This window comes from Mustelus asterias, chromosome 13 (genome assembly GCF_964213995.1).
Source record: "Mustelus asterias chromosome 13, sMusAst1.hap1.1, whole genome shotgun sequence".
NCBI lineage: Eukaryota > Metazoa > Chordata > Chondrichthyes > Carcharhiniformes > Triakidae > Mustelus > Mustelus asterias.
In genome coordinates, this window is record NC_135813.1 from 85,099,791 (window position 1) to 85,243,969 (window position 144,179).

The 144,179-nt window shown below is 46.4% G+C and overlaps 1 protein-coding gene across 1 annotated transcript; it reads right to left on the minus strand.

Moving 5' to 3' along the window:
* Nucleotides 1-18,435: 18,435 nt before the first annotated feature.
* LOC144502839 (ankyrin repeat and LEM domain-containing protein 2-like) lies at nucleotides 18,436-99,310 on the minus strand. The gene is given in 8 exon segments (XM_078227171.1): nucleotides 18,436-19,084; nucleotides 79,338-79,404; nucleotides 79,503-79,625; nucleotides 81,341-81,529; nucleotides 82,441-82,634; nucleotides 84,172-84,366; nucleotides 93,700-94,194; nucleotides 99,186-99,310. Coding segments are annotated over 8 exon segments (1,326 nt in total). The 5' UTR covers nucleotides 99,244-99,310; the 3' UTR covers nucleotides 18,436-19,079.
* Nucleotides 99,311-144,179: the final 44,869 nt, after the last annotated feature.

Sequence of the window (144,179 nt, forward strand, 5' to 3'; positions counted from 1 at the left end):
TCGGGTGGGATTTTATGGTTTCAGGCCGCAAAATCCCACCCAATGGATTGGATGGTGCTGGTGGGGGATGGCACACACCGTCAGTGAAACATGTTCCCCTCACCCTTCAGCCTTGTGAGTTACTCGGAGTTGGCTAAAAGCACAGCCGGAACAATAGGTCATGTGGGACCTTGCTAAAGGGCAGGGTCAAAGTTCATCTCATTAACCAATGCGATTTAAGGATCGAAACTGAAAGTGAGGAACACTAGAGAAGGAAGTTCGACAGCATCTTCCAAACTTGTGACCACTGCCTCCACCACCATCGCACAGTGGCTTTGTGTACCATCTACAAGATGCACTGCAGCAACTCACCAAGACTCCTTCGACAGCACCTTCCAAACACATGAACACTACCATCTAGAAAGACAAGGGCAGCAGTCACATGGGAACACCCCCACCTGGAAGCTCCCCTACAAGTCACTCACCATCCCGACTTGGAAATATATCTCACAACACCAAGTTAAAGTTCAACACTAATTTTTTTTTTATTGGTAGATAGTCTATTGCCGGAAATGAAGACAGACAGGTCAAGGAAGGGAAGGGAAGTGTCTGAGGTGGACCAGGTAAAGGTGATGGAGGGGTGGAAAATGAAAGCAAAGTTGATTAATTTTTTGAGGTCTGGATGAGAGCATGAAACCAAAATAGTCTTCACTGTACCAGTAAAGGTGTTGTGAGAGGGGACTTGGGTAGGCCTGGAACAAGGAATGTTCCACATATATAGACAAAGACTCAATTGCAAGATAAGATTGAGTCTTTGTCTGTATATGCTCTGTTTGTGAACCGAACTCTCCACTCACCTGAAGAGGGAGCAGCGCTCCGAAAGTTTGTGATACCAAATAAACCTTTTGGACTTTAACCTGGTGTTGTAAGACTTCTTACTGTGTTTACCCCAGTCCAACGCCAGCATCTCCACATCATGGAAATATATCACCATTCCTTCACTGTCACTGGGTCGAAATCCTTGGAACTCTCTCCCTAACCACACTGTAGGTGCACCTAGATCTCAGGGGCTGCAGCAGTTCAAGAAGACAGCTCACCACCACCTTCTCAAGTGTTAATTAGGGATGGGTAACAAATGCTAGTCTAGCCAGCGATGTCCACATCTTGTAAATGATTTTTTAAAAAGGTGAAATTAAGTCACACCAGGCCCAGAAAGAGAAAGAATCAGAAAGGGAAAAACCTTTTATTTTAATTTGAAATTTCTATTTTCAAAAATGAATTTACGACAAGTTAATAATTTAAATTGTTCCCTTCCTGTACCAGAGAGGCTGATCAGCATTCAATTATAAATAATTGCATCTTTGGAAATGTACGTATGTTCTTTATTACCAATCCTAACTAGTTGCAGCAACGAGGGCGGCACGGTGGCACAGTGGCAAACACTGCTGCCTCACAGCGCCAGGGACCCGGGTTCAATTCCAGCATTGGGCCACTGTCTGTGTGGAGTTTGCACATTCTCCCCGTGTCTGCGTGGGTTTTCTCCAGGTGCTTCAGTTTCCTCCCACAGTCCAAAGGTCTGCGGGTTAGGTGGGTTGGTCGTGCAAAACTTCCATTGATATAGCACCTTCAATATCATAAAATCTCCCACTTCACAAGTGCATTAAGAGATATAATCTGACACTGAGCCACATAAGGGTTAAAAGTTTGGTCAAAAGGGTAGCTTTTGAAGAAAAAAAGCAAATTACTGCGGATGCTGGAATCTGAAACCAAAAGAGAAAATGCTGGAAAATCTCAGCGGGTCTGGCAGCATCTGTAATGAGAGAAAAGAGCTGACGTTTCGAGTCCAGATGACCCAATCTGACAAAGGGTCATTTGAACTCGAAACGTCAGCTCTTTTCTCTCCTTGCAGATGCTGCCAGATCTGCTGTGATTTTCCAGCATTTTCTCTTTTGGTGATAGGTTTTGAAGAGCGCCTTAAAAGAGGCGAGAGAGCGAATGAGAGACAGAGAGATTTAGGAAGGGAATTCCAAACTTTAGGATGCAGGCAGCTGAAGGCAAGGCTGCAAACAATGAAAAACGGGGCAGGCAAGGGGCCAGAATTGAAGTTATTAAAAATACCAACATCCCGTTCTTTGTCCTCCTCTCTACTCCACTCTCGTCCCTTGTCCCTTATGTTTCCTGGAGTCTTGTCTACCTCAAGGAGCTTGTTTAGATTGATCTGAGCAATTCTCTAACCTCGCAAAGCTGGGATAGCTGTCCGTCTTCCACATACTCACAGACCTATGCTAACATATCAAAACATTGTCTATTAATAGTTCTCTTGTCAGACTGGGGTTGGAATTTGCTCACTAAGTGGACTCCCCGTTGTGTTTATTTTGTGTATTGAGATAGTGGTTCTGGTGAGTTTGAAAAGCTGCCAAATCAAACACTTTGGATATGTAACCCTCTCGATTCAGGTCATCTCAGCTGTACGGGTTTACCAGACTGGTTCCTGGGCAGGCGGGACTGACGTCTGAGGAGAGATAGAGTCATAGAGGTTTACAGCATGGAAACAGGCCCTTCGGCCCAACTTGTCCATGCCGCCTTTCTTTTTTTTAAAAAACCCCTAAGCTAATCCCAATTGCCCGCATTTGGCCCATATCCCTCTATATCCATCGTACCCATGTAACTGTCTAAATGCTTTTTAAAAGATATAATTGTACCCACCTCTACTACTACCTCTGGCAGCTTGTTCCAGACACTTATCACTCTGTGTGAAAAAATTGCCCCTCTGGACACTTTGTGTCTCTCCCCTCTCACCTTAAACCTATGCCCACTAGTTTTAGACTCCCTTACATTTGGGAAAAGATATTGACTATCTACCTTGTCTATGCCCCTCATTATTTTATAGACCTCTATAAGGTCACCCCTCAGCCTCCTACACTCCAGAGAAAAAAGTCCCAGTCCATTCAGCCTCTCCTTATAAATCAATCCATCAAGTCCCGTTACCATCCTAGTAAATCTTTTCTGCACTCTTTCTAGTTTAATAATATCCTTTCTATAATAGAGTGACCAGAATTGCACACAGTATTCCAAGTGTGGCCTTACCAATGTCTTGTACAACTTCAACAAGACATCCCAACTCCTGTATTCAATGTTCTGACTGATGGAACCGAGCATGCCGAATGCCTTCTTCACCACTCTGTCCACCTGTGACTCCACTTTTAAGGAGCTATGAACATGTACCCCTAGATCTCTTTGTTCTGTAACTCTCCCCAACACCCTACCATTAACTGAGTAAATCCTGCCCTGGTTCAATCTACCAAAATGCATTACCTCGCATTTGTCTAAGTTGAACTCCATCTGCCATTCGTCAGCCTACTAGCCCAATTGATCAAGATTGAGTGGGTTAGGATTATATTCACTTGAGTTCAGGAAAATGAGGGGGCGATCTCACAGAAACCTATAAAATTCTAAGAGGACTAGACAGGGTAGATGCAGAAAGGATATTCCCAACAGTGGGGGTGTCCAGAACATTGATTTGATTTATTAATGTCACATATATTGGGATACAGTGCAGTTTCCATACAGACAAAGCATACCATTCACAGAGTACAAAGGGGAGAAGGAAAGGACAGGGTGCAGAATGTAGTGTTACAGTCATAGCCAGGGTGTACAGAAAGATCAAATTAATGCAACATAGGTCCATTCAAAAGTCTGACAGCAGCAGGAAAGAAGCTGTTCTTGAGTTGGTTGATACGTGACCTCAGACTTCTGTATCTTTTTCCCGGTGGAAGAAGTTGGAAGAGAAAATGTCCGGGATGCATGGGATCATTGATTATGCTGGCTGCTTTGCCGAGGCAGCGGGAAGTGTAGACAGAGTCAACGGATGCGAGGCTGGTTTGCGTGATGGATTGGGCTACATTCACGACCCTTTGTAGTTTCTTGCAGTCTTGGGCAGAGCAGGAGCCCATACCAAGCTGTGATACAACCAGAAAGGATGCTTTCTATGGTGCATCTGTAAAAGTTAGGAGTCATAGGGCCCGATTTTACTAAAACTTTGCGCCCGGAAACAGGCGCGAAATCGCGGTAAAGTTGGGCGTCGGGCCTATACCGCGATCTGCATCGGATTCCGAGCTTTTCTGAGACCCGATTCGGGTGCAGGTCCGGCCAGCGCCCGAATCGGGTGGCCCGACGATTTAAGTGCATTAGCATGCATTTAAATCGACTTAATGAACCGCGCGCCCAACCCTACCGCCAAATCCCACTTTACCGTCTTCTGGCCCATTCCGAATCCGCGCTTTTAGCGACCTGCAGAATAAAAGTCCGAAGTGGATTTCTATTCTGCAGGGGAACCTCCGAAGCCCTCTCTGCCCTTGTGAAATCACCATCCTCCTCGACCATCCTTCGTGGACCCCCCCCCCCGCTAACCACCCTGGCAGATCCCCCCCCCCGCCGCCCGGGATCGGACCCCCCTGGGAGGCAGGCCCCCCCCGGCAGACCCGCCCCTCCCCTAGGTGGTAGTGGAAGGGTCTTTTTCCAGCTGGAGGCCTGTGATTAGTGGTGTTCCGCAGGGCTCTGTGTGGTGAACCATTGTTGGTTCCCACCAGGTAGTGCTGAGCCATGGTCTGGCCAGTACTATGAGTCTGTAGATATGTTACTGTTGGGGTTAGGGTTGGGCTGTTCTACCTGTTAATATAGTCCTTATGGTACACCCCAGTCGGCTCCGCCTCCTGGGAGAGGTATAAAGGTCACTGCTCTGCCTGGTGACCCTTTAGTCTGGGATCGTATACTGTATATGGTAGCTCTGTTATTGTTGGCAATAAAAGCCTTTATTTCCCGAGTACATCCAGCCTCTCGTGTGTTATATCGCGCATCACTCTGTATTGGGACCTCTGCTGTTTGTGATTTATATAAACGATCTGGAAGAAGGTGTAACTGGGGTGATCAGTAAGTTTGCGGACGACACAAAATTGGCAGGACTTGCAGATAGTGAGGAGCATTGTCAGAAGCTACAGAAGGATATAGATAGGCTGGAAATTTGGGCAAAGAAATGGGAGATGGAGTTCAATCTTGATGAATGCGAAGTGATGCATTTTGGTAGAAATAATAAATTTGAATATCATTACAGGACTTAACACCACTATTTCCGCCCTCAATGTGCCTTCCCGCCAGGTTGGCACTGCCAGGGGTGGCCCCTCCGGGGAGCCCCATTGGAGGGGTTTCCCTTATGTGTGGGGGTGCATCCTGATGCTTGTGAGGGGGGGGGAGAAGTGGGAGGGGTGGGTAGGCAATGTCTGTGAGGGGGGGGGGGGTAGTGGCCTGATAACCAGGGGCACCCCAATGCCTAGGGTAGGGAAGGGGGAGGGCATTGCCTGAGAGAAAGGTGCCCCAATGCTTACGTGGTGGGGGAAGGTCACTCCGATGCGAAGGGGGGGAGGGTGGGGGCTCCATGTCCTTGAGGCGGGGTGGGGGGGAGGAGTTTTTGCACAGATCAAGGCACCCTTTAAAGATGATGCCCCGATATCTGTGGAGCCGGCATTGCTAGGCCCCGCTCTGCCAAACTGATGGCACCAACGCCCACCCGCGCAGCCCGCTGCCCCAGTCTCTGTGCACTGAGTGCCAGAGACTCTGGGGAGATACACGCCGGCTTTCAGTCTGAACTTGGCACTTTGGGAAAATTGCACCCATTGACCGCACAGTCTGTAGTCGGCTATCCAACACCTCGTTGGCATGAGAATTTCTTTGGCTGCGAGCTCCAAACAGTGAAGTGGCAAAGAGGAATATGCTCCCAAAGATCTGTGGGTCAGGTTGATTGGCCATGCTAAATTGAACCTAGCATCGGGGGATTTGCAGGGTAAATGTGTGGGGTTATGGGAATAGGGCTTGGGTGGGATTGTGGTCGGTACAGACTCAATGGGCCGAATGGCCTTCTTCTGTACTGTAGGGATTCTATGCTGCTTTATGGCAGAGATTGAAAACAGCTACAAACAGTCTGGTTACAGTAAAATCCAGTCCAACACCAGCATCTCCACATTACAGTAAAATGTACAGTTAAAGGATTATGCCTCAAAATGCTTTTCTTTCTCTCGGTCTGTTGGGGCCTCCCTCTGTGGATGATAATTGTTCTTTGCAATTCCTATTCTACCATCAAATATGCTCCCATTTTTCTTATCGTTGACTCATTTTCCAAGGCCAAAAGTCACGAAATTGGATTACACCCCAAGCATTCCTTTGGCTCACAGAAACGGCAACACATTGTCAATGGCACTGCCCCCTTCGCCTAATGCTTTGCTTCTGTTGTGGATTGCAAACCAATCCACAGATTCGGCTGCCCTCTGTTTGGGAGTAGCTGCTATGATAGTGTTTCGAGAATTTCCCCTTCCGTGCTGTCAGCCCCATTCGAAAGTTGCTCTGATCAGCGGAGGAGGTGTGGATGATTAAACAGATTAAACAGCAAGTTCATCAAGGCCCCCTTAAAGGTCAGTCCCGGACTGATCCCAGTTTTAGGGAGCAGCTTTGCGACACATACAGCACACAATCCTATCAGAGCAACTGAAAACTGGCTGGAGTATTTCTCTACATTGTCGGATCATAGAAACCCCACAGTGCAGAAGGAGGCCATTCGGGCCATTGGGTCTGCACCAACTCTCCAACAGAGCATCCCACCCATGCTCACACCGCCGCCCCGCTCATTCCCGTAACCACACTCATTTACCCTGCTAATTTCCCTAACCTGCCCCTGTCTACATCAATGGGAACGAAGTAGAAATGGTCAAGAGTTTCAGGTTTTTAGGTGTCCAGATTCCCAACCTGTCCTGTCCCCCCATGCCGACACTATAATTAAGAAAGCCCACCAACACCTCTACTTTCTCAGAAGACTGAGGAACTTTGGCATGCCAGCTACGACTCTCGCCAACCTTTACAGATGCACCATAGAAAGCATTCCTTCTGGTTGTATCACAGCTTGGTATGGCTCCTGCTCTGCCCAAGACCGCAAGAAACTACAAAGGTTTGTGAATGTAGCCCAATCCATCACTCAAACCAGCCTCCCACCCATTGACTCTGTCTACACTTCCCGCTGCCTTGGCAAAGCATAATCAAGGACCCCACGCAGCCCGGACATTCTCTCTTAAACCTTCTTCTGTCGGGAAAAAGATACAAAAGTCTGAGGTCATGTACCAACTGACTCAAGGGCAGCTTTTTCCCTGCTGCCATCAGACTTTTGAATGGACTTACCTTGCATTAAGTTGATCTTTCTCTACACCCTAGCTATGACTGTAACATTCTGCACTCTCTCCTTTCCTTCTCTATGTACGGTATGCTTTGTCTGTATAGCGCGCAAGAAACAATACTTTCCCTGTACACTAATACATGTGACAATAACCAAAAACTTGCACATCTTTGGACACTAAGGGGCAATTTAGCATGGCCAATCCACCTAACCTGCACTTCTTTGGACACTATGGGGGAAATTTAGCATGGCCAATCCACCTAACCTGCACTTCTTTGGACACTATGGGGGAAATTTAGCATGGCCAATCTACCTAACCCGCAGATCTTTGGACTGTGGGAGGAAACCGGAGCACCCGGAGGAAACCCATGCAGACACAGGGAGAATGTGCAAACTCCACACAGGCAGTGACCCGAAGCTGGAATTGAACTTGGGACCCTGGCACCGTGAGGCAGCAGTGCTAAGCACTGTGCCACCGTGCCGCCCCTGCCTCCATATCGAAGCGCCCTCTCTCCAACGTTGAAAACTTTTCAATTAAGAAGTGGTCTCAGCAACCAGGTCCCAATTAGAGAAAGGAAGGAGCCCTCCCCTCCCCCAAGGGGTAACCAGTGGGTGGAGTTGAAGTTAGGTGGGTGGGGAGGACTCCGAAACCTGTCTGGAGCACCTGCTCCCACCGAAACCACACAAATACACAAACTGATCGCTGTTTTTCCACTTGTAAAAACACGCCGATTTGAATAATTGCTGAATTGAAATCCAAGCTTACCTCTTGTCAGATTCAGAGTAAAGGTGGCCAATGTTGCGATTGTCAGAGTGATGGTCGACATTACGATGCCTGAGTCCTGAGGCGGGCAAACATGGAACTTGCTGACGAGCTTCGAGATGGAGAAATCGGCCAATGACATCGCTGCAGCACAGGCCAGTGCAGGACAGAATGAGCCAATCCGGTGCCAGAGTAAATCCTCCAATCAGCAGGATGCACACGCTGCCATTCGATATTCACACGGTCTCACTCACTTGCAAACATAAAAGTTAACTTTTTTATATATTATTTATTCGTGGGACAAGGGTGTCGCTGGCTGGCCAGCATTTATTACCCATCTCTAGCTGCCCGAAGGCAGTTGAGAGTCAAACAGTGGCACAGTGGTTTAGCACTGCTGCCTCACAGTGCCAGGGACCCGGGTTCGATTCCCGGCTCGGATCACTGTCTGTGTGGAGTCTGCACGTTCTCCCCGTGTCTGCATGGGTTTCCTCCGGGTGCTCCGGTTTCCTCCCACAGTCCGAAAGATGTGCTGGTTAGATGCATTGGCCATGCTAAATTCTCCCTCAGTGTACCCGAACAGGCGCCTGAGTGTGGCGGCTAGGAGATTTTCTCAGTAACTTCATTGCAGTGTTAATGTAAGCCTACTTGTGACACTGAGTGTGGGGGTTGGGGGGGGTGGGTGGGGGGGTGAGTGTGGGGGGTGGGGGGGGTGAGTGTGGGGGGGGTGAGTGTGGGGGGGGTGAGTGTGGGGGGTGAGTGTGGGGGGGGTGAGTGTGGGGGGGTGAGTGTGGGGGGGTGAGTGTGGGGGGTGAGTGTGGGGGGGTGGGGGGGGTGAGTGTGGGGGGGTGAGTGTGGGGGGTTGGGCGGTGAGTGTGGGGGGAGTGCTCAGCCAGTGCGATTGTTAAAACTGGTGAGTGTGGGGGGGTGGGTGGGGGGGGTGAGTGTGGGGGGTGGGTTGCATTATGCAGGGAGCGGGATTTTGTAATGGGGTTGGGGTCCACGGGGAGGGAAAGTTCCTGGGCGCGATCTTACCGGCCGTTCACGCCACACTCCCGCTGCAGCGAGGTCGGAGAAGTTGCCGCTCACTGCGGCGGGATGGGAAAATCCCACTGGTGTGAACGGTGGTCAGATTCCGGCCTCTGTCTGCGTTCCGCTCTCACCTTTATTGTGATATGGAGTTGTCGGCGTTGGACTGGGGTGGGCACAGTAAGAAGTCTCACAGCACCAGGTTAAAGTCCAACAGGTTTATCTGGTAGCACGAGCTCTCGGAGCGTTGCCCCTTCATCAGGTGAGTGGAGTGAAGGAGCAGCGCTCCGAAAGCTCGTGCTACCAAATAAACCTGTTGGACATTTATTTTGATCAGGACTTGATGATGTTGCGACTCAGAAATGAGATGCTGAGTCTCAGCTCATATCCAATCAACCGAGGCCAGTGTTGCGGTAAAGCAGTGAAAAATTAACCGGGGGAAATGCCACTTCTGGGGACGTTTCATCCACTCTCAGATACTATCTTAAGCTGCGTGGAAAGTTGAATAATTTTGTCTTCACCACAATGATTTTCACTCTCACTGGGAGCCAGTAAATTCCCCAAGGCTGCTCAGAGATTCGCGCTCTGATCCGTGGAGAAATGTGCAGAAATATTTGAGCCTTGAATCGTGTATGTGGGTGTCACAGTCGGGATGTTTTAACAATCGCACTGGCTGAGCACTCCAACCGAATCAATTACACCCAGTGAGGTGTGTTTTACGTCCAATTAATCTCTGTAGTTCGTGGGTGTAGCTGTTCATTTTAATCTCCTGCATTCTCGCAGATAAAATAACTCATTATAGTCATTATGTTGTTCACTGTGGGAGTTACGGGAGGTTAAAGGGACACTCCCATTCACAGTCATTGCGGTAACTGTTTCAATTCACTCCATTTCCCCTGGTTGATGCTGGGCTTGAGATTGTTAGTGCAAACTCACCCAAGTTTTGATTTATTTCGAAGGACTTTGGTGGCACAGTGGTTAGCCCAGCTGTCCCACAGCGCCACAGACCCGGGTTCGGTTCCAGTCTCGGGTCACTGTCTAAGGGGACAGGATCTCCAAGAAGATCGCGCATATCGACGCAGATGCAAGAAAGCAGTCTGTAACTTGATTTTGTGTCTCTGTGCCCTGTTTGAGAGCAGACTTCCACTCCATCTGACGAAGGAGCAGTGCTCCGAAAGCTAGTGGCGTTCGCTACCAAATAAACCTGTTGGACTTTAACCTGGTGTTGTTAGACTCCCTGCTGTGTGGAGTTTGCACATTCTCCCCGTGTCTGCATGTGTTTCCTCCGATTCCCCACCCCCTCCCCCGCAGTCCAAAGATTTGCAAATTAGGTGGATTGGCCATGCTAATTTGCCCCATTAGTGTCCAGAAATGGAGACTAATGGATGGAGTCACTCGCACGGTAGCACAGTGGTTAGCACTGCTGCCTCACAGTGCCAGGGACCCGGGTTCAACTCCATCCTCGGGTCACTGTCTGTGTGGAGTTTGCATTCTCCCTGCGTCTGCGTGGGTTTCCTCCGGGTGCTCCAGTTTCCTCCCACCGTCCAAAGATGCGCAGGTTAGGTTGATTGGCCATGATAAATTAACACTAGTGTCGGGGGATTAGCACGGTAAATATGAGGGATTACAGGAATAGGGCCTGGGTGGGATTGTGGTCGGTGCAGGCTTGATGGGCCGAATGGCCTCCTTCTGCACTGTAGGGATTCTATGATTCTATTATTCTCTGATTCGTGGGGTAAATGTGTGGGGTTACAAGGATACTTCACACTCAGTCACACCTTAATGGGCTGCGTGTTCATTTCACTGTGGGCGTTACGGGAGGTTAAAGGGACACTCCCATTCACAGTCATTGCGGTAACTGTTTCAATTCACTCCATTTCCCCTGGTTGATGCTGGGCTTGAGATTGTTAGTGCAAACTCACCCAAGTTTTGATTTATTTCGAAGGACTTTGGCGGCACAGTGGTTAGCCCAGCTGTCCCACAGCGCCACAGACCCGGGTTCGGTTCCAGTCTCAGGTCACTAGCTTTCAGAGCACTGCTCCTTCGTCAGATGGAGTGGAAATCTGCTCTCAAACAGGGCACAGAGACACAAAATCAAGTTACAGACTGCTTTCTTGCATCTGCGTCGATATGCGCGATCTTCTTGGAGATCCTGTCCACTTAGACAGGATAATATTTGCAATCACGACCACCAGATTTTTCAGACAATGAAGTATTTTTGAAGAGTAGCCACTGTTGTAATGTAGGAAATGCAGCAGCTAATTTGTGCACAGCAAGCTCCCACAAACAGCAATGTGATAATGAGCAGATTTGTTTAGTAAGTTGATGGGGGCAGAGATATTACCCAGGACACTGGGTAGAACTCACCAGCAATTCTGCGAAACAGTATCACAGGAGCGACTGCACCTCCACCCTCCCCCAAGCCGAGAGATAGAGCCTCGGCCTAATGGCTCATCCAGAAAGCTGACACCTCCAACAGTGCAGCACTCCAGCAGTATCACACTGCAGTGTCGGCCTTGATGCTTGTGTTGGAACACTGTGGTGGGTCTCAGAGCCAGCACCTTGTGGATCAGAGGCAGGTGAGCCACTGAGCCACAGCGGAGACTCTGGAAGAGTGCCTTTTCTCTAAACTGACACTTCATTGCAGTACCAAGGGGAGGATGTATTGGCTCTGGAAAAACCTTAAACCAAGGCAGTGTCTGCTTTAAAAAGTGGATACAGCAGATCCCTGGACTTACAGAATCCGATGGTAGTCATGATGTGGAGATGCCGGCGTTGGACTGGGGTAAACACAGTAAGAAGTCACAGTAAGAAGTTAAACCTGTTGGACTTTAACCTGGTGTTGTGAGACTTCTTACTGTGCTTACAGAATCCTACAGTGCAGAAGGAGGCCACTCAGCCCATCAAGCCTGCACCGGCAACTATCCCACCCAGGCCATATTCATGTAACCCCACCTATTATCCCTGCTAATCCCCCTGGCACTAAGGAGTAATTTAGCATGGCCAATGCACCAAACCCGCACATCTTTGGACTGTGGGATGAAACTGGAACACCCAGAGGAAACCCACGCAGACACGGGGAGAACGTGCAAACTCCGCACAGACAGCGACCCAAGCCAGGAATTGAACCCAGGTCCCTGGCGCTGTGATAATGTAAGCCTACTTATGACACTAATAAATAAAATAAAACTTTCACAACCTCAGCGCTTTCTAACCAATGATGTGTATTTGAATTTGGGCACTTTTGTATTGTGTGAAAACATTAAAGAGCTGTTTCCTAAAAGTGTAAAATGACACTTTGAACTCTCCGTTCTACCTTGCCGTTTGCATTGATGTTAAACTTATTTGGCACATTGCAACATCTCACTCTGCAAGCAAACAATCCAATGACAACCCAAAGCTATTCGACATCTGATCTGGGAATCAGCAGCTGACACAGCGTCCCCAGAAACTCGGGTTAAATTCACACTGATGGGCAATGCAGCTAACGGCATCATTCACACCTCTTTAATGATGGATACATTTTTAAAGGATATCCCCCTCTGACAGGTTGGTAAACCCTCCTGCCAGTGGGAGTTGATTTAAACTGAAACTCTTACTGTGCAGTTTAACATCGCTGTTCATGATTCATGATGGGAAAGTCGGGATTCATGAAGGGAAAGTCGGGATTCATGAAGGGAAAGTCATATTTGACGAATTTACTGGATTTTTATGAAGATGTAACGAGTGCGGTTGACAGAGGGGAACCGGTGGATGTGGTGTTTTTGGGTTTCCAGAAGGCGTTCGATAAGGTGCCTCACAAAAGGTTGCTGCAGAAGATTAGGGTACACGGAGTTGGGGGTAAAGTGTTAGCGTGGATTGAGGATTGGCTATCTAACAGGAAGCAGTGAGTTGGAATAAATGGGTGCTTTTCTGGTTGGCAGTTGGTGACTAGTGGCGTGCCGCAGGGATCGGTGCTGGGGCCTCAACTGTTTACCATATACATAGACGATCTGGAGGAGGGGACCGAGTGTAGGGTAACAAAGTTTGCGGATGATACAAAGATGAGTGGGAAAGCGAATTGCGTGGAGGATGCGGAAAGTCTGCAGAGAGATTTGGATAGGCTAAGTGAGTGGGCGAGGATCTGGCAGATGGAGGATAACGTTGACAAGTGTGAGGTTATCCACTTTGGAAGGAATAATAGTAAAATGGACTATTATTTAAATGGTGCAAAATTACAACATGCTACTGTGCAGAGGGACCTGGGGGTCCTTGTGCATGAATCACAAAAACTTAGTTTGCAGGTGCAGCAGGTGATCAAGAAGGCAAATGGAATGTTGGCCTTTATCGCGAAGGGGATGGAGTATAAAAGCAGGGGGGTCTTGCTGCAATTGTACAAGGTACTGGTGAGGCCGCAACTAGAGTACTGTGTGCAATTTTGGTCCCCTTATTTGCGGAAGGATGTATTGGCCTTGGAGGGAGTACAGAGAAGGTTCACCAGGTTGATACCGGAGATGAGGGAGTTAGCTTATGAGGAGAGATTGAATAGATTGGGCCTGTACTCGTTGGAGTTTAGAAGGCTGAGGGGAGATCTTATAGAGACATATAAGATAATGAAGGGGCCAGACAGGGTAGAGGCAGAGAGATTCTTTCCACTTAGAAAGGAAACAAGAACTAGAGGACACAGCCTCAAAATAAGGGGGAGTCAATTTAGGACAGAGTTGAGGAGGAACTTCTTCTCTCAGAGGGTAGTGAATCGCTGGAATTCTCTGCCCATTGAAGCAGTGGAGGCTACCTCGTTAAATATGTTTAAGTCACAGGTAGATAGATTTCTGATCAATAAGGGAATTAAGGGTTATGGTGAGCGGGCGGGTAAGTGGAACTAAACCACTATCAGATCAGCCATGATCTTATTGAATGGCGAGGCAGGCTCAAGGGGCTAGATGGCCTACTCCTGCTCCTATTTCTTATGTTCTTATGTTCTCATGTTCCTCTAACTGCCCGTCACTGCTGAACCCTCCACAAGTCAGCAAAACTGGTCAGAATGGCACTGAGACAACTAACCATAGGGTCCAGAGAGGAGTGGCTAATTTGCGACTGGAGAAGCGGTGGCCTAGTGGTATTATCGCTGGACTATTAATCCAGAAACTCAGCTAACGTTCTGGGGACCCAGGTTCAAATCCTGCCACGGCAGGTGGTGGAATTTGAATTCAATAAAAATAATCTGGAATCAATAATCTACTGATGACCATGAAACCATTGTCGATTGTCAGAAAAACCCATCTAATGCCTGTTAGGGAAGGAAATCTGCCATCTTTACCTGGTCTGGCCTACATGTGACTGCAGAGACACAGCAATATGGTTGACTCTCAACTGCCCTCCAAGGGCAACTAGGGATGGGCAATAAATGCTGGCCCAGCCAGCGACGCCCATGTCCCATGAATGAATAAAACGATAAATAAATGGCGAGAGATCAGGGCTTGACTGATCATCATCTCACCTTTTCTCCTTTGAAAATAAATTCATTGCAAAACGTGAGAGAAGTGAAATGAAAGCAGAAACATAAGAGATAAACGTTTACCTCGCAATTCATTTCCCTCAGCTGAACACAAACCTGGAGAGGTGGTTTAACCAGGGAACTGGACAACTCTGAACTCACCGTCAACTGGCCTTGAAGTAGAATCCAGCATTCCGATGGTTTTGTTTGTAGTTGATTCACAGAGATTTGGCATGTCGAGTGCTGAGCCATCACAATGGTATGGCTCAGACATGTTTAAATTGGCACATCGGATTCAGCGAGATTGGACATTTGGATAAAGTTCGACACTGTAAACATCTCCAGCTCAGCACGCTGAAAAAACTGAAGCCTCTTACTGTTTGCTCTGTTTTTATCGGGCTGACATTAACTATAGTTAAGAAAGCCCACCAACGCCTCTACTTTCTCAGAAGACTAAGGGAATTCGGCATGTCAGCTACGACTCTCACTAACTTTTACAGACGCACCATAGAAAGCATTCTTTCCAGCTGTATCACAGCTTGGTATGGCTCCTGCTCTGCCCAAGACCGCAAGAAACTACAAAGGGTCATTAATGAAGTCCAGTCCATCACACAATCCAGCCTTCCATCCACTGACTCTGTCTACACTTCCCGCTGCCTCGGAAAAGCAGCCGGCATAATTAAGGACCCCATGCACCCCGGACATTCTCTCTTCCACCTTCTTCCATCGGGAAAAATATACAAAAGTCTGAGATCATGTACCAACCGACTCAAGTACAGCTTCTTCCCTGCTGCTGTCAGACTTTTGAATGGACTTACCTTGCATTAAGTTGATCTTTCTCTACATCCTAGCTATGACTGTAACACTACATTCTGCACTCTCTCCTTTCCCTCTCTATGAATGGTGTGCTTTGTCTGCACAGCGCGCAAGAAACAATACTTTTGACTGTATGTTAATACATGTGACAATAATAAATCAAATCAAATCAAGTCAAATCAAATAGCAGTCTACAACATGGGCCATTTGGCCCATCGTAACTATGCTGGCCTTGTTCTCACTGGAAAGACGGAGGATGAGGGGTGACCTAATAGAGGTGTATAAAATTATGAAAGGCATAGATAGGGTGAACGGTGGGAAGCTTTTCCCCAGGTCGGTGGTTATGTTCACGAGGGGTCAGAGGTTCAAGGTGACGGGGGGGGGGGGGGGGGGGGGGGGGGGGGGGGGAGGTTTAACACGGATATCAGAAGGACGTACTTTACACAGAGCGTGGTGGGGGCCTGGAATGCGCTGCCGGGCAAGGTGGTGGAGGTGGACACACTGGGAACGTTTAAGACTTATCTAGATAGCCACATGAACGGAGTGGGAATGGAGGGATACAAAAGAATGGTCTAGTTTGGACCAAGGAGCGGCGCGGGCTTGGAGGGCCGAAGGGCCTGTTCCTGTGCTGTATTGTTCTTTGGTCTTTGTTCTTTGTTCTATTCTAATCCCAATTCTCAGCATTTGGTCCACAGCCTCGTATGCCTTGGCATCGCAAATGCACATCTAAATACTTCTTCAACGTTACGAGGGTCTCTGCCTCCACCAGCCTTTCAGGCAGTGAGTTCCAGACTCCCACCACACTTTTGGGTGAAATAGTATTTCCTCACATCCCCTCCAAACCTCTTCCCCTCACCTTAAATCTATGCCCCCTAGTTATTGATCCTTTCACAAATGAGAAAAGTCTCTTCCTATCTATGCCCCTCATAATTTTATACATCTCAATCATGTCCCCCCTTGGTCTGCGCTGCTCCAAGGAAAACAATCCCAATCCAATCTCTCTTCATAGCTAAAACTCTCCATCCCAGGCAACATCCTGGTGAATCTCCTCTGCACCCATTCCAGTGCTGTCACATACCTCCGATGACGTGTATTTAGGAGTTCTGGCCATTCGCTGTGGCGTTGAGTATGCAGGAACCTTGGGCCACCCACATTTTCTTATTGCAGCTTCTCTGAATGCGGAATGTGAAAATAATGGAAGGCCTGAGGCTTCTGGAGGGAGGCAGTGGCATCTGATATTTTGTCAGTGCAGTGAGCATCATAGTCCATTGCAAACATCAGCAATACATAGAGTCAGAGAGGTTTACAGCACGGAAACAGGCCCTTCGGCCCACCTTGTCCATACCACCCTTATTTTTACCACTAAGCTAGTCCCAATTGCCCGCATTTGGCCCATATCCCTCTATACCCATCTTACCCAAGTCGGCAAAGCAACGTTACTGTTGCTGCCGCGTTCTCTCCTCCTATCCCTAGTCACCCTTCAGGAATAAGCACATCATTCACATAGCGCCTCAAACACAGTCCAACATCGAAGGCTATTTCACAGGACAGTAATCAGGCAAGATTTGACACTGAGCTACATGAAGACACAGCTAGGATAGGACAGGTGGGCGGCATGCTGGCACAGTGGTTAGCACTGCTGCCTCGCAGCACCAGAGTCCCAGATTCAATTCCAGCCTTGGGTCACTCACTATCTATGTGGAGTCTGCACGTTCTCCCTGTGTCTGCGTGGGTTTCTTCCAGGTGCTCCGTTTTCCTCCCACACTCCAAAGATGTGCTGGTTAGGTTGATTGACCATGCTAAATTGTTACTAGTGTCAGGGGATTAGTGGAGTAAATGCATGGAGTTGCAGTAGAGGTGGTGTGATGAATTCAGCCAGGCTAATGAGGTTGGCTTGCTAGAGTATGAACTACCTGATGAGTCTTGGTTTGGTTGGTACCTAAAAGAGATACCTGATGAGTCTTAGTTGATGGTTAAACCAGGGAGCCTCATGCTCCCTATTTAAAGCAGGTGTGTCAGACTCTCAGCCTGCATTCAGCAGGGAGCAACTGGAGAGCTGGTTGTTTACAGATGTATGGTGTAAATAAAGTAACTTGGTGACGGGACTTTCACCTCCGTGGAGTGATTACAGGCAGGTACAATTTTGTCTTTTAAAAAGCATTTAGACAGTTACTTGGGTAAGATGGGTATAGAGGGATATGGGCCAAATGCGGGCAATCGGGACTAGCTTAGGGGTTAAAAAAAAGAGCGGCATGGACAAGTTGGGCCGAAGGGCCTGTTCCCATGCTGTAAACCTCTATGACTCGATGTATTGCTGATGTTTTTGCGCTGTTGCAGTGGACTATGATGCTCACTGCACTGACAAAATATCAGACGCCCCTGCCTCCCTCCTGAAGCCTCAGGCCTTCCATTATTTTCACTCATAAATTGTGCAGAATTAATTTGTCATCGTGCTCTGGTTGGCAGCAATGATTCTTCATGTGAATTTTGTGAACCTGTCACTCCCTTCTCATCCCCTCTGTCTCTCTCTGTCAGCTGTTACTGCCATCTGTGATCTGAGTCCGTCATTTGTTACATTACAAGCAGAAAATGTCAAAGAGCTTTGCGGTCTTTGTGCCGTGATAGTCTGCCAGGATATCAGCTTGTCACTCATCAGCTTTGTGCAGAGGTGAGGGGTCTGTGCATCTGACATGGAAATAATATCCTGGTGAGAATGGGTGGAGAGCTCTGCTTGTACCTTCAGAGAGAGACTTTGTTAATGGCACGGCCCCAGACACTCTCATTACTTCCATCACCCGACTCCCAGCTGCATTGTTACTTGTCTGGCCCAGACATGAGCTTCCTTATTTTGAGGTCAACGTGTCTGAGAGAGGGTCTGAGTAAGTGTCTGTGTATGTGTGAGACAGTGAGTGTCTGAGTGTGTCTGACTGAGTGTGTCTCTGAGTGTACGTGTGCGTGTGTGTGTGTGCGAGCGTGTGCAAGCGTGTATGTGTGCGTGTGAGCGTGTGCGAGCGTGTGTGTGCGAGCGTGTGCAAGCGTGTATGTGTGCATGTGTGTGCGTGAGCGTGTGCAAGCGTGTGCGAGCGTGAGTGTGCGTGAGAGTGAATGTGAGACATAGCAGCATCATCACTCCCATTAAAAATGATAAGGTCAGATTTAAATACTTTATAAGAGAATATTTTAATTATAATTATAAATGTAACTTAAAGACTGTAACAGCAACAACTTATAATTATAAACATATTATTACACCCCAGCACCTGTACTGAGAGAGTGCTCCCCGATCAGTGGCCCCTCTGATCCTAGCAGCCCATCTGTCCACTCAGGCTGAAAGAAATGATTCCAGGGCACCGCCTGGGAGAGAAGTGAAAGTTCATTCACCTCGTGTCCTGGACCATATTTATTCCTCAACCAACGTCACAGAGACGGACTGTCTGACCATCGTGACATTGTGCTTTGTGGGAGCTTGCTGTGCACAAAGTGGCTGCATGACCACAGCGGCGGTGATTTGATAAAGTGGCTGGAAAGAGCTCTGGGGCATCCGGTGGTTGTGAAAGGCGCTATCTCAATGCGAGTTCAGTCTGTGGCGTAGTTTAGCTCTGGGTGCGATCAATTCAGGGGATTTCAATCGTAGAAACAAGCCCTTCTCCAGACAGGTTGCCGTGGGGATGAAGAAGGGCGATAGAGGGTGGACAACTGGACAAGGAGGGATCTGGTGTGTGTTGGATATTGAGTAACGATGTGGCTGATGGGTTGTTTCCAGGATGTTGAAACAGTTACACTCACACGGGATAGGGCAAGCCTCGTTATCCTGAATAAACAAGAATAAACAAATTAGCCAATTAACAACCCCGTAAAGGGGCCTCGTCATTAAAACACAAACCACAACGGAAACTTATCAAATTGATGTTTTATTCTTTCATGGGATGTGGGCATCAGCAGCTATGCCATCATTCATTGCCCCTCCCCGATTCCCCTTGCTTCACAGTGCATGTAAGAGTCAACCACATTGCTGTGGCTCTGGAGTCACATGCCGGCCAGGCCAGGCAAGGATGGCAGATTTCCTTCCATAAAGGACATTAGTGAACCAGATGGGTTTTTCCGACAATCGACAATGGTTTCACGGTCATCATTCGACTTTCAAATCCAGATTTTTATTGAATTCAAATTTTACCATCTGCTGTGGTGGGATTCGAACCCGGGTCCCCAGAACATTACCCTGCATCTCTGGAGTACCAGTCCAGTGACAATACCACTACACCACCACGTCACCACCTTCCCTTGATTACGATATCACCTGTCCACAGCTTGTGGAAACCATAGAACAATAGCATCCTTACAGTGCAGAAGGAGGCCATTCAGCCCATCGTGCCTGCACTCTCTGAAAGAGCACTAACCAGCACATCTTTGGACACTAAGAGACAGTTTAGCATGGCCAATCCATCTGACCCATACATTTTCGGTCTGTGGGAGGAAACCGGAGCACCCAGAGGAAACACACGCAGACAGGGGAGATCGGACAAATTCCACACAGACAGTGGCCCAAGGCCGGAATCAAACCCATCCCTGGTGCTGTGAGGCATCCCAGAGCCTCAAATATGCTGGTGGACTGGGGGTGTTACCTCTCCAGGGACACTTAGGCACTGACGCTACCACAGAAGAGGAGCGGGCAGTCAGGGTGAATGACTGTCTGGACATGTCAATGGCTGCCTTAAGCAGGCCCAAGGGTAGACCCATGAGGGGGTCCCACTGATCAGCCCCTCCCCGCACCAGGTGACGAAAGGTCAGCACTGAGGTTCAACCGTACACTGAGGAGTGGCCCCTTCAAATGGTGAAAAAGGGGCTTCAGCCTCTTACAACCTGTGTAAACAAGGGGAACAGGAACTGCAGGGCTGCAGGCATGCCAGGCAGACGGGGAGACCATGAACCGACTTTGTGCTTTATTTACCACATGGCTGCTAGCAACACCCTCCCACCCCGATGGGAAAAGGATGGACTCCCACATACAGAGCTCCCACCCCAGAACCCCGCCACCACAGACAGCAGGACAGGACACCACAGTACTTTTTAAATTTATGAGTGTCACAAGTAATGTAATGAAGTTACTGTGAAAATCCCCCAGTCGCCACACTCCGGTGCCTGTTCGGGTTCACTGAGGGAGAATTTAGCATGGCCTAATCAGCACGTCTTTTGGACTGTGGGAAGGAGCCGGAGCACCCGGAGAAAAAAACCCATGCGGACACGGGGAGAACGTGCAGACTCCGCAAAGTGAGCCAAGCTGGGAATCGAACCCAGGGTCCCTGGCGCTGTGAGGCAGCAGTGCTAACCACTGTGCCACTCCGTGTGTCCAAACTGCCAGTGAGGGCGAGAGAGTGGAAGGTGTACAGCAGCAGTAACACTCTCTGTGCAGTGTGGGGAGACACAGAGGGGATTTCAAAGAGGCAGCTCTAACAGCGAGGCAGTGGGCAGTTTCGGCAAAAGACTAACTTTATATTGGTCCAAAGGTCTCCCATGGAGATAGTCAGGAAGCATAGTGGAGAACATGCCCCTGTCTACATCAACGGGGATGAAGTGGAAAGGGTCGAGAGCTTCACGTTCTTAGGTGTCCAGATCACCAACAACCTGTCCTGCTCCCCCCATGCCAACATTATAGTTAAGAAAGCCCACCAATGCCTCTACTTTCTCAGAAGACGAAGGAAATTTGGCATGTCAGCTACGACTCTCACCAACTTTTACAGATGCACCATAGAAAGCATTCTTTCTGGTTGTATCACAGCTTGGTATGGCTCCTGCTCTGCCCAAGACCGCAAGGAACTACAAAGGGTCGTGAATGAAGCCCACTCCATCACTCAAACAAGCCTCCCATCCATTGACTCTGTCTACACTTCCCGCTGCCTCGGAAAAGCAGCCAGCAAAATTAAGGACCCCACGCACCCCGGACATTCTCTCTTCCACCTTCTTTCATCGGGAAAAAGATACAAAAGTCTGAGGTCACGTACGAACCGACTTAAGAACAGCTTCTTCCCTGCTGCTGTCAGACTTTTGAATGGACCTACCTTGCATTAAGTTGGTCTTTCTCTACACCCTAGCTATGACCGTAACACTACATTCTGCACCCTCTCCTTTCCTTCTCTATGAATGGTATGCTTTGTCTGTATAGCACGCAAGAAACAATACTTTCCACTGTATACTGATACATGTGACAATAATAAATCAAATCAATCTCAACCTCTCACGTTCCAGCTCTGAGCAGGAAGCAGCTGATAACGGCTCCTCCAGGGTGGAGTTACAATTCCAGGCAGGTTTCCCCAGTTAGCGCAGTCAGCATGCTGACCTTTCACCTGCTAAAAGTGTTTGCTTATTGGAATCCCCTCTGCTGTCTCTCTGGGGTTGAAGCGCGGTTTACTGAAGAAAGGTCATGCTGTCAGTCGTCTTTTGGAGATTAGTCGCGGTTTAGGCTACTTACCATCTTTGCTGGAGACTGTTTTCGCTGTCCAATGAATTCCATTTGATACGGAGTCACTCAGCTAAAGGCAGGCATTGGGCCCTCTCTAACGCTGTTAAAAACTAGCTGCAATCTCCCCCTGCCAGAGGAACGTGTGGAAAATCAGTGTGTGTCGATGATTTGTCAATCCGGGATTGGGGTCATCACTCAAACACTCAATATTTCATTGATAAACTCAGACATCATTCATTACTGTACTTAATGATCTTTCGGACGTTTTTTCCTCATCAATGTTCCTCTCTGTTATTTTGAAGACAGAGTATGTTCAAGCATAAGAGTAGGCCATTCGGCCCAGCTGCTCTGTGTTGGCGTTCTATGTTCCACCTGAGTCTGCCTCCTGCCATGTGTAGTGGTGTCCTATCGGGATATCCTGTCAATGATGTCCCCTTGATTATGGTTCCCGCACCAAAGGAAACAGTTTCCACAACACAACAGCATTTATTGACCTTAAGACAGAGCTTTCTCCATCCGCAGCCCAACATCTGCACTGAGGGAGTGCTGCACTGAGGGTGCGCTGCACTGAGGGAGTGCTGCACTGAGGGAGTGCTGCACTGAGGGTGCGCTGCACTGAGGGAGCGCTGCACTGAGGGTGCACTGCACTGAGGGAGTGCTGCACTGAGGGAGAACTGCACTGAGGGAGCGCTGCACTGAGGGAGAACTGCACTGAGGGAGCGCTGCACTGAGGGTGCACTGCACTGAGGGAGTGCTGCACTGAGGGAGAACTGCACTGAGGGAGAACTGCACTGAGGGAGCGCTGCACTGAGGGAGAACTGCACTGAGGGAGCGCTGCACTGAGGATGCACTGCACTGAGGGAGTGCTGCACTGAGGGAGTGCTGCACTGAGGGTGCACTGCACTGAGGGAGCGCTGCACTGAGGGTGCACTGCACTGAGGGAGTGCTGCACTGAGGGAGTGCTGCACTGAGGGAGCGCTGCACTGCGGGTGCACTGCACTGAGGGAGCACTGCACTGAGGGCGTGCTGCATTGAGGGAGAATTGCATGGAGGGAGCAGTGCAATGAGGGAGCACTGCTCTGAGGGAGTACTGCACTGTGGAAGTACTACACTGAGGGAGTGCTGCAGTAAGGGAGCACTACATTGAGGGAGTACTGCACTGAGAGAGTGCTGAACTGAGGGAGTATCTCACTGAGGGAGCACTGCACTGAGGGAGAACTGCACTGAGGGTGTGCTGCACTAAGGGAATACTGCACTGAGGGAGTACTACACTGAGGGAGTGCTGCACTAAGGGAGTTCCTCACTGAGAGAGCACTGTACTGTGGGATCACTGTACTGAGGGAGTACTGCATGGAAGGAACACTGCAATGAGCGAGCATTGCACTGAGGGAGCGCTGCACTGAGGGAGTGCTGCACTGTGGGAGTGCTGTACTGGGGGAGCGCTGCACTGAGGGTGCACTGCACTGAGGGAGCACTGCACTGAGGGAGCGCTGCACTGTGGGAGTGCTGTACTGGGGGAGTACTCCACTGAGGGGGCACTGCACTGAGGGAGTACTGCACTGAGGGAGCACTGCATGGAATGAGTGCTGTTCTGTGGGAGTACTGCACTGAGGGAGTGCTGCTCTGGGGGAGCGCTACACTGAGGGAGTACCGCACTGAGGGCTTACTGCACTGGGGAGTGCTGCACTGGGGGAGCTCTGCACTGAGGGAGTGCTGCACTGAGGGGGGGGCTGCACTGAGGGAGTACTGCACTGAGGGAGTGCTGCACTGGGGAGTGCTGCACTAGGGGAGCTCTGCACTGAGGGAGTGCTGCACTGAGGGGGGGGCTGCACTGAGGGAGCGCTGCACAGAGGGAGTGCTGCACTGGGGGAATGCTGCACCGAGGGAGTGCTGCACTAAGAGAGTGCTGCACTGAGGGAGTGCTGCACTGAGGGAGTGCTGCACTGAGGGAGTACTGCACTGAGGGAGTACTGCACTGGGGGAATGCTGCACCGAGGGAGTGTTGCACTGAGGGAGTGCTGCACTAAGAGAGTGCTGCACTAAGAGAGTGCTGCACTAAGGGAATACTGCACTGAGGGAGCACTGCATGGAGTGAGTGCAGTTCTGCGGGAGTACTGCACTGAGGGAGTGCTGCTCTGGGGAGCGCTGCACTGAGGGAGTACCGCACTGAGGGGTTACTGCACTGGGGAGTGCTGCACTGGGGGAGCTCTGCACTGAGGGAGTGCTGCACTGAGGGGGAGCTGCACTGAGGGAGTGCTGCACTGAGGGAGTACTGAACTGAGGGAGCGCTGCACTGGAGGAGCGGTGCACTGGGGGAATGCTGCACCGAGGGAGCGCTGCACTGGGGGAATGCTGCACCAAGGGAGCGCTGCACCGAGGGAGTGCTGCACTGAGGGAGTGCTGCACTGAGGATGTGCTGCACTGAGGGAGTACTGCACTGAGGGAGAACTGCACTGAGGGAGCGCTGCACTGAGGGAGAACTGCACTGTGGGAGCGCTGCACTGAGGGAGCACTGCACTAAGAGAGTGCTGCACTGAGGGAGCATTGCACTAAGAGAGTGCTGCACTGAGGGCGTGCTGCACTAAGGGAGTACCTCACTGAGGGAGAACTGCACTGAGGGAGCGCTGCACTGAGGGAGTCCTGCATGGAGGGAGCACTGCACTCTCAGAGGGTTCACCCTGGGGTGACACACCAAGACAATAATGTACCATTTGATAGAAACACATTCGAGAAGTTCCAGACTGGTTGATCACACAGCCTCCTGCTCTGCCCCCACACTGCTGCCATTGGTTGGCCAATCTGTTAGTCATTAATTAATGGTGACTACAGTACCCACAGTGCTCAGTAGTGCTGAACCCACCCAGATGGAGCATGCAATGCATTCTGGGCATCCTGACCCTCGGATTGTCCACTCCAGGGTTGTTGTTGCAATGAGTCGGTATGAACAAGTAAAGGAGGAAGATTTGTCTCTGGGTGGAATTTTCCCATCCGCCCCCCACCACCCCCCCCCCACCCACCTCCCCCGCCCCCCCCCCTGCCCACCCACCCATGGGAATCGGGGTGGGCGGAACACGGACCGCGCAAAGATCTGTTGATCTCGGGTGGAATTTTCTGGTCTTGAAGCGAGCTGTGGCTGGAAAATCCCGCCCCAGATCTTTGATCTCCGGAGTTTGTTCACAGGGGATGAATGTTTCAATCCGGAAGACTTCAAATAAATCCAGGATGATTGGCCAATTCCTGCCTGCCACCTTTATAACAGGAGCTTGAAACTGCGGAAAGGGCTCAGATCCCAAAACGTTTAAACAGAAATAACTGCTGGATGTAACTTTTGCATGCTACGTATTGCTGCTTTAAGAAGTCTCACAACACAAGGTTAAAGTCCAACAGGTTTATTTGGTAGCAAATACCATAAGCTTTCGGAGCACTGCTCCTTCGTCAGATGGAGTGGAAATGTGCTCTCAAACACGACAGCAAATCTGTTTGAGAGCACATTTCCACTCCATCTGACGAAGGTGCACGCTCCGAAAGCTTATGGTATTTGCTACCAAATAAACCTGTTGGACTTTAACCTGGTGTTGTGAGACTTCTTACTGTGTTCACCTCAGTCCAACGCCGGCATCTCCACATTATTGCTGCTTTTACAGAGTAAACACAGTAAGAGTTTTAACAACACCAGGTTAAAGTCCAACAGGTTCATTTGGTAGCAAATACCATTAGCTTTCGGAGCGCTGCTCCTTCGTCAGATGGACTGGAAATCTGCTCTCAAACAGGGCACAGAGACACAAAATCAAGTTACAGAATACTGATTAGAATGCGAATCTCTACAGCCAACCAGGTCTTAAAAGTACAGACAATGTGAGTGGAGGGAGCATTAAGCACAGGTTAAAGAGATGTGTATTGTCTCCAGACAGGACAGTCAGTGAGATTCTGCAAGTCCAGGAGGCAAGCTGTGGGGGTTACTGATAATGTGACATAAAGCCAACATCCTGATTTAGGCCGTCCTCATGTGTGCGAAATTTGGCTATCAGTTTCTGCTCAGCGACTCTGCGCTGTCGTGTGTCGTGAAGGCCGCCTTGGAGAACGTTTACCCGAAGATCAGAGGCTGAATGCCCGTGACCACTGAAGTGCTCCCCCACAGGAAGAGAACAGTCTTGCCTGGTGATTGTCGAGCAGTGTTCATTCATCCGTTGTCGTAGCGTCTGCATGGTTTCCCCAATGTACCATGCCTCGGGACATCCTTTCCTGCAGCGTATCAGGTAGACAATGTTGGCCGAGTTGCAAGAGTAGGTACCGTGTACCTGGTAGATGGTGTTCTCACGTGAGATGATGGCATCCGTTCGATGATCCGGCTCGTCTTGCAGAGGTTGCTGTGGCAGGGTTGTGTGGTGTCGTGGTCCCTGTTCTCCTGAAGGCTGGGTAGTTTGCTGCGGACAATGGTCTGTTTGAGGTTGTGCGGTTGTTTGAAGACAAGAAGTGGGGGTATGGGGATGGCCTTGGGGAGATGTTCGTCTTCATCAATGACATGTTGAAGGCTCCGGAGCAGGTGCCGCAGCTTCTCCGCTCCGGGGAAGTACTGGACAACGAAGGGTACTCTGTCCGCCGTCTCCCATGTTTGTCTTCTGAGGAGGTGTGGTGAACCATCGTTGGTTCCCACTAGGTAGTACTGAGCCAGGGTCTGGCCAGTACTACAAGTATGTATATATGTTGCTGTTGGGGTTAGGGATGGGTTGTTCTACTTGTTGCTGTTGGGGTTAGGGTTGGGCTGTTACACCTGTATTATAGTTATTATGGTACATCTCAGTCGGGCTCCGCCTCCTGGGAGAGGTATAAAGGTCACTGCTCTGTCTGGGACCCCTCAGTCTGGGATCGTGTACTATACATGGTAGCTTCGTTGTAATAGTAAATAAAAGCCTTTATTTCCTTGAGCATCTCAAGCCTCGTGTGTGATAACGCGCATCAGGAGGTCTGTGCGGTTTTTCGCTGTGGCACGTCGGAACTGTCGATCGATGAGTTGAGCGCCATATCCTGTTCTTATGAGGGCATCTTTCAGCGTCTGGAGGTGTCTGTTGCGATCCTCTTCATCCGAGCAGATCATGTGTATACGGATGGCTTGTCCGTAGGGGATGGCTTCTTTAACGTGTTTAGGGTGGAAGCTGGAGAAGTGGAGCATCGTGAGGTTATCCGTGGGCTTGCAGTACAGTGAGGTGCTGAGGTGACCGTCCTTAATGGAGATACGTGTGTCCAAGAATGCAACCGATTCCGGAGAGTAGTCCATGGTGAGTCTGATGGTGGGATGGAACTTGTTGATGTCATCATAGAGTTGTTTCAGTGATTGTTCACCATGACTCCAAAGGAAGAAAATGTCATCGATGTATCTCGTGTGTAGCATCGGTTGAAGGTCCTGTGCGGAGAAGAAGTCTTGTTCGAACCTGTGCATGAAGATGTTGGCATACTGAGGTGCGAATCTGGTCCCCATGGCTGTTCCGTGTGTCTGGATGAAGAACTGGTTGTTGAAGGTGAAGACATTGTGGTCCAGGATGAAGCGGATGAGTTGTAAAATTGTATCTGGAAACTGACAGTTGCTGGCGTTGAGTACTGAGGCCGTTGCAGCAATGCCATCATCATGGGGGATGCTGGTGTAGAGTGCCGAGACATCCATTGTGACGAGGAGTGCTCCTGGTTCAACTGCTCCATGGGCGTTGAGTTTCTGTAGGAAGTCCGTAGTGTCACGACAAAAGCTGGGGGTTCTTTGTACAATGGGTTTCAGGATGCCCTCGACATAGCCAGAGAGGTTCTTGCACAGGGTCCCATTGCCCGATACGATGGGACGGCCGGGTGTGTTTACCTTGTGTATCTTAGGGAGGCAGTAGAGACCTGTTGGACTTTAACCTGGTGTTGTTAAAACTCTTACTGTGTTTACCCCAGTCCAACGCCGGCATCTCCACATCATGTTTACAGAGTAACACATCCTGCCTTTCTAGATCTATCCCTTGGCCCATTGGCTCCCCCCTCAGGCCTGCGCCTGGGTAAGAGAGAAGGGGGGAAATGCCCCCTCTCCTTTGATTTGCAAGGGGAGGGTTCACTGTCCTGGGAGCTCTGACCTGTTCCTGAGCCGTGGCACACTGAAGCCGGTGCTTGAGGGAGAATGTCTTGGCAGGCGAGCACAGAATTAATTTAGAATCATAGAATCTTACAGTGCAGAAGGAGGCCATTCAGCCCATCGAGTCTGCACCAACCACAATCCCATCCAGGCCCTATCCCCATAACCCCATGCATTGACCCTAGCTAGTCCCCCTGACACTATGGGGCAATTTAGCACGGCCAATCCACTTAACCTGCACATCTTTGGACTGTGGGAGGAAACCAGGTCACCCGGAGGAAACGCACGCAGACACGGGGAGAACGTGCAAATCCACACAGACAGTGACTCAAGCCAGGAATTGAACTCAGGTCCCTGACACTGTGAGACAACAGTGCTAACCATTGTGCCACCGTGCCGCCCTCACCCGGGCACCAATTAATCCTGATGTAGATATAGATAGTCTAAAAAGAGATACAAAGGGATAGTCTAAGTGAGTGGGCGAAGGTCTGACAGATGGAGTACAATGTTGGTAAATGTGAGGTAATCTATTTTGGTAGGAATAACAGCAAAATGGACTATTATTTAAATGGTAAAAAATTGCAGCATGCTGCTGTGCAGAGGGACCTGGGTGTCCTTGTGCAGGAATTTCAAGGAGTTGGTTTGCAGGTGCAGCAGGTAATTAAGAAGGCAAATGGAATTTTGTCCTTCATTGCTAGAGGGATGGAGTTTAAAAACAGCGAGGTTATGTTGCAGCTGTATAAGGTGCTGGTGAGGCCACACCTGGAGTACTGTGGACAGTTTTGGTCTCCTTACTTGAGAAAGGATATACTGGCACTGGAGGGGGTGCAGAGGAGATTCACGAAGTTGATTCCAGAGTTGAGAGGATCGGCTTATGAAGAGAGACTGAGTAGACTGGGGCTATACTCACTGGAATTCAGAAGAATGAGGGGAGATCTTATGGAAACGTACAAGATTATGAAGGGAATAGATCAGATAGAAGCAGGGAAGTTGTTTCCACTGGCAGGTGAAACTAGAACTAGGGGGCATAGCCTCGTTCTAAGGAGCAGATTTAGGACTGAGTTGAGGAGGAACTTCTTCACACAAAGGGTTGTGAATCTGTGGAATTCCCTGCCCAGTGAAGCAGTTGAGGCTGCCTCATTGAATGTTTTTAAGGCAAGGATAGATAAATTTTTGAACAGTAAAGGAATTAAGGGTTATGGTGAGCGGGTGGGTAAGTGGAGCTGAGTCCACGAAAAGATCAGCCATGATGTTATTGAATGGAGGAGCAGGCCCGAGGGGCCAGTTGGCCTACTCCTGCTCCTAGTTCTTATGTTCTTATGTTCTGACGATAATGGAACAAAGATGAAATTGTAAAAAAAGACAATATTTGATTGTGAGGCTTTCGATGTGGTCTTACTGGAGACAAGGTGAGGTGCCTGACATCAATGAGATACACTGGGTTCTCAAAAGGATGCGGACTGGATTCTACCACTTTATGCTTGTAGTCCTTTTGGTTCCTGAAGGTCAAACAAATACATATTGCATTATTGAGCCAGTGACTCGCCTGGTGTTGCAGCAAGTAATTGGAAACAATAAAACTCCAATTTGATTTACAGATGGGGAGCCCCTGGCTTAAAATGTGGAGTCTGGAAGCTATTCAAATACTTTCCATTTGCAGATAGCTCTTGGTGTTAGAAACAGGAGCCATTCGGCCCCCCTGGGCTATTCCAACATTCACTTGGATCCTGGATGGTGTCTACCTCAGCAGCATTCACCTGCTTTCGATCAGTGAACCATTTCCCAGCAAAAATCTATCCATCAATCACATTTTTCAATTCTCAGCTTGTCTGGCCTTCCCACTGACATTCGGTGGGTCATTCATCTCGGGAATCCACTGGTTGAGGGGTAAATATTGACCACTGTAAGGGGAAAATGTAAGGAAAGCACACTTTAAAATGACTGCCTGGCACATAAAGAGTTAACTGGGAAAGGAGCCATAAAGCAGACACCGGCTTCCACTTATACAAAGATCACTTCAAATCAAACCCAACAGACAAGCCATTTCTAAATCACAGACAGTGACTTAAAGTAAACAAACACCTCAGGAAGCCAAGCCAAGGATCGAGACATCTTTTAGATAAGGAAAAACCCGAGACAAAGGGAATAGATTAGTCATAGGAAGAGCGGGAAAATATGGATGCAGGGAAACCGATTAGCACCTGAATGAGCCGAAACCAACCATTGATAGCCACAGACATAGGAAAGGTACCATTCATAAGAACAATACTATGTTAAATGTCTGTATCTGTTTGTATTTGCCTATAACGATGTGATAATGTTCAAATCACCGGTCCATCTATTGTGTAAAAAGTATAAAGGTGGACCGTTCCCAGCATTTTACGGAGAGAAGGTTTGCTACAGACATGTGCCTTGTCTCCACGGAGCTCCGTTGAATAAATTGTGTTTTGAATCTCGAAATCTGACTACTAGTGGATTTTTCCCACAACACCACCATACCTTGGAGAATTCCTCCTCTCCCCTCCAAACAGGTTTATTATGGAATCTTCTCCATCCGCCTGTGAATAGGGCCAGCTCCCTATTCTAATGGTTCATTTGAAAGACGGGATCTCTGGCAGTACAGCACTCCCTCGGTGCTGTAGTGCGGTGCCAGCCAGGTTGTGCCTCTGACTGTGGAACAGGACTCAAACCCACAGCCACATCAGGCCAGAGGCAAGGTGGGGGTGAGGGGGGGTGAGAAGTTTTTTTTCATTCATTCATCACTGGCTGGACCAGCATTTATTGCCCATCCCTAGTTGCCCTTGGAGGGCAGTTGAGAGTCAACCATGTTGCTATGGCTCTGGAATCATGTGTAGGCCAGGCCGGATAAGGACGGCAGATTTCCTTTCCTAAAGGACATTAGAGAACCAGATGGGTTTTTCCGACAATCGACAATGGTTTCATGGTCCTCAGTAGATCCTTAATTCCAGATTTTTTTTTATTGAATTCGAATTCCACCATCTGCCGTGGCGGGATTCGAACCCGGGTCCCCCAGAACGTTAGTTGAGTTTCTGGATTAATAGCCTTGCGATAATGCCACTAGGCCATCGCCTCCCCAAGTGCCAAGGTGGACAGCAAACTGACTGGAACAAAGAAGGATTGAGGAGGTGTAATAAGTCCTCGGAGGCAGAAGTCCCTTCACCAAAATCTCTTTATTGGCAAGTCTGACAACAGCATACAGAGTGCTTTCAGTCAGCAGCCTACACTCGGAGTCCCAGAGGAACTGACACGCCTGGTTAAATACAAAGCATGAGGCTCCCTGATTGGCCCATCAACTTGGCCCTTAATCAGGGAGTTCAAACTCTAACAGGCCCACCGCAATTGCCTGCTTAAAATCATTACAGGAGGGGACCCAATTCTGGTAAATAGTTATTCGAACAATTGACAAGAACAGCAGCTGATTACGAATCAGATATTTAAGCCCTTCTGGCAACAGCTGTTCTGCAACTCCAGCTGTCAACGTAATACCATAAGACCATAAGACATAGGAGCAGAATTAGGCCACTCGGCCCATCGGGTCTGCTCCGCCATTCAATCATGGCTGATATTTATCTCATCCCCATTCTCCTGCCTTTTCCCCATAACCCCTGACCCCCTTATTAATCAAGAACCTATCTATCTCTGTCTTAAAGACACTCAATGACCTGGCCTCCACAGCCTTCTGCGGCAAAGAGTTCCACAGATTCACCACTCTCTGGCTGAAGAAATTCCTCCTCATCTCTGTTTTAAAAGATTGTCCCTTCAGCCTGAGGTTGTGCCCTCTGGTTCTAGTTTTTCCTACTCGTGGAAACATCCTCTCCACGTCCACTCTATCCATCTGACAGTTCACAGACTGAGCACGAGGTGATGACTATTTCCTTCAACCCTCAGGGAGGGGAGAGGAACTTACACCTTGGCAATCTCGCCACCATCCAATGTATGTCTTGCAAAGTGAGAAAGGCGTGCATTTCTATAGTGCCTTTCACCACCGACGGACGTTGGTGGCCAATTAAGTATTTTTGAGGCATAGTCATGATTTTAATGAAGGAAACTCTCTGCAGCCTCTATCTGTGCACAGCAAGCTCCCACAGAGAGCAATGTGATAATCAGCAGATCATCTGTGTTGTGGGTAATGTTGATTGAGGGATAAATATTGGCAGGGGCAGCAGCGAGCGATACTTCACTGCATCTTTTCAAAATAATGCCACGGGATCTTTTACATTCACCCGAGAGGGGGCAGAAGGGGCCGTCGGTGTAACATCTCACCCAAGGAACAGTGCACCACAACGTCAGCCTTGAATTCGGTGCCCAAATTTCTCAAGTGCGATTTGAACCTAAGATGTTACATCCATCGCCCATTACTGAAGTGTTGATGACTCCCTTATTCTGAAGCCCTTTTACCCTAATATTGAAAGCAACAGGACCAAGACCGCAACAAACTACAAAAGGTCATGAACGAAGCCCAGTCCATCACGCAAACCAGCCTCCCATCCATTAACACTGTCTACACTTCCCACTGCCTCGGCAATGCAGCCAGCATAATTAAGGACCCCACGCACCCCGGACATTCTCTCTTCCACCTTCTTCTGTTGGGAAAAAGATACAAAATTCTGAGGTCACATACCAACCGACTCAAGAACAGCTTCTTCCCTGCTGCCATCAGACCTTTGAATGGACCTACCTTGCGTTAAGTTGATCTTTCTCTACACCCTAGCTATGACTGTAACATTCTGCACTCTCTCCTTTCCTTCTCTATGAACGGTATGCTTTGTCTGTATAGCATGCAAGAAACAATACTTTTCACTGTATCCTAATACATGGGGCGGCATGGTGGCATAGTGGCTCACAGCGCCAGGGACCCGGGTTCGATTCCCGGCTAGGGTCACTGTGTGGCAGCACGGTAGCACAGTGGTTCGCACTGTTGCTTCACAGCTCCAGGGACCTGGGTTCGATTCCCGGCTTGGGTCACTGTCTGTGCGGAGTTTGCACATTCTCCTCGTGTCTGCATGGGTTTCCTCCGGGTGCTCCGGTTTCCTCCCACAGTCCAAAGATGTGCGGGTTAGGTTGATTGGCCATGCTAAAATTGCCCCTCAGTGTCCTGAGATGCGTAGGTTAGAGGGATTAGTGGGTAAATGTGTAGAGATATGGGGGTAGGGTCTGGGTGGGATTGTGGTCGGTGCAGACTCGATGGGCCAGATGGCCTCTTTCTGCACTGTAGGGTTTCTATGATGATTGGAGTTTGCACACTCTCCCCATGTCTGCGTGGGTTTCCTCTGGGTGCTCTGGTTTCCTCTCACAGTCCAAAGATGTGCGGGTTAGGTTGACTGGCCATTTTAAATTTCCCCTCATGTCAGGGGGATTAGCTAGGGTAAATACGTGGGGTTACGGGGATAGGTACTGGGTGGGATTGTGGTCGGTGCAGACTTGATGGACCGAATGGCCTCCTTCTGTACTGTAGGGAGTCAATGATTCAATGTGACAATAATAAATCAAAGCAAATTAATAAAGTTTATCATGTTGGTGAACATTTCCAGTCCAGTGCTGAGGCAGTTCTGTACTATTGGAAGTTCAGTCTCTCTGATTCTATGTTAACCTGTTTAAGAATCAGGATATTGTTCGAAGAACACTGGGGTATAAGAAAAGGATAAGGAGGCCATTCAGTCCTTCGAGACTATTCTGCTATTTCAATTCAATTGTGGCTTGTCTGTCCCACAACTCCAACTGCCCACCTTGTGTCTGTAACACCTAATGCCCTAACCCAGAAAAACAACAATCAGAAGAAAAGGGGATCACCCCCACTGCCCTGGCTGACATTCCTCCCTCAATCAATTGACCAACTAAGCAATAAGTTCACTGGTCATTCATGTCATTGCCCTCTGTGGGATCCTGCTGTGCACAACTTGACTGAGGCGTTGCCAATACGGCAAAAAGGTGCCTTCGCGTTGAGAAGAATCTAAAGTGTCGGGAGGTCGGTGGCTAATAGAGAAATGCGAGCTTTTCCTTTGCAAAGTGCTTCTGTACAGTGGGGTTGAATATTCCTCCATCTCCCCACTGCGTTCACAACCCGAGATCGGGGTCACGGGCCCTGTCTCAGCAGCCAGCCTCTGCTGGGAGATCGAAGCACCTGCTTCGCTCAGGTGGCAGGGCCCTTTAAATATGTAAATCTGAGATCCGAGTGCTGTCATTGGTCGGAGCCTGTAAACACCAAATGATCCCAGAGTGACGGGTAAAAGACCAGCATTTGTGTAGCGCCTATCACATCCTGAGGACATCCCGCAGCGCCATGCAGCTCCAATGTCGCACTGTAGAAATGCAGTCACTGCGGTAGTGGAGGAAATGCAATTTACCACACAGCAAGATCCCACAAACAGCAATGTGATGATCAGCAGATAACTGTTATCAGCGACGCTGATTCAGGGCAAATATTGGCCGGGACACTGGGGAGATCAACTACTCTGACTGGGATCTTTCATATCCACCCTCAATATCCTCACCCTCGATACCCCTCACTCTCAATACTCTTCATCCTCGATACTCTTCATCCTCGATACTCCCTCACCCTCGATTCTCCTTGTGTGGGTAGGGAGCTGCGCACCCACTCCGTGGAATGTCAATACCAACCTGGAGTGCACATTTTGCAGATTACTGTCACACCAAACAAGTTTAACTTCATTTATTAGTGTCACAAGTTAGCTTACATTAACACTGCAATGTGAAGTCACTGTGGAAATCCCCTAGTCGCTACACTCCGGTGCCTGTTCGGGTACACTGAGGGAGAACTTAGCATGGCCAATGCACCTAACCAGCATGTCTTTGGACTGTGGGAGGAAACCGGAGCACCCGGAGGGAAACCCACCCAGACATGGGGAGAATGTGCAGACTCCGCACAGACAGTGACCCAATGCTGGGAGTTGAACCCGGGTCCCTGGCGCTGTGAGGCAGCAGTGCGCTAACCACTGTGTCAAGGGATATTTTCTGATGGGAGAGTTGAGAATGTTCCTGCATTGGGTCCTGGTTGCAATGTGTGGATGTGAAGGAACTCGCGAGGATTTTGAATTCTCAGTTTCCTCCGAACGTTGCTGATTCACACAGCGAGCCGGGTAGAGGCAGCTGGATTCCGCTCCTGTCACTGATCCTGGTGAGGGCGGACTCCCAAACTGTCAATAAAACCTCTCAGGCGTGACAGTGTTCCACTGATTATAGCACTCTGGAGTGACCTGCAGTCGGCATCTGTATTATTAGCCACCTGAGTCATAGAACAATATTTTCACAGTCACAGCGAGACACCAGGGTCATCGGCATTTAGGAAAATAAATATGGTGCCATTTGCCAGGCCCTTAAAGAGCTGGAAACCCACCACAAGGCCAGAAGATCACTCTATAGCTTAGAACTACTAATCAAACCATCCCCTCAACTATGGCTTCATTCAGAATCTGCTGCCTGTTGTGGGACTAAAGAAAGGGTTCGGTTAGCGGATTCTCTCTATCAGCTCACTTTGCCCCCACCTCATCTTGACTGCCGCTGTAACTAAATCTACGTGCTTTACTGCCTCTAGATTTGATTGTTCTGATGCATCATAGAATCTTCCATAGATTCCCTTCAGTGCAGAAGGGGCCGTTCGGCCCATCACGTCTGCACCAATCTCCAAAACAGCATCTTACCCAGGCCCTTTCACCTTGACCCCACACATTTACCATGGCTAATCCACCTAACCTGCACATTTTGGGACAATAAGGGCCATTTATGCACTGCCAATCCACCTAATCTGCACATCTTTGGACACCAAGGGGACACTTTACCCTGGTCAATCCACCTAACCTGCACATCTTTGGACACTAAGGGACAATTTAGCATGGCCAATCCACCTAATCCGCACATCTTTCGAACTGTGGGAGGAAACCGGAGCACCCGGAGGAAACCCACACAGACACGGGGAGAATGTGCAAACTCCACACAGTCACCCGAGGCCAGAATTGAACCTGGTTCCCTGGCGCTGTGAGCGCCACCATGCTGCCCCTTACCCATTGCACCCTCCTTGCACCCTCCAGACACTTGACCTCCTCAGGCTGGAGTCTGATGTTGCAGCTGTATAGAACGCTGGTTAGGCCACATTTGGAGTACTGCGTCCAGTTCTGGTCACTGCACCACCAGAAGGACGTGGAGGCGTTAGAGAGAGTGCAGAGAAGGTTTACCAGGATGTTGCCTGGTATGGAGGGTCTTAGCTATGAGGAGAGATTGGGTAAACTGTGCTTGCTCTTCCTGGAAAGACGGAGAATGAGGGGAGACCTAATAGAGGTGTACAAAATTATGAAGGGTATAGATAGGGTGAACAGTGGGAAGCTTTTTCCCAGGTCGGAGGTGACGATCACGAGGGGTCACGGGCTCAAGGTGAGAGGGGCGAGGTATAACTCAGATATCTGAGGGACGTTTTTTACACAGAGGGTGGTGGGGGCCTGGAATGCGCTGCCAAGTAGGGTGGTGGAGGCAGGCACGCTGACATCGTTTAAGACTTACCTGGATAGTCACATGAGCAGCCTGGGAATGGAGGGATACAAACGAATGGTCTAGTTGGACCAATGAGTGGCACAGGCTTGGAGGGCCGAAGGGCCTGTTTCCTGTGCTGTACTATTCTTTGTTCTTAGTTCTCAAACTTCCCATATCCTAACTCGTACCACATCCCATTCGTTCACCATCCCTGATCCTGCTGATCTACACTGTTGGAAAAACCTCCATTTTAAAATTCTCAGTCCTCGTTAGCAGTGACAGGAACTCGTTAGTAGGGCGGGAACGGCCGGAGAGTTCAAATCACAACAAGAACACAAGATGATAATCGGACATTTGGAAGTGAGCTAAGGAGGATATTAAAGGAGGAGGGGGAGAGGGTCGGAGAGGGGATTCCAGAGTGAGGGTCCAGGCAGCTGAAGGCACGACCACCAATGGTGGGGATTTGGAAATTAAATCAGAGAGGGTTCCAATGATTCTGAGAGTTGAGGAGTTTGTCGGTTAATCCAGAGACTGCAGAGTCTCCTCCGATGGCTCCAGCCCTGCTCACAAACTGTACAACATCACATTTCAATGATCTCAACAGTCTGGGAGTTGTTCTTGCCAAGCATACCAGCTCAAAGACAAGGAATTCTCACACAGGAAAGTAAAATCTTTATATTGTGTCAATCTTATTTAGATTAATGAATAGCGGCACTAGTGTGAGCTTGTGCCAGTTAAACAAATCTCTGAGTACAGATTACATTGTAAACCAGTCGACTCGGAGTAAGGCTATACTGATTTATGATCACATCTGAGACCCCTCACTTGTATAATTTTCTTGTAACACATTCACAGCTGTCTGTCACTGCTTACACATGCCACATATAACCTCCCTCCATGCTATGAAAAACACTTGTATAAATGTAAGTGTTGAGTTAATCTTAACAATATCTTTCTCTCTTCTCTCCAACCCTGTGACTCACCGCGCATTTTCAATGTTTTCAAACAGCGAAGGCGGTTTAATTCTGGGAGTTACACGCAGGACTGGAGTCAAGAGTCTCGCTGGAAAACAGTTGTGTCGTGGTCGGTGAGGCCCCGGGGCTGATAACGCAACATCAGTCAAAATAAAGTGTCTTTAATGCCAGTTCGTCCCTCGTACAGATATTTTAATTTTACATCTGTTTGTGTCTCTCAGCTAAAAACCAAAAACAGAAAGTTTTCCCTTTGTTAAAGGCAACTTCATTGGCTGGGGTATGTTCACAGGATGGAAGATGATCCCTTATTCCCGAGGACTTCCTGCTTGGAGAAATAGCCAATTCCAGGCAACCAGTGGGAAGACCTGAGTTCCAGTTTTAGGATGCTTGCAAGTGTGACATGAAGGCTCTACACGTCGATTTTCACACATCAGGGACACTAGCCAAAGACAGATGGAAATGGTGACATTATCTGTGGGCCGATGTGCATTACCATGACGATCTGTAGCTACAGTGACTTGGCAACAGACGCCAACACCGAAAATGACAGCCTGGTTCGCTGAGGAAAAATTTATCATGGCCAATGCACCCAACCAGCACGTCTTTCAGGCTGTGGGAGGAAACTGGAGCAGCTGGAGGGAGCCCACGCAGAGACGGGGAGGATGTGCGGACTCTGCACAGACAGTGACCAAAGCTGGGAATCGAAACCGGGTCCCTGGCGCTGTGAGGCAGCAGTGCTGACCACTGTGACATTGCCAAGGATCTGGGTTCGATTCACGGCTACTTGTGACACTAATAAATAAACTTTTAAAAACTTATCGGGTGACTTGGCAAAGTGAGCCATATGAAACCCTCCCACCCCCCACGATTTGGTGCACAGTGGAAGAACACCTACAATACGTTGAGAAAGCGCAATCCAGGCTGACGCTGCCAGTGCAACGCTGAGGGAGTGCTGTACTGCTGGAGGAGCCTTCTTTCAGAGGAGACGCAAAATCAGTGTCCGAGCTGCTTTCTGATATGTAGAAGACACAGTATCCTCTGGTGCTGAAAGAACTGATCATCGCTGTGTCCCGACCAAGATTAACCCGTCAGCAAATCTCACTCAAGCAGATACCTTGGTCATGCACTGCTGTTCACCGTTGTGTTTATCCACAGTGCAACAGCATCGTAATCGTATTCTCTACAATATTACAGTATCATGTCAGTTTTCCCTACAACACTCAGAGTACGTAAGGAAGTGACCCTGGAAATAGTAAATCCATTGGTGGTCATTTTCCAAAATTCTTAGGACTCTGGAATAGTTCCTACAGATTGGAGGGTAGCTAATGTAAGCCCACTATTCAAAAAGGGAAGTAGAGATAAAACAGCGAACTATAGACCAGTGAGCCGAATATCGATACCGGGGAAGTTCCTAGAGTCTCTTATCAAGGATTTCATAACTTGGCATTTGGAAGGCAGTGGTATAATCAGACAAAGTCAGCATGGATTTACAAAAGGGAAATCATGCTTGACGAATTTATTGGAATTCTTTGAGGATGTAACTAGTGGAGATGCCCAGGGAGAACCAGTGGATGTGGTTTATTGAGACTTTCAGAAGGCTTTCAACAGTGTTTCACATAGCAGACTACTATGTAAAGTTTAAGCACATGGGATTACAGGTAATGTCTTGAGATGGATATAAATCTGGTAAGCAGGTAAGAAGCAAAGAGTTGGTATAAATGGGTCTTTTTCCAATTGGCAGTCAGTGAGTAGTAGGGTTCCGCAGGGATCTGTGCTGGGACCCCAACAGCTCACATTATATATTAATGATTTGGAAGAGAGAACTGAACATATTATCTCCAAATTTGCAGATGATACAAAGTTGGGTGGGAGGGTGAGCTGTGAGGAGGATGCAGAGATGCTTCAGCATGATTTGGACAGGCTGAGTGTGTGAGCATCTGCATGGCAGATACAGTATAATATGGAGAAATGTGAGGTTATCCACTTTGGTAGCAATAATAGGAAGACAGATTATTACTTGAATGGGTGTAAATTGAGAGAGGTGGATACTCAGCAAGACTTTGGTGTCCTCATGCACCAGTCACTGAAAGTAAGCGCGCAGGTACAGCAGGTAATAAAGAAGGCAAATGGTATGTTGGCCTTCATAGCGAGAGGATTTGAGTATAAAGATACAGATGTTTTATTGCAATGTACAGGGCATTGGTGAGGCCACACCTGGAGCATTGTGTGCAATTTTGCTGTCCTTGTCTGAGGAAGGATGTTCTTGCTATTGAGGAAGTGCAGCGAAGGCTTACCAGGCTGATTCCTGGGATGGCAAGTCTGTCATATGAGGAGGGACTAAGTCGGTTAGGATTATATTCACTGGAGTTTAGGAGAGTGAGAGGGGATCTCATAGAAACTTATAAAATTCTAACAAGGTTAGACAGGGTAGATTCAGAAAGGATGTTTTCGATGGTGGAACAGTCCAGAACTAGAGGTCATAGTTTGAGGATAAGGGGTAAACCTTTTAGAATTGAGGTGAGGAGAAATTTCTTCACCCAGAGGGTGGTGAATGTATGGAATTCACTACCACAGAAAGTAGTTGAGGCCAAAACGTTGTCTGATTTCAAGAAGAAATTAGATATAGCTCTTGGGGCTAAAGGGATCAAGGGATATGGGGGGGAAGAGGAGATCAGAGTATTGAATTCGATGATCAGCCATGATCAAAATGAATGGCAGAACAGGCTCAAAGGGCCGAATGGCCTACTCCTGCTTCTAGTTTCTATATTTCTATGTTGACACAACTGTATTGTAACAGTATTCCCTACAACATAACAGTATTGTGACTGTATTCTCTACAATGTAAGTATTGTGACTGTATCCCCTACAATGTAAAGTATTGTGACTGTATTCCCTACAATGTAAAGTATTGTGACTGTATTCTCTACAATGTAACAGTATTACGACTGTATTCTCTACAACGTAACAGTATTATGATTGTATTCCCTACAATGTAAAGTATTGTGACTGTATCCCCTACAACAAACCCTATTGAAGACAATATTCCATTGGGTGTACAGTGCTTAGGGACGTGCTGTGTTGGTAAATGTGCTATAGAAATGCAGGTCCTTTTATTTTGACCAAAGAAATTATACTAGTTCAAACAAACTGCTCCCTCCTCCAAGAACTCAACCCACACATCCTTCTGCGAATTGCAATTCTCCCTCCCCCACCCCCATTCCGTTTGGTGGCTATGAATGAAGTTTTTACAGTGCAGTCGAGAGCTGATGTGACAAATAGGAAGGATCTCCTTTCAAAGCCAAGCAGCAGACATTGTGCGCCACGCATACAGATCATCTGGAGAACCGGAATGTCCTTGGAGAGTCAGCAAAACATTCCCCAAGACAATGTATGATTGATGGTTCTGTGGGGGACCGTGAAGAATATAGAAAAACACAGGGACTGATGAGAGTGGACAAAAGTCTCTCTATATAAAGGAGGAAGCGAGAGTCTTGTTTCCCTGATTGCAAAAAAGTTAACGTATAATTTGTACTTGCAGCTTTTCTTTTAACTCATTCATTGCAAGGATAAACCTGGAAACAACAACCTTATATTTCCATGGCATCTTTAACCTAGGAAATGTCTCAAGGCACCACCTGGAACCCTTCCAAGCAGTGCTATCAAGTCACATTTTTTTTATTTGATTTGATTGGGTCACTGTCTGTGTGGAGTTTGCACATTCTCCTCGTGTCTGCGTGGGTTTCCTCCGGGTGCTCCGGTTTCCTCCCACAGTCCAAAGATGTGCGGGTTAGGTTGATTGGCCAGGTTAAAAATTGCCCCTTAGAGTCCTGGGATGCGTAGGTTAGAGGGATTAGCGGGTAAATATGTGGGGGTAGGGCCTGGGTGGGATTGTGGTCGGTGCAGACTCGATGGGCCGAATGGCCTCCTTCTGCACTGTAGGGTTTCTATGATTTCTATGATTTATTATTGTCACATGCATTAGCATACAGTGAAAAGTATTATTTCTTGCACACTATACAGACAAAGCATACCGTTCATAGAGAAGTCCAGAGGCGTGCAGGTTAGGTGGATTGGCCATGCTAAATTGCCCCTCAGTGTCAAGAGGACGAGCTAGGGTAAATTCGTGGGGCTATGGGGATAGGGCCTGGGTGGGATTGTGGTCGGTGCAGACTCGATGGGTCGAATGGCCTCCTTCTGCACTGTAGGGATTCTATAATACTCTATCTATAAGGAAAGGAGAGGGCGCAGATTGTAGGGTTACAGTCAACATTTGACACCAAGGAGGTATTCGAGCAGATAAGGAGTATGTCATTAAGAGAATATTGAAGGAGAAGAAAGGTAGAGTTTGTAGAGGGGATTCCAAAGCTTAGGGCCCAGGCAGCTGAAGGCCTGGCTGCCAATGGCTGAACGATTAAAATCGGACGTGCTGATGAAGCCAGGATGGGATTGCACAGGAATCCCAGAGCATTGCAGAGCTGGAGGAGTTTAGAGAGACTGGGAGGGACACGAACTTTGAGCGATTTGAAATCAGAGATCAGAATTTGAAAATCGCAGCGTTACGGCACAGTGGCACAGCGGTTAGCACTGTTGCCTCACAGCGCCAGGGACCCAGGTTCAATTCCTGGCCCGGAGTTTGCACGTTCTCCCCGTGTCTGCGTGGGTTTCCTCCCCACAGTTTGAAAGACGTGCTGGTTGGGCGGATTGGCCATGCTAAATTCTCCCTCCGTGTTACCCGAACAGGCGCCGGAGTGTGGCAGCTAGGGAAATTTCACAGTAACTTCATTGCAGTGTTAATGTAAGCCTTACTTGTGACACTAATAAATAAACTTTAACCGAGGGCCAGTGTATGTCAGTGAACACAGGGGCAATGGGTGAAGATGATATGATGTGAGGCGAGATACGGGCAGCAGAGTGCGATTTAGTTCAAGTTTACAAAGGGCACAGGGTTGGAGTCTGGCCAGGGAAGAATTTGAATAACTGAGCCTCGAAACTTTAAGTCACTGATGTGTGTCTGGGTTGGCTGATGCCATAGTAACAGCTGCAACTGGTGCTGTTACCGTTGAGGAGTTGATGTCCTTTTACCCGACGCTGTGGGTTCATTAAGCCAACACAGATCACAAATGCGCACTGTTAGTGAGTGAATTAATTTGTAGCATCTGTTTCTGCGTTTAAACCGCAGGCATTAATTGCCATTTGTTTTCACAACAAGAAAGAACTTCATTTGTATAGAGCCTTTCATGACTTTGGGATTCCCAAAATGCATTACAAGGCAACAAAGTATTTTTGAAGTTTAGTCACTGGTGTGGCGTGGGAAACAAGGCCACATTGTGTTCATGTAACACTGGGCAGAACATCCCTGGGCATCTTTGAATGGGACTTTGATACCCACTTGAGGGGGCAGATCGGGCCTGAAAGACAGCACCTCCAACGCTGCTGCCCACCCCGTAACGCTGCGATTTTTAAATTCTCATCTCTGATTTCAAATCGCTCAAAGGCCTTGCCCCTCCCCAGTCTCTCTAAACTCCTCCAGCTCTGCAATGCTCTGGGATTCCTGTACAACAGTAAGAGTTTTAACAACACCAGGTTAAAGTCCAACAGGTTTATTTGGTAGCAAATGCCATTAGCTTTCGGAGCACTGCTCCTTCGTCAGATGGAGTGGAAATCTGCTCTCAAACAGGGCACAGAGACACAAAATCAAGTTACAGAATACTGATTAGAATGCGAATCTCTACAGCCAACCAGGTCTTAAAGATACAGACAATGTGAGTGGAGGGAGCATTAAGCACAGGTTAAAGAGATCTTAATACGGCATCTCCACATCATTCCTGTACAATTCAGTTCTGGCTTCATCAACACATCCGATTTCAATCGTTCAGCCATTGGCAGCCAGGCCTTCAGCTGCCTGGGCCCTAAGCTTTGGAATCCTCTCGACAAGTCGGCTGACATTAACACTGCAATTAAATTACTGTGAAAATCCCCTAGTCGCCACACCACAGTCCGGTGCCTGTTTGGGTACCCCTGAGGGAGAATTTAGCATGGTCAATGCGCCTAACCAGCACGTCTCTCGCACTATGGGAGGGAACCGGAGCACCCGGGGGAAACCCACGCAGACACAAGGAAAATGTGCAAACTCCACACAGACAGTGACCTAAGCTCGGGAATCGAACCCGGGTCCCTGGCGCTGTGAGGCAGCAGTGCTCACCACTGTGCCACCGTGCCGCCCCTACGTGTTCAAGTTTCTGGAGTGGTACAACTCACACCAATACAAAAAACTTTTAAGGTGAAAACCCTGCCCTCAGAGTCAGAGCAATACAGCACGAAACAGGCCCTTCAGCCCAACTGGTCCGTGCCGACCATGGTGCCCTCCCAGCTAGTCCCAATTGCCCGCGTTTGGCCCGTATCCTTCAATCCTTTCCCATCCATGTACTTATCCAAATCCTTTTTAAATGTTGCTATTGTATCTGCCTCAACCACTTTCTCTGACAGCTCATTCCATATCCGCACCACCCTCTGCGTGGAGAAGTTGCCCCTCAGGCCCTTTTTAACTTGGTCACCAACAAAAGGGAGATCTAAAGGGCAACAAAGGATCGGCAATAAATGCTGGTCATGCCATCAATGCCTACATCCTATGAAAAAATGAAAATAAATCGTCTGCCGCCATTCCTACAACACAAGAATAACAGTAGTTCAAACAAAGTAATTCAATTGTTAGTAAAGAATGCAGGATGCCCTGAGGTAGCACGGTGGCACAGTGGTTAGCACTGCCGGCTCACAGCGCCGGGGACCCGGGTTCAATTCCCGGCTTGGGTCACTGTCTGTGTGTAGTTTGCACGTTCTCCCCGTGTCTGCGTGGGTTTCCTCCGGGTGCTCCAGTTTCCTCCCACAGTCTGAAAGACGTGCGGGTTAGATGGATTGGCCATGGTAAATTGCTTCATAGTTTCAGAGAGACAAGCTAGGGTAAATATGTGGGGTTAAGGGGATAGGGCCTGAGTGGATTGTGGTTGGTGCAGACTCGATGGACCGAATGGCCTCCTTCTACACTTGCAGGGAAATCTCGGTGGTGAAAGGTGCTATAGGAATGCAAGTCTTTCTGTTTGGTATTGGAGTATATTTGATGCCGATATCCAACAGTCTGTTGGTGAGTCTGAATACAAACTGGTTCGCCCTTGATCAATCGAGCAGTTAACCCATTTCAATTAAGCAGCTCCGATTAACCTTCATTAGAACAGTCGGCAGAGGAATGTCAAACAATTACATTTGCCTGCGAATATAATCAACACTTTAATCTCGATGAGAGGCAGCTCACCTTCATTCTTATTTCATTAAGCTTTTCATTAGATCCAGATTTATTGGCGATAATGATTGGATGTTAAAAGATTTCCTCGTCGTATTAAACCTTACTTCAAAAACAATTATTATATTGAATTAATTTTTTGCAATGTGAAAACATGAAGTGGTTTTAATTGGAATAAAACTAGTTAGTGCACACAGCGAATGGGAAACCTTCTGTGGGCTACCCAGTTTACATTTGATTTGATTTATTATTGTCACGTGTATTAACATACAGTGAAAAGTATTGTTTCTTGCGCGCTGTACAGACAAAGCATACCGTTCATAGAGAAGGAAATGAGAGAGTGCAGAATCTAGTGTTACAGTCATAGCTAGGGTGTAGAGAAAGATCAACTTAATGCAAGGTAAGTCCATTCAAAAGTCTGACAGCAGCAGAGAAGAAGCTGTTCTTTGAGTCGGTTGGTACGTGACCTCAGATTTTTGCATCTTTTTTCCTGATGGAAGAAGGTGGAAGAGAGAATGTCCGGGGTGCGTGGGGTCCTTAATTATGCTGGCTGCTTTGCCGAGGCAGCGGGAAGTGTAGACAGAGTCAATCGATGGGAGGCTGGTTTGTGTAATGGATTGGGCTACATTCATGACCTTTCCACAGCATGGAAACAGGCCCTTGGGCCCAACTTGTCCATAGCACCCACTTTTTACCACTAAGCAAGTCCCAATTGCCTGCATTTGGCCCATATCCCTCTATACCCATCGTAGAGGCACGGACAGGCGGTTCTGTGGGAGTGAACGAGAATCCAGGATGGTAGTCTGCCTCCCTGGTGCCGGGGTACTGGATGTCTCCGAGAGGGTAGGAAGCTTATTTAAAAAGGAAGGTAGTCAAACGGATGTGATTGTACACATTGGTGAAAATGATGTAGGTAGGATGAGCAGGGGGGTCATACGAGAGAAATTCAGGGAGTTGGGTGCTAGGCTAAAAAGTAAGACCTCCAGGGTAGCAATCTCTGGACTGCTCCCGGTGTCTAGTGCAAGTGAGGCTCGGAACAGGGAGATTCTACAGTTGAATGCGTGGCTAAAGGACTGGTGCAAGAGGGAGGGTTTTAAATTCATAGATAATTGGGAAAGTTATAAGCAAGTGAGGCTCGGAACAGGGAGATTCTACAGTTGAATGCGTGGCTAAAGGACTGGTGCAAGAGGGAGGGTTTTAAATTCATAGATAACTGGGAAAGTTATAACAAGTCAGGATGGCAACTGTACAGAAAGGATGGGTTACACCTCAACTGGAAGGGAGCAAATATCCTGGCTGGGAGTTTTGCTAGAGTGTTTCGGCAGGATTTAAACTAGTGTGGCAGGGGGGTAGGGAACAAAACAGGAGGTCAGTAAATACTGAGGCTGGGGTTGAGCTGGGGGCCAGGGCAAGGCTAGCTAAGAAGAGGAGCACTCTGGAGGAGGATGACCTGACTGGGCCTGGAGGTCTGGAGTGCATCTGCTTCAATGCGAGGAGCGTAACGGGTAAAACAGACGAACTTAGGGCCTTAATGCTTATGCGGAAGTTGGATGTGGTTGCGGTGACGGAAACTTGGTTAAAAGGACAGGACTGACAGCTGAATATTCCGGGGTATAAGTGTTTTAGGCGAGACAGAGGAGGGGCTAAAAAAGATGGGGGAGTAGCGATATTAGTTAAGGAGCATATTACCGCGGTGCAGAGGGTAGACAACTTAGAGGGGTCATGTACTGAGTCGCTGTGGGTGGAACTCAGAAACAGGAAGGGTGCAGTCACTATGCTGGGGGTGTACTACAGACCACCCAACAGCCCACGGGAAGTGGAGGAAAGGATATGTCAGGAGATTCTGGATAGGTGCAGAAAAAATAGGGTTGTTGTAGTGGGGGACTTTAATTTCCCTGGCACAGACTGGAAAGTGCTTAGAGCTGGGGGTCCGGACGGGGAGGAATTTGTAAAATGCGTACTGGAAGGTTCTTTGGAACAGTATGTAGATAGCCCGACTAGAGAGGGGGCTATACTGGACCTAGTTCTGGGAAATGAGCCCGGTCAGGTCGTCAAAGTTTCAGTAGGGGAACATGTGGCAAATAGTGACCACAACTCTGTTAACTTTAGGATAGTAATGGACAAGGATGAGTGCTGTCCTACGGGCAGGGTGCTAAATTGGGGGAAGGCTGACTATAGCCGGATTAGGCAGGAATTGGTGGATGTTGATTGGTAGAGGATGTTCGAGGGTAAGTCCGCGTCTGGCATGTGGGAGTCTTTTAAGGAACTATTGATAAGGCTGCAGGATAGGCATGTGCCTGTAAAAAGGAAAGATAGGAAAGGTAGGATTCGAGAGCCATGGATAACCAGGGAAATTGAGGATCTGATTAAAATGAAAAGGGAGGCGTACGTTAAGTCCAGGCAACTGAAAACAGATGGAGCTCTGGAGGAATACAGAGAGAGTAGGAAAGAACTCAAACGGGGAGTTAGAAGGGCAAAAAGAGGTCACGAGATGTTCTTGGCAGGCAGGATTAAGGAGAATCCTAAGGCATTCTATTCATACGTTAGGAACAAAAGAGTTGTCAGGGAGAAAATCGGACCTCTCAGGGACAAAGGAGGGGAATTATGCTTAGAACCCAAGGGAATAGGGGAGATCCTAAATGAATACTTTGCATCGGTATTCACGAAGGAGAGGGGCGTGTTAACCGGGAGTGTCTCGGAGGGAGGTGTTGACCCGTTAGAGAAAATCTCTATTACAAGAGAGGAAGTGTTAGGTTTTTTAGGGAACATTAAAACTGACAAAGCCCCAGGGCCTGATGGCATCTATCCTCGACTGCTCAGGGAGACGAGAGATGAAATTGCTGGGCCTCTGACAGAAATCTTTGTCGCTTCTTTGGACACAGGTGAGGTCCCTGAGGATTGGAGGATAGCGAATGTGGTCCCGTTGTTTAAGAAGGGTAGCAGGGATAACCCAGGAAATTATAGGCCGGTGAGCTTGACGTCCGTGGTAGGGAAGTTGTTGGAGAGGATTCTTAGAGACAGGATGTATGTGCATTTAGAACGGAACAATCTCATTAGTGACAGACAGCATGGTTTTGTAAGAGGGAGGTCGTGCCTTACAAATTTGGCGGAGTTTTTTGAGGAAGTGACAAAAACGGTTGATGAAGGAAGGGCCGTGGATGTCGTCTATATGGATTTCAGTAAGGCATTTGACAAAGTCCCACATGGCAGGTTGGTTAAGAAGGTTAAGGCTCATGGGATACAAGGAGAAGTGGCTAGATGGGTGGAGAACTGGCTTGGACATAGGAGACAGAGGGTAGTGGTCGAAGGGTCTTTTTCCGGCTGGAGGTCTGTGACCAGTGGTGTTCCGCAGGGCTCTGTACTGGGACCTCTGCTATTTGTGATATATATAAATGATTTGGAAGAAGGTGTAACTGGTGTAATCAGCAAGTTTGCGGATGACACGAAGATGGCTGGACTTGCGGATAGCGAAGAGCATTGTCGGGCAATACAGCAGGATATAGATAGGCTGGAAAATTGGGCGGAGAGGTGGCAGATGGAGTTTAATCCGGATAAATGCGAAGTGATGCATTTTGGAAGAAATAATGTAGGGAGGAGTTATACAATAAATGGCAGAGTCATCAGGAGTATAGAAACACAGAGGGACCTAGGTGTGCAAGTCCACAAATCCTTGAAGGTGGCAACACAGGTGGAGAAGGTGGTGAAGAAGGCATATGGTATGCTTGCCTTTATAGGACGGGGTATAGAGTATAAAAGCTGGAGTCTGATGATGCAGCTGTATAGAACGCTGGTTAGGCCACATTTGGAGTACTGCGTCCAGTTCTGGTCGCCGCACTACCAGAAGGACGTGGAGGCGTTAGAGAGAGTGCAGAGAAGGTTTACCAGGATGTTGCCTGGTATGGAGGGTCTTAGCTATGAGGAGAGATTGGGTAGACTGGGGTTGTTCTCCTTGGAAAGACGGAGAATGAGGGGAGATCTAATAGAGTTGTACAAGATTATGAAGGGTATAGATAGGGTGAACGGTGGGAAGCTTTTTCCCAGGTCGGAGGTGACGATCACGAGGGGTCACGGGCTCAAGCTGAGAGGGGCGAAGTATAACTCAGATATCAGAGGGACGTTTTTTACACAGAGGGTGGTGGGGGCCTGGAATGCGCTGCCAAGTAGGGTGGTGGAGGCAGGCACGCTGACATCGTTTAAGACTTACCTGGATAGTCACATGAGCAGCCTGGGAATGGCGGGATACAAACGATTGGTCTAGTTGGACCAAGGAGCGGCACAGGCTTGGAGGGCCGAAGGGCCTGTTTCCTGTGCTGTACTGTTCTTTGTTCCCATGTAACTGTCTAAATGCTTTTTAAAAGACAAAATTGTACCCGCCTCTCCTACTACCTCTGGCAGCTTGTTCCAGACACTCACCACCCTGTGTGAAAGAATTGCCCCTCTGGACCTTTTTGTATCTCTCCCCTCTCACCTTAAACCTATGCCTTCTAGTTTTAGACTCCCCTACCTTTGGGAAAAGATATTGACTATCGAGCTGATCTGTGCCCCTCATTATTTTATAGACCTCTATAAGTTCACCCCTCAGCCTTCTACGCTCCAGGGGAAAAAGTGCCAGTCTACCCAGCCTCTCCTTTAAACTCAAACCATCAAGTCCCGGTAGCTTCCTAGTAAATCTTTTCTGCATTCTTTCTAGTTTAGTAATATCCTTCCTATAATAGGGTGACCAGAACTGTACACAGTATTCCAAGTGTGGCCTTACCAATGTCTTGTGCAACTTCAACAAGACGTCCCAATTCCTGCATTCAATGTTGTGACCAATAAAACCAAGCATGCCAAATGCCTTCTTCACCACCCTGTCCACCTGTGATTCCACTTTCAAGGAGCTATGAAGCTCTATCCTTAGATCTCTTTGTTCTCCAACTCTCCCCAACGCCCTACAATTAACTGAGTAGGTCCTGCTCTGATTCGATCTACCAAATGCATCACCTCGCACTTATCTAAATTAAACTCCATCTGCCACTCACCAGCCCACTGGTCCACATATCACAATGTAAGATATTTTTTAAATAATAAATTGGTCAGAGAATGAGGGTTGGCCCTGAAAGAACATCTGGAGCTTGGTGGAAGTGAGGAGAATTAAAAGACACTTTTCTTTCATACCAAGATAGATAGAGGATTTAGTGAAAATTCAGCATGTGACTGGTGCTGAACTGTGATAATGATGCAAATAAACTAAATAATCACAATTCACAAGATAGACAATCATTAAATTAAAAATAAAAGGAAAAATAAAGTCTCCAATAATAAAGGGTTTGCACAATTATAAGAATTTCAGCATCCAAATCATGACAACATGTTGCAAAATGCAGGTCCCCATTTACAGAATAGAAATGAGCTCCGCATTTTATATTCAAGCCCATAGATTCAGGGTGGAATTTTCCCGTCCTGCCCGCCATGGGAATCAGGCTGGATGGGACCATGCAAAGGTCGGTTGACCTTGGACGGGGTTTTCTGGGGGAGCACGGCCGATAATCCCACCCCATATGTTGTCAGGTTGAGTGTATTAAATTTCCGAACATTTACACGCTATTTATAAGTTTTGTAAACAAGAGGAGTGGGCTATCTTATAGTTCTATATCTCACTTGAGAAATGGTGCCTGATAGAAATCTACAAAATTATGAGAGGCCAAGACAGGGTGGATAGTCAGAGGTTTTATCCCAGGGTGGAAGTGTTGACCACAAGAGGGCAAAGGTTTAAGGTGAGAGGGGGTAAGCTTAGAGGAGACGTGCGGGGAAAGTTTCTCACATGGAGAGTGGTGGGTTCCTGGAGCGGACTGCCAGTGGAGGTGGTGGAAGCAGGCACACCAGCTACGTTCAAGAAGTATCTTGATAGACACATGAACAGGAGGCGACCAGAGGGATAGAAACTGCATATCAGTGTAGGCCTGGTAGGCCTGTTCCTGTGCTGTATTGTTCTTTGTTCTCCTGGCTTCCATCATCTATTTATTTTTGTGTGGTTTTGGTAGGAGAAAGCGGCACTGGGAAGAGGGATTCAAATGGTTTTCCGGCAGAACCCAGTGGAATATCTTAACAATGTTCGGGATTGTGAGTTTTAAACAAAACAAGAAAGATGTGGATTGCACACGTAGATTCAAAATAACACACAATAGATTTATTCCAGGAGCTCTTGCCTGTACAGAGTACAAACTGAAACTAAAACAGCAGCCTGTGCAACACCCTAATGACATCACCATCAAATCATGTGACTGCCTCTTAAAGCAATCATGCAACTACTTAAATATATAACATCCAGATTCTTCCAGCTCTCAGCAATGTCGCATATCTTCAGTTGATTCCTGGTGTCAGAGTAGCTTCGGTGTACAATATCTCAGGGTCAGTTTCAATGTTCAGTTTGGAAGGCTTCTGAGCTCATTCACGTGGTTGAACTTGGCAAGTTTCACAAGGTGCTACTGAGGCAGACACTGTAACATCATTTAAAAGGGAGTAAAATAATAAGTATCAGAGAGGATAGGTTATAAAAAGAGAGAAGTTCAAGTTGACAGAGCATTAGCAGAATAGACCTAAAGGACTCCTGCTATGTGATATGACAGTGGTTCAGTGACTATGCTACTGGACTAATCCAGGTTGAGAATTGGAATTCAGATTACAAAACCTGGACATAAATCATGTGTTATCAGTAAACGTGATTGTCATAAAAGTACACCTGGTTCATAAATGTCCTTTAGGGAAGGAAATCTGCCATCCTTACCTGGTCTGGGCTAACATGTAACTCCAGTCCCACACCAACCCGGTTGATTCTTAACTGCCCTCTGAAATGTTCCAGAGGGACATTTAGTTACAACAAACAGCTTCACATCGAGAAGGTGGCCCTTCATCACCTTTTCAGGGCAATTAAGAGTGGGTAATAAATGCCACCTTTGGTAGCAATGCCTCCATCCCAAGAATTATAGATTGGTACAGCACAGAAAGAGGCCAGTTGATCCACTAAGTCTATGCTGGCTCTCTACAAAAGCTACTTATCTCTCGCCCTTTTCCTCCTTGGCTCTGCAAATTCATATGCTGAACCAATGAAGGATTAATAAATAAAACTCCATGAGAAAGACTGAAAGGCAGACATAGTGGGGGTGAAATTGATCTTTGCCTATTGCATGAAACAAGCTCAGAACGAGTGGGTGGTCCACTTTGTACCACGTCTGATCTCCTTTTCCACTGGGGATGAAATTCTCATCGCATCTCCTGCTCCTGCATAGGGGCGGCACGGTGGCACAGTGGTTAGCACAGCTGCCTCGCAGACCTGGATTCGATTCCCGGCTTGGGTCACTGTCTGTGTGGAATTTGAACATTCTCCCTGTGTCTGTGTGAGTTTCCTCAGGGTGCTCCGGTTTCCTCCCACAGTCTGAAAGACGTGCTGGTTAGGTGCATTGGCCATGCTAAATTCTCCCTCAGTGTATCCGAACAGGTGCCAGAGTGTGGCGACTAGGGGATTTTCACAGTAACTTCATTGCAATGTTAATGTAAGCCTATCTGTGATGAGTAAATAACTTTATTTTACTTTGGAAGTTGGGGGAACTCCACCTTGTTCACAGAAGCGCAGTTTCAACAATGGTTAATCCCTGAAGGGGACACACCCAGCCAGAGTTTTTTCTGATGTGTGGCTGGGGGGTGGGGGATTGGGGGGATGGGGGGTATTGTAGAGGGTGCACCAGTTGCACTCCACATTCAGGATGCGGCTTTACCCAGTCACATTACCGCTACCACATAAACCTGTTGGACTTTAACCTGGTGTTGTGAGACTTCTTACTGTGCCCACCCCGGTCCAACGCCAGCAACTCCACATCATAAACTTGTGGCCCCAGTCTCCGATTATTCAGATAGAGTCTTCCACAGTGTGTCACTGACAGAAACAGGAGGAGGCCATTCAGCCCCTCCCTCAAGCATATCCCGCCATTCAGCTAGATCATGGCCGATCGGTATTTTAACTCCACCTCGTTCCTTAACCCTTCGCGCCCTTCGCAAACAAAAGCATTTTCTGAAAGAAACACATCAAATCTGCTTCTGGGGGAGCCTGTCTGTAGGTTTGATGGTGAAGGGTTTGACGGTGTGCAGATATTCTCCCTGGGACAGAGCAGGAGCTGGTCGCCAGGGAATCCGTGCAGAACACTGAGGAACGACACCAACTAAAAGCTGCCAGCAGAACTGAGAAATGATTTACAAAGTGAAATACTTTGGGAGGAGTTGTGACAGAACACTTCTGCAATATTTCTGTGAAAACTTGTCACGATTGAATGGACTAATCTAGCAGAACTGTGACTGATAGGTTAAACTGAGCTGTCGATGGAGTGTGGGGTGCGGTGGAGGTGGGGGTGGGGGTGAGGAGTGCCACAGTCAAAGTTTAAAAAAAGTTAAAGTTAATTTATTAGTCACAAGTAAGGCTTACATTAATACTGCAATGAAGTTACTGTGAAATTCCCCGAGTCGCCACACTCCGGCGCCTGTTCGGCTCAATTCACCTAACCAGCACGTCTTTCGGACTGTGGGAGGAAACCGGAGCACCCGGAGGAAACCCACTTGGAGAGAATGTGCAGACTCCGCACAGACAGTGACCCAAGCCAGGAATCGAACCCGGGTCCCTGGCGCTGTGAGGCAGCAGTGCTAATCATTGTGCCACCGTGCCACCCTTCCAGTCTGGGAAGGTGATCAATTGGGTTAAATCAGTAAAGAGAGGAAAGTGATGACATTCACTTCCACGGGGTGCGTGATGCAGGCACTGGTGAACTGGCCATCTGTTACATACACCACCAAATATTTAGAATTACACCAGGTTTCCAGTGCACAAGCAGGCCACTCAGCCCAACTGGGCTGTGCTGGCGTTTAAGAGCCACACAAATCTCCTCCAAACTGGTCTGCATCTCACCCAAACAACAGATCTTTCTATTCCTCAGATATTCATAGAATCATAGAATCTCGACCGTACAGAAGGAGGCCATTCGGCCCATCAGATCTGCACCGACAACAATCCCAACCAGGCCCTATCCACGGAGCCACGATTATTTTCCCCGCTAATCCCTCTAACCTACGCATTCCAGGACACAGTTAACATGGCCAATCAGCCTAACCTTGGACTGTGGAAGGAAACCGGAGCACCCGAAGGAAACCCATGCAGACATGGGCAGACTCCACACAGATAGTCACCCAAGCCGGGAATCGAACCCAGGTCCCTAGCGCTGTGAGGCAGCAGTGCTAACCACTGTGCCACCGTGCCATCTGGCTTCCCATTAGATGCTTCTATACTCTGCCACTCAATGATAGCAAGGTGCTTTATCTCCCTCTACTAAAGCTAGATTGCACCCACACAGAGTACCCATGAGGTCAGAGACATTGCATTTGTATGGGATGTGAAAAGTACTTTGCAACTAATAGGCTATTTCCACAGTGTAGCCAGTATTGTTTTATAAGTGGACACAAGTCAACAATGTGATCTTGATGTGATGAACCTGGGGATTCATTGGGATTCAACCTTGGGATGGTTGACTGAGCAAAATGCAAGTTGTTGTTGTATCTGGTGATAAACGTCCTGGTGTTGGAAGTTACGATGATAAATTGACATGACAGCGATTGCAATTAGTTGAAAACCGCACTGCAAGGATCCATTGCCTGAAATGTCACTGTGCTGAAGGGAGAATATATGGCATGATTCAAAACCGCAATTATTTCGTAACTTTCTTTCCTCTTCATCAATAAATCATTTTTAAGAATCAGATAATTATAGAGAGCTTACAAAAATATCAAAAATAATTATATTAAATGAAAAGAATGAAGGAAACCCGTGTTCGTTCAGTCCTGCTTGAGTGAGCCCCTCGGGAACATTTCATTGAGCGCTGCTGACAAACAACATGTTATTAATGGCCCAATGCTGAACATGATCTTTCTGTCCACTAGTTAATGGAACTATTCACCTCCTTCTCTCAAATGAAAGAACTTAAGAATGTGTCGTTCAGGTTTGTTGTCTTGTTCCACATTCAGTACAGACTGAGCGGAAGGTTCCTCCAATTAAACATTGAGAAGTTTGAAGTTATTGTCTTCAGTCCCTGCTACAAGGGTGACACGGTGGCGCAGTGGTTAGCATTGATGCCTCACAGTGCCAGGGTCCCGGGTTCGATTCCCGGCTTGGGTCACTGTCTGTGTGGAGTTTGCACACTCTCCCAGTGTCTGCGTGGGTTTCCTCCGGGTGCTCCAGTTTCCACCCACAGTCTGAAAGACGTGCTGGTTAGGTGCATTGGCCATGCTAAATTCTCCCTCAGTGTTCCCGAACAGGCACCGGGGTGTGGCGACTAGGGGATTTTCACAATAACTTCATTGCAGTGTTAATGTACAGTAAGTAGCCTCATAACACCAGGTTAAAGTCCAACAGGTTTATTTGGTAGCACAAGAACAAAGAACAATACAGCACAGGAACAGGCCCTTCGGCCCTCCAAGCCCATGCCGCTCCCTGGTCCAAACTAGACCATTCTTTTGTATCCCTCCATTCCCACTCCGTTCATATGGCTATCTAGATAAGTCTTAAACGTTCCCAGTGTGTCCGCCTCCACCACCTTGCCTGGCAGCGCATTCCAGGCCCCCACCACCCTCTGTGTAAAATATGTCCTTCTGATATCTGTGTTAAACCTCCCCCCCTTCACCTTGAACCTATGACCCCTCATGAACGTCACCACCGACCTGGGGAAAAGCTTCCCACCGTTCACCCTATCTATGCCTTTCATAATTTTATACACCTCTATTAAGTCTCCCCTCATCCTCCGTCTTTCCAGGGAGAACAACCCCAGTTTACCCAATCTCTCCTCATAACTAAGCCCCTCCATACCAGGCAACATCCTGGTAAACCTCCTCTGTACTCTCTCCAAAGCCTCCACGTCCTTCTGGTAGTGTGGCGACCAGAACTGGACGCAGTATTCCAAATGCGGCCGAACCAACGTTATATACATCTGCACCATCAGACCCCAACATTTATACTCTATACCCCGTCCTATAAAGGCAAGCATGCCATATGCCTTCTTCACCACCTTCTCCACCTGTGACGTCACCTTCAAGGATCTGTGGACTTTCACACTCAGGTCCCTCTGCGTATCTACACCCTTTATGGTTCTGCCATTTATCGTATAGCTCCTCCCTGCATTATTTCTACCAAAATGCATCACTTCGCATTTATCTGGATTGAACTCCATCTGCCATTTCTTTGCCCAAATTTCCAGCCTATCTATATCTTTCTGTAGCCTCTGACAATGCTCCTCACTATCTGCAAGTCCTGCCAATTTTGTGTCGTCCGCAAACTTACTGATCACCCCAATTACACCTTCTTCCAGATCATTTATATAAATCACAAACAGCAGAGGTCCCAATACAGAGCCCTGCGGAACACCATTAGTCACAGGCCTCCAGCCGGAAAAAGACCCTTCCACTACCACCCTCTGTCTTCTGTGACCAAGCCAGTTCTCCACCCATCCAGCCACCTCCCCCTTTATCCCATGAGATCCAACCTTTTTCACCAGCCTACCATGAGGGACTTTGTCAAACGCTTTACTAAAGTCCATATAGACGACATCCACGGCCCTTCCCTCGTCAACCATTCTAGTCACTTCTTCAAAAAACCCCACCAGGTTAGTGAGGCATGACCTCCCTCTCACAAAACCATGCTGACTATCGTTCATGAGTTTATTCCTTTCTAAATGCGCATACATCCTATCTCTAAGAATCCTCTCCAACAACTTCCCCACCAGCTTTCAGAGTGGCGCTCCAAAAGCTCCAAAAGACTACTTACTGTGCCTACCCCAATCCAACACCGGCAACTCCACATCTGTGTTAAAGTAAGCGTACGTGTGGCACGAATAAATAAACTTTCAACTCTGTTCTCTCGACACAATTCCTCTCACTGGACACCGTCTGACACTCAACTTAATTGACCCTAATTGACCCATATCCTGTCCAAAGAGGAGGTGTATAAATTGGCCAAAAAAGCAGCAAGCCTGAGGATGGGGAGAAATTTAAAATCCAGCAGAGCAGGACAAAGGGTTTAAATTGGAAGAGGAAAATAGAACCTGAGAGTAGGTTTGCAGAAAACATAAAAACTGACTGCAAACGCTTCAACAGATATGTGAAGAGAAATAGACTGGTGAAGACAAATGTAGGTCCCTTACAGTTAGAATCAGGTGAATTTATAATGGGCAACAAAGAGATGGCAGACCAGCTGAACAAACACTTTGGATCTGACTTCACTAAGAAGGACACAAATAACCTTCCAGAAATACTAGGGGACCGAGGGTCTAGCATGAAGGAGGAACTAAAAAAGATCCTTATTCGTCAGGAAATTGTATTGGGGAAATTGCTGGGATTAAAACCCGATAAGTTCCCAGGGCCTGATGCTCTGCATCCCAGAAGACTCAAGGAAGTGGCCCTAGAAATAATGGATTGGTGATCATTTTCCAGCATTCTCCAGACTCTGGAAGAATTCCAGTGGATTGGAGAGTAGCTAATGTGACCCCACTTTCTAAAAAAGGAGGGAGAGAAAATGGGAATTATAGACTGGCTAGCCTGACATCGGTGGTGGGGAAAATGCTGGAGTCAATTAGTAAGGATGTAGAAACTGAGCATTTGGAAAGCAGTGACAGGATTGGTCCAAGTCAGCATGGATTCACTAAAGGGAAATCGCGCTTGATAAATCTTCTGGAGTTTTTGAGGATGTGACCAAGAAAGTAGACAAGGGTGAACCAGTGGATGTTGTGTATCTGGACTTTCAAAAGGCTTTGGACAAGGTCCCACACAAGAGATTAATGAGCAAACTTAAAGCTCATATTGGGGGTAATGTATTGACGTGGATAGAGAACTGGTTGGCAGACAGGAAGCAGAGAGTGAGAATAAATGGGTCCTTTTCAGAGTGGCAGGCAGTGACTAGTGGGGTACCGCAGGGTTCAGTGCTGGGACCCCAGCTATTCACAATATACATTAAGGATTTGGACAAAGGAATTGAATGCAAAATCTCCAAATTTGCAGACGACACTAAGCTGGGTGGCAGTGTGTGCTGTGAGGAGGATGCTAAGAGGCTGCAGGGTGACTTGGACAGGCTGGCTGAGTGGGCAAATACTTGGCAGCTGCAATTTAATGTGGATAACTGTGAGGTTATCCACTTTGGTGGCAAAAACAGGAAGGAAGATTATCTGAATGGTGGCAGTTTAGGAAAAGGGGAAATGCAACATGACCTGGCTGTCATGGTGGAACAGTCACTGAAGGTTGGCATGCAGGTACAGCAGGCAGTGAGGAAAGCTAATGGCATGCTGGCCTTCATAGCAAGAGGATTTGAGTATCGGAGTAAGGATGTCTTGCTGCAGTTGTACAGGGCCTGGGAGGGGCCACATCTTGAATATTGTGTGCAGTTTTGGTCTCCTAGTCTGAGGAAGGACATTCTTGCTATTCAGGGAGTTCAGCAAAGGTTCACCAGACTGATTCCTGGAATGGCAGGACTGACATATAAAGAGAGACTGGATCGACTGAGCTCGCACTCACTGGAATTTAGAAGAATGAGAGGGGATCTCATAGAAACATATAAAATCCTGATGGGACTGGACAGGCTAGATGTTGGAAGAATGTTCCCGATGTTGGAGAAGTGCAGAACTAGGGGTCACAGTCGAGGAATAATGGGATAAGCCATTCAGGACAGGGATGAGGAAGAACTTCTTCACTCAGAGAGTTGTGAACCTGTGGAATGCTCCACCACAGAAAGCTGTTGGGGGCGAGTTCATTAGATTGGTTCAAGAGGGAGCTGGACGTGGCCCTTGTGGCTAAAGGGATCGAGGTATATGGAGAGAAAGTGGGAGCGGGATACTGAAGTGCATGATCAACCATGATCATCTTGAATGGTGGTGCAGGCTCGATGGGCCGAATGGCCTCCTCCTGCATCATTTTTCTATGTTTTGATATACTTCCCATAACAGGAGAAAGTGTTAATCATTGGCCAAGACACCAGGAGAATTTCCCTACCCTGATTTGAGAAGTATCCATGGATCCAGCTGAACAAGCAAGTTGGACCTGAACGCCTCATCTGAAAGACAGCGCCTCCCAACAATGCAGCACTGAGGGAGTGCTGCAGTGCCAGCCGAGAGGAGGCGTTCAATTCTCTGAGCTCATGTTGGGCCTGAACTTCCCCAGGGTGGAAATCGGTGTTGGATTGCCATTCCGTTCCGAGTTTTTTTACCTGAATTCCTGCCCCGCCAGACATTCCGAGCCAGGCCAGCGAGATCTGGGCAGCGTGGCCCTGGGGCACAGCACCAAGCGCAGCTCGGTCAAGGGGCAGGTCATGTCCTTTTTTTACGGCACTTGCTGATGTAAAGCAGGACAGTTTAAGGATTGTGGCAGGACAGGTAGAAGGTACAGCAGCACGAACACTCTCTGTGAGGTGTGGGGAGGCACAGAGGAGATTTCAGAGACACAGCTCAAACTGCGGAGGGGGATTTCGGTTATCTTTATATCGATCCACAGGTTTCCCAAGGAGATAGTCATCGACTTCAGGGAGCGCAGTGGAGAACATGCCTCTGTCTACATCAATGGGGATGAAGTAGAAATGGTGGAGAGCTTCAAAGTTTTAGGTGTCCAGATCACCAACAACCTGTCCTGGTCCCCCCCATGCCAACATTATAGTTAAGAAAGCCCACGAACACCTCTACTTTCTCAGGAGGTTAAGGAAATTTAGCATGTCTGCTACAACTCTCACCAACTTTTACAGATGCACCACAGAAAGCATTCTTTCTGGTTGTATCACAGCTTGGTATGGCTCCTGCTCTGCCCAAGACTGCATGAAACTACAAAGGGTCGTGAATGAAGCCCAGTCCATTACGCAAACCAGCCTCCCATCCATTGACTCTGTCTACACTTCCCGTTGCCTCGGGAAGCAGCCAGCATAATCAAGGGCCCCACACACCCCGGACATTCTCTCTTCCGCCTTCTTCCGTCGGGAAAAAGATACAAAAGTCTGAGGTCACGTGCCAACCGACTCAAGAACAGCTTCTTCCCTGCTGCTGTCAGACTTTTGAATGGACCTACCTTGCATTAAGTTGACCTTTCTCTACACCCTAGCCATGACTGTAACACTACATTCCGCACTCTCTCTTTTCCTTCTCTATGAACGGTATGCTTTGTCTGTATAGCGCGCAAGAAACAATACTTTTCACTGTATGTTAATACATGTGACAATAATAAATCAAATCAAATCAAACCTTGTACGATTCTAGATCACCCAGAAGTAGTGTAGTCACAAAGAGCAGACAGGGGCATGTGGCAGCTTTGTGCAAAGCAAACAAAACATTCACTCTTTTGCATATGTTATCTGTGTGTCACCCGGCCAAGGGCAGTAAACGAGGCTGCGTTGACAGTCTGATGTTGCATTGTAATTTCTTGCTGTCTGAGCAGTGACATAATCAATGGCACTCCGTGGGGAGTTAGAATACTCCAGCAAATATTATTCGTGACAGGTCCTTTATGTGAAAGACAAAGCGATATTTGTGCATCCTTTACGTGGCAACCTTAGTTGGGTCTATCAGTGAGATTCATTTCCTCACCTCATTCAACACTCCAGAATTACACTTCCCTTTCTGCACTTCAGCTAAGTGACGGTGGAATTTTTAATTCCCCACAGTTCACTGAGTGACAAGTCCATCTTAAAATATCCATGATGTTGTGGCTCCAACAAACAGGCATCTCAGTTTAAAACTTTTTGAAGTTTATTTATTAGTGTCACCAGTACGCTCACATTAACACTGCAATGAAGTTACTGTGAAAATCCCCTAATCGCCACACTCCAGCGCCTGTTCGGGTACACTGAGGGAGAATTTAGCATGGTCAGTGCACCTAACCAGCACATCTTTCGACTGTGGGAGGAAACCGGAGCACCCGGAGGAAACCCACACAAACACGGGGAGAATGTGCAGACTCCACACAGACAGTGACCCAAGCTGGGAATCGAACCCTGGCGCTGTCAGGCAACAGTGCTAACCACTTTACCTTCAGCCAAAGAGTGGTGAATCTTTGCTGCAGAAGGCTGTGGAGGCCAGGTCATTGAGTGTCAGAGATAGATAGGTTCTTGATTAATAAGGAGATCAGGGGTTATGGGGAAAAGGCAGGAGAATGGTGATGAGAAAAAAAATCAGCCATGATTGAATGGCGGAGCAGACTCGATGGGCCGAGTGTCCTAATTCTGCTCCTATATTTTATGGTCTTATGGCCCCCGTGCCGCCTTATCACCATGCACAGCACCCTGAGGAGAAACACGCCGGCGTTCTCACTGGAAACAACACCCTGCTATTCTCTGGTAAGATTGCAACACCCCCCGCCCCACCACCCCCACCCCAACCCCATGAACAGAATTTCAAGGACACCCATAAAGCTCTTAACAGTAAAATATAATTCACAATCAAACCCAGTGCCATCTTTCAGAGCCAATCAGAGCCCTCTCAGGACGCCTACTACATGTCATCAATAGCACCTTCCTAACGAGTGCAGAGGGATCTGGGTGTTGGTGTGCATTGTTCTTAGAGGTGGCAGGACAGATTGAGAATAATTTAAAACGCATCGTCTAGTCATGGTTGCCACACCCTAGGAAGGACGTGAGGCTCCTCGAGTGGAGATTTACCCACATTTACGCATCCTCCCTTCCTTCAGTTCTGACATGCAGCCAAAGGGCTCGAAACGTTAATTCTGTTTTTTTTAAAAATTCATTCGTGGGACGTGGGCATCAGTGGCTGGGCAGCATGTATTGCCCATCCCTAGATACCCTCGAAACGGAGTGGCACTTCAGAGGGCAGTTGAGAGTTAACCACATTGCTGTGGCTCTGGAGTCACAGGTAGGCCAGACCAGGTAAGGACGGCAGATTTCCTTCCCTAAAGGACATCAGTGAACCAGATGGGTTTTTCTGACAATCGACAATGATTTCATGGTCATCAGTAGATTCTTAATTCGAGATTTTTTTTATTGAATTCAAATTCCACCATCTGCCGTGGCGGGATTCGAACCCGGGTCCCCAGAACATTAGCTGAGTTTCTGGATTAACAGTCTAGCGACGACGTCACTAGGCCATCACCTCCTGAATAGTTTTCCCTCCTAATAGGTGCTGCTGACCTGAATTTTTCGAGCATTCTCTGTTCCTGGTTCAGATTCCAGCATCTGCAATGTTGTGTTTATTTTAATGTTTAGTGATGTTGGCCAAGGACGTTTCCCAGGACACCGGGAGGAACTCATTTCCCTGCTCTTTTGCCCAGTGCCACAACTGTTTATGGGATCTTGCTGTGCACAGGCTGGCTGCGCTTTTCGTTCACCACAACAGTCACTCTCCTTTAAAAGTGAACCTTTTGGGTTTCCTGAGGTTGTGGATGGCGCTATCTAAATGTGTATCCTGGAAGCATAGAATAGAATCCCCACCATGCAGAAGGAGGCCACTTGGCCCATCGAGCCTGCACCAACAACAATCCCTCCCAGGCCCTATCCCTGTAACACCGCATATTCACCCTGCTAATCTCCCCTGACACTAAGGGGCAATTTAGCCTGGCCTATCAACCTAACCCCGCACATCTTTGGAGTGTGGGAGGAAACCGGAGCACCCGGAGGAAACCCACGCAGACACGGAGAGAATGTGCAAACTCCGCACAGACAGTGACCCAAGGCCGGAATTGAACCCGGGTCCCTGGAGCTGTGAGGCAGCCGTGCTAACCACTGTGCCGCCCCTTTTGATGGCTTTTCTTCAAGTGTGAGGCCCAATATTTGACTCATTGGTTGTGCAAACATTTACACTTCCGCTAACCTGCCAGAAAATTCCGGGGCTGTTCAGAGAAACCAAGCTGAAATATGGTCCCAATCTGATCTTGAATTGCCACTTGACACTGAATTAAATGCGTTAAAACCTCCTCATAGAACAGCTCGGCAGTCCATCACCTTAATAAGCCGAGAAGATTTCATCTTACTCCACACAAATAGTTTATTAAGGGGCCTGTTATATCTTTATTGCTGTAAGCGTGTGCGAGAAAACTGTCCAGAGAGTTCATAAATCTCTCAAGACTCCTGGCCAGAAATGTTTATGTTGGAGCGCTGAAGTGTTTATGAAAATTAATCTTCCTGTAATGCCACCTCACGACATTATTCGAATACAGGCTTCGTGTCGATTTGCATAAAGTCACCAGGAGATAAAGGACAGTTATTTTGGACTTGAAAGTAGTATTAGCGGACAAGGGAAAATTAATTAAAAGGTTCATACCCTTGTGTAATTCTCAACTTGATATCAAAGGCAGCCTCACTTTTCAAGTTCTGGAGGCTAACTGATGTTATTGAAGAGGAGAAAACCCCTTTGCTTTGAATGCTGGCCTGTTCATTTGCAGTCTTGGCTTTATGTCACACTATCAGTAACACCCACAGCTTGCCTCCTGTCCTGTCTGGAGACAATACGCATCTCTTTAACTTGTGCTTAATGCTCCCTCCTCCACTCACATTGTCTGTATCTTTAAGACCTGGTTGGCTGTAGAGATTTGCATTCTAATCAGTATTCTGTAACTTGATTTTGTGTCTCTGTATGCCCTGTTTGAGAGCACATTTCCACTCCATCTGACGAAGGAGCAGCGCTCCGAAAGCTAATGGTATTTGCTACCAAATAAACCTGTTGGACTTTAACCTGGTGTTGTTAAAACTGTTACTGTGTTCACCCCAGTCCAGCGCCGGCATCTCCACATCATGTTCATTCGCTGCAGACCTGCAGTTGAACTAGTTCAGAATCAAACCGTCAGGAGGAACTTTGGCTTTGAATTAAGACCAGAAAGAGTGAGCGGGGCGCACTCCAGCTGGGAATCAAGGAAGACATTTCCAGCCAAAGCAGAACACAGCGGTGGCTGAGAATGTGAAATTAAAAGCAAAACACACTGGAAAAATGCAGCAGCATTTGCAAAGGGATAGGCGCTTGAACTCAGAACCTTCAGAATCAGAGCTAAGAGTGGCTGACCCGGATTCTAGGGACATGACAAGGTCTAAATGCATCAACTGTTATGTTTAAGTATGATGTTTAAGTATGACATGGAGATGCCGGTGTTGGATTGGGGTGGGCACAGTAAGAAGTCTCACAACACCAGGTTAAAGTCCAACAGGTTTATCAGGAATCACCAGCTTTTGGAGCGCTGCCTCTTCATCATCTGATGCAGGAGCAGCGCTCCGAAAGCTCGTGATGCCAAACAACACCTGCTGGACTTTAACCTGGTGTTGTGAGGCTTCTTAATGTTTAAGAACACAACGACTTCTTGTGAAATTGTATGCATACCAATATAGACAATGACATGTACCTCTGGGCGGCACGGTGGTTAGCACTGCTGCCTCACAGCGCCAGGAACCCGGGTTTGATTCCCGGCTTGGGTCACTGTCTGTGTGGAGTTTGTACATTCTCCCCGTGTCTGCGTGGGTTTCCTCCCCGTGTTCCGGTTTCCTCCCACAGTCCAAAAATGTGTGGGTTAGGTGAATTGGCCATGCTAAATTGACCCTAGTGTCAGGAGGATTAGCAGGGTAAGTATGTGGGGTTACGGGTATAAGGCCTGGGTGGGATTGTGCTTGGTGGAGGCTCAATGGGCCGAATGGCCTCCTTCTGTACTGTAGGGGTTCTATGATTTAAGAAGAAGCATAGTGACATCGCTATTGCCAGGGATTCAGTAGGATTCTATGTACATCTGATGAGTCAGACATATAATCGAGTAATGAGTCTGTGTAACTGTTCAGAGCGGGGCTGGATCAGGGCCTGTGCCGAGCTGTGTGTAGTTGTTGTCAGTAATAAACTTCATGTCATTGTGTTCAAGCAGAACCCTGGACATTCTCAATATCTTGCTTAGCATCAAGACAGATCCCTTAAGGTCTCCACTGAGACCCACAACATATATTGGTGGCAGGATGTTGCAACATATCACATCTTGGCTGGCAGGGGGATTGCTTCTAAAAGGTACCACATCATCAGAGGTCATTCCAGAGCATTCCAGAAAGCAGGAAGGGGACTGAAGAGCTGGAGGAGAAGCTAAGTGGAAAGGAGGAGGTATTGAAAGGAAAAACCACAGTCCAAAGATGTGCAGGTTAGGTGGATTGGCCATGCTAAGTTGCCCCTTAGTGGCCAAAGATGTGTGGGTTAGGTGGATTGGCCATGCTAAATTGCCCCTCAGTGTCTAAAGCTGTGTAGGTTAGGTGGATTGGCCATGCTAAATTGCTCCTTAGTGTCCAAAGATGTGTAGGTTAGGTGGATTGGCCATTCTAAATTGCCCCTTAGTATCAAAAGATCTGTAGGTTAGGTGGATTGGCCATGCTAAATTGCCCCTCAGTGTCTAAAGCTGCGTAGGTTAGGTGGATTGGCCATGCTAAATTGCCCCTTAGTGTCTAAAGATGTATAGATTGGTTGGATTGGCCACGTTAAATAGCTCCTTAGTGTCTAAAGATGTATAGATTGGTTGGATTGGCCATGCTAAATTGCCCCTTAGTGTCCAAAAATATATAGGCTAGGTGGATTAGCCAAAGTAAATGCGTGGGGTTGTGGGGATATGGCAGAGGGGAGGGTCTGGGAGGGACGCTCTTTCAGAGAGTGAGTGCAGTCTGAATGGCCTCTTCCTGCACACTATGGATTCTATGCTTCTAACTTTCCCAGCTGCGAGTGGATAATGAGGCCACGAGTAACACAATTACAGAACTGAAACAAGCTCAGACTTCCACCGGAGACAGACCTGGCCAACAGTGAATCTGAAATGAAGGATAAGGACAATGTTTAACTCCAGAGAGAGAAAGAAAAGATCGGAAAATGTAAATCCAACACTAAAGATCACGGAACCAGAAGGAGAGAAAGCATTGGAAGTCTCAGACTCACAGCGATGAATGAAAAATTCATAAACTTGCAAAATGATTTGAAAATCAAACAGCAACAAATGTTTGGCTAAGATTGTGAAACAAATGGAAAATGAAGGTTCCATTCACAAGACGTAAATATCATAGAATTCTCATAGAATCCCGACAGTGCAGAAGGAGGCCATTTGGCCCATCGAGTCTGCACCGACTCTCTGTCAGACTATCTTACCCAGGCCCTCTGCCTGCCCTATCCCGCGGGATCCAGCAAGGATATGGCAAACACCACGGAAAAAGGAAATTTGAGTCCACTCTGGGAATGAGTGCAGTCAGCGCTCCCTCAGGAAGAACGGCACAAACCCACAGTGTCCGAAAAAAAGCAGATGGGTTGCTAATAAAGAGAGCAACATGAAGCAGCACAGATGGCAAATTGAATAGAGATAACCAAATACCAGAGGACCTTTCATTTGAACCCCTTAGGGTCGGCACGGTGGCACAGTGGTTAGCGCTGCTGCCTCACAGAGCCAGGGACCCAAGTTCAATTCCCGGCTTGGGTCGCTGTCTGTGTGGAGTTTGCACATTCTCCCCGTGTCTGCGTGGGTTTCCTCCGGGTGCTCCGGTTTCCTCCCACAGTTCAAAGATGCACCCATTAGGTGGATTGGCCGTGCTAAGTTCTCCCTCTGTGTACCCGAACAGGCGTCAGAGTGTGGCGACTAGGGGAATTTCACAGTAACTTCATTGCAGTGTTAATGTAAGCCTACTTATGACATTTTAAAACTTTTTCAGTCGCCACACTCCGGCGCCTGTTCGGGTACATCGAGGGAGAATTTAGCATGGCCAATGCACGTAACCGGCACGTCCTTCACACCATGGGATGGAACCGGAGCACCCGGAGGAAACCCAAGCAGATGCGGGGAGGACATGCAGACTCCGCACAGACAGTGATCCAAACCGGGAATCGAACCTGGGTCCCTGGCGCTGTGAGGCAGCGGTGCTAACCACCGTGCCGCCCATATAGAAATCTGCGTGGAGCGCAGAGAGCTTTGGGACCTCCTGAGGTTGTGAAAGGTGCTATCCAAACGTAATTTCTCTGTCATTCCACAGCAGCTGTGAAGAAACGCAGCATCGAGTAGCCAGCCTGCAGAAAGTGGATTGCAAAGTCTCCCTGATATAAATGGATGTGACTGAGTCAGATGTCACTTCACTGCCCCTGGTGTTTGCAGCACAATTGGTTCGTTGTATCTCAATTAACCCCGAGGATGTTCGCGTCTCCCAGTGATGTAACTTGCTGTTGGTGTTATAGTCAGATCAGCACAGCCGGCAGACACACAAGAAGGATTCAAAGTGTTCATTACTCACTCTGTGTGGCAGCATTCCACAGACAGGACACGGCCTAAATTTTTCACCTGTCATGTTTCGGAATTTATAACTCAATATATAAATCTGCGCACAGAGTCCAAGGCACTCACTGCGTGTAACTGTGCCAGACCTTTCCTCTGCAATCAAAGCCTGGCGGAAGTACAGAACACCGACTGATGCTTCATAGAATCATAGAAACACTACAGCGCAGAAAGAGGCCATTCGGCCCATCGAGTCTGCACCGACCACAATCCCACCCAGGCCCTACCCCCATATCCCTACACATTTACCCACTAATCCCTCTAACCAATGCATCTCAGGACACTAAGGGCAATTTAGCATGGCCAATCCACCTAACCCGCACATCTTTGCACTGTGGGAGGAAACCGGGGCACCCGGAGGACACACACGCAGACACGAGGAGAACGTGCAAACTCTACACAATGCCGGAATTGAACCTGGGCCCCGGTGACAGTGAGCGATGACCAGATCATTAGTGAGTTCCACATTCTCACCATTCCCTGACAGTGAGTTCCACATTCTCACCACTCCCCGATGGTGAATCATAGAAACTACAGCACAGAAAGAGGCCATTCGGCCCATTGAGTCTGCACCGACCACAATCCCCCCAGGCCCTACCCCCATACCTCTACATATTTTACCCACTAATCCCTCTAACCTACGCAACTCAAGACACTAAGGGCAATTTTAGCATGGCCAATCAACCTAACCCACACATCTTTGGACTGTGGGAGGAATCCGGAGCACCCGGAGGAAACCCATGCAGACAAGAGGAGAATGTGCAAGCTCCACACAGACAGTGAGTTCCACACTCTCACCACTCCCTGATAGTGAGTTCCACACTCTCACCACTCCCTCTGATAGTGAGTTCCACACTCTCACAGCTCCCTGATCGTGAGTTCCACACTCTCATCGCTCCCTGATAGTGAGTTCCACACTCTCACCGCTCCCTGATAGTGAGTTCCACACTCTCACCGCTCCCTGATAGTGAGTTCCACATTCTCATCGCTCCCTGATAGTGAGTTCCACACTCTCACCGCTCCCTGATAGTGAGTTCCACACTCTCACCGCTCCCTGATAGTGAGTTCCACATTCTCACCACTCCCTGATAGTGAGTTCCACACTCTCACCGCTCCCTGTGATAGTGAGTTCTACACTCTCACCACTCCGATAGTGAGTTCCACACTCTCACCACTCCCTGATAGTGAGTTCCACACTCTCACCACTCCCTGATAGTGAGTTCCACACTCTCACCACTCCCTGATAGTGAATTCCACACTCTCACCACTCCCTGTGATAGTGAGTTCCACACTCTCACCGCTCCCTGTGATAGTGAGTTCCACACTCTCACCACTCCCTGATAGTGAGTTCCACACTCTCACCACTCTCTGTGACAGTGAGTTCCACACTCTCACCACTCTCTGTGATAGTGAGTTCCACATTCTCACCACTCCCTGTGATAGTGAGTTCCACACTCTCACCACTCCCTGTGATAGTGAGTTCCACATTCTCACCACTCCCTGTGATAGTGAGTGCCACATTCTCACCACTCCCTGTAATAGTGAGTGCCACATTCTCACCACTCCCTGTAATAGTGAGTGCCACACTCTCACCATTCCCTGTAATAGTGAGTGCCACACTCTCACCACTCCCTGATAGTGAGTGCCACATTCTCACCACTCCCTGTAATGGTGAGTGCCACACTCTCACCACTCCCTGTAATAGTGAGTGCCACACTCTCACCACTCCCTGATAGTGAGTTCCAAATTCTCACCACACTCTGGGTAAGGAAATTTCTCCTGAACTCTCGATTAGATTTATTAGTGACTATCCAGTATTAATATTAATATTACGTGGTTAGTTCTTACTGTGTGACATGTTCAAACGCATCATTAGCCCACCAAATACTACTGTTCAGATATATAGTCAGTCAACAGTTAATAAATCCCATTCCTTTCTGACATTGTTTATTGAGGGTTTAGATTCCTGGAAGAGGATCTTACTGAGTTCCTGCCCTTCTTTTCCAGGAAGGAGCTGTTACTCCGAATACTGGGTGTTCTCAGTGATAATTGCTAACTCCTTCTAGGAAACAAGAGTCTGAATTTCAACGAAACACACTCATTCGTGGCTCTGCCGATGAATCAGCAACTCTACAATTCTCAGTATGTTTGTTTTCTCTGTGTGTCCATCTCGATTGCACAGTCCCCGCCTTTAACAAGAGAAGATTTCACCCAATCGTGGCATGACAGGGCGGGGGGAGAGTTTTAACCCCCCGATGCTGGGTGTGTCAGGGGTTAAATCAGCAAATAACCAAAACGTGACCCCAAACTACCACGAACATGCCTGTTTCCCGTTGGACCTCACAGGTTTGGGAATGTTCAGGTAGTCATGATGTGGAGATGCCGGCGTTGGACTGGGGTAAGCACAGTAAGAAGTCTCACAACACCAGGTTAAAGTCCAACAGGTTTATTTGGTAGCAAATACCATAAGCTTTCGGAGCACTGCTCCTTCGTCAGATGGAGTGGATATCTGTTCTCCAACAGTGCACAGACACAGAAATCAAGTTACAGAATACTAATTAGAATGCAAATCTCTACAGCCAGCCAGGTCTTAAAGGTACCGACAATGTGGGTGGAGGGAGCATTCAACACAGGTTAAAGAGATGTGTATTGTCTCCAGACAGAACAGCTAGTGAGATTCTACACTGAGATTTTGCACTGTTTGAGAGCAGATATCCACTCCATCTGACGAAGGAGCAGTGCTCCGAAAGCTTATGGTATTTGCTACCAAATAAACCGGTTGGACTTTAACCTGGTGTTGTGAGACTTCTTACAATGTTCAGGTAACCAGCTCCTCTGAGGCAGAACCTTCATTCTCATGTTTATGAAGTTCTACTTTTCATAGAATCCCTACAGTGCAGAAGGAGTCCATTTGGCCCATCGAGTCTGCACTGACCACAATCCCACCCAGGCCCTATCCCCATAACCCCATACATTTACCCTGCTAGATACCCCTGACACTCACCTGATGAAGGAGCAGCGCTCCAAAAGCTGGTGCTACCAAATAAACCTGTTGGACTTTAACCTGGTGTTGTGAGACTTCTTACTGTGTTTACCCCAGTCCAATGCCAGCATCTCCACATCACGTCTTTTGGATTGTTGGAGGAAACCGGAGCAACCAGAGGAAACCCAGGCAGACATGGGGAGAATGTACAAACTCCACACAGACAGTGACCCAAGCCAGGAATCAAACCCGGGTCCCTGGCACTGGGAGGCAGCAGTGCTAACCACTGTGCCACCGTGCTGCCCCTTCTTCTTGGGCTTTGGGAGCTATTTGGATTGAAGGACAGACTTCCCAGGGTTCAGACAAGCCGATCTCTGAAGGGGAGGAAGGACATTTTGGTCGGTTGGTGAAAAAGGCAAATGGGACACTTGCCTTTATCAATCGGGGTACAGATTACAAAACCAGGGAATTCATGTTGGAGTCGTATAGAACTTTGGTGAGGCCACAGTTGAAGTACTATGTGTAGTTCTAGTCGCCACATTATAGGGAGGACATGAACACACTGGAGGAGGTGCAGAGGAGATTCACCAGGATGCTGTCTGGGATGGAACATTTAAGTTATGAAGAGAGGTCGGATAGGCTTGGGTTGTTTTCGTTGGAGCAGAGAAGATTGAGGGACGACCTGATCGAGGTGTTCAAGATTATGAGGGGCACGGACAGAGTGGATAAAGAGCAGCTGGTCCCCTTAGTTGAAGGGTCAGTCACAAGGGGACATGGGTTCAGGATGAGGGGCAGGGGGTTTAGGGGGGATGTGAGGAAAAACTTTTTTACCCAGAGGGTGGTGACGGTCTGGAATGCGCTGCCTGGGAGGGTGGTGGGGGCGGGATGCCTCACATCCTTTAAAAAGTATCTGGATGAGTACTTGGCACATCATAACATTCAGGGCTAACATTCAACTCCCCCCCCCCCTTCGCTCCCTCCCCCCCCTCGCTCCCTCAACCCCCTCGCTCCCTCCCCCCCCGCTCCCTCCCCCCCCCTCGCTCCCTCCCCCCCTCGCTCCCTCCCCCCCTCGCTCCCTCCCCCCCCTCGCTCCCTCCCCCCCCCTCGCTCCCTCCCCCCCCCTCGCTCCCTCCCCCCCCTCGCTCCCTCCCCCCCTCGCTCCCTCCCCCCCTCGCTCCCTCCCCCCCCTCGCTCCCTCCCCCCCTCGCTCCCTCCCCCCCTCGCTCCCTCCCCCCCTCGCTCCCTCCCCCCCTCGCTCCCTCCCCCCCTCGCTCCCTCACCCTTCACTCCCTCACCCCTCACTCCCTCCCCTCTCACTCCCTCCCCCTCACTCTCTGCCTGTCAACCCTCCCCCACTCCCCTCCTGTTTTTATTCCAGGTTTTCAGTGTTCGTGGAAGTTTGGATTGGATGAGTTGAATGCAGTGAACTCTGGAATCAGGCCAGTGAAACCACACACAACTCTCGGCTGGTGACAGTTTAAAATTCCTGGCCTCCTTATCACACTTGGTGGTGTAGACAGAACAGAGAAGGCAAAGGGACATGGACATTGTGATAGAGATACCACCCAAGTGTCCGCCCAGGCCTCACTAATGAGATCGCAGTGACTCCCTGGGATATATAGATATAAACCACTATTATAGAATCATAGAATCCCTACAGTACAGAAAGTGGCCATTTTGCCCATCGAGCCTTCACTGACAACAATCCCAGCCAGGTCCTATCCCCGCAACCCCAAGTTAATCCCCCTGACACTAAATAGCAATAGAGCATGGTCCGAAAGGCAAAATTAAAGTTAAAGTTTGTTTATTAGTCACAAGTAAGGCTTATGTTAACGCTGTAATGAAGTTACTGTGAAATTCCCCGAGGCGCTACACTCTGGTGCCTGTTTGGGTCAATGCACGAAACCAGCACACCTTTCAGAATGTGGGAGGAAACCGGTGCACCTGAAGGAAACCCACGCAGACACAGGGAGAACGTGCAAACTTCACACAGACAGTGACCCAAGCCGGGAATCTTCTGAGATTTGGGTGTGAAGTTGGCTGACTCAGCCCCAGCCCCTAGCCTGGGGGCAAGGAGGTGGAATATCTAAACGCCACATGCGGCTTCACGTATAGAGTTCTCCACCTCTGCCACTCGCCATGCCACAGTGTTTTGAGGTGGGCATTAACCCGGTGTGTGTGTGTATTCTTCTCCGAGCAGAGAGAGATTGCCGGTGACTGGGAAAGACTCTCGCTATGGTCAACGGCAGTGCCTGGGACAACGGCAGCTGCGAGAACACCCGGCACGTCACGGAGGGAGCCGGGCCGGCGGCCAGCGCCATCATGTTCGCCGCCGGGGTGGTGGGCAACGTGCTGGGAATCGAATCCGGGTCCCTGGCGCTGTGAGGCAGCAGTGCTAACCACTGTGCCACCGTGCCGCCCCATGCCACTGGGTGCACTGGCCGAACAGGCGCCGGAGTGCGGCGACTAGGGGATTTTCACAATAACTTCATTGCAGTGTTAATGTAAGCCAACTTGTGACACTAATAAATAAACAAATATAAAGAAAGGGTGGCTCCCTTCTTGAGACTGTGATTCCCAATACTGGACTCTCCAACCAGAGGAAGAAACCTTTCAGCATCTCAAACCCATCTGGCACTTCCGGCTAATTAATTGTTCACTGAAAACTTGACTTATTTTATCTCGTTACTCTTCAAAGGTTAATGCAGCAAGGATATTTAGCGTGGCAAAGGGAAAGTGACGTTATTTCAGCAGGGAAGATTGGCATTGTGTGATTATTCTGTCAATACGGGCAGAGCTTTCATCCATTGTCTCATCAAACTAATTCTGTTATCTTTTCACACCAGTCTCTGTGTCTTAACATCCACAGGCTTGTGATAACTGGGATTGTAATTAATATGCACTTCTGATTTGAATACTTGTTCACGGGTGTTTGAACAGATTTCTGCTCTTCACAAAGCACTCAATGCCTCCCCTCTCTGTGTGTTTCCTGACGAAAATCCCACTGATATTTTGCCTCCCTGTTTGTGATGATGGACGTGACCTGTGTTGATCCCTTTCTTGCCTTTTCTCCTGTCAGAGGGCCTCCCACCTGCTCCAATAGATCCTTACCTCTGGGGCCCGTGTTTGCGAGGCCTTTTAGTCAAAGATGAACGAGACATCAATCTAAAATGGCGGAGAAATGCCACAACCGTGGCAAATGGCAGTTGGACAAATGGACGGCACAGCGGCACAGTGGTTAGCACTGCTGTCTCACACCGCCAGGGACCCGGGTCCAATTCTGGTCTCGGGTCACTGTTTGCATGGAGTTTGCACGTTCTCCCCGTGTCTGCGTGGGTTTCCTCTGGGTGCTCTGGTTTCCCCCCACAGTCCAAAGATGTGCAGGTTAGGTGGATGGGCCATGCTAAATTGCCCATTAGTGTCCCAAGATGTGTCAGTTAGGGGGATTAGCAGGGTAAATACTTGGGGTTACGAGAAACATGTCTGGGTGGGACTGCTTCTTAGTTTCAGGGGGATGACATGGGGTAACAAGGATAGGGCCTGGGTGGGATGGTGGTCGGTGCAGACTCGATGGGCCGAATGGCCTCCTTCTGCACTGCAGGGATACTGTGATCTCCTCCTGAGCCTTGCTTTGGTCATCATCCACAGAGCATCACCCATGAAAGAGGGTAACCTGTTTTTCAAGTTTCTTTTCCACATCTGAGTGGCCCTGAATAGTTTATTTATTAGCATCACAAGTCGGCTTACATTAACACTGCAATGAAGTTACTGTGAAAATCCTTAGTCGCCACACTCCGGCGCCTGTTCGGGTACACTGAGGGAGAATTTAGCATGGTCAATGCACCTAACCAGCACGTACTTCAGACTGTGGGAAGAAACCGGAGCACCCAGAGGAAACCCACGCAGACATGGGGAGAACGTGCAGACTACACACAGACAGTGACCCAAACCGGAAATCAAACCCGGGTCCCTGGAGCTGTGAGGCAGCAGTGCTAACCGCTGTGCCACCCCTAAGGAGCACATGGTGTCTCTCGCCTTCCGAGATGGAGGGCAACACAGGGGATGCGGGGTGTGCTGAACCGTGCAAGTAACATATTAGTTACAGTAAAAGTTTTATTTGTTTTCTGTTAGCCACGTCCCTTGGCACTGCTGCCTCACTGAGCCAGGGACCTGGGTTTGATTCCAGCCTTTGGTCACGGTTTGTATGGAGTTTCTTCCCACAGTCCAAAGATATCATATTGTAGAATCTTACAGTGCAGAAGGAGACCATTTGGACCATCGAGTCTTCACCGACCGCAATCCCATCCAGCCCCTATCCCCGTAACCCCACACATTTACCCTAACTGGTCCCACTGACACTAAGGGACAATTTAGCATGGCCAATCCACCTAACCCACACCTCTTTGGACTGTGGGAGGAAACCGGAGCACCCGGAGGAAACCCACGCAAACACGGGGAGAATGTGCAAACTCCACATAGACAGTATGGGGGTCAGTTTGATTGGCTATGTTAAATTACCCTTTAATGTCAGGGCGATTAGCAGGGTAAATAAGCGGGGGTTACGGGGAAAGGGCCTGGGTGGGATTGTTGCCGGTGCAGACTCAATGGGCCAAATGGCCTCCTTCTGCACTGTAGGGATTCTATGAAACTCTGCGTTTAGTAAAACAAAATGTTCCTCCTGTCGAAATAAGCAGCAACAACAGCAAGGAGTGGTCATTGGAACTGCCTGAGAGGGTGGCAGAGGCAGATTCCTTTAAGAAGGAATTGGATAATTACTAAAAGGAGACAGATTCGCAGGGGCATGGAGAAAGAGCTGGGAAATGGGACTAACTAAATTGCTTTGCAAAACAGCTAGCACAGGCACAATGGGCAGAATGGCCTTCAGTGCGGTATTATTCTGTGATTCCAAATGTTTTTTTCTGGCATTTATGCCTTCTTAAAAAAGGCAACATTCTTCGTTTCATTTTCCATTTAATGACCCTCAGGGTCTCCTTAAATAACTAACTTAAAAAGACAGTCAGTTTGTGAGATTGATGAACCTTTCTCGAATGTACAGTTTGCACTCTACATACTTTCATAAAGAAAGACTTTTGCTGACATCGCAGCTTTGGGAATATCAGTCAGCGCTTTACGACCAATGACGGGCTTTTGCAGTGTGGTCCCTGGTGTAATGTTAGAAACGTGGCCCCCAATTGGTGCACAGCAGGATCCCACAAACAGCAATGTGCTAATGGCCAGATAATCAGCCTTAGTGATACTGGTTAAATGATAAGTTTAAAGTTTATCTATTAGTGTCACAAGTAGGATTACATTAACACTACAATGAAGTTACTGTGCAAATCCCCTAGTCGCCACACTCCGGCACCTGTTCGGGTACACTGAGGGAGAATTTAGCACGGCCAATGCACCGAACCAGCACGTCTTTCAGATTGTGGGAGGAAACCAGAGCGCCCGGAGGAAACCCACGCAGACACGGGGAGAACGTGCAGGCTCCACACAGACAGTGACCCAAGACTGGAATTGAACCCTGGCGCTGTGAGGCAACAGTACTAACCACTGTTCCACCATGCCACCCATAAGGACTTTCCAGTAAAAGTATTGGCCCAGTCCACTAGACAGTGTGGCACTGTCGGAGGTACTATATTTCGGATGGAACACTAAACTCTCTGGAAGTTGGGAAAGATCCCATATTTTGAGGAAGATTTAGGAAGTTTCCCTTCCTTTCCCGGCCAATATTCACCCTCCTACTTTTACAGATGCACCATAGAAAGCATTCTTTCTGGTTGTATCACAGCTTGGCATGACTCCTGCTCTGCCCAAGACCACAAGGAACGACAAAGGGTCATGAATGTAGCCCAATCCATCACGCAAACCAGCCTCCCATCCATTGACTCTGTCTACACTTCCTGCTGCCTCGGCAAAGCAGCCAGCATAATTAAGGACCCCACGCACCCCGGACATTCTCTCTTCCACCTTCTTCCATCGGGAAAAATATACAAAAGTCTGAGGTCACCTACCAACCGACTCAAGAACAGCTTCTTTCCTGCTGCTGTCAGACTTTTGAATGGACCTACCTCGCATTAAGTTGATCTTTCTCCACACCCTAGCTATGACTGTAACACTACATTCTGCACTCTCTCCTTTCCTTCTCTATGAACGGTATGTTTCATCTGTATAGCACGCAAGAAACAATACTTTTCACTGTATACTAATACATGTGACAATAATAAATCAAATCAAATCAAATCAATGTCCAGACTGAAAGGCAAATAGCCTCTACCCGTGAGAAGGCTGCATTTTACCAGGTCCTCCTCTATCTCTGCCAGCGAGTCGGAGCGGGGTTGGGAGGTGGGGGGGTGGGGGGGGGGGGGGGGGGTGGGGGGGGGGTTGGGGGTTTTTGGGGGGGGGGGTGGCGAGTGGGGGGTGGGGCTGTTGGGGTGGGGTGGGGTGAGGGATGTGGGGGTGCTAAATCGCAGAGTGTAAACACCAGGAGCTGGCTGACAGAACCCGAATTGAAAAGGTTACCAACTCTACTGCTCCAAATCAAGTTTAATTGGTACCTTCACAGACGGCAGAGCGAGGGCGAGAAAGAGAGAGAGAGAGAAAACTCTGCGGCCATTCAAAGCAGCAGAGTAAAAATGAAAGGGCTGTGCAGAAGCCCACTCCATCCTCCTACTCAACATCCAAACAGCCTTTAGAAACAAAGCAACCGGGGTTAGATAATTAGTGGAATTCAAATGAGGACAATGAAGAACGGCATTACTGATTTCAGACTTCTGAGGAGTAAATGGCAAATTGTGATGTTAATCTGCTTGGGTTTAGTGTTCCGCTTCACATATCTGAGCTCCGACATGGAAATGTTGACACTTTAAATCCCTTTGCATTGCTGACACACAGCCAGGGTTCCTGGAGTGATCAGAGTACACAATGTCTCACTAATCCCTTTACTCAGACTGAGCCAGGCCTCTCACTAAGTCGGCAGCTTCACAAATGATGCCCTTCCTCGTTGATGAAAGTAAGGCGCTAAAGTTGGCAGTTAGAGAGGAAAGGCGGCTGTTCCTGTACATCACAGGCGTGATTTGCTGGAGGCGATTCCACCGGCAGGCCGTGGAAAAACTGCTTCAAGTCGCTCCCGTCGCTGAATCAGACGAAGCAGGGTACAAAAGTCTGAGGTCACGTACCAACCGACCCAAGAACAGCTTCTTTCCTGCTGCTGTCAGACTTTTGAATGGACCTACCTCGCATTAAGTTGATCTTTCTCCACACCCTAGCTATGACTGTAACACTACATTCTGCACTCTCTCCGTTCCTTCTCTATGAACGGTATGCTTTGTCTGTATAGCGCGTAAGAAACAATACTTTTCACTGTATGCTAATACATGTGACAGCAATAAATCAAATCAAATCAAATGTTGAGAGTGTTGAGAGGGGGAGATAAGAGGGTTAGTAATGTTGTGGGGGTGGGGCAATGTCTGTGGGGGCCGCGGGAGGCATTATCCGGCCCGGGAAGGATGCGGCAGAGGAGCGGCATTCTATCATTTTTTTTCTGCGCATGCGCAGTTGGAGGCGCCGATCGGAGCTGCAGGGTTTCGGGCACAATAAGCCCCGTCCACAGGCTTGTGCAGCGCAATACGGAATTGCTGATATTTTTTCAGGCAGAGTGTGTATGGGGGCGCCTGAGAACGGGTCTAAAAGTCGGATCTGAAACAATCCCAGTTTCAAGTCCACCCAGCACTTAGAATTAAAGTGGTAAAATAGGGCCCTTTGTCTCTAGCTGAAACCACATGACCATATCCCAACTAGAACTAACTACATTTGGCAATTGTCTGAAAGTGAGGAAATACTCAGTTGTTGTTTGGGAGTGCTTTCTAGAAAGTTGTGTGTTACAAAGATTCTCTTTTTCCTCCAACCCTCCATAAACACTGTGCGGTATCAGGGATGACAGGGAAATAAGCCAATAACAGTGACTGGCTGAAGACACAAGGAAAGTTATTCAGCTTAGAGGCGACTAATTAGGCAGGATTCTACTGAGGCTAAAATCAGACAGGTTTACGAGAGAGCGGGCAAACTGCTCCTCCAGATTGCCACCCAAGTAAAGCTGAAAATGACTCCTTAGTTTACTTCTTTCTCTTAGCAAATTCCTTTGACCAAAACTAAATGAACTGCTTGAACCTTTCAATACACATGGCACCCAATACAGACACTGCCACAGCAACAAACCTAATGCACTTTCATCATGCAATAAAGATATGTCATAGGATAAATTTTCCAGTCCCATCCGCTGTGGGAATTGTCACGGGCAGAACGGACAATTTGATGGACTGTTTAAAAGTCTGTTGACCTCGGGCAGGAATTTCTGGTTTTGGGGTGGGCATGACCAGAAAATCCCGCCCAATGTCATCACAAAACTAAATGTAAACATTTTGAAAATGTAATTTAGAAACATCCAAATGGTAATCTGCGTTAAAGGGGAAGGAGTACATCTGTTAAATATACTCCCCATGCCTCTGTTTATAGTCAGAAGTGGCAACTCTTGCAACTCGGCCAACGTTGTCTACCTGATACGCTGCAGGAAAGGATGTCCCGAGGCATGGTACATTGGGGAAACCATGCAGACGCTACGACAACGGATGAATGAACACCGCTCGACAATCACCAGGCAAGGCTGTTCTCTTCCTGTGGGGGAGCACTTCAGCAGTCACGGGCATTCAGCCTTGGATCTTCAGGTAAGCGTTCTCCAAGGCGGCCTTCACGACACACGACAGCGTAGAGTCGCTGAGCAGAAACTGATAGCCAAGTTCCGCACACATGAGGACGGCCTAAACCGGGGTGTTGGATTTATGTCACATTATCAGTAACCCCCACAGCTTGCCTCCTGGGCTTGTAGAATCTCACTAGCTGTTCTGTCTGGAGACAATACACATCTCTTTAACCTGTGTTGAATGCTCCCTCCACCCACATTATCTGTACCTTTCAGACCTGGCTGGCTGTAGAGATTTGCATTCTAATTAGTATTCTGTAACTTGATTTCTGTGTCTGTGCACTGTTGGAGAACAGATATCCACTCCATCTGACGAAGGAGCTGTGCTCCGAAAGCTTATGGTATTTGCTACCAAATAAACCTGTTGGACTTTAACCTGGTGTTGTGAGACTTCTTACTATAGTCAGAAGTACATACATTGCTGTTGGACAGCAATACTGTAAGAGTTTCACATAGCACTACCATTTTGGCTCTCCAACACTTCTCTGTCGCTCCAGTGACAATGCAACCCTCTCATAACACCTCTCATCTTTTTAATGGGGCAGCTCCTCAGACTCTCCAGAGATTTGATCAAGAGCATTTCAATGGAATAAGACCCTTCACAGATACAAAGACTGCAGCATCATAACATCATTATTACAGTGAACAGGCACAGCATCCATTTGATTAAATTTTTAGTCCCAGAATGACTAACCTTGTAAATACTCGCGGATCTTTTCCTTTAGTTCCTCAGATTTATTTTTACTCCTTTCACAGATAACCTGTACAATTAAAACAATAAACAACCATATTTATTTTGCTAGTAAAAGAAGTTTAAATTTAGCATAATTTAGGGAAAAAATAGATACTAAAAACTTACCTCCATGGGAGTTAGATCATACTTGTTCTTCGAAACTTTGCTGGTATCAGGATGCGAGCATAATACATTAACCACCTCTGCATGGCCAAACTTACAAGCAAAGTGTAAAGGCGTGTCAAAACCCTGAAAGTAAAAGTAATGGATTTTGGCAGGGCTTTGATACATCAGATGTTTTCTAAATATTTTTGTAATTTAACATGGAAGACCAGTGTATCTGATTTCAGTTTATAAAATCCTACAATTCCAGATTATGGAGTAAACAAAGTTGTTGATTTCAAGTGTTTTAATCGTGCTTTGATGATTATTAAAGCACTAAAAGAAATACATCTTTCCTTTAAAAGATTAATTTGCCCTTTTTTGCATTTGCTCACAGAGTTTAATCAATGCTGGCAAGGCTGCCGTTATGGCTCATCCCAAGCTGCAAAGGGAAGGTGGTGGTTTGACTTCTCCTTCAATTGCTACCTTCTTTCTGGTTCTGGTGTTCCCAAGATGGTGTCAGGAAGCAAATCTCATGACAATGTGGAACACACAACAGTGTATGTCCAAGTTAGCAGGGTGAGACGCGGAGAGGAACTGAAATAGGATGATGCTCCAAGGGCATTACTGCTTCCGTCTATCTCACAAGTACAAGACATGTGATGGAGGGTGCAGTTGATGCAAGCCTTGTGATTGTTACAGGGCATCTCTAGATAATACACACATACAACAATGGTGCACTGATGTGAAGGAGAAGATACACAGAGTTCAGTGGAAGGGCAGTGATCAAGAAGACTAGCCCGGCCAGGGTGGGCTTTGAGTGCTGTTGCTGGTCCAGTGACTCAACAGCCCTGGGCTTGACTTCCTCCATTAAAGGTCACTGGATAATTAGCAGAAGTGCATGTGTATGATGTGGACAATTTTAACATGTTAAAAGCACTACATAAATGCAAGTTGTTGTTGACAAAACCAAGCTTGACTGCTATCTACAAATGGTTTGCTGATAGCCATTGACTAGAAAACACAAAGAACAGACAAATCTTCATACAGACTGACTTTTTAAAAATTTGAACTGATTGGCTTCCTAGGCCATTTCAGAAGGCAGTGAAAAGTCAATCGTATTGCTGGTGGATGTGGAGTCACATGTGGGCAGGCCTCCTTCCCTAAAGGGTATTAGTGAACCAGATGGGTTCACCATTACCGAGACTAGCTTTCAATTCCAGATTTTATTAATTGAATCAATTTAATGAATTGAAACTGCCATGGTGGGATTTGAACCAATGTCCTCAGAGCATTAGCCTGGCCCTCTGGATTACTAGTCCAGTGATATTATCATTTTGGCACCAGCTCCCCCAGCTGCTTGTGTTGTTTCAATCCCAGGTCCAACATAGAGTTAGATTATTGCTTGTGTTACTGTACCCTCACCATCATCATGGAAAAAATAATGAAATATGACCTTCAACTAGATGTAATAACTCAGGCATTTGGAAAGACAATCTATTTTCTGTGTATTACAGATATTTCTGTACTGGCACTGATGACATTTTGAATTTCCAACAATAATCATATTTTTGGGTCCTTTAAGACTAGATGGCTGTAGAGATTTAGATAGCTATTTCCAATAGTTGAAGACATTGCTATCAACATCCAAATTAAAGTTTATTTATTAGTCACAAGTAAGACTTATATCAACACTGCAATGAAGTTACTGTGAAAATCCCCTAGAAATTCAGTCAGCCAGATAATATGTGAATAATGGGGTCATCTTTAATTGCAGGCAATACCTGCTTGTTAATTTATTTAGAGGCTATTCAGAAATGTAAGTCACAGCAATATTTAGTGGGAAAAAATGTAATACCAACCACTTTATCAGGTGTGTTGAGATAAAGGTCAACTATGTATTTGATGCGATTTTGCAGCATAACTTCATTATCATCTGGATACATCAGCAGCATAAATTCAGGGTTCTCCAATGTGTCCAGTAGAAGCTGGCAAATTTGAGGCTGATTCTCTTTAGCAGCAACATGCATAGCATTGTACCGACATCCTTCCTGCAGTTTATACACAAAATATATTTTACTTCTCTGAGGAAATGTATTTTCTTATCCTCTATCTTATAGTTGTTACCCTTTGGGTCTCCTCCCTGGTTCTATCCCGTGCTCCATTCCCTTGAATGGCAGTAGGTAGATAACTTTCTTTCAGAATTCCACAACAAATTGGATAAGCAGATTCCAGGAAGTTCGGAGCAATCCGACTGATGCTGCTTTGTATAAATTTGACGTCTGAACACCCACCCCCCCGCCTTCTAAACAAAAACTCAAACCCTGTTGGGTGTCCATGTAATTGCAAACTGATTTTTGTCCTCACTCTGAAATATGTTTCCACATTCCCCCTGACATAAACTCTTCTTCCCAATGTGTGTAAAGAAGAATTAGAAATGTCAGTCATCTAGATCAAAATCATCGCAGACATGACACAAGGATGAGTATGTCAAGGATGTGTGCAATATTTAGCAGTTCCTAAGGAACAGAAGAGTCCTATTCTATCTAGTTTGGTTAAACGTTTTTGAATGCTTAAGAGTAACAGACCAGTGAGCAAGCAAAGAAATACTGAATCATAAAGGCCAAAGCGAGACAACCCCAGCTAAGACCAGTTTTCAATGAAATCCACACAAACCATAAAATACCGACATCACCCATAAAACCAAAACCAGCAAAGTGGCTGTAGAATGCAGACAGCTTTCATTTTCAATTCTAGGTCCAACATACTGTCAGGTTATTGCTTCCAGTAATCACTACACCAACTTGTTTTTTTTAAAATTTGAGCCCCTCCCAATGTTTCATTCTCTTAAAATCTTAATTCTTTGTTTATGAAAGCAATTTTCTGCAGTGTTCAAACTACTCAATGATAGGGTGTGGTAGTGATAATGCACTATACAAAGCAAAATACTGCTTCCCCAAACCTGTAGAACTGTAGGGTTATCTCCAGATCCAATTAGGTAACGTGGATTACTCCACACAAGTTCAAGAAAAGCAGTCTTGTCTCCTTTTTCAACGGCCTTCCGCAATTTAGATGTTAAGTCCTGAGAACGTGGGCTTTTAAAACTGTTGGCTCGCTCCCTGTTGGTGCTTTCCACTTCTATAGAACTTGCTCCATCTGGCAAAAAGACACAAATAAGCAAAAAGACTTAACAAATGTATGACTTTGATTGGAAGAAAAGGCAAATGTCTAAAATGTTTAAAGCATTCAGATAGGTAGGCCTAAAAGGTAGGGATATGTTCGGCACAACTTGTGGGGCCGAAGGGCCTGTTTTGTGCTGTAGTTTTCGATGTTTCTATGTCTATAGACCCACAATACTCTACTGGAAAAACTCATTTTTTGTTACTGCTTGTTACACTAATTTAAGATGATTTAAATGGTCAAGTTATTGCAGCACCCTTTTGGTTAGGTTTTAAGTCCTATAGTAATAGTGGTGGAAAGGGAATATCTTAAACATGACTCTATATATAAACAGTAGGCAACTTGACAATGAAAGGACAGTGAATGATAAAGTTCCATTTTAAGAAAAGGCTGACATGCTGTTTTGAATGGTGAGAGAACATTTCTGACCAATCTAAATTTTTTGCAATTATCAGCTTGTAGGATAGTGCCAGAAGAGGAACAGGATCACTGAGTTTTGCAAGATAAACCAAAAAATAAACAAGAACAAATCCTCATTTCGTTCTTCCATTAGCAGAATCCAATCCAACCTTCAAAATTCATTAACACTTTTAACTGGGAACCATCCTTTATCCAAGTAGGATGCCCTCATTGAAGAATCTTTTGATTTTTCCTGTTTTCCCCGACCTAAAGGGTTGTAGTGTACAACTCCACAAGGAATGCTGACCCCTTCAAATTCCCAATTCTACGTTTAAAAATTTGGGCAGTGATAGCTGGTCGCTTTTGGAACATGGTGACAGCAGATTAGCCTCAACCTGCCCTCAGCTGACAGTCACAGTTTCACTTTCCCAACTGAGATTCCCGGAGAGAGAATGGAACCCTTGGCAGTCTTGTTTATCCAGGAAAGGGGGTAGAAAAAAAAAAAATTCATTTTACTCCTTCACATCACACTTGTGCAATCTGTATTAAAGTATATACTTCTAGTAATAGTGTTTAATGATGATGCGTTATGAGAAAGAATGGATTCCTATTCAAAGCAGCATTTACTACATGGTGGCACAGTGGTTAGCACTGCTGCCTCACATCACCAGGGACCCGGGTTCGACTCTCAGCTTGGGTCACTGTCTGTGTGGAATTTGCACGTTCTCCCCGTGTCTGCGTGGGTTTCCTCCGGGTGCTCCGGTTTCCTCCCACGGTCCAAAGATGTGCGGGTTAGATGGATTGGCCAAGCTAAATTGTCCCTTACTGTCAGGGGGACTAGCTAGGGTAAATGCATGGGGTTATGGAGATAGGGCCTGGGTAGGATTGTGATTGGTGCAGACTCGATGGGCCGAATGGCCTTCTTCTGCACTGTAGGGTCCTATGCTTCTACTACAAGTTAAACTATGCAAAAATCATCAGTAACTGTTGGTCTACATAGTCCAATGTCAAAATCTAAAGTTATTAAATACAATACCATTTTCTGGTTTAGGAAAGTCAAAGGAGAAGCACGAAATTCCCAAAATCCTCAAGAACCAAACTGACAATAGTTTACCTCTGTTACACAGCACACTAGCTTTCAGCGGAGATATGCATGCAGATGACTTGCCTGGCGAGGGGTAGTAGTCGCAAATACCTCTGGCAAACTTTTCTGCATCTTCTCGATTAGTGAAAGCTTTGAATCGAGATCCTTTCATCATCTTTACAGCTTGAAGAGCTTCCTTCTTGTCCAAATATACATGCACTTTTTCTGTTTAGGAAGAATAGGAAACAATTACAAAAAAGGGACAATGCTCTAGTACAAGAAACACCAGTTACAATAACCAACATTGCCATGTCTCAGAAACCATCTTTACTGCCATCAGGATATTGGACTGGGGAACCATTTCCATTCTGGGATTTCCAAACATTTTAACATAATAATACAAGTACACTATTGCAAAGCCCAATTTAAAAGTCACAATATTTGTCTGTAGTTACTCTTTTGCTTGGTGACATTATAAATGGCCAATTACCTTTATAAATAAAGGATAGGAACTTTAAAATCAAAAGGTGGGAGGGGGGGGTCACATAATACAAGCTCAGGAGCAGCTGCATTTTCACAAGCTCAGCTTTAATCCATTTATTTATCCTGATGCACAACCCATAATTACCCGATCCTGAAGTGTATAATCTGTGCTTTGTTCCTGCAAGATCCTGGCTAGATTTTGACAAAGGGGAGATGAGTTAAGAAAATCCTTGTTTGATCAAGGCAGTCGGAGACAGCCACAGTGGGGCCCAGATCACAGTGACGCTCTCACTGGTGAGCGGGCCTATGCTTCATTGAGGTTGTTGGCATGGAGATGACGGCTGCCATTATGAGTGAAGTTGTGGGCGATGGTCGCGGCTGCCCGGCACAGATTTCTGGTGCTCATATTAATAAACTGTAAGATATCCGAAAGAGAATGGATGAAGCAGAGAAGAGAATCCTGTCAGTCAAGAGGGTAGATTCCTTGTGAAGGCTCATCATCAGCTTGTCGAACATCCTGGTTAATTCAGGGAAATGGGTTGGAAAAGGTGCATCCGTGCGTCTGGTCTCCTGAGAGGAGCTGAGGATTAATCTCCGGCTGAATTTGAGAACTGGCTGCCAGTCTTTCTTCAATTGGAGATTAGGCTGGTTGGAGGAGTAGGTCGCCTCCTTCAATGGGGGCAACAGTGTTCTGTTTCTTGTGAAGTTGTGCTATTCTGTTCCTGGTATCCTTCCTGCGGAAGTGTATGCTGAAAGACCGCGACTGGCATCTATGGGATAATCCTGATGCTCCTTTCACTTTGGGGTTTCCTTTCTTTTGCCGGGCAGGTGGGGTGCTGGGATTGGCTCTGATTTGTTCTAGTTAATCCTAGACAATTTCTTTATCTTGTCGGGAGGAGGAGAGTAGCAGCTCTCCCCAAGATACCTTGTGGACGGGTGTCTTGACGATTGTTCTTCCTCTTGTCATTTGGGTTTCCATCGTGAAAAACGGTTCAAGTTTGCCAGTGATGGGAAGCCTGATCAGTGGCTCTGATATGGCTGGAGAGGGGGGAGGTTTATTGTGTTGCGAGGCTAGGCAAGGTGTACGAATTCTTGGCTGTATATGAAAGCGTGTTTTGTACTGATGACAGTATCCTGATGTTCCCCTTGTTCTAGGTTATCCTTTCACTGCTTGGAGGTCCTGGGATACTGAGTTAGGCCCCAGTTAGTTGCATGTTACCCCATGAGAGGTCCCATATATTGTGTCACTCTGTCTCTGTTATCTTGTGGAGGAGGGTGTGCACCAAGGGCCATGCACTCGTGGTTTTACCCGGTTATCCCCCACTCTCTTTGGTATCCTTTCTTTAGCTGTACAAGAGGAGGCGTTGCAATGATTAATAATTGGTGAACCATTTGTATGAATATTTGTTGGTCTTTTCTGTATGTTTGTGTGGAATAATGATTACTCTGTACTGTACTAGATTTTGGGATTTTTTGCATTTTGTGGTAAAATGGAAAACTTTCAATAAAACATTCTTATGTTTAAAAAAAATCAGAAAGCAGGAATTGGAATAAACAAATTATACAAATTGTTGTACACTTGTAGACAATAGTCACCTTGTGGCTCCATGTGGATAATTTCCAGCAGAAGAATTGTTGACCTGCCCTGATGTAACATGAGCAAGCTCACCTGAACAGAATCATGACCACATATCAATTCTTTCACTGACGTTTCCATAGCTGTTCAAACGAGTAACAGACAACTCACTTTGCTGTTGTCTCACACACATTGGCACACAGGACATACCACATCAGTGCTCCTGACGCTCTGGTTGCTCCTCATTGGTTTAATCATATGGGTCAGTTGGTTAAGGGAATTATAAATCTCAAAAGTACTCTCCCACCATATCCAGGGAGAACTTCTTTGGCCCAGCATCAAAGCTGCAATTGGCTCCCTTCCATGCGGAAGCAAGAGAGAGAGCTTCCCTATTCTACATAGGCAGCTCCCTGATACAATCAACTCACTCAAACCCAAAGTGCAATCTTGGTGTTAAAGTCAGACTGTATGCAGCTCAATCAGAAATCCGTGCAGTGAAGAAATGTTTGTACAGAGAAGTATCGAGGAAAGTTAGTCTCCCTTCCCTTCGAGAAAGGTTTCCCTGACTGAGGGAGGAAAAGATGGAGGAGAACCGGTGGATGCGGTGTTTTTGGATTTCCAAAAGGCGTTTGATAAGGTGCCCCATAAAAGGCTACTGAAGAAGATTAGGGCACACGGAGTTGGGGGTAGTGTGTTAAAGTGGATTGGGGACTGGCTATCCGACAGGAAGCAAAGAGTCGGAATAAATGGGTGTTTTTCCGGTTGGAGGAAGGTAACTAGTGGCGTGCCGCAGGGATCGGTACTCGGGCCGCAACTATTTACCATTTATATAGATGATCTGGAGATGGGGACGGAGTGTAGGGTAACGAAGTTTGCAGACGACACAAAGATAAGTGGAAAAGTGAATCGTGTGGAGGACGGAGAAGATCTGCAGAGAGATTTGGACAGGCTGAGTGAGTGGGCGAGGATATGGCAAATGGAGTATAACGTTGAGAAATGCGAGGTTATACACTTTGGAGGAAATAATAACAAATGGGATTACTATCTCAATGGAAACAAATTAAAACATGCTACCGTGCAAAGGGACCTGGGGGTCCTTGTGCATGAGACGCAAAAGCCCAGTCTGCAGGTACAACAGGTGATCAAGAAGGCAAATGGGATGTTGGCCTATATTGCGAGGGGGATAGAATATAAAAGCAGGGATGTCTTGATGCACCTGTACAGGGCATTGGTGAGGCCGCAGCTGGAATACTGTGTGCAGTATTGGTCCCCTTATATGAGGAAGGATATATTGGCATTGGAGGGAGTGCAGAGAAGGTTCACCAGGTTGATACCGGAGATGAGGGGTTTGGATTATGAGGAGAGGCTGAGGAGATTGGGTTTGTACTCGTTGGAGTTTAGAAGGATGAGGGGGGATCTTATGGAGACTTATAAGATAATGCGGGGGCTGGATAGGGTGGAGGCGGAGAGATTCTTTCCACTTAGTAAGGAAGTTAAAACTAGAGGACACAGCCTCAAAATAAAGGGGGGTCGGTTTAAGACAGAGTTGAGGAGGAACTTCTTCTCCCAGAGGGTGGTGAATCTCTGGAATTCTCTGCCCACTGAGGTGGTGGAGGCTACCTCGCTGAATATGTTTAAAGCGCGGATGGATGGATTCCTGATCGGTAAGGGAATTAAGGGTTATGGGGATCAGGCGGGTAAGTGGTACTGATCCACGTCAGATCAGCCATGATCTTATTGAATGGCGGGGCAGGCTCGAGGGGCTAGATGGCCTACTCCTGCTCCTATTTCTTATGTTCTTATGTTCTTAAGATCCCTAATTCATAAAGACCTAACCCCTCCCCGTGATACAAACCTTTCACTGCGTCTGGATCCTATATATAGTTGGATTATTTTCTTTCAGTTCATTTCTTATTTCTTACCTACTGCAGCACTCAAAACCACACCAAGATTTTATGCTGGAGGTCACATTATACTTCAAACCACAACAGCATTTTATTAAACTGAAAAGGATGTGACACTGTACTGCTTCAAAAGATATTTCCTTCTATTATGAATAACTGACATTTTTAAATTGTTGAGCTCCCCCTCCCTTTATCAATGAAGCGTACAGGTGACTTGTTCCAGTAAACAAATGATTATTGCTGCATTCTCAGTGTTTCCATGAACTGATAGAGAATTGTGATCCTTCTGCAGTGATCGCACTGAAATGAATGGGATTTGTTGCCAATCACTTGTAATATTCAAGGGTAAATGTCCCGGACCGCAAAGATGAAAAGGTCTTAGACTTGATTAAATATTAAAGGAAATATTGTTCATCTAAAAGTCTCCTTCAGTGGATTGATGCCCCAAGGCCTTGATCCTTGCCTTTCCAACCCACTTCAGATCCATGTGCCAGAACCTACCTTCGGATCTAAACAATAGCCTTAAAAGGGACAGACCAGATTAATAGCCAAAGATTACAGCTGTGACCCAGATTTTAAACAATTAGTGAAAAACTTCTTTGCCATTGTCACGATTTTTAAAAAATATTTACTTGGATAGTCAGAAGCTTTTTCCCAGGGTGGAAGAGTCAATTACTAGGGGGCACAGCTTTAAGGTGCGAGGGACAAGGTTTAAAGGAGATGTTCGAGGCAGATTTTTTACGCAGAGGGTGGTGGGTGCCTGGAACTCGTTGCCGGGGGAGGTAGTGGAAGCGGATACGATAGTGACTTTTAAGGGGCGTCTTGACAAATACATGAATAGGATGGGAATAGAGGGATATGGCCCCCGGAAGGGTAGGGGGTTTTAGTTAAGACAGGGCAGCATGGTCGGTGCAGGCTTGGAGGGCCAAAGGGCCTGTTCCTGTGTTGTATTTTTCTTTGTTCTTTGCGTCAGTGACTTTCCTCTCCATTCTTTACCCCTGTTGCCCTTTTCTACTTCCCTCTGTAAGGCGTTATGGAGTTGAAACCTGTCAAGGTGGCCATTTAGCCTGGCGTGATGTGGAGTATCCCTCGGTTCAGGCCAGCCTCAGCATTTTGACCACAAGTAAAATTAAACAATCAGCAAGGCTTTTCAAACTGAAATGCCCCTTTTCAGACTGAACTGCAAGTAACAATGTGTGAGGTTCTTCAACAGCAGTGGCTATGTTTTATGGTATTTCAGTGATAAACTGCATTTGAATTTGCCCAATGGTAACAAGCTGTAAGGGTCAGCTGACCCAGTAAACTATGTTACCAATAACAAAATAAGGATGTGGTCAGCTGACTCAGTATAAATAAGAATCTGTTGGGAATCGTGGGGAGCTTGAATGGCTGAGGGTGAGGCCTCAAGTTTTGGAGTAATGAAGTTTCTTTATTAAACTTTTTTCTTTGGTTTACAAGTTGGAGTAAGTTTGTTTTATTTTATTGCCTACAACTGAAGAATTCCTTCTGGAGGATCAAGACAGACTGCCATTCCTCCCCTTCCTACTGGTACTGCTTCGTTTCATATCAATTTACCACTCACAAAAAACTTCACATAACAAATGCAAGTGTACACATAGGCATCAATATGTAAAGCAAAACTTAAAAACATAGAAGCAGATTTAAAAGTCCAAGATAAATAGCCCTCTTCCCCACATTAATACACAGCACAATTTCATGTTTGTGTGGCCAAATTCAGTCTTTACATTCAAGCATAGAAATCCTTCAAAAATAACATGGTGGGTATGGTGTAGAGAATGACCAGCACACAGAAGGGAGTAACAGGAATCAGTGATATTTGAAGTTACTAGCTCATACTGCACAAAACTGAATCAGCCCCTATCTATAGTTAAGAAATACCTCCATGGCAGCTTTGCTGATTAAGGAGCCAATTCAGGAATACAGCTCAGAATTTAAGACTAGCAAAAGAAAATAGATTTTGAGAGAAATCTGGCCATTAAACATAGGATATTACACTGACTTAACATCCAGTCACCTGAAATTTGTACTCGGATGACAAAAGGTCTTGGATTTCAGTAAAATATTCTGAGGTGCTGAAAAATTGAACCCTCACTGTCGGTGTAGAATTCCCTCCTTGGTCTAGTCTGTTGCCTCAAGTGTAGCAGCGTATGTGCTGCTAACAGCGGCATGCTGATTCCTCGTTAGGATGCGGCAGACAGTCATGAGATGCCCACTTATTCCATGGGAGTTGCTGAGGCACCAGATAAGCTCATTTTTTATGGCAAAACCCACCCCATGGAGGCGTAATTCCTCTTCTGGGAGGCCATTCCAGAAGGTGTATCTGCCACCATGTTCTTTCAGTTGACCTTCTCCTGCGTACCTCACAAGATAGCAATGTGGATGTCAAAGTGCCTGGGTTCCTGAGTTATGACGGCAATACCAGGTATGGCATTGTTAGGGTTGTCCACAAGGGTCATGCAAGATTTTTTTTAAAATGTTGACTGGTTGTAGCATGCTGACTGCCACTTGGTCTCAACAGAGCAGGGTATTGGACCAATAGCAAGAGGTTTCTAAGACAATTGGAGCCCAGGCTCTTCTGAGACACATGAGCACAGTTGGTACATGGTCATATGCAGGTGTGAATGTGACCTGTAGCCAGGAACGGGCTGCAGCCAAAAATCTGTCAAACCAGTAGTCAGACACAGGCTCAGCGAGAGTGAAATCTCCTAATCATTGCAGTGGTGTGGAAGACTGACCCAAAATACTTTAAATGTTGCATAATATCAGCGGGAGGGAATATTAGCAAGACGGAGACAGAATTTAGGTCTTACAGTATATGCAGTGTAGTCCAGAGCGTAAAATGACTTCTTGATGTCTAGGGGAATCCAAGAATTTGAAGCCACACTTGAAAGATGATGCAGGTCAAGGTTTTTCCCACAAGTTACAGATCAGGAAAGAAGAGGGAAAAAAAGCAGCAGATTCTGGACAGAATGAAGCTTCTATTCCAATGTACTCTAATTCAGAAACATGGTTTAAATGTCTAGTGAGGTCCAAAATTTGAAACCAAATGAGAGAAAATCCACAGCCAAGATTGAGATATTTAACAGACTTAGCAAGATAGGTTGGGAGATGGCTTTAAATCATCAGACAGAGGCTGTTTAAACTAACAACTTGAAAGTTGAAAAACCCATTTGACAGCTGAAAACCAAAGCCCCCTGAGCAAACAGAATCCCTGCCAAGGCAGAGATCTGGGTGACCACTCAAGGGAAATAAATTAAGGAACACCCAAACTGGGGAGGGAGGTCTAGCACCTGGCAATTCTATAACGGTAAGGGAGGGGTGCTGGGGAAGCTGCAAGAGCTGGTGCAGGTGGGGATTTATGAGGAGGCAATTTTGTACAAAATTCAATGATCGAGAGGGACAAGCACGTTGCTAGATGCAGACAGCCCATGACACATGCCCAGCACCTCAAATACAGGACAGTCCCAAGAATCCAGGGCATTTGGTCACCTTGGCAGAGATATGCTCCTGGCATGGCTGCACAACCCCATATTCCTCATCAGAGAACAACAGCGCATGCTGGGATCTCAGGAATTTTGCGCTCAAGATTATATTTAAGGAGAGAGACAAGTCTAATGGTAGTAATGACAGAGGTGTGTCTCTGCTGTCTGACATCATTGCATGATTGTCCACAACCAACAGCCAAGGAACTCCTTCCAGAGTTGCAATGGGATTTTCACTCATCGAGAGGCTCCATAGACATGATTTTCACTACATGGCAAATTCAAGAAAAGTACAAGTACTAACCACTGTGCATGGCCTTTTTCCAGCCTACAAAAGCCTTTAACTTGTCAATTGTCAAAGCTTATAGAGCATCCTCCTCAAATTTTTTCTGACCTCAGGAAATTTGTCACCGTGTCCTGCCTACTCCAGTGACATGCAAACTGTGATCCTCACTAATGGAACCACCAAAAAAACCTATCTACAGCATATTAGCCACAGGCATGGACATAAACTACAGAACAGATGGGAAACTGTTCAACCTATGCCGTATTCAATCCAAAACCAAAATCACTTCCAACCTCAGTCATAGAACTTCAAAATACAAAAGACACTCAGAAGCTGAGTTCCAGATCATCATCAACTCCTTCTCTGAAGCACATGAGAAAATGGGCCATTCACTAAACTCCCATAAAACCAAGGTCCTCTACCAACAAGCTACCACAGCCACCCCTGTTGATCAACAGAGATCCTGGAAAATATTTTCTTCATCTTGGGAGTCTCCTCTCGATAAGATCAGACATAGATGACAAAATTCATCATCGCCTCCAATCTGTCAGCTCAGCCTTCATCTGACTGAGGAAAACAGTATTTGAAGACCAGGATGTCAAACCTGAGACCAAGGTCATGGTTTGCAGAGCAACAGTGATTACTGTACTTCTATATGCTTCAGAGATTTGGACAACTTATAGCAAATACCTCAAAGCACTGGAGAAATACCACCAGCAGTGTCTTCGCAAGATCCTCTAAATCTGATGGCAGGAAAGGCGGTCCAACAGCAGTCCCCCCCTCTCAAGCCAATATTCAAAAACAACTCCATTTGATGGGACATGCAGTTTGTATGCCTGACACCAGACTCCCGAAGCAATTGCTCTACTTAGAATTAGGTTGTAGCATGAGACTAGGGATGCGGTCAAACATATCTGCCAACTCATTAGAGACCCTGACTTCAGACTGACCAAAATGGAGAAGGCTCATTGAAACTGAGATGAGGATGAACTACTTCTCGCAGAGGTGGTGTATTTGTAGAACTCGCTGTCCCACTGCACAATGGAGTCTGAATCGTTAAATGGTTTCAAGAAGGAAATGGATACATTTCTAATTTTAAAAAAAGGATGAGGGGATATGGGGAACAGGTGGGGAAGGATCAGGGAGAGATCAGCCATGATCTGATTGAATGGCAGACCAGGCTCGAAGGGTTGAATTTGCTAGGCTAATCTGCACCTAAATCCTATGTTCCTATGAAGGCATCAATACATTGAAAGGCTTTGTCAGAAACATGCAGAGGTGAAATCAAGGCATCAGAGGAAGTGCACAAATTTCCAAACAATCCATTTTCACAACCCTCCAAGCATTGCCTGCCCCACGTGGCTGGGTCTGCAGATCACACATTGGATTTATCAGCCATCTCCAAACCTATTGAACCAGAGTAGAAACAAGTTATCCTTGATCCTGAGGGACTGCCTAACCTGGTGTTGTTAAACTTCTTACTAAGCAGAGAAGTTCAGAGGACAGAGGTCTCTATCCCATTATTTTCACCTGCATTTGAAACCAGCTCGCAGAAGCATATGGAAAATATTATAACCCACTACACAATCCAGTACCTTCTTTCAACCCTGCTCAACAGTTGGGTGCATATAATCCTTTAGGAGATGGACTGGTGATCTTGAAGGGAAGAGAATTTTAAGGCATTCCAAAATTGAACTTTGAGATTTCACTCAAACTATGATCAATCATACAGTTCTGATAAGGTTATTCTTGTAACTTATTCTGATAAGGTTATATGTGGCATAACTATAAATTTAAGGGACTCACCATTCCTGGACAATATGTCATCCCAGACTGGACAAACCCCATAATAAAGTGAAGCGGTGGCAGTTGATCCTCCCGACACCTGCTCGGTGCTGTTCTGTAAATCACGCATCCCTACATCTTTTGACAATGCTGCCTCATCTGGAGGGTTCAGTCCCACGTCATATCCAAAATGACCATCTCTGTTGGCACTGGCATTTCCAGATGGATGGGACCCGCCAGAACATGCAGCAGAGCTGCTATCAGACACACCCGAGAAGTGGCTACACAATGCATGATCTTCAGGTTTTGCTGAATCGGTGGTGAATTCAGCTGGCCTATCTGCTTCTCCCTCTTCCTAGTGCTCCAACAAAACCTGCGCTAACTTCTTCTCGAAAATGAAGCGGGTTGTTGAGGTTATGGGTCCATAGTTCAATCCAGCATTGAGAATTTCTTGTCTGAGTTCAGTAGGGGTGAGCTGCTTCAGTCTTGTCAAGATAGCTTCCATCCTGTTTTCACCTGCAGAAGAGGGAAAATATTTTTTGAAGAAACTCAAAATGCCAGTCATAACATTGCTCTTATAAACTAACAAGGAGTTCGAGATAACATCTTCAAACTTTCACACTTTTTACTATTGTGTAACATTTGATCCTTTGTAGTGATTTACTTTACAAAAAAGCTCCATGTGATATGTAATAGTATTTCAGAAATTTAGCTGCTGTCCAAAATAGCAAATCCAAGAACTAGATGTGTAGCTTTCCTCCAAAAAGCAGAGTAAAATTAGATTGTATTTTTGTCCTCCCCATTCCCTGCCCTACCTTACAATAAAACAAATGCTATTCAGCTCATCATTTAATGCAGTAGTTTAAAAAAGTATTTTGGTTATAAAAGCAAAACACTGTAGATGCTGAAAAATTGAACTAAAACCAGAAAACGTTGGAAATAATCCGATCAAACAGCATCAGTGGGGAGAGGAACAGAATTAATGTTTCAGAACGACGACCTTCGGTCAGCAAACAGGCTTGCTCAAATATACAGACATGTTAAATGCTATTTTGTCACCAACACCTTTGACACCATGACGCAACACACCTCATTGTCTGCAACATCGTCTCATAAACATCAACAGGACACAGCATTTAATGAAACCCTTCTATATATGCTATTTCACATTACCATAAATTTCTTCCTGAATGAAAAAAAATCTAAGACATTACTGTATAAAGTTAAAATCCAACAACAAAAAGATAAGACCTGAAAATATTTCATAGAATAATGCAACTCAGGTGGTGGCCATTTGGCCCATCATGACTGCACCAGCTCTTTGGCAGAGCTTTCCAACTTTTCCCACTCCCCTGTGCTTTCCCCTAAGCTGTGCAAATGTTTCCTTCAAGTATCTACCCAATTCCATTTTGAGACTGGACAGTGAATCTGCTTCCTCCACCCTTTCATTTGCATTTCAGTGCATTCTACATTCTAACAACCTGCCGTGTAACAAAATGTTTCCTCCTGGTGCCTCTGATTCTTTGCCCATAAATCTGTATTATGAACAATGTATGATTTTTATGTATATTATATACATATATATGCATGTGTTAAGGTATAAATGGTTTCAGTTTTTCATTTAGATTTTGTTTATGAACCTTGATGACCGGGAATCTGGAGAGACTTGTGAGAATTGTAACAGAGGTTTCAGGTCTGGGTTTGTTTGCATATCCACATTTTTAATGAGATCTTACAACCTCTGAAGTGAAATGGGGTTAAAAGGGGCTGAAAGTTCAGCGATTTTGGAAACAAAGCACCGAGTAGAAAAGCTTTACTGTTGCCCAGCGACTGTGATCCAGCGAGACAGACATAGAGGAGTTCAGAGAGGAGTTCAGTGTGTATGTCAGAGAAAGAAAACAGAGATTAGAAGCTCTCTTGACAAACATCAAGGCTATTGGGGCAATAGTTAACTGAATAATCAGTCATGGGACTCAGTAATGTGATCAGTTTAGCCTAGGTGCTACTAGAAGACTGAGTTTAGGGAACAAATTTGTTTTCTCAGCAGTTGAAGAAACAATGAGTTTAGCGTACAGTTTTTTGGGGTCTTGGGGAGAGATATAAATTGAGTAAGAAGCATGAAGTGAATGTTCAGGAATTCAGCAGAAAGCAACGTTTCCAGCAGTGCCACCCCTAAATGAGAAGTCTATGTTAAGCTAGTGGTAACTCTTCACCGGTTTGTGTGTGTATAAAAATATTGCTGGGGTAAAAGAATAATGGGAATTTGAATTGCCGTCTAATGTTTGTATTGAAATCTTTCCAACATTTTTGTCCGATGTAATATTACTCCATTTTCTTGTTTTAAAAGTTAATCAGCAGACTCCTGCGAATTTGTTCAGTAACTTGCCTCCACAGTTTCCAAAATAAAGTTAGAGTCCAATAAGCCAGATTTCAGTCTAAGATCGGATTTGTTCAGTATTACCAGCAGCAGGGGTCATAACATCTGTGTCTTCTGGTTACCATCCTCCTGTCCAATTTTCTCCTTATTTACCCTATCTAAACCAATATTTTGAACACTTCTTAATCAGGCTGGTCTTAGGAGAACAAGCCCAGTTTCTCCAGTCTCCCCTCAAAACTGAAGCTCTTCATCCCTTGTATCATTCAAATAAGCTTCTTCTACAACTTCTCCAAAGCGTTGACATCCTTCTCAAAGTATGGTGTCCAGAAGTAAACGTAATACTCCAACTTAGGCTCTAACCAGTGCTTTATCAAAGTTTAGCTTTTGTACTCAATGCCTCTATTGATAAAACCAAAGATTCCACGTGCTTTTAAACAGCTTTTGCTTGTTTTATTTTCCAGAATTAATGTATCTGAAGATTGAATGACATGCATCATAAGTCAGCTGTCTTCAAGGATCCTTTTCCACAATAACTGTGAATTAAATGTTCATCTTACAAGATCACAAACTGCCTCTAAACATGGAATATCTAATATAGTTTTTGTCCACCCACACTTGCATCTTTTTTTAAAAAACTGTTTGATATTCCAGACTTCCCAAAACAAAATTGCTACCTACAATGGATCCTTTATCTTAGTGTCATGGAAATTCTCTTTTTTTAAAGCAAAATGTTTTTGTGCATTAAAATACATTTCTGATTCTTTTTGTATTGCAATAAAGGGAGTCTGCAACCTTTAAATGTGGGTCCTAGGAGTAATCTCCTACAGAAGGAGGTTTAAAACAACATTGAATCATAAATCGCTTCTAACTTTTCAACTGACCTGCGATTTAACTATTGCCTCATCTATACATTTGGCACTAATTTGGGAGCGTGGGGAGGAGAAAATTGCCAGTCAATATGATAAGTAGTGGACTCAGTTTCTATTTTGTCCAACCCACCATGATCATTCTCTGCATAGTTACCATCTCTTTTCTTTAAACCATCTTGATTTTTTTTTACAGTTATTAGATCATGCCAACATTCATGAGAACATTCACAGACTGCTTTGTGCAATGCTGTAGTCTTACTTTGGCAAGTAACATGAGAATGTTGGGCAAATTCACTTTTTCCATTTATGCAGAAGCTTTTTGAGAAAGTGACCGAATTCAGTATATTTATTTACCAACTATATCATCCCTACACATCAGTGAGAGGAATTTGTAACATATCAACAACAAGACTAAATTTATTTTGTATACAATGTAAATAAAATTACTTTTGCCAACCAACAGTCATCTTAATGCTAATTATAATGCTCTTCCTTATTGCGACTATTATGGCAAGGACACTGGGTTGACTAGCAGTAGATACAGGGCAGCAATTCAAATCATGAGGGTTGAGGTGACAAAGTAAGCTGCTGCAGCAAAGTTCCAGCAATCTGTCAACTGAACCCTGGAATTGGAAAATTGTCTGCAATCTTCTGTTTGACATCTAGTATTGTTATATACGTGCTTTCTCCTTTTGATTTTGCAAGATAGTTCATGGTAATCACTTGCATTACTGGATTACTGTACAAAGCTCAATGTCCTCCATAGAATTGTTCAAGTTTGTGTCCCCTTTTTTAAAAAAACTGTTCTATTTACTGTAAGTACCAGACAGAACAATTTTCCTAAAATGTTCCATTTTCTGCCCGTCTCTTGCAGTTCCCAGGCTGTACACACAGCTTCCTTATAGAGTTAACTAAGAACAGCACAATGCTACAAATCATCCATGAAAGAAAGGTAGGAGAAGGTCTCGAGAAACAGATGGACAGGGCTGTGGATTAGTCTCTTTTTAATCTGAAACCCAAGACTGGCATAAAGTTTTAATTCCCTCTCCAGATGTTTTCACATTATGCACAGTTGAAGAAACATTAGTCTTGCACTTGGATCTGTCCCATTTTGAAATTTGATGGAATGATTCAATGGTAGTAAGGTAGGTTAGAAAGCCATTCTTCCTGGATAGGAAATTGTACTGGGTCACACACATCCCATGTTAGATTCCTGATTAGTGCACAGTTAAGTGCTCTTAAAGATAACAATTAGGCCACAATTGAATGCGTATTCAATTGGCTTTATGACCTCTTTAACAAATAACCTGCCAACATTCTTCAGCCACACATGAGGAATAGCTACTCAGATAAGATATTGGAGTGTTGCCAGCACCTTTAGGAAAAAAATATAAAACTTCTAACTTAAATTATTTTATTTGCACAATATTTCCAGTCGTATTGCCAGTCAGGTTTACAAGACAAAAATTATTCTGGAGGAACATTTCATTTTGTGCTGTTGGTTAGTAATTCTCCAAACACTTTGGCAATTCAATTCCAAGTTTTCAACTATATTCAATGCATAGTAGAATACATCACCCCCAAAGCATTCAGACTCGGAATGATTCAACACATGGATGTGCAAGCTTTAATTCAGCCTTTTTCTTACCAACAAATGCTGATAATAAATTGGTTCTTTTTTAAAAGCTGTGAGCATAAAGCAAAGCAGTGGCATTTACATAGTACCTTTCGTGACCTCAGGCTGTCCCCAAACACTTTACAGCCATGGCTTGTCATCTGGAGCTGAACACTCACCGCATGCTATACTCAACAGGAAAGAACAAACCACAAAAGGTGGGTGGGTGGGGTGGGGGAATCTTTTTTCAACGACTTCACTCTTTGGAGTAGCTGGTCCTCGGCATTCAAGACCATCAGAAACCAGGCAACTCCTAGGCCGTGGGGCATCAAACTCAGATGATTTGGGTATTCAGCAGCAAGGCAGTATGGGGACTGAAGCACAGAGCATAAAAAGGCAAAAGCAGCAACTGGCAAAAGTGATGGTGGAAACCACATTCCAAGGAGGGAGATTAACCAACTCTCCAGTTGATGAAACACTCTTCCATTATTCTCAGCAGCCCATCTTTTATCTCAATAGTCCAATTTCTTTTTTAAAAATACCACTTTCTTAGCACAAGTGGCTGGTGGTGTCACTGCAGGATTATCCAGAAGTATCCAACATATGGTGGCAAGTGTAAATCTGCATGCGATTGATGCTGACTTACAGAATGCAGAATATGTATCGTAGGAATTGCACATAGGAGTTAGCAATTCCAGAGCCATCTGCCATATAGCCTCTCAAACAGCTGCCAAATAGGCCTCCGTGTTCAATGTCACCAACTCACTGGGCAGCATAGCAGATAATCTTAGCCAAATGAGGAATGTGCTTGGAACAAGCTTCCAAATGCCCCTATCATAGGGTCTACTCACCACAGAGCAAGGAGTGCAGTGACAAGCCAGAACTGGCAACTGTACAACTGCTGTCTGAAGAATGACAGCACAACTTTATCAATTCCCACCCATACCAATACCAAGAAAAGGTGGGCTGGGCTCAGCCAACTCCACAGCAGGAGATTACCAGTGGCCTGCACTTCAAGCTATCAACTGCCAACCTGTTTCTTGGAATATGCCACTGAAACACAGCTGCAACCCCTCCCCAGTCTCATGTTAGAATATCCTTGATCTCATGAAGCTAACAGAATTTGGTGACATAAGGAAAACATATGACTTTATTGGAAAATCACTTACTATAGCTTCCTTGCCATGAGGTCTAAACAAAGAGCAAGATCATGAGATGTCACATCACTTCCTATGATGAGGTAATATTGTGCCAATCAGCATATCACAGCTAGAATTAACCCTTTAAAGTACATCCCCCCCCACCCTTGTCTCTGATTCTCCTCATTATATACATCTCTGATTTCATTTTTTTTAAATATAGAAACAAATACTGTGGCAGTTTCACAAGCCTTGCTGAAGCCAGTGGAGGTACTGTACTTAGAGTTCCAGAAGGCATTTGATAAGTTACCACAAAGATTATTAAATAAAATAAAAGCTCATGGTATCGGGGTAACATATTGTTTTGGATTGAAGATTGGCTGGCTAACAGGCATAAATGGGTCTTTTTCTAAAAGGATGTGACAAGTGGTGTGCCACAGAGATCAGTTCTGAGGCCACAATGTTTTACAATTCATGTACATGATTTGGATGAAGGGACTGAAGGTATGGTTGTTAAATTTGCTGTCGACAGAAAAATAGGTAGGAAAGTAAAATATGAAGAGGGCATAAGGGACGTTGATTAAGAGAGTGGGCAAAAATCTGGCAAATAGGAGTATAATGTAGACAAATGTGAAATAGTCAATTTTGGCAGGAAGGTTAAAAGAGAAGCTTATTATCTAAATGGTGAGAGATTGCAGAACTCTGAGGTGTAAAAGGAACTGGATATCCGGGTTCATGAATCACAAAAGGTTGGTATAGAGATACTGCAAATAATAAGAAAAGCTAATAGAATGTTACCATTTTTCATGAGCGGAATTCACTACAAAAGTAATGAAGATATGCTTCAGTTGCACAGGGCATTGATGAGACCACATTTGGAGTACTGTGTACACTTCTTGTCTCCTTATTCAAGGAAAAATGTAAATGCGTTAGCAGTTCAGTGAAGGTTAACTAGACTAATACCAGGAATGGGTGGGGTGTCATAGGAGGAAAGGTTTGAGATGTTAGGTTTGTATCCACTAGAGTTTAGAAGAGTAACAGGCAACTTGATTGAAACCTTTAAGACCCTGAAGGATATTAACAGGATGGGTATGAGTGGATGATTTCTCTTGTCAGAGAATCTAGAACCAGGGGTCACTGTTTAAAAATGTGTCATTCATTTAAGACAGAGATGAGGAGAATTTCTTTCTCTACTACATTGAGGTGTCCCCTCCGCTCATAGTACAGTTTGAGAATGGGATCATGTGGCATGTATGTTTGCCATCTTTTGATGCAGTACTCTCGCCTGAGCACATTCTTCACCAGGTTTCTGTACATCCAATTCCATTCTGTTGCTTGAGTTGTGGTTGATATTGCAAAGGTTACCTCTCCAACAAGGACTACACCACCTTGTTCAGGCCTTACCACTGGGTTAAGAGACAAAGCATCTTGTAACTTGCTGTTATCTCATCTTCCTGTCTTTGCACCAAACCTCACCATCCTCAGTCTGAATCATTGTACTTGTGGAGGCATTTTTGCTAACTCTCTAGCATTTAAGACTGCCAATAAGAGGTTTGTGGTTGTCTCTATCTGTAATTGTTATGGCACACGAGGACATTTGGCCTATCGTGTTTGCACCGAATCTCCAAATGAGCATTGTGACTCATTGCCATTCCCCAGCCTTTTTCCCATGCCCCTGCACATGTGCCCTCTTGCATGCCTCAGTTGAACTTGCGACCACCACAATTCCAGGCAGTGCATTCCAGACCCAAACTACTTGTGTGAGTTTTTTCTCACATCACATTTGCTTCTTTTGCAAATCACTTTAAATCTGTGCCCCCCATTCTTGATTGTTTTATGAGCAGAAATAGTTGCTCCTTATCTACTTTGTCCATTTTTCTAACATCTCTATCAAATCTCTTAGCTGCCTTCTTCTCCCAAAGGAGAACAGTCCCAACCTCTCCAATCTATCCTCATAATTGAAACTTCTCAGCACTGGAACCAATGTGTTCACATCCTTCCTATAATGTGATGCCCAGAACTGTACACAATATTCCAGCTGAGGTCCAACTAGTGTCTTGTATAAGTTCAGCATAACCTCCTTGCTCTTGTACTCTATGCCCCTATTACTAAAGCCCAAAATACCATATGATTTATTAACCATTCTCTCCATCTCAGTCCAAAGATGTGCGGGTTAAGTTGATTGGCTAGGTTAAAAATTGCCCCTTAGAGTCCTAAGATGCGTAGGTGAGAGGGATTAGCGGGTCAATATGTGAGGGTCGGGCCTGGGTGGGATTGTAGTCGGTGCAGACTCGATGGGCCAAATGGCCTCCTTCTGCACTGTAGGGTTTCTACGATTTCTATGATCTGTCCTGACACCTTTAATGATCTGCACTCCTTTAAGAATTTTACCCTTTATTTTATATTCATCATAGAAATCATAGAAACCCTACAGTGCAGAAGGAGGCCATTCGGCCCATTGAGTCTGCATCGACCACAATCCCACCCAGGCCCTACCCCCACATATTTTACCCACTAATCCCTCTAACCTACGCATCCCAGGACTCTAAGGGGCAATTTTTAACCTGGCCAATCAACCTAACCCGCACATCTTTGGACTCTCCATTTGTCTCTCCATTTCCTACCAAAATGCATCACCTCATACTTCGTCGCGTTGAACCTCATCTGCAACCTACCTGCCCACTTCACCAACTTTTCTATGTCCGTTTGAAGTTCTACATTGTCCTCTTCACAGTTTACAACATTTCCAGGATCTGTGTCATCTGCAAATGTTGAAATTGTCCCGTGCTCACCAAGATCTAGATCATTAATATATATCAGGAAAAGCAAGAGTCCTAAGACCAAGCCCTGGGTAACATGACTACAAACCTTCCTCCAGCCTGAAAAATATCCACTGATCATTACGCTTTGCTTTCTATTATTCAGCCAATGTTGTATCCACGTCATTACTGTCTCTTTTATTCCATGAGCTATAACTTTTCTCATTAGTTAGCTGTGCGGCACTGCATCAAATTCCTTCTGAAAGTCCATGTCCACCACATCAACAGCATCACCCTCATCAACTTTTGGTTACCGCCTCAAAAAAACTCCTGCAAGTAGTTAAACACAATTTCCCATCGAGTCATAGAATCCCTAGTGTAGAAGGAAGCCAATCAGCCTATCAAGTCTGCACGGAGTCTACAAAAGAGCATCTTACCCAGGTCCATTCCCTGCCCTATCCCTGTAACCCCGTGCATTTACCTAATGGCGAATTCACCTTTGGACATTAAGGGCAATTTAGCTTGGGCAATCCACCTAGCCTCCACATCTTTGGACTGTGGGAGGAAACTGGAGCACCCAGAGAAAACCCACACAGACACGGGGAGAACATGCAGATTCCTCAGTCACCCAAGGCCAGAATCAAACCCAAGTCCCTGGTGCTGCTAACCACTGTGCCGCCATCGAATGATTTTAATACTTCTTCAACTTAGCAGATGATTCATCGATTTCTTGTCTAGCAATAATGCTGTCTGCTATCGGGCCTACCAAATACAGCAGTGTGTTAAACTTGTTCAGCTTCTGTCATTTTATGAAGGCCTGAAGCAATTATGAATATTTTTTCTCCATGGTCCCCAGTTATGGGATTGAACTGGGACTTGGGTAAATCCAAGTTGATCTGAAAGAGTGGATTTCTGATCCATGATTAGAAAGTTTTAAAGTGTAGGTTCAGCTTTAAGTAGTAGCTGAAATGCAAAACGATGCCATCATTCCTTTGAGGACGAAGGGTTCCCCCCCTCCCACTTCCTAGTTTTGGCGGGTTCCTACTGCAATGGCATTCGCATTCAGTCCCAAAAAAAAATTTAAACAAAGGAACCAGGCAGACACATGAAGACCAAAGCCAGAATCGAACTCGGATCCCTGGCGTTGTGAGGCAGCAGTGCTAACCACTGTGCCTTTACCTAATCAACCCACATTTTTTCATGTGACTATTAATTCAATCCCTAATATTGTTTCTAGAAGCTTGCCCACACTGATGTTAAACTGACTATCCTTTAAATGCTGGGGCTATCCTTGCAACCTTTTTCAAACAGGGAAGGGAACATTTGATTTCACTTATTGTCACATGTATTAGCGTACAGTGAAAAGTGTTGTTTTTTGCACGCTATACAAAGCATACCGTTCATAGAGAAGGAAACGAGAGAGTGCAGAGTGTAGTGTTACAGTCATAGCTAGGGTGTAGAGAAAGGTCAACTTAATGCAAGGTAGGTCCATTTACAAGTCTGACGGCAGCAGGGAAGAAGCTGTTCTTGAGTCGGTTGGTACGTGACCTCAGACTTTTGTATCTTTTTCCTGACGGAAGGTGGTGAAAGAGAGAATGTCTGGGGTATGTGGGGTCCTTAATTATGCTGGCTGCTTTACCGAGGCAGCAGGAAGTGTAGACAGAGTCAATGGATGGGAGGCTGGTTTGCGTGATGGATTGGGCTACATTCACGACCTATTGTAGCTTTTTGCAGTCTTGGGCAGAGCAGGAGTTATACCAAGCTATGATACAACCAGAAAAAATGCTTTCTATGGTGCATCTGTAAAAGTTAATCAGAGTCATAGCTGACATGCCAAATTTCCTTAGTCTTATGAGAAAGTAGAGGCGTTAGTGGGCTTTCTTAACTATAGTGTCAACATGGGGGGGACCAGGACAGGTTGTTGGTGATCTGGACACCTAAAAACTTGAAGCTCTCGACCTTTTCTACTTCGTCCCCAGTGATGTAGCCAGGGGCATGTTCTCCTTCACACTTCCGTAAGGCGATGACGATCTCCTTCATTTTGTTGGCATTGAGGGAGAGATTATTGTTGCCGCACCAGTTCACCAGATTCACATTTGAAATTCCCCTGTCCTCTGGCACTTCCCTGGAGTCTAGGGAAAACTGGAAGATTATGGCCAGGGACCCTGCAATTTCCATTGTCGCTTCCTTCAATATCCTTGGGTACAGCTCAGCCGATGCCAGTGCCTCATCAACTTCCAGTGCTGACAGTCTGTTTAACACTTCCTCCTTATCAATCAAGAACATAATCAAACTTTTTCACAAGCCCAGATGGCATCTAATGCTTCCTTCTTAATTACCGTTCAGTCTCTGTCAGTGAACGGGATGCTGTAATTCGGTCTATGCTTTCAATCAGTCTGTATCCGAAAGAGTATAGCTCTCAATCCTATAGACGACACATCTGCAGCAATGATAGTGTGTTCATAGTGAACTAAGATTTCAGGTGATATCAGCATCTGTGTTTTTTCAAAACCCTCTTGTCATGCTTCCTTGCAGCATCATATATTGTCCTGTCACGACAGCTGTTATAGTGGCTCATCAACAACAGCTATGTTGAGCAGGAACTTTCCAACTTGGTTTACCATACCCATGAACTCCTCAATTGCTCCTGTCTTCTGTGGAGCAAATCTGACAACAGATGCATTCACAATATGCCCAAGAAATTTGACAGTCAGCTCCAAGAATTCATTTAGTTACTGAGTTTAAGCCCTGCTTCATGTGGGCATTGCAACATGGATCAGGACATCATCCATCCAGACCATCTAAGATATCTCAAACTAGCCTCAAAGATTTCTGGCACTGTTGTGATACTGATGGGTAATCTGTTGAAATAAAACCTTGATGTGGAGATGCCAGTGTTGGACTGGGGTAAGCACAGTAAGAAGTCTCACAACACCAGGTTAAAGTCCAACAGGTTTATTTGGTAGCACAAGCCACAAGCTTTCGGAGCGCTGCTCCTTCGAAGCACTGCTCACCTGATGAAGGAGCAGCGCTCCGAAAGCTTGTGGCTTGTGCTACCAAATAAACCTGTTGGACTTTAACCTGGTGTTGTGAGACTTCTTACTGGAAATAAAACCTCACAATGTAACAAAGTTTATGAGAAACTTAGATTCTTCATCAAGATATAGTGTAAAGAAAATGTTATTTCTAAATATTTCTGGGTCCACTGTGGTATTCTGCAAAGCAGGGGGCTGTGTCTCTGTGCATGACTAATTTAATTAAGCTGGAGATTGAGTGTCTACAAAGTTGAGACATCAAAGGGGCTTGGTGTGAGAGGCAGGCATTTGAAGGGAATAGGGCCAAGTTAGAGGTTCGATAGCTGGGTGGAAATATGCAATAGGAGTTAATTGAGGATTTTGGTTTTTAGCTGTTGAATTTTAAAAGGAAACCAAGAAGCAGTTTACAACTTAGAAGGCAATGAGTAAGGCAAAGTTATTAAATTTTATTTTATCTGAAGGTGGTGGCCATAAGGAGATCATAAAAGCTGTTTATATCAAGTAAGTTTCAAAGAAGGATAAGGGCTACGGGGAAAAGATGAAAGAGAAAAACATATTTAAAGTGAGCTTGGAAGTTGTACTAGGTGTGGCCATGTAAGATTTCGTGGAGAAGAGTCTTCTGGGCTGAGATAAAACTGTGAAGTGAAGCGAGCAACCTTCAGCCATTCCGAGATCAGTGTCTGATTGTTCTAGAAAGTGGGATTTTGTTTTTTAAAGTCTAATTTCTACAGTCGAGTGAGAGAGAGAGAAGCACTGAGAAATGCCTCCCCTACAGCAACAATGGGTTGTGCCTTGTGGTAATATTACTGGAATTTAATAGGCTAAATTTTTATAAAGACTGTTGCCCAAAGGAGTCTAACCAAGTAAGAATCTTTTGAGGAATTGTTCTGCAAGACCAATTTTAATGTTGCAAATGTAATCTTGTTTAAAGCTTTTTTGTTAATAAATGTTTTAATTTTAATATTTAAAATCTCCAAAGTCTTACTGGAATTTGTGGATGCTTTTGATTTGTATATTGCCATGAGAAAATACTTGCAGTCACTTGTCAAGTTTCTTTTTGGGTAATGGCTTGCACGGCACTTGCCACCTGCCGGATCACAACTGTAGTGGCCCAAAGCTACCATTTGTATCTAGCTTCATGAAGATTGAATTCTTTCCCAATTTTGCTAAGCTTTCATCCACAGACGACATAGGATGAACTTTGCATTTGACTGCTTTGTTCAGCTTTGTAAATGTATGCAAATTCTGTTAGATCCATTGCGTTTTGGCACTGGACCATCCTCAAACACCAGCTTGTTAGTTCTGTCACGGGTGAAACATAGAAGATAGGAGCAGGAGGAGGCCATTTGTCCCTTCGAGCCTGCTCCGCCATTCATTACGATCATGGCTGATCGTCCAACTCAATCGCCTAATCGTGCTTTTTTCCCCTTATCCTTTGAGCCCATTCACCCAAAATGCTATATCCAGCCACCTCTTGAATACATTCAATCTTCTGGCATCAACTACTTCCTGTGGTAATGAATTCCACAGGCTCCTTGGGTGAAGAAATATCTCCTCACCTCCGTCTTAAATGGTCTATCCTGAATCCTCCGACTGTGACCCTTGGTTCTGGACTCCCCCACCATTGGGAATATCCTCCCTGCATTTACCCTGTCTAGTCCTGTTAGAATTTTATAAGTCTCTATGAGATCCCCCTCATTCGTCTGAACTCCAGCGAAAATAATCCTAACCTGGTCAATCTCTCTTCATACATCAGTCCCCTTATCCCCGGAATCAGCCTGGTAAACCTTCGCTGCACTCCCTCGAGAGCAAGAACATCCTTCCTCAGAAAAGGAGACCAAAACTGCAAACAATATTCTAGGTGTGGCCTCACCAAGGCTCTGCATAATCGCAACAACACATTCCTGCTCCTGTACTCAAAACTTCTCGCAATGAAGGCCAACATACCATTTGCCTTCTTTACCACCTGCTGCACCTGCATGTTTACCTTCAGTGACTGGTGCACAAGGACACCCAGGTCCCGCTGCACACTCCCCTCTCCCAATTTACAGCCATTCAGGTAGTAATCTGCCTTCTTGTTTTTGCTTCCAAAGTGAATAACCTCACATTTAGCCAAATTATACTGCATCCACCATTGATTTGCCCATTCACCCAACCAGTCCAGATCATTCTGAAGGATCTCTGCATCCTCGTCACAGTTCACCCTCCCACCCAACTTGGTATCATCTGCAAACTTTGAAATGTTACAGATAGTTAACCCTTTGCTTCAGAGAGTCAATTTCCTCATTGACTGTTGGCAAGAATGGATAAGGAGCTTCTCTGGATGTAACAAACACACTGGCTTTATTTCAGGACAACGGGTGATGTGGGTACGCTATCATCAGCTTTCCTAGTCCTGTGAACAGCCGTGGAAATTCTGCCCTGAGGTTTTAGGTTGCTCTTCCAGTTTTTCTACTGTGCAAATCAGATGCAAGTCGATACAGGCTTTCCTCTGGTTCAGGATCACATAAGGTTTCAGTTCATTTGTCTCACTATACATGCAGAATTGCATTTAGTTGTTCTTTGAGTTCTATACAACTAGTTTTTCAGTATGATGGCTAAAAAGAACTTTTCTCCAATCACAGTTCAGCGTCAGAAAAAACTAAAACTGCTGCACCCGAGTTTAAAACTTTAAAGCGTGTCTCCTCTACTGGGCCATCAGCACTTCAATAGCTTCCACTTGGTTCCTGGATCTCTCCAAGAAAAGGCAACTCCATGTTATTGACATAATTGATTTAATGGACCTTGTAAGCTTTTGACAGGTTCTCTTTTTGCTTAGTGTGTACAGGCTACTTGCTGTGACACAATCTGAAAGTGACCCTTCTTTCTGCAAAAATAGCATTTGACCTCTTTGGTGGGACAGTTTTCACGCCTGTGTTTTTTCCATAAGACCAAAAGACATAGGAGCAGAATTAGGTCACTCAGCCCATCGAGTCTGCTCCACCATTCAATCATGGCTGATACTTTTCTCATCCCCATTCTCCTGCCTTTTCCCTATAACCCTTGATCCACTTATCAAGAACCTATCTATCAATGTCTTAAAGATACTTAATGACCTGGCCTCCAGAGCCTTCTGCGACAAAAGGTTCCAAAATTCACCACTCTCCGGCTGAAGAAATTCCTCCTCTTCTCTGTTTTAAAGGATCGTCCCTTTAGCCTGAGGTTGTGCCCTGTAGTTCTAGTTTTTCCTACGAGTGCAAACATCCTCTCCACGTCCATTCTATCCAGGCTTCGCAGTATCCTCTAAGTTTCAATAAGATCCCCCCTCATCCTTCTAAACTCCAACGAGGACAGACCCAGAGTCCTCAACCGTTCCTCATACGACAAGCTACATCAATTATGTTTAGCTGGGGTGGATGATGGACATACGTGCTGCCTCCTCTGCTTTTAAACTTAACATATTCCACTGAATCAGTCATTTTTGGGATACGTTCTCCCTGTCACATGCTTCCTGACCTTATCTTGTCTGCGCAGTTGAATTGCCGTTGTTAAGGTTAAATAAGCCACTGACTGCATGTGATCAGACAATGCTTCATTGAAAACACCAACAATAATTCTGCCCCTGACAAGGTCATCTTTTAAATAATCAAATTCACAATTTTCTGCAAGTCTATACAGATCGTATATGTCAATACTTTCCCCTTGGTGTTGGGTGCGTTTTTAACCCACTCAGCAATGGTATTTTTTCTCAAATTGAAGCAGGCATCACGTGCTTTTATATCTGGAAAATCCTTGGTGCCTATTCAGCCACACTTTTCCTTGGTTGAAACCTGCGACCTAACACGAAGTTTTCCAGTAATAGCAGAGGTGCTTGGTCCTTCACTCAGTTTAGCTTCTGCCAGGGCCATTCAGCTCGTGACCTCATTACAACGTTGGTTCAAACATGGACAAAAGAGCTGAACTGCAGAGGTGAGGTGAGAGTGACGGTCCTTGACATCAAAGCAGCATTTGACTGAATCTAGCATTAAGGAGTCCTAGCAAAACTGGAGTCAATGGGAATCATGGGGAAAGGCCTTTGCTGGGTGGAGTCATACCTGGCACAAAGGAAGATGGCTGTGGTTGTTGGAAGTCAATCATCTCAGTTCCAGGACATCACTGCTGGAGTTCCTCAGGGTAGTGTCCTAGGCACAACCATTTTCAACTGCTTTATCAATGGCCTTCCTTCCATCATAAGCACAGAAGTGGAGATGTTTGCTGATGGTTGTACAATGTTCAGTACCATTTGCAAATCCTCTGACACTGAAGAGTCCATGTCCAAATGCAGCAAGACCTGGACAATACCCAGCCTTAGGCTGATAAGTGGCAGCTAACATTCATGTCACACAAGTGCCAGGCAAAGACCATCATCAATAAGGGACAATCTAACAACCACCCCTCATTACCATCGCTGAATCCCCCACTATCAACATTCTGGGGGTTACCATTGACCAGAAACTGAACTGAAATAGCCATAAAATACTGTGGTTACAAGAGCAAGTCAGAGGCTCAGAATCCTGCAGGGAGTAACTCATCTCCTGACTTTCTAAAGCCTGCCCACAATCTGCATGGTACAAGTCAGGAGTGTGATGGAATACTCTCCCCTTGCCTGGACGAGTTCAGCTCCAACACTCAAAAAGTTTGACACCATCGAAGACAAAGCAGCCTTTTTGACTGATACCCCATCCACATACATTCAATACCCCACCACCGACACACAGTAGCAGCAGCGTCCACCAACTGCAAAATGCGCTGCAGAATATCAAGACTCCTTATATAGCACTTTTCAAACCCATGACAACTTCCATCTAGAAGGACAAGGGCAACAGATACGTGGGAACACCACCACCTGCAAGTTCCCCTCCAAGTCACTTGCCACATGGCTGCTGGGTCAAAATCCTGGAACTCTCTCTAATAGCACCGTGGGTGAACATACATCACAGGGACTGCAGCAGTTCAAAAAGGCAGCTCACCACCACCACCTTGTCAAAGGCAATTAGGGATGGGAAATGAATGCTGGCCTATCCAGCACAGCCCACATTCCATGAATGTACAAAAACTCACTGTCACCACTTTATATTACTGTTCTCGTTGTGGGCTAACAAAGAATATTTATAGAGTCTGCTGGGGTAAAGAAAACATTAACTTTTTTGGAATATTGCTTTTTTGCTCTGAGATCTAGAAGAGTAAGCAAGATCATGAGACATTGCATCACTTCCTGTAACTAAACAAGCTGTCTCATTGGCATATTACACGTGAACCACTTACGCTACGCCTGTCAGGAAGAGGCTACTCAGAAAAACAGTAGGATAGGCAGTTGTGCATCACACACACCACTTTGGAAGAAGGGGAGAGGGAGGCATAAAGGTGACAAAGAGTAGTCATGTGTACACAGACACACAGGTTTAAACTAAGCATTTGGGGAATCAATTAACTTGATCAGCTGAGCATATTGATTGTTGAGATGCAGAAGGAGCAAATGTTGCTCAGTGGAATAAAAAAAATAAAAATGCTGGAAATATTCAGCAGGGCAGATGGTGTCTGTGGGGAGAAATAGAGTTAACGTTTCATGTTGAAATGACCATTCATCAGAACTATAGAAAGATAGAAATGTAGCAGCCAGTGTGGGAATGGGCAAAGAAACAAAGGTTGTGTTCAAATGAAGTGTGATTGGCTACCATCTGAATGCAACATGAAGGGATAAAGAAAAATACAAGAAAAAAGGACAAGTGCAACCCAGCCAATCACATAGAAAATACAAAAGTAAAGATTCTGATTTAAAGTTTTGAACTCATTGTTGACTCCAGTAGGCTGCACAGTGCTGAAGAGAAAGATAGTGCAAATTGAAGGAACAGCACCTTGAGGTTCACTGAAACAATGCAGCAGGCCATGAACAGAGAAGTCAACGTGGGAGCATTATGGAGAATTAAAATGACAAGCAACTGGAATCACAGGGTCATGACTGCTGACTGAATGGTGGTGTTCTGCAAAGTGGTCACCCAGTCTATTTGGTCTCCCCAGTGTAGTGGTGACCACATCAAAAGAAGTGAATACAGTGTACTAAATTGAAAGTACATGCAAATTGCTGTTTCACTTGGAAGGAGTGTTTGGGACCTTAGACGGTGAAAAGGGCGGAGGTGAAAATACATGTGTTTCATCTTTTGTAATGCATGGGAAAGTGCTGTAGGGAAGTGAGGGGTGTTAGGGGTGACTGAGGAGCGGACTAGGGTGTGGCAGAGGGAACGGACCCTTTGGAACACTGCAAGAGAAGATGTTTGGTGGTGGCATCACAGTGGAGAAAGCAGAAATGACAGAGGATGATCCGTTCAATACAGAGGCTGGTGGGATGGAAGGTGAGGACAAGAGGAATTGTATCATGGCGGCTCAGGCATGACGCTGTGAGACTAAGAGGTGCTGTGGGGAATGTTTGGAGATGGGATAGAGTATTTATTTCATTGGGATGATGGGACTGTTGATCAGTGGTAAGGAACAAGTATTTGTAGCTCACAGCTAAACTATTATCTCCAAGCAGTTTTCAAGGGCCAGCTGTTCATGATCTCCACTTACCTTGAAGTGTTTGGCTCAACATAAAGCAGACTCACTAATGTCCTCAACCCCCATCCCTTTGAACACTTCCATGATTAAAAATTAAAATTCAGTGCGACCATAATTGTCTCGATGCAGTACACTGCCTTTTAGCAGCTTGTCACACCATTAAGGCAGAACCTCAAGGTGCTGTTCCTTCAATTTGCACTATCTTTCTCTTCAACACTGTACAGCCTACTGGAGTCAACAATGAGTTCAAAACTTTAAATCAGATTCTTTACTTTTGTATTTTCTGTGTGATTGGCTGGGTTGCACTTGTCCTTTTTTCTTGTATTTTTCTTTATCCCTTCATGTTGCATTCAGATGGTAGCCAATCACACTTCATTTGAACACAACTTTTGTTTCTTTGCCCATTCCCACACTGGCTGCTACATTTCTATCTTTCTATAGTTCTGATGAATGGTCATTTCAACATGAAACGTTAACTCTATTTCTCCCCACAGATACCATCTGCCCTGCTGAATATTTCCAGCATTTTTATTTTTTTAATTCCATACTACTTTCTCTGGGAAATAGGTCAATATGTCTTGCTGTTTCTACAGAGATTCATATAGATGCCTTTGCAGTCCATAAACCCTTCTTAGAAGGAAGGGTCCGCTAAGTTGATGATGTAGCCTGCATTGCCAACACGGTTTCAGCCTGTACAAAGAACAAAGAACAGTACAGCACAGGAAACAGGCCCTTCGGCCCTCCAAGCCTGTGCCGCTCCTTGGTCCAACTAGACCAATCGTTTGTATCCCTCCATTCCCAGGCTGCTCATGTGACTATCCAGGTAAGTCTTAAACGATGTCAGCGTGCCTGCCTCCACCACCCTACTTGGCAGCGCATTCCAGGCCCCCACCACCCTCTGTGTAAAAAACGTCCCTCTGATATCTGAGTTATACTTCGCCCCTCTCACCTTGAGCCCGTGACCTCTCGTGACCGTCACCTCCGACCTGGGAAAAAGCTTCCCACCGTTCACCCTATCTATACCCTTCATAATCTTGTACACCTCTATTAGATCTCCCCTCATTCTCCGTCTTTCCAAGGAGAACAACCCCAGTCTACCCAATCTCTCCTCATAGCTAAGACCCTCCAGACCAGGCAACATCCTGGTAAACCTTCTCTGCACTCTCTCTAACGCCTCCACGTCCTTCTGCTAGTGCGGCGACCAGAACTGGACGCAGTACTCCAAATGTGGCCTAACCAGCGTTCTATACAGCTGCATCATCAGACTCCAGCTTTTATACTCTATACCCCGTCCTATAAAGGCAAGCATACCATATGCCTTCTTCACCACCTTCTCCACCTGTGTTGCCACCTTCAAGGATTTGTGGACTTGCACACCTAGGTCCCTCTGTGTTTCTATACTCCTGATGACTCTGCCATTTATTGTATAACTCCTCCCTACATTATTTCTTCCAAAATGCATCACTTCGCATTTATCCGGATTAAACTCCATCTGCCACCTCTCCGCCCAATTTTCCAGCCGACAATGCTCTTCGCTATCCGCAAGTCCAGCCATCTTCGTGTCATCTGCAAAACTTGCTGATTACACCAGTTACACCTTCTTCCAAATCATTTATATATATCACAAATAGCAGAGGTCCCAGTACAGAGCCTGTACAGAGTAGATACACTATACAGCAGAGAATGCGAGAGGAATGCACGTAGCCTCCCTCTCTAATTCACCATGACTTGCAGCCTTCAGCAGCAAGGGCAAGTGTTCCAAAATGAACTCCAAGGCAGAACCATTAAGAAGCAAAACTCATTTCCAAGTAGTGCCCTGTCCCTTTATGTGAGCTAATATCCAAACACCAAGGCCAGAATTTTCCGGCTGTTCATGCCGGTGGGATCTATTGACGGGATGCCGTCAATAGGAAGTCTCACTGACAGTGGCGGGACCAAAAGAACAGTGCGCCCGCTACCTCTGCCAAGCGAAACACACTGCAGGGAGGCCAGGAAAACCCCCCACTCCCTGCAGTATTGCAATCAGCAGCACTAGGATTTTTTTAAATTCATGCAAGGGATGTGGGTGCCATTGGTTAGGCCAGCATTTTTATTGCCCATCCATAATTGCCCTCGAGGAGGTGATGATGAGCTGTCTTCTTGAGCCACTACAGTCCATATGGTGTCGGCACACCCACAATGATGCTAGGGAGGGAGTGCCAGGATTCTGACCCAGCGACAGTGAAGGAACGGCGATATATTTCAAAGTCAGATTGGAGAATGGAAAAAAGGAACATGGATAAGAATCAGGGGAAAGTTTAGGACAACAGTCAGGAAAAAATAGAAAGACTGATCAACACTTGAAATGGTACTCTGAGTAAGGTTGGATCTTTGAACATTGAGAGGAATTGTTCAAAGGCCCTAGATGGATAATGGTCAACTGACCTCCCTCATCTCAGCCAGGGAGATAGTAGCAATGACACAAGTAAACTGCAGATTATAGGTTGACAAGACAAAAAGGTTCCTAATGACTGCTAATGATCCTACCGCAAGTACACGTGTGCAGCTGGAGCTTTGTGATATCTACTGTTGGATAGCATTCATTTGTGAATAATGGTCACTTGAGCAACATATCAAATCGCAACTGACATACAAATGAACTTCAACCCTGTTTGTGAGAGAGGCAATGCTTTCAGCAAAGCAGAGGAGAGAAAATTCTAAAACAAAATTTAAAAATTGGTTTAATGAAAGGAAAACTAGGCCATAGTTTTTTAGATTGCCTCCTTTTACTCATTCGTTGGCTGTGAAGCAGTTTGGGACATCCTGAGTTTGGGAAAGGCACTGTATAAATTGCACAAACTTTATTAAATGAATATTTTTCATATAAACTGCCCCTTCAGAACAATGCTGCTTGTATTTTATCATTCATTTACGGAATGCGGGTATCACTGAATTTCCCATCCCAGATACTCCTCATAACACCCCACCTCCTCGGCTTTTTACACAATTTATTTTTCTCATGACTTCTTTCCATGGTCTGATGTAAAGATCACCTCGGGATTGAACAAACAATTCCATTTTTCTTTTAACCAACATTCTACTCATTAGATACAGGCATATATATTACAGATAGTTTAATGTGGATAAAAACTGTAGAGTTTTGTCAGTTACCAGTCAAATTTAGCCAAAATCCTCGTCATTTTCAATAAGATTGGGTAATTTTAAAAAAAGAACCTCTGGGACAGAGCTAAGTGGCAGCAATGAACTAAAATATAAACAATTGATTGAAAAAATATATATGACAGGCTGTCACAATCTTTAATTGGCACCACATTTGATATCAGTAGAATGTCCTTGCAGGTTTTTTTCAAAATGACAATACCACATTAGTTAAATCTAACATTTTAACAGGCATGTTCATTTCTTTGTATGTTTTCAGTACACCCTCAATCCCTATCAAACCAGATATCAGCTTGCATGGATGAACAGATGTAATGATTAGGTATTTAGAATATGGAAAGCATGGGGGCGGCACGGTAGCACAGTGGTTAGCACTGCTGCTTCACAGCTCCAGGGTCCCGGGTTCGATTCCCGGCTCGGGTCACTGTCTGTGTGGAGTTTGCACATTCTCCTCGTGTCTGCGTGGGTTTCCTCCGGGTGCTCCGGTTTCCTCCCACAGTCCAAAGATGTGCGGGTTAGGTTGATTGGCCAGGCTAAAAAAAATTGCCCCTTAGAGTCCTGGGATGTGTAGGTTAGAGGGATTAGTGGGTAAGGTATGTGGGGGTGGGGCCTGGGTGGGATTGTGGTCGGTGCAGACTCGATGGGCCGAATGGCCTCCTTCTGCACTGTAGGGTTTCTATGATTTCATTAGGTCTATTTCTGGATTAGAGATTCAGCCTTTATAACAGATACAAGTTGGCTGATTGTACATTGAGAAATTTTGATGTATTTAATCCAACCATTTCATCACAAAAACAGATGTCTTGGTTTGTTTAAAACTACAGATTGCACAATGCAAATAAAGCGTAATGTCAGAGAGGCAGATTGTGATCTTGGTACAAACTCTATTAAATTAACATTTTTCATATAAGCTATCCCATCAGTGACAATGCTGCTTACATATTTCTAATTCATTCACAGGATGTGGGCATCATTGAATTGCCCATCTCTGGTAAAGGAAAAATACTGCAGATGCTGGAAATCTTAAAAAAAATAAAATGCTTGAAAATCTCAGCAGGTCTGGCAGCATCAGTGAAGACCAAAACTGAGTTAATGTTTTGAGTTCATATGACTCTTCTTCAGAGCTGGAGAGGTAGAAATGCGATTGGTTTTATCCTGTTGAAAAATGGAGCGCAGCAGGTGGAGCAGAACGTCAGGGATAAGTTGGGGGTCTTGCTTCCTGACAGTGCTGAACTTTATTCCGCTATTTTGCTTTCAGACATTGCTGACGTATTCTCTGATACTAACACCTACTCTGGACCAAAGCTTTAATCTTCAATATTATCACTCCCTTTGTCCTATGTTCTATGACATCTCAGTTATTCAATCTTGTAGGACCCCCAACCTATCCCTGACTTATTGTGTTCCACCACCTATGCCGACAGCATAAAGCCCACCTCATTTCTTCCTCTCTTCAGCTCTGAAAGGAAGTCATTTTGCACTCAACTTTAACTCTTGCTTTTCTCTCCACAGGTGCTGCCAGACCCAAGTTTTTCCAGGAGTTTCTGTTTCTTATGCCTGTCCCTGGTCCCCAGTTCATAACATTACTGGTAACTTTCGGAATACTCCACACATCTCTTACAGAACCCAAGAACATTCTAGTAACTGAACAGTGGGATTTGATCCAGATATGTAACCTTGTAGGACACCAAAAACATGAAATGTGTGAACAATAAACCTGGCTTCTGATAAGCGTTTGGTAAGGTTCCCCATGGTAAGCTTTTGCAGAAAATACAGACACATGGGATTGAGGGTGATTTAGTGGTTTGGATCAGGAATTGGCTAGCTGTAAGAAAACAGAGGGTGGTGGTTGATGGGAAATATTCATCCTGGAGTTCAGTTACTAGTGGTGTACCGCAAGGATCTGTTTTGGGGCTGCTGTTTGTCATTTTTATTAATGACCTGAATAAGGGCGTAGAAGGATGGATTAGTAAATTTGCGGATGACACTAAAGTCGGTGGAGTTGTAGACAATGCGGAGGGAAGTGGCAGGTTACAGAGGGACATAGATAAGGTGCAGAGCTGGGCTGAGAGGTGGCAAATGGAGTTTAATGCGGAAAAGTGTGAGGTGATTCACTTTGGAAGGAGTAACAGGAATACAGAGTACTGGGCTAATGGTAAGATACTTGGTAGTGTGGATGAACAGAGGGATCTGGGTGTTCATGTGCATAGATCCCTGAAAGCTAGCACCCAGGTTGATCAGGTTGGTAAGAAGGCGTACGGTGTGTTAGCTTTTATTGGTAGAGGGATTGAGTTTCGGAGCCAGGAGGTCATGCTGCAACTGTACAAAACTCTGGTGCGGCCACACTTGGAGTATTGCGTACAGTTCTGGTCGCCGCATTATAGGAAAGATGTGGAAGTGTTGGAAAGGGTGCAGAGGAGATTTACCAGGATGTTGCCTGGTATGGTGGGAAAATCGTATGAGGAAAGACTGAGGGACTTGAGGTTGTTTTCGTTAGAGAGAAGAAGGTTAAGAGGTGACTTAATAGAGGCATACAAGATGATCAGAGGATTAGATAGGGTGGATAGTGAGAGCCTTTTTCCTCGGATGGTGATGGCTGACACGAGGGGACATAGCTTTAAATTGAGGGGTGAGAGATATAGGACAGATGTTAGGGTAGGTTCTTTACTCAGAGAGTAGTAAGGGCGTGGAATGCCCTGCCTGCAGCAGTAGTGGACTCGTCAACATTAAGAGCATTCAAATGGTTATTGGATAAACATATGGATGATATTGGAATAGTGTAATTAGAGGGGCTTTAGATTGGTTTCACTGGTCAGCGCAACATCGAGGGCCGAAGGGCCTGTACTGCACTGTAATGTTCTATGTTCTAGTCAGACAAGAGGAAATACGTTGGATGCTGGAAATTTGAAATAACAGAAAATGCTGGAAATATTCAGCATATATGGCAGCACCTATGGAAAGATTTTCACGTGGAGAAGATTTCAAAGTCAGTCCTTTCTGTTTATGATGAACCTCACATATGCTTCATTTAATCGGATAATTACTCCCATTGTATTGCAACCTGTCACGGTCTAAACAACTGACAGCAAAGGCACACAATTCTGTTTTCAGATTTGGAACTGGGGCCGTTTACGAAACGGTGTTTGCTCGCCTAACTTCTCAATCAGTCAGTCAGCAAACAGAGCAACTATTCTTGTATATTTTTCAGTCAGTGCTGTATTGTTTGGACGCTCCCCCACCCCTAGACTCACAAAAAAACACACCAGCTTGTTGAATCAAACAATAGGTAAATCTTATATCTTTATATAGTTTGCGTGTGCATTTATGGGAGGGTGAGGTGGGGATTTGAAGCGCTGAATGGATCAAAGGAAGAGCAGAGACTTGGTTTGGTGGCCCCTGTGAAGACAATACTGAAGCTTCCCAAATGGACATAAACAATGTGGGGGCAGGCTGGGCATGGGGAGGGGGCGCATGCGCGCTGCCGCCGGCCCGGCCTGCAGGCGACAAGCCGGAGCTGCCGCTCAGCCCGATCCCCGCTCGCAGGCCCGGACACCAAACCGCTCACCCCCTCCTTCAACACCACTAGCAATTTAAATCCGTACACATATCTATAATAATCGCCGACCTTGCCAGCATTCCACCTTCCGAGGCACCGCTTCCCCGCCACACGTCTCTCAGCAACCGCGACCCGTTCAAACCGTCCGAACAGCGAGGACCCCCTCCCCAGGCGGCCCGCCCCCGCCCCCGCCCCTTCTCCCTTCTCCCTGCCACTACTCCTCCCCGCCACAGAGGGCGCTTCGGGGCGCTCCAGCAGCGTTCGACTGCGCCCCCTGACGTGAGGTGGGGAACACAGTAAGAAGTCTTACAACACCAGGTGCTAGCCAGTGGCTAGTTGCTCCCAAATAAACCTGTTGGACTTCTTTAACCTGGTGTTGTTTACCCCAGTCCAACGCCGGCATCTCCACATCGTGAGGTGGGGAATACACCAGTCATTAAAATAACGACCAATTCACTGTGGAAGTAAAAGACTTACTTTCGTCTTTCACTATCGAGCAGCACTTTTCAAACTATTTTTCCAATACAACTCCAGATTCCAAAAGCAGCACGGTAATAGCTTATGGAATAAAAACTGGAGGGTCCCCCAAGATTGACTCAAAACTCCAATAACAGACTCAAGAACAGCTCCTTCCCTGCTGCTGCCAGACTTTTGAGTGGACCTACCTTGCATTAAGTTGATCTTTCTCTACACCCGAGCTATGACTGTGACACTACATTCTGCACTCTCTCCCTTCCTTCTCTCTGAACGGTATGCTTTGTCTGGCAGGCAAGAAACAATACTTTTCACTGTGTACTAATACATGCGACAATAATAAATCAAATCAAAATCATTGATAATCGGCCTCTGACTCGAATATTCTCAATGACTGAGCACCCACTGGTAGGGATTTTCCGTCTGCACACGCTCCAAGATCAAAATTTCCCACCCGGGGTCAACGGTCCTTTGAACATTCCGCCAGATTTTCTGTCCCACCCACTATGATTCCCGCGGCGGGCGGGACTGGAAAATTCCACGCACAATTCCCTGGTGTTGAGAATGCCAAAAATTCACAAGCCTCCTTCCCCGTTCTTCCGATGTATCCAGAATGTGGCAAAGTCCAGAACATTCGGTTCCCAGCCCAGCTCATCTTTAGTCACGTCTTGGTAAGGGCGATGAGTTCATATCCAGTTCATTCTGGTGGGGCGGCACGGTAGCACAGTGGTTAGCACTGCTGCTTCACAGCTCCAGGGACCTGGGTTCGATTCCTGGCTTGGGTCACTGTCTGTGTGGAGTTTGCACATTCTCCTCGTGTCTGCGTGGGTTTCCTCCGGGTGCTCCGGTTTCCTCCCACAGTCCAAAGATGTGCGGGTTAGGTTGATTGGCCATGCTAAATTGCCCCTTAGTGTCCTGAGATGCGTAGGTTGGAGGGATTAGTGGGTAAATATGTAGGGATATGGGGGGATTGCGGTCGGTGCAGACTCGATGGGCCGAATGGCCTCTTTCTGTACTGTAGGGTTTCTATGATTTCTATGAGTCTCTTAGTGCCACCAATTCACCTACCGTTGTGATAAATAATGGTTTGAATCCCCACAGTGCCGAAGGAAACCATTCAGCCCATCGAGTCTGCACCTATCCTCAGAAAGAGCATGCATCCAGATCCATCATTCTATCTTTGCTGTAAGTGTTGTTCCTGCTTTGACTCTCTTTGTTGGTGCACTCTTTATGCTTCTATTCTCTGTCCTTTCCTCAGCCACGGCATCAATGCCCTATACCAATGCCCTTTAACTTCCTAAATTTCCCCTCACATGGAGCCCTCCCATCACCCCAATGCCCTCCACACAAACCCCTTCTCCAGCCCCAATCTTTAGTTTAAAGCCCTCTCCGCAGCCCTCGCTGGCGGTTCAAGAGAAGCCCTTCCAAACGTCGCAGCTCCCTCTTTCCCCAGTACTATTGCCAGTGCCCCATGAATCAAAACCACTTCTCACACACCAACCTCCCTGATCTTACTTACCCTGCACTGATTTATTAGTAGCTCAGGTAGTAAACCAGAGATTCTTACGTTTGTGGTTCTGCTGTTAATTTATCCGGGGGCTGCTTGCACTCCCTCAGCAGAACCTCTTTCTTGATCCTACTTATGTTGTTCTGTACCCACAAGTGGCCCACGCCAAACTGGATCCTTCCCCCTCCCACCCAAGTTCCTTTCCAGTCCTGAAGAGACATCCTTATCCCTGACACCAGGCAGGCAACTCAATCCTCAGAACTAGGCTGCAAAGAACAGCATCTATCCCCTGATGTTACTGTCCCCTTCTAACCCTAGACAACACGGTGGCACAGTGTCTGGTCCCTGCCTCACAGCACCAGGGACCCGGGTTCAATTCCGGCTTGGGTCACTGTCTGTGTGGAGTCTGCACATTCTCCCCGTGTCCGCGTGGGTTTCCTCCGGTTACCACCCACAGTCCAAAAGACGTGCTGATTAGGTACATTGGCCAGGATAAATTCTCCCTCGGTGTAGCTGAACAGGCACCGGAGTGTGACAACTGGGGGATTTTCACAGTAACTTCACTGCAGTGTTAATGTAAGCCTACTTGTGACACTAATAAATAAACTTCACATTCCTTTTCACTCCTGTTTTGACCTTGGAAGAGACCAGTAACATTTTTTTCTAGGAATCCCAAAACCCAGATATTGACTCAAAGAATGATGCCACAACATTCATGGTTTTAAACAGAATTTTAGGCAAAGCAAAAATCAAAGAACAGGAATACTAATAATTACACTCTATCTTAAGGAGCCAGTTACATTAAATATATTAAAAGTACAATGAACATGGTTACTTACTCTGAACCAAATTAAAATTAAAGCAAAGTTTATTTGTTAATCACAAATAGATTTACATTAACACTGCAATGAAGTTACTGTGAGAATCTCCTAGTCGTCACACTCCGGCACCTGTTCGGGTACACTGAGGGAAAATTTAGCATGGACAATGCATCTAGCTAGCATGTCTTTTAGACTGCAGGTGGAAACCGGAGCACCCGGAGGAAACCCACGCAGACACGGGGAGAACGTGCAAACTCCACCCAGACAGTGACCCGAGCATCGAACCCGGGTCCCTGGCGCTATGAGGCAGCAGTGCTAACCACTGTGCCACTAGTTAATTTCTTAATTATCTTCTATACCTATTTGATTTACACCCCCAATAACTCCAGTTGGATACATATCATAAATTGTAAGATTAACCCTTGGTCTGAGAACTGTTTCGAAGAATCAGAGAAGGATTGAGTTCTCCTTTTGCTTACTTCCAGCAAAGTGTTCCTTCAAACTTCCTCTAACTGTCCCATGTTTGTAGACTCCCGATTCAACACAGGCATCACTAGTGTCTTAGCTGTAGCCACCTCGGGTGAGAACTTTAATGGTTCGACTGTTCTTTAACCCTGGAGCCTTGCGTCAAAAACTCATTCTTTCTCCACAGCTTGGCCATCCCAGGAGTCTGACTCACTGTTTGTAGACTCCTTCAAAGTTAAGCAGAGTTTTCAGCTCTTTTAGCCAGTGCACGGAATTTCAACTGAATCCTGTTTTAAAAAAGATGGGCACAGTAAGAAGTCTCACAACGCTAGGTTAAAGTCCAACAGGTTTATTTGGAATCACGAGCTTTCGGAGCGCTGCCCCTTCAAGAGGTGAGTGGAGGAGCAGTGCTCCGAAAGCTCGTGATTCCAAATAAACCTGTTGGACTTTAACCTGATGTTGTAAGACTTCTTACTGTGCCCACCCCAGTCCAACGCAGGCATCTCCACATCATGAAAAAAGATGCTCCTTGCACACAGTTTTTTTTTCTGAACTAATATTTTTGGTCAGCATGGACCAGTTTGGGCTGAAGGGCCTGTCTCTGTGCTGTAGATTCTATGATTTGATTTGATTTATTATTGTCACATGTATTAACATACAGTGAAAAGTATTGTTTCTTGCGCGCTGTACAGACAAAACATACCGTTCCTAGAGAAGGAAAGGAGAGGGTGCAGAATGTAGTGTTACAGTCATAGCTAGGGTGTAGAGAAAGATCAACTTAATGCAAGGTAAGTCCATCCAAAAGTCTGACGGCAGCAGGGAAGAAGCTGTTCTTGAGTCGGTTGGTACATGACCTCAGACTTTTGTATCTTTTTCCCAGCAGAAGAAGGTGGAAGAGAGAATGTCTGGGGTGCGTGGGGTCCATAATTATGCTGCCTGCATTTCCGAGGCTACAGGAAGTCAATGGATGGGAGGCTGATTTGCATGATGGATTGGGCTTCGTTCACGACCTTTTGTGTTTCCTTGTAGTCTTGGTCAGACCAGGAGTCATACCAAGCTGTGATACAACCAGAAAGAATGCTTTATACGGTGCATCTGTAAAACCTGGTGAGAGTCGTAGCTGACATGCCAAATTTCCTTAGTCTTCTGAGAAAGTAGAGACGTTGGTGGGCTTTCGTAACTATAGTGTCAGCATGGGGGAACCAGGACAGGTTGTTACTGATGTGGACACGTAAAAACTTGACGCTCTCGACCCTTTCTACTTCGTACCCGTTGATGTAGACAGGGGCATGTTCTCCTTTACGCTTCCTGAAGTCGATGACAATCTCCTTTGTTTTGTTGACATTGAGGGAGAGATTATTGTTGCCGCACCAGTTCACCAGATTCTGTATCTCATTCCTGCACTCTGTCTCATCATTGTTTGAGATCCGACCCATTACAGTGGTTTCGTCAACAAACTTGAAAATCAAATTGGAGAGGGATTTGGCCACACAGTCATAGGTGTATAAGGAGTATAGTCAGGGGCTGAGAACACAGCCTTAAACTCTAATGATTAAACCCTAAAACTGCTTGAATACAGAGCCACATCTGGGAACCTACTTACCCCTATGATTAACTTCTGGTTTACCCCTTTTCCCTATTGTATACCTCCCAAGTAGTTTGGTCACATGATCAATTACCAGGAGCAAGTAACTGTTCACAAAAAAAATTACTTTTTAGTGAAACCGAGTTCTTAAAGGGACCTTTACCCCAACAGAAAATATCGATGCCCCCCCCCCCCCCCCCCAATTTAAATGGCTCTCCATACCCAGGTTTTGTGTTTTTTCATCCTCCCCACAGCCCCTGCCCCTGTCCACAAAGGCTGAAAGAGCCTCATACCTGGGAGGCGAGCTGGGGCCTGCCACACACTGTGAGGGAATTAATGAGATGGATATCAAAGGGCAGGCTGTGTCTGCAGAGATATGCCAGCAGCGTTGGAACCTATTAACGGACTTAGGCTGCACCCACATGAGTCCATTAATTATAAATTAATTTCTAATTAAATTATAAATAGTGAAAAGCTAGAAGCAGTGGAGGTCCAAAGAGACTTGAGGGGCGCCCGGTGCATCAATCACTAAAATGTCAGGAAGTGATGCAGCTAATAATCAAAAAGACCGCTGAAATGTGAACCTTTATATTCAGAGGACCAGGATACAAGGGGACAGCATTCATGCTTCAGCAATACACAGCCCTGTTACACACCTAGAGTAATCAGGAGCACGTCTGGGCATTTTGAGAGAGGCATATTGCCCTTGCAGAGAGTGCAGTTTTTACCAGAATGATACATGCACTCCAACAGCTAAATTACGAAGAGAGATTACACAAACCAGCAGTTGTGTTCCCGGGAATTTGGAATGCTAAAGAGTGATTTGATCAGACCCCCCCACACCGACACTATAGTTAAGAAAGCCCACCAACACCTCTACTTTCTCAGAAGACTAAGGAAATTCGCCATGTCAACTACAGCTCTCACCCACTTTTACAGATGCGCCATAGAAAGCATTCTTTCTGGTTGGTATCACAGCTTGGTATGGCTCCTGCTCTGCCCAAGACCGCAAGGAACTACAAAAGGTCGTGAATGTAGCCCAATCCATCACGCAAACCGGTCTCCCATCCATTGGCTCTGTCTACACTTCCCGCTGCCTCAGCAAAGCAGCCAGCATTATCAAGGATCCCACGCACCCCGGACATTCTGGCTGGAATTCTCCCGTCCTGCCCACCACAGGAATTGTAGCAGCGGGGGGGGGGGGGGGGGGGGGCGGACCACCTCGGGTGGGATTCTCCAGTTTTGAGGCGAGCGCGGCTGGAGAATCCCGCCCATTCTCTTCCAACCTTCTTCCGTCGGGAAAAGGTTACAAAAGTCTGAGGTCACGTCCCAACCAACTCAAAAACAGTTTCTTCCCTGCTGCCATCTTTGAATGGACTTACCTTGTATTAAATTGATCTTTCTCTACACCCTAACTATGACTGTAACGCTACATTCTGCACTCTCTCCTTTCCTTTTCTATGAACGGTATGCTTTGTCTGTATAGCGCGCAAGAAACAATATTTTTCACTGTATCCCAATTCATGTGACAATAATAAATCAAATCAAAAGATATTAAGGAGAACTGATGGAAAATAAAACTACTTACGCTGTTTGAACAGTCTGTGACTATACATTAGCGACAGACCTTCCAGGAGTGAAGCTGGGAAAGAATCTGTCGGTACTGCAGCCCAGATAAGCATTGAAACCTCCGAGGCAGAACGTGAACGTTCAGAGGTGAATGCTACCCACTGAACCAAACTTAATTAAGCGAGACGCAAGTTTGGTTGCGCCTTTCTTACACAAGGTTGCGTAAGAAAGTTAGAATATTTTCATTATCCTATGCTGAGCAGAACTGTATCGGTGAGATTGTCCCAATGACTTCTCTTCTGCCAATTTGTGCTCTCTACCTCTCTCTCTCTCTCTCTATCTCCCACGGTCCAGTTATCTCCCCTCACTGCTCCCACGCACCTCAGGATATTTGAGATTAATGATAGATTTTGGATGGAACTGTACAGAATCTACAGCACTGGAACAATCCCATCAAGCACACCAGCCCATGCCAATGTCCATAGCCCACTCGAGTCTCCTCCCATTCTTCCTGTTGAAGCTTAGTACATCCAACACAGAGACTAATAGATTTTTAGGTTTGGAGGGGATTAAAGAATATGGAAATAGTGCAAAAGAAAGGTTTAAGGTAGAAATAGACCCTTGATCTTAGAACATAGAACATAGAACATATGACATAAAACTTAGAACATAGAACTTAGATCTTAGAACATAAACATAGAACATATAACATAGAACTTAGAATATAGAACTTAGAAATTAGAACATAGAACATAGAACTTAAAACACAGAGCAGTGCAGCACAGGAACAGGCCCTTCGGCCCACGATGTTGTGCCAAACATGACACCAAATTAAACTATTCCCTTCTGCCTGCCCTTGTTCCATATTCCTCTATTCCTTGCATATTCATGTACTTATCTAAAAGTCCCTTAAATGCCCCTATCGTATCTGCCTCCACCACCACCCCTGGCAACGCATTCCAGACACCTATCATTCTCTGTATAAAATACTTGCCCTCACATCTTCTTTGAACTTTCCCCCTCTCGTTTAAAGTGCATGCCCCCTTGTATTGGACATTTCAACTCTGGGAAAAAGATTCTGACTGTTAACCCTATCTGTGCCTCTTATAATTTTACTGACTTCTATCAGGTCTCCCCTTAGCCTCCGCCGCTCCAGAGAAAACCACCCGGGTTTGTCCAGCCTCTCCTTATAGCTCATACCCTCTATTCCAGGCAGCATCTTGGTAAACCTCTTCTGCACCCTCTCCAAAACCTCCACATCCTGTAATGTGGCGACCAGAATTGAACTCAATACTCTAAGTGTGTCTTGTTAAGTAGTGGAGAAGACTCGAAGAACTAAATTCCTGCTCCTATTTCATCTGTTATCTTTCTCATCTAACCCTATCAGAATAACACTCCATTCCCTTCACTCTTATGTGTTAATCTATCTTCCCCCTAAATATATCTGAAGAATTTGCCTTAATTATTCCTCGTAGTAGTAAGTGCCACATCCTCACTGCTCGCCATATGAAGACGTCTCTTTGGAATTTCTTATTGGTGGCTACCTTATATTGTTGACCTTTAGTTCAGTGCTTTCCCAAGGGTGAGAGACTCTCTCTGTATCCAGTCTATTGAGACGTTTCATAATGTTGAAGATCTCCATCAACTCACACCTCATCCTCTACAATGGGATGAGAGATGTATTCTAATCAGATTAGCGACACAGTTGGCAGGGATTAGGGTAAGGTTAGCAAAGTTGTTTTGGATGATTAGAGGGTATCAGAATAGCAGCAGTTTGACAAGATTAACCGGCACGCTGGTAGAATCAGGGATGTACTTGGAAGGGATTAAAATGGTAAAGACAAAATCTTGCATTTATATAGCGCCTTTAACATTGTAAAATGTCGCAAGACCCTTTACAGGAACATAAATCAGGCCAGACATTGAAATGTGATCAAAGGATGGAGGTAAAGGACAGGTGAGCAAAAACATAATCAAAAAAATAAATTTAAAGTAGCATCTTAAATGAGGCGAGCGAGGTGGAGAGGGGGAGGGAGAGGGGGAGCAGTGGAGAGGGGGAGTGGTGGAGAGAGAGGTGGAGAGGGACGGAGGGGGAGGGAGAGGTGGAGAGGGGGAGCAGTGGAGAGGGGGAGTGGTGGAGAGAGAGGTGGAGAGGGACGGAGGGGGAGGGAGAGGTGGAGAGGGAGAGAGGTGGAGGGAGAGGGGGAGAGATGGAGGGAGAGGTGGAGAGAGAGGTGGAGAGGGAGAGAGGTGGAGGGAGAGGTGGAGAGGGAGAGAGATGGAGGTGGAGAGGGGGAGAGGTGGAGGGAGAGGTGGAGAGGGAGAGATGGAGGGAGAGGTGGAGAGGGAGAGATCTGGAGGGAGAGGTGGAGAGGGAGAGAAGTGGAGGGAGATGTGGAGAGGGGGAGAGGTGGAGGGAGAGGTGGAGAGGGGGAGTGGTGGAGGGAGAGGTGGAGAGGGGGAGAGGGGGAGGGAGAGGCGGAGAGGAGGAGAGGTGGAGGGAGAGGTGGAGAGGGAGAGAGGGGGAGGGAGAGGCGGAGAGGGGAGAAGTGGAGGGAGAGGTGGGGGGGTGGTGGAGGGGATTGAAGAGGTGGAGAGAGGGTAGATGTGGAGAAGTTTAGAGCAGCAATTGCGGGGTTCAGGAGGCAGGCGGCTGAAGGCACGGCAGGTGATGAAAATCGGTGATGCACAAGACACTGTAATTGGAGGAGGACAGAGACCTCGGGTGGTTGTAGGGCTGGAGGCAGTTGTGGACATAGTCGGGGGCGAGGCAATAGAAGGTATGAAAAACGAGGGTGTGAATTTTAAAACTGAGGTGATAGTGAATCGGGAGCAGAGGGACCATAGCAGAGGTATCCGGAGCTGAGGGAATTGTGTAATCTGTAAGGAAAGGTTGAGGTCTGTTAACCAGAATGTAACAGAGACACGGCCCAGAGAGACCATTCCAGCTAAAGGTTAACAGATCTGAAATTCCTTAATCCTCACTTTTACTCATCATTGCTACAAATCGCAAGGGTCCACCTCAACCCTGTGAATCTATTTTTAATCTGTTTTCTTTCTGACAACTCTAACATTTAGATTAAAACGTGTGGCGTCTGCACACCTCCTACTGTGTAACTTCATTACAATGCACTTGCTGCACATCCCTCCACAGACATTAATTATGTATGCACTCATGTGACAAGTCTGGCTGCACACTCCATCAAACTGCCATTCAAAGCACCGTGGGCTCATTATGCAGCTTCAGGCAAACCCTGGTGCTGTGAATTATTTAAATCTCTGTTAAGCTTTCTGTACATCTATCTGAGTGATAAACGGATGAGGAGAGATCTTGGCTATGTCCCTGTGGGAAAAGAGTTAATTGCTAGGACTCTGAGCACCACAAGGAGAGTTTTACTTTTGTGTCAAGTGTTTCATGTAATTTAAAAACCCCTGCTGAACTATTCAACAACAGCATTTAATCAGACCAGAAGATTACTGGGAGATGTGTAGGGGCACAGTGTGCACTAAACTCCTTCTGTCAGGGTCGTTTGTTTAAGTTAAAGGAAATTCCCAATTATTCAACAGGCTCCAGTCCCGGTTCACTCTCATCTTCAAGTAAGTAGGTCATGAATGCATCACAGCCACATCATCCAGTGCAGTACAGAGGGAGTGCTGCCCTGTCGGAGGCACTGGGTGGGATTCTCCAGCCTCCCAGCCCGTGTGTTCCTCGGCAGCGGGAGACGTCGGACTGTTCGTTGGCGGCGGGATTCGCTGGTCCCACTGCTGCCAATGGGATTTCCCATTGGAGCCTCCTCATGCCGCCGGGAAACCCGCAGGAAGGGGTGCGCTGCCGGCGGGACTGGAGAATCCCGCTGGCATGAACGGCCAGAGGATTCCGGCCATTGTCTTTAAACTGAGATGTTAAATCGAGAAACGCAAAATACTGCGGACGCTGGAATCTGAAACAAAAACAGAAAAATGCTGGAAAACCTCAGCAGGTCCGACAGCGTCTGTGGAGAGAGAATAGAGCCAACGTTTCGAGTCCTTTGTCAGAGCCCAGCTGTCAGACCTGCTGAGATTTTCCAGCATTTTTCTGTTTTTGTGTTAAATCGATAGCCTTTCTGTCCTCTGAGGTGGACATGTTGTCTACCTGATACGCTGCAAGAAAGGATGTCCCGAGGCATGGTACATTGGGGAAACTATGCAGACGCTGCGACAACGGATGAATGAACACCGCTCGACAATCACCAGGCAAGACTGTTCTCTTCCTGTTGGGGAGCACTTCAGCGGTCACGGGCATTCGGCCTCTGATATTCGGGTAAGCGTTTTCCAAGGCGGCCTTCGCGACACACGACAGCGCAGAGTCGCGGAGCAGAAACTGATAGCCAGGTTCCGCACACACAAGGACGGCCTCAACCGGGATATTGGGTTTATGTCACACTATTTCACATAAATATTTCTGCTTTTTTCCTCCTGAGTCTTTATCATGCGATCCTAGAATCAGAATTTATGTCACACTATTTGTAACTCCCACAGTTGCGTGGACCTGCAGAGTTTCACTGGCTGTCTTGTCTGGAGACAATACACATCTTTTTAGCCTGTCTTGATGCTCTCTCCACTCCCATTGTTTTGTTTCTTAAAGACTGGATTAGTTGTAAGTATTCGCATTCCAACCATTATTCATGTAAATTGAGTCTGTGTCTTATAAGTTCTGTTTGTGAACAGAATTCCCACTCACCTGAAGAAGGGGCTCAGAGCCTCGAAAGCTTGTGTGGCTTTTGCTACCAAATAAACCTGTTGGACTTTAACCTGGTGTTGTTAAACTTCTTACTGTGTTTACCCCAGTCCAACGCCGGCATCTCCACATCGTGGACATGTAGGACAGGATTTTCCAGTCACGCTTGCCACTTAAACTGGAAAATCCTACCCGACCTTTCCATGGCCCAGCCCTTGCCCGCTACGATTCCCGTGGTGGGCAGAATGGGAAAATTCGCCCATAAGATCACACAGAATACTGATGGAATATAAGAAGTAGCTCACTGAACAGATTAATCCATGGGGATTGATTTGGTTCTCTGTAATAAGAACTATCCTATCTTACTATCTTGTTATCTCAGTCTGAATGACTAGGATAAAAAGAAGGTTATATTGTTACAGTGCCTTTAGCCTACCATGAATTGCCTCGTAACGCGAAGGCTGAAATTTTCCATCCCGTCCCGTTGGTGGGATCTTCCAGTCCTGCTGATGGCGGCTTCTCATTTGATTTGATTTGATTTATTATTGTCACATGTATTAACATACAGTGAAAAGCATTGTTTCTTGCACGCTATACAGACAAAGCATACCATTTATTGAGAAGGAAACGAGAGAGTGCAGAGTGTAGTGTTACAGTCATAGCTAGGGTGTAGAGAAAGATCAACTTAATGCAAGGTAAGTCCACTCAAAAGTCTGACAGCAGCAGGGAAGAAGCTGTTCTTGAGTCGGTTGGTACGTGACCTCAGGCTTTTGTATCTTTTTCCCAACGGAAGAAGGTGGAAGAGAGAATGTCCGGGGTGCGTGGGGTTCTTGATTATGCTGGCTACTTTGCCGAGGCAGCAGGAAGTGCAGACAGAGTCAATGGATGGGAGGCTGGTTTGCGTGATGGACTGGGCTTCGTTCACGGCCCTTTGTCGTTTTTTGCAGTCTTGGGCAGAGCAGGAGCCATACCAGAAAGAATGCTTTCCATGGTACATCTGTAAAAGTTGGTGTGTCTCCCAGTGGCAGAGAAATGTGAGATAGGAAAAACTCCAAAGACATCGACAGGACTGGAAAATCTCACTGCCGGAATATATACTGCGGGGTGGTGCTAAATCCTGCCCTAAGACTTACAGTAGAGAGCAGAATGGGAAAGATGAGAGGGAACAGCAGAGATTTACAGGGATGTTGCCTGGATTGGAGACTGAGGCATGAGGAATGATTGGATAGGCTGGTGTTGTTTAATTGGAACAGAGGAGGCTCCGAAGTGACCTGATTGAAGTGTATCAAATGATGAAGGTGTCATCAACCTGGGTACAAACAACACTCGGCACTGTGAGTACTCAAACTGCCAAGCTTTAATTATTTGCTAGCAAGGAGAACACGCATTCAGCGCAATGCACTGCAAGGTGTTCTCCCGATTCATACAGACAATGTAGCAGTTATAGTTCACCATATCTTGCTGTTTGGAATTTTGTTATTGAAAGGGTCGTATTTTCATCCTGTGGCCAAGGCTGGGAACACAGTGTTCATGAACCTGACACAAGGTTTAGATTAGTCGCTTATCCCGAGTATGTAAGCACTGGCCTCACTGAAGACCTTGTTTGAACATAAGCCTTTTTCCATTTTTGCTGATAGAGTTGCCTTGTTGTTGTAAATTGTTGTAAATTTCCACAAGGGATCCAGCAAGAGTGGACAGGAAGACACTATCCTCATGGGCTGAGGGATTCATAACCCGAGGTTATAGATTGAAGGTAAGCTGTAGAATGTTTAGAGTGGATTTGCGGGGAATTCTTTACATCTACAGGGTGATGGGAGTCTAGAACCTACTGCCTGTAGGGTGGTAGAGGTAGAAATCCTCATAACATTTAAGAAGTACTTGGATATGCACCTCAAGTGGTGTAAGGTACAAGACTAGTGACCAAGAGGCAGAAAGTGGGCTTTGGCTGGATAGCCCTTGTTGGCCAACACCAGATGATGTCCCGAATACCCTTCCTCCATGTTGGAAATTTCTCGGACTATATGAAGACAACAACTGCAAGATCCTAAACAAAGCAACTTGTTCTCAAACTGATACCACTGAACTCCCCCTCCATGTCCGCATAATCTCCTCCAGCCTAAAACCCCCCAGGATCTCTGTGATTCTGAGCTCTAGAGTATCTCCAATTTTCCTCACACCAGCATTGGTGGCCTTGCCTTCAACTGCCTAGACCTCAAACCCTGAAACTGATGTAACCTTGAAATGATCAGGAGGAAGAATGTTACTTCCAAAGAAGGAATAGATACTGAACTAATCAGCGGGTGGGAGTTGGGAAGATTTGGTTCTGGGGGGACAGGGAGGGGGGGACAATGTTGCGGGACAATTACAACTTTCAAGATTGAGATCAATAGATTGTTGACGGTTCAGGGGTAAGCAGCAAGAGGTGATATATGGAATTGAAATACAGTTCCGCTATTATCTACATTGAATGGTGGGGAAACAGGTGCAATGGGCTGAATGGTCTGGAAGTGTGGTGATTGATCTGAATGATCTGGAGTTATGGATTCAAGTCCCACAATAGCAGCAAGTAATCTAACTTCAGCTGCTTTAATAAATCTGGAGTGAAAAGGTAGTTTCCGTAATGGTGCCCATGGAACTATTAGACTGTCACATAAATCCATTTGGTTCATTGATGTCCTTTAGGGAAGGAACTCTGCTATCGTTAGATGTGGTTGACTCTTAACTGCCCTCTAAAATGGCCTTCAAGCCATTCCATTGCCTCTGGGGAAATTATGGATGAGTATCTACAAGATGCACTGCAGCAATTCACCAAAGGTCCTTCGACAGCACCTTCCAAACACACGACCATTTCCATCTAGAAGGACAAGGGCAGCAGATAAATGGGAACACACCCACCTGCAAGTTCCCCTCCAAGCCACTCAGCATCCTGACTTGGAAATATGTCACCGTTTCTTCATTGTCGCTGGGTCAAAATCCTGGAATTCCCTTCCTAACGGCATTGTGGGTCAACCCACCGAACACGGACTGCAGCGATTCAAGCAGGCGGCTCACCACCACCTTCTCAAGGGCAACTAGGGATGAGCAATAAATGCTGGCCAGCCAGTGACACCCATGTCCCACTTTTTCTCCGAATGCAGTAATCTCCTACTAGGGGATGAAAGATTGGTGGAGTTGCTGATAGTGCCGGGGATTGTCAAAGGATACAACAAGATATAGATAGATTGGAGATTTGGACACAGAAATGGCGGATGAAGTTTAATCCGGACAAATGCGAGGTGATGCATTTTGGAGGATCAAATTTAGGTGTGAATTATACTGTGAATGACAGAACGCTTAGGAACATTAACAGAGGGATCTGGGTGTGCAGGTCCACAGTTCCCTAAAAGTGGCAACAAAGGTGGCCAAGGTGATTAAGAAAGCATATGGCATGCTTGCCTTCATCGGCCGGGGCATTGAGCACAAGAGTTGGGAAGTCATGCTGCATCTATATAAAACCTTGGTTAGGCCACATTTGAAGTATTGCGTGCAGTTCTGGTCACCACACCCAAAAAAAGGATGTGGAAGCTTTGGAGAGAGTGCATAGAAGGTTCACCAGAATGTTGCCTGGTCTCAAGGGTGTTGACTATGAGGAGAGGTTGAATAAACTAGGATTGTTTTCACTGGAAAGACAGAAGCTGAGGGGAGACCTGATAGAGGCCTACAAAATTATGAGAGGCATAGACAGAGTGAATAGTCAGAGGCTTTTTCCCAGGGTGGAAGTGTCAATTACAAGTGGGCACAGGTTCAAAGTGAGAGGGGAAAGTTTAAGGGAGATGTGCAGGGGGGGTTTTTCAAGCAGAGAGTGGTGGGTGCCTGGAACGCGCTGCCAGAGGAGGTGGTGGAAGCAGGCACATTAGCAACATTTAAGAGGCATCTGGATGGGTGCATGAATAGGGAGGGAATAGAGGGATACGGACTGAGTAAGGGCAGAAGGTTTTTTTTAGTTTAGTTAGAGCATCATTATCAGTGCAGGGTTGGAGGGCCGAATGGCCTGTTCCTGTGCTGCACTTTTCTTTGTGCTTCTTTAATACTTAGACCCACCCATGGATCTCAACAACAAAATGTGGTCTGCATATACTGAGACCACAAGGCCTGGCCACAAGTGGGTGGCGTGGTGGCACAGTGGTTAGCACTGCTGCCTCACAGCGCCAGGGACCTGGGTTCAATTCCCGGCTTGGGTCACTGTCTGTGTGGAGTCTGCACGTTCTCCCCGTGTCTGCGTGGGTTTCCTCCGGGTGCTCCGGTTTCCTCTCACAGTCTGAAAGACGTGCTGGTTAGGTGCATTGGCGGTGCTAAATTCTCCCTCAGTGTACTCGAACAGGCGCTGGAGTGTGGCGACTAGGGGATTTTCACAGTAATTTCATTGCAGTGTTAATGTAAGCCGACTTGTGACACTAATAAATGAAACTTAAAAAAAGACACGCTGGTTAGGTGCATTGGTCATGATGAATTCACCCTCAGTTTGACCATGAAAAGTTCAAAATTTGGGCAGAGAAGTGGCAGATGGACTTCAACCCAGATAAATGCGTAGTGGTCCATTTTGGCAGGTCAAATGGGATGAAGGAGTACAATATAAAGGGAAAGACTCTTAGTACTGTAGAGGATCAGAAGGACCTTGGGGTCCGGGTCCATAGGACTCTAAAATCAGCCCCACATGTGGAGGAGGTGGTTAAGAAGGCGTATGGTGTGCTGGCCTTTATCAATCGAGGGATTGAGTTTAGGAGTCCGGGGATAATGATGCAGCTATATAAGACCCTCGTCAGACCCCACTTGGAGTACTGTGCTCAGTTCTGGTCGCCTCATTACAGGAAGGATGTGGAAAAGATTGAAAGGGTGCAGAGGAGATTTACAAGGATGTTGCCTGGATTGAGTGGCATGCCTTATGAGGATAGGCTGAGGGAGCTCGGTCTTTTCTCCTTGGAGAGACGTAGGATGAGAGGAGACCTAATAGAGGTGTATAAGATGTTGAGCGGCATAGATTGGGTGGACTCTCTGAGGCTTTTTCCCAGGGTGGAAATGGCTGCTACGAGAGGACACAGGTTTAAGGTGCTGGGGGGTAGGTACAGGGGAGATGTTAGGGGTAAGTTTTTCACACAGAGGGTGGTGGGCGAGTGGAATCGGCTGCCGTCAGTGTTGGTGGAGGCAAACTCAATAGGGTCTTTTAAGAGACTCATGGATGAGTGCATGGGACTTAATAGGATTGAGGGTTATAGGTAGGCCTAAAAGGTAGGGATATGTTCGGCACAACTTGTAGGGCCGAAGGGCCTGTTTTGTGCTGTAGTTTTTCTATGTTCTATGTTCAGTAGTCACAAGTAGGCTCACATTCACACTGCAATGAAGTTACTGTGAAAATTGCCACACTCTGGTGCCTGTTCGGGTACACTGAGGGAGAATTTAGCATGGCCAATTCACCTAACCTGGCCACAGCGCCAGGGAACCGGGTTCAATTCCCGGCTTGGGTCACTGTCTGGTGGACCTGACGGGATAATTGTGCTGGAGATAGGCCTGCTTTAAGTGACTGGGGTTGATTTTATGTTCCCCGTTGGTATTATTGTGCTCTCCTTCACCCACCGCTTGTTACTGGAGAAATAAACCTGCCTTTATGGAGAGCCGTTGCTGTAGTCTTGTCCACGAGCTGCAGTTTGTACAGATTCCGTTTCAGTCGAACATGTTTACTGGCTTGTTGGGTTAGCTGCAAAATGGACTGTTTATGGTGAGCCCTACGTATAATCCTGATTCTGATTCCAACTGACACAGTGGCATTGACGCTAACTTGGAAAAGAATGGACAGAACTCTGGCGCATAGCATGACGAGTTTGTTTAGGAAGATCGCTGCCAGATTCTCCCTCAGAAGATTCAATATATTGAATGTTCCCAGCTGGTTCAACATGAAGAACAGCAAATCCAACCCTGCCAGAAACAAAGGCCAACTTGGTTACTGGAAGGAGCCAATATCAAAGTAACAAAATGAGGCAAAAATTAAATAATATAAATTTCAGGGACTAAAGGCGGAATTTTCCCGTCCCGTCCGCCATGGGATTCGTATTGGGCGGCGGGTGAGGGGGCGGACCATGCAGAGGTTAGTTGACCTCGGGTGGGATTGGGGTGAGCATGGCTGGAAAATCCGGCCCTAAATTACTCTGCTGACAGACAATTATGTGTTACTAATCCTTCTGTTTCTCAGAGCTTTTCACTGCACTTTTGGGCGGGAGTTTTTTTGCATAATCTGCGGATCATTTAAACCATTTTACACTGGTGACAATAACCAAACTTTTCCAGCTGTTCCCACTGATGGGATCTTCCAGCCCTGCCAGTTTTCCAGTCCCGCCAATGGCTGCCCTCAGCGGCAGGTTCCCCGGAGTCGAAGGGTGCAAACGACAGGAAAACTTGTTGACAGCGACGGGACTGGAAGGTCCTACTAGCAGCCAATGGCAGACCATCTCCACTGCCACATACCATGTTACGGGAGAATGGGAAACCTGCCCAATGTCTCTGCCGTCTGCAGAAAGGGACTGTTACCCCCGACATCTTTTATTGCCAATGTTTATTCCTGAATCAGCATTACTAAAAACTAGTAGCGGCACAGTGGCACAGTGGGTTAGCACTGCTGCCTCACAGCGCCAGAAACCCGGGTTCAATTCCCGGCCTTGGGTCACTGTCTGTGTGGAGTTTGCACGTTCTCCCCGTGTCTGCGTGGGTTTCCTCCAGGTGCTCCGGTTTCCTCCCACACTCCAAAATGTGCAGGTTGGGTGGATTGGCCATGCTAAATTGTCCTTTAGTGTCAGCGGGACTAGCTAGGCTAAAAAGGGATTACGGGGATAGGGCCTGGGTGGGTTTGTGGTCAGTTTAGACTTGATGGGCCAAATGGCCTCCTTCTGCACTGTAGGATTCTATGAAAAACAGGTTATCTGGGGCGCCAGGGACCCAGGTTCGATTTCCAGCTTGAGTCACTGTCTGTGCAAAGTCGGCATGTTCGCCCATATCTTCATGGGTTTCCTCCAAGTGCTCCAGTTTCTTCCCACAGTCCAAAAGACATGCTGGTTAGGTGCATTGACCATGCTAAATTCTCCCTCAGTGTACCCGAACAGATGCCGGAATGTGGCGACTAGGGGATTTTCACAGTAACTTCATTGCAGTGTGAATGTATGCCTACTTGTGACACTAATAAATAAACTTCAAAAAAGTTATCAGGTTGCTGTTTGTGGGATCTTGCTGCTTCACTTTTCCTACATTAGAACAGTGACCGCACTTGAAAAAGTGCTTCAATGACTATCAAACGTTTTGGGATGTTCTGAGGTCATGATAAAATTTGCTTTAGGCATGCAAATTCTTTCCTTTTCTCTTTGTTCGCCCAGATGTGCAAAATTCAATTTGCTTATCATCAAACCCAGAGATCGAGTCTCAGTCACATTTGTCTTGGAGTTTGGTTTGACCTGCGCCTGTACCTTTGGGGTTCAGTAAGAGTGTAATATTTCCAATGTGGGGGCCAGCTCAGGAAAGCCAGCTATCCAAAGCATCGGAATAACTCGCTTTCCATTCCCAGGGAAAACCAGCCTGATTATTCCAGCACTCGCTAAGACGACAGGATTTAGCACAATGAACATCCACCGGGGTCTATCGCCAAGGTTCAAAAAGGTGACCCCTCAAAAGTAGCACCCGTAATGAATGACAAAAGTATTTGGAAAGAAACAATGGTCACAGTTAATCTGGTAAGAAATAAATAAACAAGCATGTGTCTCAAAACCCTTTACAGCCAATGAAATACTTTGGAAGTGTAGTCACTGTTGCAATGCTGGAAACATTGAGGAGGTGATGGCCTAGTGGTATCATCACTGGACTATTAATCCAGGTGGATGGAGCTATTACAAGGGGGCATAACTATAGGGTTCATGGTGGGAGATATAGGAAGGTTATCAGAGGTAGGTTCTTTATGCAGAGAGTGGTTGGGGTGTGGAATGGACTGCCTGCAGTGATAGTGGAGTCAGACACTTTAGGAACATTTAAGCGGTTATTGGATAGGCACATGGAGCACACCAGGATGATAGGGAGTGGGATAGCTTGATCTTGGTTTCACATAAAGCTTGGCACAACATCGTGGGCCGAAGGGCCTGTTCTGTGCTGTACTGTTCTATGTTCTAAACTTAGCTAATGTTCTGGGGACCTGGGTTCAAATCCCACCATGGCAAATGGTGGAATTTGAATTCAATTTTTAAAAATCTGGCATTAAGAATCTACTGATGACCGTGAACCCATTGCCGATTGTCGGAAAACCCATCTGGTTCATTAATGTCCTTTAGGGAAGGAAATCTGCCGTCCTTTCCTGGTCTGGCCTACATGTGACTCCAGAGCCACAGCAATGTGGTTGACTCTCAACTGCCCTCCAAGGGCAACTTGGGATGGGCAATAAAGGCTGGCCAGCCAGCGATGCCCGTGTCCCATGAATGAATAGTAAAAAAATATAGCAGCCAGTTGAAATCCACAAGATTATGAGGGGCATGGAAAGAGTGGATAGTCAGAAGCTTTTTCCCAGGGCGGAAGAGTCAATTACTGAGGGGCATAGGTTTAAGATGTGAGGGGTAAGGCTTAAAGGAGATGTACAAGGCATGTTTTTTACACAGAGGGTGGTCGGTGCCTGGAACTCGCTGCCAGGGGAGGTAGTGCAAGCAGATACGATAAGGGGCATCTGGACAAGTACATGAATAGGATGGGGATAGAGGGATATGGTCCGCAGAAGGGTAGGGAGTTTTAGTTCAGTCGGGCAGCATGGTTGGTGCAGGCTTGGAGGGCCGAAGGGCCTGTTCCTGTGCTACAATTCTCTTTGTTCTTTGTAGTTTGTGCTCAGCAAGATCCCACATAAAATAACGTGATAATATCCAGATAATCTGCTTTTGTGATGTTTACTGAGGGACAAAAAATGACCAAGGTGCCAGGAAGAACTCCCTTGTTCATCTTTAAAACAGTTGTGGGATCTTTCACATCTGCCCGGGCAACAGATGGAGCCTTGATGTCCCATCAGAATGATGGGGATCCTGCAGATTGGGCTTTTTGGGAAGGATTAATAAGAGTCACTCATCATCAATTTAATTTGGATTCAGTTTCCAACACGCACCTTAGAGGAGGCACAGAGGATAGAAAGACCCTTTCTTACACCCTCTTGTCTACCCTCTTCCTTTTTTTTATTCATTGGGTGTGAGCGTCGCTATCTATCCCAGTATTTATTGCCCACTCCTAACTTGCATGGCCATCTCAGAGCCAACCACATTGCTGTGGATCGGAAATCAGAGGAGGACGGCAGATTTCCTTCCCTAAAGGGCATTAGTGAACCAGATGGGTTTTTAAGACAATCGACCAAGTCATCCTCAGACTTTGAATTTTAATTGAATTGAAATTTCACCATCTGCCATGATGGGATTTGAACCCAGGTCCCGAGGGCATTTTCCTGAGTCTCAGGTTTGCTACCCCAGCGACATCACCACCCTGCCACAAAATGTCATCGGAGATGGCACCTATCCCAGGTTAGCAAGAAGATCATGGTTCCCTGGCAGGGAACTGATTCACAGTTCAGTACAATACTGTGATAGGTCAACAAGTAAAAAGGAAACATGTGACATGGTCAAGAAAGATTCCGACCCAATCCCCGTCTGTCCATCAGGCGATGCAGAGGAAGGCTTCATTTTAACTGGGGTTACAGAACAAAAAATGTCTCTGACATCCAGGGGAGTTGATGGCCTAGTGGTATTATCGCTGGATTACTAATCCAGAAACTCAGCTAATGTTCTGGGTACCCGGGTTCAAATCCTGCCACGGCAGATGGTGGAATTTGAATTCAATGTTTAAAAAAAACTGGAATTAAGAACCTACTGATGACCATGAAACCATTGTCAGAAAAACCCTTCTGGTTCACTAATGTCCTTTAGGGAAGGAAATCTGCCGCTCTTACCTGGTCTGGCCTACATGTGACTCTAGAGCCACAGCAATGTGGTTGACACTTAACTGCCCTCGGGCAACTAGGGATGGGCAATAAATGCTGGCCAGCCAGCGACGCCCATGTCGCCCATGAATAAAAAGAAATTTCTGGTCCTATGGCCTATGCTAGAAATTGTGTGTGAGGGAGACTTTAAACCCATCTCCCCCGCTTTCCCTCCCCTGTAAAACTCTGGTGCGGCCGCACTTGGAGTATTGTGTACAGTTCTGATCGCCGCATTATAGGAAGGATGTGGAAGCATTGGAAAGGGTGCAGAGGAGATTTACCAGAATGTTGCCTGGTATGGTGGGAAGGTCTTATGAGGAAAGGCTGAGGGACTTGAGGCTGTTTTCGTTAGAGAGAAGAAGGTTAAGAGGTGACTTAATATAGGCATATAAGATGATCAGAGGATTAGATAGGGTGGACAGTGAGAGCCTTTTTCCTCAGACGGCGATGGCTAGCATGGGGGGACATAGCTTTAAATTGAGGGGTGATAGATATAGGACAGATGTCAGAGGTAGGTTCTTTACTCAGAGAGTAGTAAGTAGAATGCCCTGCCTGCAACAGTAGTGGATTCGCCAACATTAAGGGCATTTAAATGGTCATTGGATAAACGTATGGATGATATTGGAATAGTGTAGGTTAGATGGGCTTTAGATTGGTTTCACAGGTCGGCGCAACATCGAGGGCCGAAGGGCCTGTACTGCGCTGTAATGTTCTATGTTCTATGTAAAGCTATTCAGCACTCATCAACATCTGAATCAGGGGTTCAATTGAGGTCAGTGAGTAGAGGGGTCAGCAGAGGTTTACAGAGTGTGGAGGGTGGGTGGCCACTCAGAGGTTCATTGGAACAGCACAAACATCATCAAAACCAGAGTATTTGTGAACTTCTGGTGCAAGGCAGTTGCATGGTTTTCACAAGCTGTTATCCAAAGACAGATGTGAAGTGGTTTGATTTTGACCGGTTTGGGTCAGATTCTAAATGGAAAGGATAGAATTGGCCTTTGTCGTGCGTTCCCCGCAGTGAGCTGCGATGGAAGGTGAAGAAGCAATTAACTGGATTAGTTGCTTGGATTCTGTCTGTACAAACAGACTGTTCAAAATAGAACTGAATCTCACAGCTGTTATCCAATTCCATGGATTTAGCCGGTGCGGCAGGGAGCTGTAAACAGCTGACATTGTAACACAGAGAAAAGAGTCAACAAGTGAGAAAAGAAAGAATTTGCATTGAGCACCTTTCATAATCTCGGAACATCCTCGAAGAACGCTACAGCCAATAAAGTGCTTTTCAGTGGTTTAGGGATTGTTACAGGAAGCTACGCAGCCAGATTTGTGCACAGCAAGATCCCACTGACAGCAATGTGATAAAAAACAGATCACCTGATTTGGTGATGTTAGTTGAGGGTTAAATGTTGGCAAAGATTTTACCTCCATTCCCACACCCAAAAGCCATGCTCAATTGCCCTGTGGTGTCAGGGGGGTTAGCAGGGTAAATACACGGGGTTACGGGGATAGGCCTGGGGGGGGATTGTTGTCAGTACAGGCTATTTGGGCCCAATAGCCTCTTTCTGCACTGTCGGGATTCTGTGATTCTATGATTCCCTCCAGCCAGCGATTTTGGGGCAATTTAGCACGGCCAATCCACCCAACCTGCATATTTTCGGACTGTGGGAGGAAACCGGAGCACCCGGAGGAAACCCACGCAGACACGGGGAGAACGTGCCAACTCCACACAGACAGTGACCCAATGCCAGAATTGAACCTGGGTCTCTGGCGCTGAGAGGCAGCAGTGCTAACCATCATGCTGCCCCATATCCCTCGATCCCTTTAGCCCCAAGAGCTATATCTAATTTCTTCTTGATATCAGACAACGTTTGGGCCTCAACTACTTTCTGTGGGAGTGAATTCCACACATTTACCACCCTCTGGGTGAAGAAATTTCTCCTCACCTCAGTCCTAAAAGATTTACCCCTTATCCTCAAACTATGACCCCCAGTTCTGGACTCCCCCACCATTGGGAACATTCTTTCTGAATCTACCCTGTTTAATCCTGTTAGAATTTTATAAATTTCTATGCGATCCCCACTCAATAATCTGTCTTCCTCTTTTTGCTACCAAAGCGGATAACCTCACATTTATCCATGAGGTAAGTACATGAGAGAGAAAGGAATAGAAAGATATTCTGCCAGTGTGAGATAAAGTGAGGTGTGAAAATGCGCGGTCAAAATAAAAGCTGGCACAGATTTATTGGGTCGAATGGCTTGTATTCATGGGCGCTGTAAAACTCTGTGGCCTGAATTTATGTTGGGTCTTGCTCACCACCACCTGAAGAGTGGGGAACGCATTCCCACTGACTCTGAGTGCCCCCCAGTCATTTCATACCGGAATGAGCGTTCACTGGCTGCGGCCAAGACTTCCACCCCTCACTCAGGGGTGGAATATGATCCCTGGAATGAAGAGCTTGTCGTATGAGGAACAGTTGAGGACTCTGGGTCTGTACTCGTTGGAGTTTAGAAGGATGAGGGGGGATCTTATTGAAACTTAGAGGATACTGCGAGGCCTGGACAGAGTGGACGTGGAGAGGATGTTTCACTAGTAGGAAAAACTAGAACCAGAGGGCACAACCTCAGGCTAAAGGGATGATCCTTTAAAACAGAGATGAGGAGGAATTTCTTCAGCCAGAGAGTGGTGAATCTGTGGAACTCTTTGCCGTAGAAGGCTGTGGAGGCCAGGTCATTGAGTGTTTTTAAGACAGAGATAGATATGTTCTTGATTAATAAGGGGATCAGGGGTTATGGGGAAAAGGCAGGAGAATGGGGATGAGAAAAGTATCAGCCATGATTGAATGGCGGAGCAGACTCGATGGGCCGAGTGGCCTAATTCTGCTCCTATGTCTTATGGTCTTATAGTCTCAGGAAGAAGTCCCGCTTCAGAGAGCTGCTGGCCAATCCGATTGGCTGACACCCCTGTGGTCCCTGCAGCAACAGCGCTGCGCTGGACAGAAGATGAAGCAAGAGGATGCCTGAGAATGAGTCTGAGCACCGGGGGGTCCAGGTAAACTCAACAGGTCCTGGAGTGGGGAGGGTCGGGAAGGCCTGGGGGGGGACAGGAAGGGGGTGTTCAGTGTCTCAGGGGAGAGGCTTGGGGGTGGGGTGTGGGGGCGAGGCCCAGCGTTTATTGGACATCAAGGGGGGGGGGCTGTGTCTGACTTCAGAAAGGAGTTTCTGATGGAGGTCCCCCCCCCCCCCCACCCTCCAGCCTTTCGTCCTAGATGTAACGTTGTTGATTTTTGGCCTTCCTCCCCCTGGCAAGTTCAAACTTCCCGCGAGCCCTAAAAATCACAGACAGAGCAGGAAACAACCCAAGGCCTTGCCCGCCCCAGCATGAGATCGCTGGGTGGTTGGGGCAGGCGGGAGCCTGGAGGGAATCCCATTCCTTCCATTTCACCCCCCCCCCCCCCCCCCCCCCCCCCCCCCCGCCGACCCCCATCTATAACACCTCAGTGAAACTCTGACCAGTGCAATAGCTGACAACTTAATGGCTGGAATTGTACCACCTTGACCGCCCCGATTCTGGGGCAAGGCTCGCAGAACGGAATTCTCCATCAGCCTTGGGCGGGATTTCACGAGCCTCGCCCGAGCGAAGTCGTAACATCCCCCACAATATGTTTCGTTATAACACGATCAGGAAGGTCAAAGGTTCAAACCTTCCTAAGGAAGTGAATCTTGAGCCCATGTGAGCTGACATTTGAAATGATGTGCATTGTGAGTGTTGTGTTAATGGAGAGGTGAAACCACATTCTGACACTTGATGTAAGCACCTTGAGTGATTTATATCAGGCCCAGATGGCTCGATAAGCATGTGTGTGAGCTCAGTATTCAGGCATCTTGGCAGAAGATCCCCGCTTGGCGACCAGACAGAGTATTGCTATACTTTTGCCAAGCTAATCGCTTGTTTAGCCAGCCGTTGTGCTGCCTGAGTCTGTCACCAATCTTCAGTGAATCTCCAAGGGGATTGACGCCAAGACTTGACGCACTTTCCCGAGTGGCCTGAAACAAGCGGGGAAATCGCTCTGATCTCCGTCAGAAACATTAACATCTCCTCAGCCCACAACCTGCACCACCACCCAGAGCTGAAGGTCAGTGAGGGCAAGCGAACCATCAAGTTCCCCTCCAATCGATCTAAAATTACTGTTAAACCTGCTTCCTTCAACCTTTCAGGCTGAACATTCCAGATTCGAACTTGCTGTGTTGCCTCCCATAGTCCAAAGACGTGCGGGTT